The following is a 143,293-nucleotide window of genomic DNA, read 5'->3' on the forward strand; positions in this document are numbered from 1 at the left end:
ACTGAGTTTCCCTTGTCCTCCAGGTCAGTCATTCTTCAAAAATGGTCACAAATATTTGTCACATATTGATTGATCACTCAGTATTTTCTTCAATACCTTATAAATGTAGTCTTCAGACTCAGTGAAATCCCAGCCATTGAGCTCAATTAACACTGATCATTAAAAATAGTGATCTTTTCACTGTGTCCTGCAAATGGAAAACGTCCTTATAAACAGAAAGGAAAACATTTGTTATTTATAGCAATCAGTAAAAGCTATGCCCGGGAAATAATAATGACAATGATCATAATAACCCTTGCATTTGATATAGCGCTTTTTCACTTCTTCTAGACTTCTCAAAGCGCTTCACAGAATATGCTGTAAAGTGAATTGACTGTATATCTGTGGGAGTAACGTGACAGCCAATTGCGCACAGCAGTGTCCCACAAACAGTTGTGGATTGAAAATGACCAATTTATTATCGTTTTATTTTGGAGGGATTATTATTAGGCGTGTGGAGTAAGGAAACTTGCCCAAGGTTTCGCCCTCTGCCTGGAATTGAATCCAGGTGTCTCACTTGCAAGACGAGTGCTCTAACCATTGAGCTATAGGTTGGAGAGGTGTATTAGACAATTTTAACCTTCGGCCATTGTTAGAATCCTTACTTCTCCCACATTACAAGTGAATAAATATTTCCAGGAATTTGAGATGTAATTTGTGGGAAAATACTTGCATTTGATACAGTGCTTTTCAAGTGTTCTAGACGTCTCAAAGCGCTTCACAGAATATACTGTGATCTAAAGTGAACAGTTTGCAGACTCAGGTTCCAATACAAAATATTGAAAACAGAATGATGATGTTACATTCAAGGAACAAAAATAATTGCATTATCATGGCACGTGTTTAAATAACGTAACAAAAGCTTTGCCAGATATACTTCAAAGGGACTGAAACCCCATCAGCAGGGACAAATATGTGTAAATGCCCAGCTGAATTTTCAAGTTGAAATGTACACATACTTTAGTGATAAAGTACGAGTTCAACATTTAATCTCGTTTGTACCATTGTGTCGTGGGACTGACGATATTATCGCTGAATGCTTGGCTCTAATCCATTTATTTTATTTTTGTGTGCTCAGTGGCTACTTTCTTGCAGCCTCCCACTCACCACCCTCTTTCTACCAGTTAATGACCGACATGACAAGCAAACAAACACCCAACCGCTCAACCAACAGGACAACATGCAACTTATCACTTAGGTTATTCAATAAAAAAACACAAGTAGCTCTGACAGATTAACCAATTCTTGACTTTACAACAACAATGCACACAGTAGATGTATCATTCTGAATGTGCCTTCCACAAAGCCTCTGTAATTCACTGGTTAATAATAAATAACTGATTTCAAGAAGAAAATTAGATTAACCATTAATGAGTTTTTTTGTCTGTAAATCTCGTTATTTATTGATGAGGCAGTGGACCCTTTTTTTTTGGAAGACCACATCTGCTGCACCTCCAACCCAACACATTTATAACCAGCTCAGGCTTCTTTCTCAGTGAGTAGAGTCACAAGTGAAACTGAGGACTGCATGAAGGTTCATCTTCTGAAACTTTGTTTGGTGGTGTCAGAAGGTTCAAAACGTGCTTATCAACGCTTGGTGGGTCGTAGACCTTTCTCCAAACAAGAAGAATCGAAGCGCTGATTGAACGTGTGATCAGTGACTGGGCTGCTTTGTAGAGTTTAAAGTATGACGAGCACTGTGTTGCGCACTGGCATCCTGGCACGGCTGACCCTGGCCGTGCGTCCCAGCTATGGTCCTTTGGTGCTGGTCGATCGCAGTTCTGCTTCTCTAGTGCACTTGGCCTCCTGGTGCAAGTTCTTCAGCCGCAGTATGTCAGTACAAACAGGGTTCACAGTGCCCCCCCCAAAGTCCCTCCAGCAGCCACTCTCTGTCCCCAAAAGACTGCTGCTGGGGCCAGGTCCCTCCAACATTTCCTCCAGAGTCCAGGAGGCAGGCGGAAGACAAATAATTGGACATATGCACCCGGAGATGTTTCAGGTGAGCAATGTGTACCTTTGAATGTTCATTTCTACTTTTCTGTCGTTTTTTTCTTTCCAAAGAGATGATTTCTTAATATTTTTCAGATCCTAAAGGATATAGATAAGCTGGGTTTCATTTATGTGTTTGTAACAGTTCAGAAATCTGCAAGAAGGCATCATAATCTCTCACTGCTCATAAAGGGGGAGGTGAATAGACAGTTTTGATGTAACCACAGGGTGACCGTTAAAGATAAAGTTACCTTTTAATTTGCATTGTTCTGTAAAGTCCTAATGGATCCTTCGAACCTAAAGCTTAACTTAGTTAAGAGGGTTATTGTTATCCAGTAAATGAAGACCATTTATCAGGTACTTCATTGATAACCATTCCCCTTTTATTGGCTCCCTCCTTTTGCATGGGTATGCTGATTGTTGCCTCCATATGCCTCCATATTGCCTTCACTAATGGGCAAATACTGTATGTTTGTGTGTTCAATTCAACACAGTATTAAACATCTAGCTCACAATTTATTTCTCCTATAATCTGACTAATGGCCCTCCAATAAGAGAGTATATTTAATTAAATCTGCCAGTCTTACATTTTTCCAATGTTTGTTTAATATCTGCTCAACATTCAGGGTCAGTTACACTGTGTTTCATCACCTAGTCATCTTAATATTGATTCTACCTCAATGATAACAACTTGTCCTTAAAAACACACATTGAGTTGCCCTGGGGTCAGGTGTTAGGCTCCTCGAAGAGTTCACGCCATTAACAAGAAGGCCTGATTCAAATGCATTATTTCCCTAGTATTGCAAATGAGAAAATATTAGGAATTGTATTACATCTCAACAGCGGTAAAAGGTAATTTAATGAACTGCAAATGTGCATAACTATGTAAAAGCAAAGCCGAATAAGATCATTAACTCAACCAATGTCAGGTTCAGAAAGAAAGTAGGTTTACTCGGGTACTGTAATGTTTCCAGCGAATGTAAAAACCCTTTTTTTCTCATTTTTTTTGTTTAGATTATGGATCAGATAAAGGCTGGAATACAATATGCCTTTCAGACCACAAACAACTTAACGCTGGCAATCAGTGGCTCTGGGCATGCAGCCATGGAAGCTGCTCTAGTAAATGTACTGGAACCAGGAGAGGCGGTGCTAATCGCAATGAATGGTGTCTGGGGCGAGAGAGCTGCAGACATTGGTGAACGAATCGGTACGAATAGCGACTCACTTTCTGGATAGCTTTGATTAATCTCTCTTTTCCTTTCACCTCAATAATTAAGAAAACCCCATAATTTTCTCACCATGACTCCTGTGCACATGCCATCCTTGCACAAAGAGGGATGAAGTCCTATTTTCAGGTTTAACCACCATTATTCTGGAACTTCCCACAAGGAGGTACACAATAGTGGAACAACCATGATTCTCTCTCTGCCTTAACAGTAACCTCTGTTCAGCATGTGGATTTTGTCTGTCTCAGCAAATCACATTTTACACTTTGAATATATTTTAAAACATTGGAAAAGTTCACCTGGCTGCAAGTATATAACCTACAGAACACCTACATATTAGCTGTATGTGTTGTAATAAATAGATCTTTGGTGAATGATAATAATACTAATCCTTGCATTTGATACAGTGCTTGATCACATCTTCGAGACATCTCAAAGCACTTTCCACAATATACTGTAAAGTGAATTGTGTGTATATTTTGGTGAGCTGCCAAGAGGGTTTAAAAGTGACTGTTCTCTTTTTGTGTTTATATTTTAGGTGCAAAAGTCCAAAAACTTGTAAAAACCCCAGGAGAAAGTTTTTCCCTGCAAGACATTGAGAAGGTTTGTCTGCGTGTGTGACTGTCTCTGAGCGAGTATAAGATGCAATTGTAGCAATGTTCCGAGTACAAAAGTTCCTGTGGGTTGTTTAGCTCCAGAAAACTTGTGTCTTGGAACTGCATTCTGTAGGAATAAGGCATGATAAGGCGTTGACTTAGAGGAGAAGGAAGAAAAAACATTGCTAATATCTTGAGACACATGCTGCGAATGAGATAATTTTACTAACTTGTTTAAATGATGCAGAGTAGGATTGGAAAGAGCCATCATAGTTGTGTGGATTAACGGGTTCCTTCTCTGTAGATTTTCCAGCAGCTGATCAAGAGTGGCCTGTGTCAAGTAAAATAATTTTGTCAGTGAAATTTGGTTGTCAGTGTGAACACTGGTCAGATCTGCCTTAATCCATTCCCAATCAATTTTAAACTGGTCAGCCAAATAATAGAAGAGATTTTTTTGTTTGTTTCTCACCCCATCCATTTGTTTGATTTTCTAGGCACTAGTACAACACAAGCCTGTCCTGTTCTTCATCACGCATGGGGAGTCTTCAACAGGTGTGGTCCAGAATTTGGATGGAATCGGATCTCTGTGCAAAAGGTGAGTGTATTCCAATTACAAAGTTCACTGAAGGCTCGATGTAATCATTCTAAGCCCTTAACCTGAAAGTTCTGAACAAATCCCTTTAAAAACAGAGTGAACCAGCAGAGGGACACTGAGAAAGGAGACTTGATAGCAAGCATTAGCACAGTGCCCTTTCAGCACGAGGACCAGTTTGAATGCAGTCCTAATTGCTGGGACACAAGTCTCTTCTTTTTGCAGCTGCAAGTCCTTATGAATTGACTAGAATTGTAATTGTTCTTATTCGTTTCCTGGAGTGAACATATCTGCAGCACCAAACTGCTGCTGGTTGATCACAACTGAAAATAAGGTAACAACCTCACCAGGAGGCCAAAGGAATGGCTGGTGTAGAAAACCTAAGTATAACATTGGTATAATTATAAACCCTTGGTGTTGGGGTGCTGCCTTGGAGTCTTTATACTGGAACAAACTTATATTGAACATGATTTGGAACTGTTTGATGAAGCAGTACAGCATAAACATCATTCTTCACTGGGTCATGCTGCACCTGATTTGGGACTGCTTAACAAGGCTTGGTCATTTGGAGACATTTACCAGAACCTGTATTTCTGCTGTAATGTTTGCCTGCTCATTGATGATTTAGGAATCTGGACAGAGTTCTCCTCTGGCTTCAGATCATATTCAGTGCTTTTCATGATTTTATAATTTCATAACCTTGTACTAATTAAGTCACAAGAATTCTTAAAACCACACTTTTAAAAACTCACCTATAATGCTCTTCAATTTCCCTTCCAGTCATAACTGTTTACTGCTGGTTGACTCTGTTGCCTCGCTGGGTGGGGCACCTCTCTTCATGGATAATCAAGGTATGTACTCCATCTGACACCAAAGTTAAGAATACGCCAGTAAGTTTATTTAGCTCTTTCAGTTACCGGAGTCCTGCTTCAGAAGCTGATCTATAATCATCCTCTCATTTGATATAATAGTCTATCATCAAGATATTCAAAGTGCTTCACAGGATTTTACAGGAAATTTAGTAACTGTAGGTGAATACAGTGTATGCACATCAAGAGCAAGATCACAGAGAGAAAGTGATCATGAAGAGTTTGAAAAGAAAATAGCAAACATACATGTATAAACACATGGCCAATTGTTTTTACAAGTGAAAGATTGTGGAAGAGAAAACACTCTTTTTCTCCTCTTAATAACTTTCTAAAGGCTGCAACAGTAATGATGAGGGAAGAAAGACAATGCAACAATTTTCCAAACACAGATAGGGTAATGCTTCTGGTTGAGCTTAACTTATGTTGTGAGACCGATAATATTGTGATGCTCATTGTTAGAGGACTTGCTCTGAAGTGTTAAGAACTAGCTGGGTGGAATGAGAAGGGAAGCAGATTCGATAACAACTTTCAAGAGAGAAGTGCATAGATATTTGGGCAGGACAAATTTGCTTGGTGATGGGGAGAGAGCGGGGGAATAGGATTCATTTGAATAACTCATTTGGATAACTCAAGTGCCAGCACGGGCACGCTGGGCCAAATGGCCTCCTGTGCTGTATAATTTTGGGATTCTATGATCCTGGGACTCTTTTGGTGTCTTAGCCAACAATCCTCAGTGGTTAGAGCACTTGCCTCACAAGCAAGAGACCTGGGTTGATTCCTTGGGCATTGGGCAAGTTTCCTTACTCCACACATCTCAGTTTAACTAGCAGTAAGAAGGAACCCAGCTTTTAGTCGATTGGTGGAACTCTTTTCTGGGGTTAATAAATCCTTAAAAAAATAATAATAGTAATAAATTGGTCACTCAATCCATGACTGTCTGTGGGACACTGCTGTGCATAATTGGCTGCCACATTTCGCCCACAAAATATACAGTCAATTCACTTCACAGTATATTCTGTGAAGCGCTTTGAGACACCTTGAAGGCGTGATAAAGTGCTGTATCAAATGCAAGGATTATTGTTATTATTATCTGCTGAGGTCTCCCTCTGCTGGGCAAGATTGATGTGACTATTCTTCTCCATTCAGAGATCGACATCCTTTATTCAGGATCACAAAAGGTTCTCAACTGTCCTCCTGGAACTGCACCCATCTCCTTCAATGAAAGAGCCTGGCAAGTCATTTTTCTTTTCCTTTGTTCGTCAAGTGATACTAAAGGTTTTCCATAATCAGTGTCCTCCCTGCCACAGCAACCCTCATGGATTACCTAGAGCAGGCTTGTTTTCAAGTAGTTGTTGGTAATGTTCAAAGAATACTCAGTTCTACCATAGGTGCAAAAACTTTCAAAACTGACCCCAAATAGTTCACAAAATAAAGTCAACCTGTGCATTGGGAATACTTTTCAGGATAATATCAGGCTCATGGGATAAGGGAATGTGGTATAATGAGGATTATCCAGGATCAGTTATATTAATGTTGTTCTTTACCTACTGATATTTGATGAATTGATGGGGTTATCATCACGGTTTAATAATCTCCCACAAAACATCAACATTCCTGCGTAATGATCTGACCCAGGGAGCTCACTGAACAAAGTCAGTGGCTTTCTTTTTTTAAATTCATAAAATTATAACAGAAAAATGTTGAGCTTGACTAAAGAATTTTGTGCCAAGTTTATCTTTTTCGATTACAGTTCAGTTTCCACAAGCTAATTCTGAAATATGCTTTGCATTTGTTTTGCAGCCAAAAGATATTTAACCGGAAGACAAAGCCCACGTCCCTGTACCTTGACATGGGCTGGCTTTCCAACCTGTGGGGCTATGATGAAAGCCCAAGAAAGTAAGAAACAGAACCATTTCTTCACTACAGTAAATTCCTTTGAGAAAAAGGCTGATTGAACCCACATGTTTGACATTTGTCAGATCCAGTCAGAAGAAGAATGGGAGAGTAATGGGTGATGAATTTAAGTGCTCCAAGGTGCTACCCTGCATGAAGGGCGTTATATAAATGCAAGTTGTTGTTGTTCCTGGAAGAGTGGCTAACCTTATAGGTGACCTGAAGAGAGAGGCAATAGAGCTTGATTCAGCTCCTGATTTGGGCGGTAATAAAAAGACGACTAGCTCCAAAGATGAGAGTGTTTGACCTACAGTGAAATCGTTTTTATAATGCTTGCATGGCTGATAAAAAAAAATGAGGAAATGGTTCCAACTTATCTGCAACAGGAGGCAATACAAGTAAACTTCCTCTACAGAGCTCCTGTTTCTAGTTAGGTTGTGAGTTTAGTGAGCCAATTGGGATGAAAACTTAATGATCCCCAAATTAATCTATTACTCTTGATTAATTTTACAGGTACCACCACACAAGCCCGATCACGTGCCTTTTTGCACTGAGAGAAGCGCTTGCAATTCTTGCTGAACAAGTGAGTATTATCAATTAATTTTGACTCTGTGTCGTGACAGATATCAACATATTTTTCCACTTTTGCACCCGTTGTCCACATGAAGCACTTCCAAGTCAAATATAGCCTAAGTTGAGTGCAGAGTCTTTTGCACTGTTCCATTGAGCTGTCCAACGCTACATACAGTGATATCTATTTACAGAGTTCCCTCTACTAACGTGCTTCAAGCTTAGCCTTATACAACCTTATTGTACATCCCAAACCAGCTCCTATTCTTAGTGCAGTCTGAGCTGAAAGTGCTAATTTAGTGCTGTATTATGAAGATTGTTCGGAGACTGCCCCACATTCATTTTCTGTAGAGCTATTTGAGCTGAGTGAAGAACTTGCCTCTATTAAACTGGCTCGATTGGAAGGCGAGAGGTAAGAGCAGCATACTGACCCACTCCACTGTCCCGTTACAGTGGGTATGACATAATGGGGACCTGCTGCAGTTTGGCACTAACATCAGGTGCTGACACCTGGTTCTCACGCACATGTAGGATTGCTTAGAGCAGTCTGTGTGTGTGTGTGTGTGTGTGTGGGAACTTTTTATCCATAATTTTCAAAAATGGAAACCATTCGCGACCCAACCCTATGCAATATCAATCACAGAGCATTGCTGCAATATACGCTGATAAAATATCAAAGGTTATTACATAGGGAGGGTTAAAAACACACTTGTATGGGCTTTAGAAAAAAGAGAAAAAACATTGATGAGATATTTCCGTTATTATTTGCCGTTGTCTGATAAAATGAGTAACATAATTTTGCTGTCTCCTCGCAGGGGCTTGAGAATTATTGGAAGCTTCACCAGGAGAATGCTGAGTACTTGCATAAAGGGCTGGAGGATTTGGGATTAAAACTCTTTGTAAAGGACAAGGTAAGAAATATAATATATATGTATATATCGAAAATTAAGAGTGGAGAAAGAACTAGAGGTCTATTGAATTCACTCCCATGATAATTAAACCCCATTCCAACTCCCACCAATTCTAACTAACTTCTCTCTTGTTCCTGGCTGCCCAAACCTCAGGAATGAACAGTATTGCACTGAGAGAGCAGCTAGTATGGTGCCAGTCCACAGTATGACTTCAACAACAACAAAATTACATTTGTATTATGCCTTTCACGTCGGGAGGACGTCCCAAGGCGCTGGACAGAGTTACGGATCCAAGCTGAGGGTCGTGGTGGGGGAGGGGGGGAAGCAGGGAGATTGAAAGCACAGTCAAAGAGGAGGGTCTTGAGGTGGGTCTTGAAGGTGGCGAGGAAGGGGACAAGATGGAGGGACTGTGGGATGGAGTTCCAGAGTGTGGATGCAGAGTAGCGGAAGGCCCGCCCGCCGATAGTGGGGCGAGCGAGGAGGGAGGAGTTGGGCAAGGATTGGGATGATAGGGTCGCAGAGCCCGGTGCGGGAGAGGACACGGGCTGCAGAGTTCTGGATGATCTGCAGCAGTGGAAGGAGGAGTTGGGGTGGCCGACAAGCAGTGAGTTTGCAGTCGAGCCTCGATGTAATGAAGGAGTGTATGAAGGTTTCGGCAGCCTGTGGTATGAGACAGTGTCGGAGTCGAGCGAGGTTGCCGTAGGCGTGATCGAAATGGAAGTTCATCAGGCTTCACACCAAGCTGGTGACAGGATATTAAACTGAGTGTTTCTACTGCTGCTCTGAGTGTTTCAGCATGTGAAAACTCTGAAAAGGGAATTCTATTCATTGGTACAAAGTGCTGTGTGTCAGCAAAAAACAAGTATACATGCACTGTAAAATGTGTACTGGTTCCAAGTTTTATTGAGATTCTGACTGCAACTTTTTTTAAGATAGCGAAAAAAATATTATAAGGAAATTGCAATCAAGAGTAAACAATTTAATACTGTATCTATGTTGTGATTAAACTCTCGTTACTTATTTTGAATCTCAACATTTCTACATACTGTATTACAAGATTATTGTATTGTAATGCAAGGATTATTATAATGGAAGACAAAGTTTAGCTGAATTTGTTTGTCCTTTTAATTTTCAGAGCATGAGACTCCCTACAGTTACAACTATTGCTGTGCCAGAAGGATATGAGTGGAAAGACATCACTAACTTTATTATGAAGAATTACCAGATTGAGATTACTGGTGGATTGGGCCCTACAATTGGCATGGTATGTGAGAAGGTTTGGTTTGCTCCCTTTGGAATATACACAAACTAAACTATGCATGGTTTAAGGTATCAGTTCTGTTGAAAGCATGGCAAATGCCAATATCTATGTCAGTGATCTGATCTGTACTTCTAGTATAATTGTGCTTCTATGTAAAGGAAACGATTGTCTCGGTTTCCTGAAGGGGCTTTACATTGGTCACATCTGTTTCAAGGCCTACAAATGTACTTGCTCCTTGTTTTCTAGGTTTTGCGGATTGGATTAATGGGAATCAACTGTACTAAAGCCAATGCGGACCTGGTGATCCGAGCTTTGAAGGATGCCCTTGAGCACTGCAAAAAAAGCAAACACTGAAGCAATGACACCGGACACTGATAGCATCGATACTGTCCAAATAACTGAACATTACAATCAGATTACATGTTTTACTCTGATAGCAGAAACCAGCTTCCAAGTGCGGCAAACCCCCAGCAATGACCATAGTGCCTAAAGGACCAGTCGTCCAGTTTAGATAACTGTTAGAATGCCTAGCATCACATAGGCCAGTCTTTTGGACAGATATTACATCAGATCTTTTTTCTATTAATTGCAACAAATTTTACTTTCGGGAAGGAAGGTGGTGGATGGTTAATCTGTTCCTATTGAATTGATCTTATACTAACTGTTGATCATGATACCTTTTTTCTTAAATTAAAAAAAAATGAACCATTTTAGGTTTGGAGATTAGTTATTTTGCCTTATGTTCTGCTAGATTAGTGTTGTTACCTTCAACATAGTTTAGATGCCAGTTTTTTGGGGGGGAGGATGGTAAAAGTCTGGACCTAGGCCTTACACAATAAGATAAAATGTTTTCCACAATAAATTGAGGTGTATCAACGAGGCCCTAACGCTCCTGATAATCAGTCGCTCATCTGACAATGGGGGGGAAGAGAGACATCAGGGCTCCCAAAGAATGTCTAGTGTAACTTTTAGATACTGTGATTTGTGGAACGTGGCAGCTCTCAAGATATTAATTACAATTATGTATAGTATGAATAATCTAATGTATTAAGAATCTAGTGCTGGATATTTACTGAATAAACAGTTAAGTCAAATTATTTTGTTTTCATTTAATTTTTTCAAAATCCACTTTCACTTACCCGATTCCCTCTTCCTCAGACTTTCTGTCCATTTGAGAGGCATCAAAAATAATTACCTTTGATTGGTTGCAATAGTTTTCAGACAGCTGTGGCTTACACACACCAAAGATCGACACCACAGTCACAACCAGCCCATGATGTAGTTTTTCTGTATCAAATGCAGGAGCATTAGATAACTCTATGAACAGTTTATTTTCTGTTAGGCTTTATGTAAAAGGTGCTATATAAATGAAAAATGAAAGTTGTTTTTGCTGTGCTGAAATGGGTCAGTGAATATATAATCCAAAAACAAATCAACATTGAATGCTAAATTTACTTTGCTGGTCTTATTTGGTCCATTTATTTGAATGGCAACAGGGTTGAGTGCATCCGGGCAGAGTCATTCAAAAAGAATATATGTACGAGTGAACATGGGCATTTAAGAGACACATTTTACAGCTAGCAAACAAAATAGCTATTTCTAAGAGAGTTCCATGAATGTTCTTCCCTTTATATTAGGAGGTATAGAGTTAAACAAAAACAACCTGAATAAAAGGCAATAAGGAACTTTTAAAAAAACTTAATTCAGTAGGATTGCTTAAATCCTGGAGGGCAGATGATTGTGTGGCATCTATTGTGTGCAAGAGTAAAAACCCAATATATCCACAAGCAAGTTGGTTTAAATGTAGAACAGTAGAAACCTGAGAATTACTGTCTGGTGTCAAATCAAAGGGATCAATTGCTGATAAATAAGAGAAACCCAGATGGGAGATACAAGGTGGCAGATTAAATTAAATGTGTGGATAGAATAATGGAATCCAGCAAAGTCTCCATATGTATCCAACAGTTAGTCATTGACTAATCAGATTGCATCTGGGAAGTCACTGCTTCTTGCGAGGCTGAAGGGAGTGTTTCTGTTTACAGTAGGTAACATTTCACTGCATTTCACTGGGAACCGAGGGTTGATTATTAAGACTGGTGGAGGCGGTCAGCGACTCGCCCTAGCGGGCTGCAAGTCACTATTTTAGGTTTAAATCAAGCTCGGAAAAAAGACTGGAGTGATTCCCCCCAAAACAACAAGGAAACACCTGCAAGTAACATGAAAGTTTTTTTTTGCAAATAATTGCAGTCCGCTTTGTTTCGGGCCCTTGCTGGAGACCTATAATCGCCTCTCCTGAAAGGGTGGGCAGCCGACCTACTTCCAGACCTTTTTCCAAGATACTGACGAGCTGGGCATGGTGAAATGTTATTCCAGTCTCTTTCCTATTTTCAGGGGAAAATACCGACCAACTGCAACCTAACAGTCTAACAGAGTTGATGTAGCTCATCCCATGGGAATTCACCACTCAGTGACCCCCTAATGCCAGCACATTAATCTGTGAAGGCTGAATGGCCTCCTTTTGTGCTGTAAATTTCTATGGTTCTATGTATTGTGTCACTGGGCTGCCTGCAAAACTCCTTTTAAATGTTGTCAGCGAGTCCTTTTTCTTCCTTTGTGCATCTATGAATTTCTCTTGGCAGTGATCAATCTCACCGCAAAACATTTTGGAGACTGTCCTACTGCCCAGCCTGAGCAGTGAACCCCTCCAGTTCATTAACCGCTTGCTTCAGGTCTTCAACAACGATGTCTACATCTGCTTTTGATGTTGTACGTCCGACACTTATCCGAAGTGCGTTGATTGCTACCGCATGAGGAATGCCGCAGGTCAGTAAGATACGTGAAGGCCTGGAAAACAAGACTTAAAAAAGTATTGACCTCGAAAAAGCTATTTTGCCCATCAAAAACTTCCCCTTCACCCAACCTGCCCTAAATACAATTGTTTCATCATTTGAAGTGAAGTTCTACAAAACTACTTTCCCACAAATACAAACACAAAACATTACGTATTGAATTGCATTCACAGCTTCATTATTAGACGTTGAATAGTTGGTTTCTGTTGATTATATTTCTATGGTCTTCATATCATATTGCATTCTATTGAGCATTTCTTGGGGAAAGGAAGAAGTATAACAAATAAACCTTGCATTTGATATGAAAGGACCAACGTGGTTCATAATATATTGATTTACAGAGACTGTGATTAATTCTATGCACTTGATTTAGCCCCTAAAACTGTCAGTCAAAGCTCATAAAAGTGCGTGCGCCAATAGTTCGTAGTGGGAGCCTTCAGATTTCTTGTTCGGTGACTTGCTCAGACCGGAAATCAAACTCTGCAGAAAATAAAATAGGATGTACAACATACACCGGTAGTTTACCAAAAAACAAAGCAAGTGAGTCTACTTTGAGAACTCCATAGATCCTCTGGTCCACCTTTCAAAAGTTGTGTGAAGCTCACCCTCCACTAATAGATCTCAGATAAACCACTTGGTTGGTCAGGTAACAATTTGAAACCATTATGTGACAGTTGTTTTGTATTCTCACAGATAATACTGACCAGGAAAGTCTTACCTGTCACCTTGATCAGAATGGCATGCAGCTCCCACACTTGCCAGAAGTCTTTGACAGTTCAGTAACACCTTTTGGCCTACAGGACAACAAAATAGTTAGTTTGGCTGCATTGCAAGTCTTATTGATTTTGTGGAACCTCTTGGAAGTCTCTCGGTGAACAGCATGAAAATGTTAAGATTACTGCTCCATTCTCCTGCCCACAGCCCCAACATACACCCCTCCCACTAGCAAAGGCCACACTAGTTGGAAATGTGAAGCTTGAGCAGCAGCTTCTTACCTCTCTGAAGGTTAAGGAACTATACAAAAGTTAAAATTGCACATTATATCTTAATGGTACCTTTCAGATTTGGTCCCAGGATGGATACGTTGCAAGTGTTTGGTAGCCTGTCTGAGCCTTTGAAGTGACTGTTGAAATTAAGTTTCTCTTTTCCAAATGTAGCCTAGAAGAATGACAGGAAGAAAAAGCAATAAAACCTCTTCCAAATGCAGACTTTAAGCATCATGTAATATACAATATCCTTAATGAACCATTCACTCCTTAATATACTGTATAACTGCGATGGACCAAGACTGTTCCCATCAGAAACCAAAGAAGCAAACATCATTGGCATAAATTTACAATGCACCTTCGCACAAGCAAATAATCTCCATTAGAAACCTTCAATATTGTGATGCTTTTACTTACAATATTAACCCTATATAAAACCAAGTCTGATCCAGACATGATAATGCTCACCCAAGATGAGAAAAATAAATTATATTACTTCTAAACATTGTCACATACCAGAAGTTTCTCTTCTAGATAATCCTTCACTTCCCGCATATGACTTGAATATTCCTCAAGTTTCCTGACAACCAGCTCAGCAGCCTAGGAGGTGAGAGCAGTAAAATTATTGGTCCCAGTCATTTTGCTTTGATTGTGGAGTCCTGTAGCTTTGTGGTTAGAGCACTTGCCTTGCAAGTGAGAGGACCTGGGTTTGATTCCCTGATAGGGCGAAACGTTGGGCCAGTTTCCTTACTCCACATGCCTCTGTTTACCTAGCAGTAAGTAGGAACCCGGTTGTTAGTCGATTGGCGAATCACTTTTCTGGGGCTAATAATCCCTAATAAATTATTAATATAATTTCTTCTCTCTGAAAGGTTTCCTTCTTGATTGTTATAATATGAACAGTTCTCTCCATGCATCTGCAAAAGCACATTTGGGGTTATAAATAATTGTAATTTTAACAATAGAATTTGATTACACATCTTTAATGTGTAAGTTAAAATGACATCTAAATTGTTTAAACCACAGAGGCAATTTATTGAAACTTATCAAACAAAAGAGAATGGTGCTTAGCTCCACATTAATGAATGCACCGCATGGAGCAGAAAGAGCTGACTTGCATCTGTAAACTTTCTGTAACTATGGTTGCCAGAACTATACATGTGATCTCAATAGTATCCTACAGACTGATGTCTGGCAGCAGATGAGCGTCTTTAATTTCAGTGGTAGGTGGCAGATACAGTAAGTATTGTTTACCTTCCCAAGTCCTGCAATCATTGGCGTGTTCTCTGTACTGGGAATTAAAGAGACACAAATAATGAGGCTAAATATATCTACGAAAAGGAAATTGCAATTTCTACGCCACTATATTTACCAATATCCTTTAATAAGTAATTTCAAAGTCGTTATAAAATTGTTCTGTGGTCTCTTCAATACCTTTATTAAGGTGAACTTAGACTGCAATGTGTAGACATTAGCATTCAGGATCAGAACTTACCCTGGACGGAAATTTCTTTCCTGGCCTCCTCCAAAGAACATAGGGTGCAAGGGTGAGCTAGTGCCTGGTCGTTTTACGTACAGCGCTCCAATCCGTGGGCCATAGAACTGTGAGGAGGGCAAAAAAAAATACTCTTATGAAATTAACAGGAAGATTTTGGTAGTGTGATGCCAGCTTCAGTTCTTCATATTAAATTTCTAATAAATTTTAGATTATTATGTACCATGTATATTAAGAGTGGGAGATCATTATTAGAACACTGTTACAGACGGCTTGTGTATTTCCTTCTGGTGATTCAGGTGAACCCACCCTATGGTGTGGTACAGAGGCATCCGGGGTGAATGTATTACAATTGCTTCACTGTACCCCGAGAGGAAGGGAAAATATCTTCCAGGTTTTCTGCTAATGTTTGTAATTGAGGGATCACCCCCTGTGAGAAAGCAAGCAGTGCATCAGACAAGAACAGAGCACGGCTCAGATGTGATATCTTCCTTCCCAGAATGAATAACCTGGCAAATGTTAACACATAGACTCATGCATAAAGTTCACACCCAATGAACCATATTGGAAAAAACTTCCCCTTTAACAAGTTACTAAATTGTAAGGATAGTCATCCCTTTTGCATTCAGAGGCCAGGTGGATTTGACCAGTTTGCAAGCTCATATGCAATGAATGCAGAGCACAAGGGTCCAAAGTGTGCTAATTTTGTCCAAATTCCAAATTGTCCAAATTCTGCCTTGCCCATTCCACCATTGGGGGTGCGGCCCTTCAGCCTCTCTGCCTCCACCATCTGGAACTCCATCCCACAGTCCCTTCGTCTCACCCCCTCCCTTGCCTCCTTCAAGATCCATCACAAGACCCTCCTCTTTGACCATGGCTTTGGTCACCCTCTTACCCCTACCCTCCTCACTCTCCACCCCTCCTGACCCCAACCACCAGCTCGGGTGCGGCTCCCTGACTGTCTAGCGCCTTGGGACGTCCTCCTGAAGTGAAAGGTGCTATACAAATGTAACTTCTTGTTGTTGATACACCAGGGAACTGGACTCAAATAACCCCGTTACCTTGTGCCCTACAATGGTGAGGTAATCCACGCCAAGGTCGTGTACATCAACCCGCACCTTCCCAATGGCCTGGGCTGCGTCCGTGTGCAGCAGGATTCTGGGCAGTTCGGAGTCTCTGTTCTGATTTAGGGTCTTCACCTGCTGACTAATCTCAGCAACCGGCTGCAATTCAAACATATCAGATGCTAATTGGCATTTCATGTGCAATTTCTGTATAAATTGTGATCAGTAAACTGGGGATCAGTCAATTCACTTTACAGTATATTCTGTGAAGCGCTTTGAGATGTCTCGAAGGCGTGAAAAGGCGCTATATCAAATGCAAGGATTATTATTATTATCTGCCCTTTGAGGTGAGAATTTCCTTGTAGCCTTTTTCTACCTCATAGGATAGCATTTCACACGTTCCATCCAGTGACTCAACAGAACACCTTTGCTGAAGGGGGGAAATTAGGTATGAGCACGAGTACTGCATTGGAAGTTAAATTCAGTCTGGCGTGAATTCCTTCCAGTTTTCTACCAACTTTGCAGGTTACCTGGTTCCCAAAAAGAGAGCAAGATAAGAAAATGAGTACAACTGTCACTCTTACCATCAAGATTCCAGTCTCATTGTTAGCGAGCATAACAGATATAAGGCAAGTGGTGGGCCTAACAGCGGCAATAACATCATCCACCTCAATGCAACCAGTTACTTTTGAAACTGGCAAAAATGTAGCTTCTGAAAAGGAACAGCGAAAATATAATCAACATTCTTTCTCTTAAAGAAATACATCAGAGTCACCCTCTACAGTGACCTTGTGCTGGTGATCTTAGTGTGTCAGTTTGACTTAAATGGCAGCAGTCTAACCTCTAGGTCAGAAGGATGCAAAATCAAGTCCCGCACCAAATCTCTTAATCCACACTGCTAGAAGTGTCATCCTTTGGGTCAGATGTTCAAACAATGTGCTGATGGTTCAGACGGGTCTATTTTGAAGAAGAGCAAGGAATTCTCCCAGTTCCCAACTGCCAAGATTTATCAGATACAAATTAGTCATTGATATTATTATTTGTGGATAGACTCAGACATCTCAGCACTGAGCAGAGAATTCACAGCTCCTGAGAGTGTTGTGTCACAGTAATTAATGAAAGACACCATTGTCAATAAATATCAGGAAAACCACTGTTACTAAAGACTAATGGATGCTTGCAGTAATCTACCAATCAACACCATGGAGGGAAAACATAATGGGGCAATTCAAACTCAAGTTAGATCCTCTGATGAGAGAGTTTCTTTGTGGAGGGAACAAGTACAGGGCATTATTCATCCCAAGTTCTTGTAACTCATCAGAATTTTCTTAAAATATAACTTCAAAGAGTAAACTGTGTCTAGCAATTTCCCCTCTCCCCCCCCCCCGCAGACCGAAACTAAATAGCAAATGGCATGAAGCAAAACTTTTCTTAGCATAATATCACATTTAGAACACAAGTCTAAAGGCAAAGATCAGTTCTCACGTGCTTTTCCCTCCTTGACCAGATTGTCCGCAGTCAGGCTCACCGAGTCGTGCTCCACATTTGACGTAATGATGTGAGGGAAGACTCGAGAATTCCCATCGTGCCCTCCTGCAGCACTGTTCATCCCTGCCTTGTGGTGGCTGTCCCAGAAGTGCTTGATCGCAGTGTAAAAGACTATATTGTTTGCCTGGAAACATGCAAAACTGTGAGCTTTAGTGAAGACTTCTTGCATTCAGTGCAGGAAATGTGAAGACCAGCAGTGTTTATAACTTTAGGAAGCTCAATCTCTAGTCATGGCATTCAGGGCTAAGCAACTATTTCTCACTTTATGGACTCAGCATCATCATCAAATCCTCTAGATCTGCATCAACTAGGATTATAATCAGAATTATAAAGAATGCCTTTAAGGCAGACTCAGAAGACTGTACTGATACTTACATTTCCTGGACTGGTTTCCTTGTGCTTCTCAGGGTAAGATTGATAATTATCGACAGAGCAGTTCTGTCCTAGGGTCTCACAAGCAATTCACTCAGTGCCTAGTTTAATGACTCAAAGACAATGAAACTAAACACTCAAACAAATCCCTCCAGACAGAAGTGCACTGCTCTGTAGCAATGCAGGATTTGCTAATTGTAATAACCACTATGTATGTTACATTAATAAGACCAAACTGAGGGATTCTGAAACATTCTCACCTCAGTTCCTCCAGAGGTAAATATGATATCTTCTGATCGACCTCCAACCAGCTGCGCAATATTATCTCGTGACCAGTTTATCAACTCTTTTGCTTTCTTCCCTGGGTTGGATGAGGCACACAAGAAAATCACTTTCAGGGTTCACTATTAGTCTATCTATAAAGTCAAATGAGACTTCTGATTCCTGAATTCACTAAATTTCTAAATTCCATTCAGTCAATTATTCAGTCGTTCAGTTTGCATCCTACTCACCGGGAGTATATGAGCTACTGGGGTTTCCCCATGCTTCATGCATGGCTTCTGTAACCGCCTGGATTACCTCGGGGTCCAGAGGCGTGGTGGCATTGTAATCCATGTAAATGCTGTTTGAAATACAAAAAAATTTAATGCGAAATAACATTTTGAATTTTGTGAGGAGGTGTGAAGACCAGCCGTGTTTCTAACAGCATTAAATTATTATTATATATATATATATATAGGCAGGCTACCCAACGTGGACATGTGTGTTCAGTTGGAACTTGAACGTACGACTGATTCCAACTGAGATCCTCCGTCCTACACTCACCGGTTACATAAGGACCCATCTCTTCTATCTCTTTCTGTCATGTTCTGATCACTGTGAGAAGCTGGGCACTGATCAGCTGCTATAGTGGTGGCATTCCTTTTTATTACTCAGTCTTCCAGATTACCGACAAAGCTGAAAAACTTTTAAAAGAGAAATAAAATTATCCATTTCTGAACACGGTGATGGAACAAACAATGGGAACAACAACATTTGACCGACGGACATAAGCGCTCTGGGGCATTACCCTGCGTGAGGTGCGCGATCTAAATGCAAATTGTTGTTGTTGACTGTGTCATACTGGATCAACTAAGCCTACTAACTGCCCCTGGCAATGGACCAGACCACCCTGGTCTAAACCAACACTGAAACTTGTTGTTGTTCTTCAAATGTCAAAATATTTTTAAACAAACGTAAACAACAAAAAGACATGATTATGATTAGTTTGAACATGAAATCCCGCTGACAAGATTACCGCAAAACCAAACAAAACATCTTTATGAGATGTTTCCCCCCTTTTCAATTCTCATTAATGCAGCTGCTGCTTCAAAACACATTGAACCAACTACACAGAGCACACACGCAAGATTAAACCTTTGACACGAACACACATACAGCATTCGTCATACACCCAATCTGTGCAAGTGATAAACTACTATTATCAAAGACGTGATGAGGCACTATATCAAATGCAAGGATTATTATTATTATTATTACTAAAGTTCTCTGGAAAACGCACAATATTGAATGCATCTCAACGCTGAAGTCGGCAGATCGTAGCGCGTTTGATTAATCGCGCTTTCCCTCAACCGAAACAGGGGCAAAAAAGTGCACGTGAAAAACCAACCACCACCACGTGGAGTTAAGCTGAAACACACTTGATCGGAGTGACACAGCCCCCGCAGCGCTCGGTCGCAGGGCGAAAGACAACAACAACAACAACCACAAAATGACATTTATGGAGCGCCTTTCACGTCGGGAGGACGTCCCAAAGCGCTGCGATAAGCTTTTGCCTGGAAACGTGCCCTCCCCCCCCCCACAAAAAAAAAACTGTGAGCTTTCGAGTGAAGACTTCTCTTGAACGTTGCCTTCAGCTCCCCTCTCGACTCTCTACCCCCCTCCTCGCTCCCTCCCTCCCTTCCCTCCCCCCACTCAGACCATCTCCCCCCCCACCCCAATGCCCGGGTCCCGACCCAACTGTCCGGCCCCTTGGGACGTCCTCCCGACGTGAAAGGCGCTCTATAAAGGCAATCTTGTTGTTGTTGTCGAGTTCAGGGCAGGTGATGACCAGTAGCAGTGAGAGGCCAATGACCTCTCTCCCCCTCCCTCCCTCCCTCCGTCCCTCCCTCCCTCTCCCTCAACCTTTCACTCCTTATTAGGGAAACCAGCTTTACTCCTGGTGTCATTGCTCTGTGTCCCTTCCTGTTGTGCTCAGGCTCTGCCATCTCCCCCCCACCCACCTCCCCCCCCTCCACCTCCCCCCCCTCCACCTCCCCCCCCTCCACCTTCCTCCTCCCCCCCTCCACCTCCCCCCCACCCCCCCCCTCCTCCTCCCCTCCACCCCCTCCCCCTCCTCCACCTCCCTCCTCCCCCCCTCCACCTCCCTCCCCCCCCCTCCTCCCCCCCACCCCCTCTCCCCCCCCTCAGACCAACTGGGGCCCCTTTGAACATGTCTCAGCCTCTGCCCCCCCCCCCCCCCCACTCTCTCTCAGTCACCATCAGACGCCCTCCTGTCCCCTCACCCTCAGCTCCCGGTTGGTAAAACGGATCAATCCTCAGCTCCTGTTATCCGCCCTCTCCCCCCCCTCTCCCCCCGGAGCTGCCGGCGCCGCCTCCCTCCCTGCACAGCGCCCCCTGCGGCGCCGGAGGGTCCACTGCAACACCACCACCACCACCACCACCAACAACAACAATAATAATAATAATCCTCGCATTTGATATAGCGCTTTTCACGTCGTGGAGGACATCCCAAAGCGCTTCACAGAACACACTGTAAAGTGAATTGACTGTATATTTGTGGGCGAACGCGGCAGCCAATTGCACACAGCAATGTCCCACAAACAGTCGTGGATTGAAAATGACCAATTTATTATTGTTTTTGGTTTTGGAGGGATTATTATTAGGCTCTGTGTGGAGTAAGGTAACTTGCCCAAGGTTTCGCTCTCTGCCTGGAATTGAACTCAGGTCTCTCACTTGCAAAGCGAGTGCTCTAACCACTGAGCCACAGGACTCCGCGAGTTCTTTGCTTTGAAGGAGAGCAACACAATACAGTCATAACCGCAACAACAACATTGTATTTATCCCAAGGACGTCCCAAGGCGCTGGACAGACAGAGTTAGGGACCCGAGCCGGGGGTCGGGGTGAGGGAGGGCAGGGCGGGGTGGGGGTGGGGGGGAAACAGGGAGATCGAAAGCACGGTCGAAGAGGAGGGTCTTGAGACGGGTCTTGGAGGTGGCGAGGGGGGGGGGTGGGGGGGCGAGGCGGAGGGACTGCGGGATGGAGTTCCGGAGGGTGGGGGCAGAGTGGCGGACGTGGCGGAAGCCGATAGTGGGGCGAGCGAGGCAGGTGACGTGAAGCAGGACGGAGCCCTCTGAGCGGAGGGAGCGAACAGGGTGGTGGGGTGGGGGGGGGTTAGGAGGTCGGAGAGGTAGGGGGGAGCAAGACCGTGGAGGGCTTTGAATGTGAGGACCAGGGTCTTGAACAGTATCCTCTGTGTGATGGGAAGTCAGTGGAGTTGGGCAAGGATGGGGGTGATGATAATAATAATAATAATAATAATAATCCTTGCATTTGATATAGCGCTTTTCACGTCGGGAGGACGTCCCAAAGCGCTTCACAGAACACACTGTAAAGTGAATTGACTGTATATTTGTGGGCGAACGCGGCAGCCAATTGCGCACAGCAATGTCCCGCAAACAGTCATAGATTGAAAATGACCAATTTATTATTGTTTTGGGTTATGGAGGGATTATTATTAGGCTCTGTGTGGAGTAAGGAAACTTGCCCAAGGTTTCGCCCTCTGCCTGGAATTGAACTCAGGTCTCTCACTTGCAAAGCGAGTGCTCTAACCACTGAGCTGCAGCACTCCACGATAGGGTCACGGAGCCTGGTGCGGGAGAGCACACGGGCTGCAGAGTTCTGGATGATCTGCATCGTGTGGAGGGAGGGGTTGGGGAGGCCGACACGCAGTGAGTTTTCATAGTCGAGCTTTGATGTAATGAAAGCACGTATGAGGGTTTTAATTATAATAACTATCATTATAATAATGATAATGGTTCCTGCATTAAACTCGTAATTCATAATTATACCCACAAAATACAGTCACTACACTTTGCAGTGTGAAGCGCTTTGAGATGTCTCAACGATGTGATAAGCCGCTATATCAAATGCAAGGATTATTATTATTATAACGCCTTTCATGTCAGGAGGATGTCTATCTCCAAACTCCCCACAGGTTTGTCACTGTGTGTTTTATAGGCAAACGGGCAGCCCAATTGCACACAGCATATAATAATAAAAATAATACTTGCATTTGATATAGTGCTTTTCACGTCTTCTAGACATCTCAAAGCGCTTCATAGAATATACTGTAAAGTGAATTGACTGTATATTTGTGGGCAACTATACTGCTCCACAAACAGCCATGAAACAAATAGCCAATTTTATTGGGGGGTTGGGTTAGACAGTTGTTGGCCAGAACTCAGAGAGAAATATCTTCAGGTTGTGCTATGGGATTTATCTTTAGCGTCCAGCTGAACAGGCAGACAGGATCTCAGTTGAACATCTCATCTGAAGGACGGCACCTCCAACGATGCAGCACACCCCAGAACTGTTTGAAGCATCAGCTTCAACTATGTGAGTTGAAGTCCTCCCGACATGAGACGTGAACTCACAACTTTCTGACTCTAGAGGCCAGAGTACTGCCAGCTGAGCCAGGATGACCCACAAGATGCACTGAAACTGGGGCCGCTTCGCTGGTCGGGACCAGGAGAAAAGAGAATAACACTTAAAATAACACTGCTGCAAACCTAGTGGAAAGCACTGGGAGAAAATGCCATCTCTCTTCAAGGTGTGCCAATGGATCTTTATCTTTAACGACCAGCACACAGCTGTAGGAGCAAAAGGAGATTTGTTGCTGGCGTTCGGGTTCTTACCAGAAGATGGCACCGGTATGCACTACGGAAAGCAACAGTGTGTATGCAATACAATAGTGACACCTTAAAACAACACATTATATTTGAATAGCGCCTTTCACGTCAGGAGGATGTGCCAAGGGGCTGGCCAGTCAGGGATTTGGACCGAAGCAGGGGGTTTGGATCAGGAGGGGTGGAGGGCAGGGACGGTAGGCGAAGGCGTGGTTGAAGAGGAGGATCTTGAGCCATGCCTTGAAGGAGGCAAGGGAGGGAGCAAGGCGAAGGGATTGTGGGATGGAGTTCCAAAGGATGGTGGCAGAGAGGCTAAAGGACCTACCGCCGATGTTGGGGTGAGCCAGGCTGGGGGAACATGGAACAGGCTGCTGAGCGAAGCGAGGGGACAGATTGATATGGCGGTAAATGCAGTACAACACAGAACATGAGAAATGTTCCAAATATTATTTATTCAGATCGCTCACAAAACACTACAGTAATTAAACAAATTAGCAGATAGACCAAAAGAGATATCCCCAATTAAATCCCCAATTAAACCATAATAGATATCCCCAATTAAAGAAGACATGCTGCCTGTCCTATAGATTTGTCTTCCTAAGATCTTCTGACTGGCTTCTCTAAATCCACAGTCCTCCCAGCCTAGTGATATCCGAAAATTTAACTGACTCGGACTGAGTCCAGAAATACACCTCATGCCTCGACAGTATAACATGCACTGGAGATGATTTTAGTAAAGCCTCGTGAAGCACCCCATTAAATACATCCTTTTTTGACTAAGCTTCCCTTTAGCCATTTATTGATCTGTTTTCATGATATATCCTTGATACTCAGTGAGATCATTTTGTAAAGGAGTTGCGCATACTGAATTTTGTCAAACGCCGTTTGGAAGTCTAGACGCACAAGATCATATAGCATCTTCATGCAGTCAATTGAGATGATCCAGGAGATTGGTCAGACAAGGTCACCCTCCTCAGAAGGTGGGCTGGCTTTTGCATTCAGAGCAGTTAGGGACAGAGATGTGCCAGGATGCGCGCAGAATGCTGGGTAGAGGGGCTCAGTGAATGTTTGGTGGAAAGTATGTATCAGGATTAATTTCCTACCAGATACATTGTAAAAGGAGATTATTCCGCCTTCAAAGTCCACGTACACACCCACTTTAGTGAGTCTATCTGCTGTTAGCTTTGTCTTAACATTATTGTGCAGAGCCTCAATTGAGTCGCCCCAGGTGTCCAGCCACGACTCAAGACACCAGGATTTTATGTTCAGTCCCAATGCACATTCATCGCCCTCTCCTTTCCTCTTCATGGTCCCGTAGCAAACTCCAATCTTCCATCCGGCCCCATCTTTTCTAACCGTCACCTCCCAGTAAGAGGGGCGATAGCTCACTGCCTCGATGCCGAGAACCTGCCACCACTCATCAAATCGCTGGGGATTGTCTGGATATTGCTTAGTCTGACCAGATGATGACACTGTCCTACGACTATCTGTCAGAATAAGACCACAATGTGCTGTGTTTGGATCCAGTGTCGGTGTCTGCCCATCTATGAGTAAAATGAGACAACGGATTGAGACATTGCCACTCAAATTTCATTTTTTTTCCTGATTCTTTGTATCTCCCAGAAAAAGCCAGAACTTGTGCTGTACTTTCAAACAAGAATAAGTGACCTTATAAAATATAGTCTTGGTCTGTTTCTTGACATCAGTGGACAAAGCACTCTGGGATGCTACCCCACATGAGGGACGCTATATAAATGCAAGTTGTTGTTGTTGTTGACAGTAGTATAAAGAACCAGAAAAAGAAATAAAACATTCTCAGAAGTGCAGTCCAGTTGGTATTGGTGAAGCAATTGGTGAGAATGAGTGTGAACTGGTATTATTGCTTTCAGTCCTGTGGTAAGTCATTTTCCTTAACTTCTTACAATTATTTATTTAGTTGCTTGATAACTGCAGACTTACTAGGGTTTATTAATTCAGGTTCTAACCAAGAATCACAGTAACACTTTCCTTATTTTTTGGAGGAGAAACCCAATGATTTATAATTTTGTTTCAACTTTTCCCCCTGACTTCATTACTGCACGATCTGACCATGGTTTAGCTCTCTTTCTGGTTCGGTACACTACTGTATTATCCAGAAACAGGCTATATTTCAAAAGAAAACATATTTACTGTAAGTAGACAGTACAGACTCGCTGTAAAATATGAACATCTTAAAATTCCGAATGGAACTCTTATTGACTAAGAATTCAATGTTGCAAACCCTGAACAGAAATATTTTCCTGAACAATATACAGGACTCATGTCTGTTACAAGTACAAGTGATTACTTTATTTCTGAAATGCGCAGTGCTGCATGATCGTGTTATCTTACATTTCTGGGACACTTACAGAGTCTGATCATCACCTCTCTGTTCCTCTGCTTTTTGGTTGGCTCGATTTTCCATTTCCTCACGTCTTCCAACTGTATTTTATCCAAACTGGAAAGAAAGGATTAGTGGCCATTTTTCAATCTATATAATGTTAATGACAGTAACATACATACCCTCACTCAAATACAGACTGGGTGAAGGTCGTCCACATACTTGATCGCCTTCAAAGCACTCAATGGCCTTGCTCCTCCCTACCTCTGTCACCTGCTAACTCCACATCGACCTGTCTGCTCCCTCCGCTCAGCGGACTCCAGCGCGCTTCACATCCCCCGCAAGGCCCGCCCCACCATTAGCACTCAGGCCTTCAGCCTCTTTGTCCCCACCCATTGGAACTCCAACCCACAGTCCCTTCCCCTTGTTACACTCCCATTGCCTCCTTCAAGGCATGTCTGAAGACCCTCCTCTTTGACCACGCTTTCGGTCACCCTCCTACGCCTACTCTCCCTGCCCTCCACCACTCCTGATCCCAACCCCCTGCTCGCGTTCAAATCCCTGACTGTCCAGCGCCTTGGGATATCTTCCCGACGTGAAAGGCGCTATACAAATGTAATTTGTTGTTGCTGTTGTTGCTGATCAGAAGATCACAAGGTTGGTTTGGATGAAGACGGTTCTTCGGCCCATCTGATCTCATCCCTCCAAAACACCCATCCTACCATCCTCCCATTACACCATCAAGCTGCTTTTTAAATGAGTCCAGTGTCCTGGCCTCAACTCTTCCTGGCAATCTATTCCAGTTCCTTAATTACCCTCAAGAAGAGTCCCACGGTCATGCATCCCTGGAATTGTGTCCATTCTCACGTTGCACAACAACTATCTTCTCTTAAACAAATGTTCACACAAATATAATTTTAGCTGATTTTCACTTACATGACTGTGATTGAATTAAATCCCTGCAATAAAATAAAGAGAAAAAAAATTAGTGTAAAATAGAATGTGCAGAATTTGTACAGGATATCGAAAGTTAGAGAAAATACTTTCAAACACTATAACATTAGGGGGAGTTTCAGTAACCCTGTATATTAGTGGAAGTGGCTTTCATCTCTGTCCAGATTTTTCTCAAACTCTTGCGATGATTGTTGAAGTTGACCTTCTAGATCGGTATTGTCCAATAGAAATCACTGACGAGCCACAAGGTGTGGCTATGGTGACACAATTTTAGCCACATGCATTAATTTTCGTAGAAAATACCTTACATACACTTACACAATACAAGTAAATGTACTTCACATGTTTATTTACTGAACAAACCTGCACTTGGCAAACGACTATCACCATTCAGTGCGAAACACCATTTTAGCAGATAACCAATAAGCAGTAGCCAATGTCATTGCTTAATAATCACTACGAACAAAGAGAATTTGCAAATTCTTTTCAAAGCTTTTCGTCTTAACATTTTACCAACAATCTTACAAAAAGATCAAAGTACACATGCATCTGCCGTGGGAATATGAGTATTGTGATCACATGCCTAACGACAGTGTCCATTTATCGATTTTTATTCACTAATCAAAAATAAAATGTCCTCACATCTGGGTTCCCAATTTGCCGCATGTGGCTAGTGGTTAATCTATTGGGCTACTATAGGCAGACCCGTCGCAAGTATGTGTTGAATTCAAAGGATGCAATTTACTTTTTTTATATTCTTGATTTTTGTGCACTCTAAATATTATCAGTACATAAATAAATGCTGACAATGTAATTATATTTAATTCATCCACCTAAATTATTCACATGCTCATGTAGAAATCCCAACCTACCTGTATGAAGAGGAGATCTTCTTTCTCTTTTGAAATGTTATTGAGAGTGGTCAGAGATTTCTCTGTCTCTTTCACTGTATTCCGCAGCTTGTAGATCCTGTCATCAATCTCACCTATTGCACGGTGCTTCTCCTTGTCCAACTGATGAAAAGCTTCTTTCTCTTCATTTCTAATCTGCTGCCTCAGAGCATCATATTTATCCTGAATTTTCCATTTCCTTTCCTTCAACACATCCTTCAGTGAGAAAGTGACAATCATTACAGGATGCAGATCACATCACACCTTTTCCATGATAATGTATATTTCCAATCAAAGCAACTGTGAAGAGAAGACTCGTAGCAAATAGAGAATAAAAAGTATGGAAAGTATGGGAAATGGGTGGTTCAGTGGATTCAGTGGATCATTTTTCTAGGGTAATAATTCCTTCAAAAATAATAAAAAATAATAATAAATTGGTCACTTCAATCCACGATCTCAAGCTCCTTGAGATGCTCGAAGACGTGATAAGGCAATGTATCAAATGCAAGGATTATTATTATTAGACATTCTTTCATCTCTGAAGTCTGAGTTTAAATCCATCCCAGGTAAAGTAGATGGATTTACTTGGTAGATAGAATGAGTTAGGTCAGTGTCAGCTCAGGTCTTAATGAGTGTGAGTCCACAGGGCAAAACCCCCAAAATTTCATGAAGGCCTCTGCTTTACCCCACCTTTTCTGAAGATGATCATCATCATGAGCTGCGTGTTTTCTATGTGCCCATGTGACTCCTATTTAACACAACCTTCCTCCCCTTCTTCAAACATCCAACCTAATGACTCACTTACCAATGTGGTCTGTGTGTGCAATTCCTTATTGATTTATAACCATGAAAGCCCATTTTGAATCTAGCAGCTTCTACAGACGTCAAACTCACCAATGTAATGTACTTTTCTTTCTGAAGATCTTTCATTGTTGCTCGTAATGCTTTAGCATTGACCCCGATCTTCTCTCGATGATTTTCCAAGTGATTCTAATTGGAAACATCAGAATACTGGTTATTTCGTATTATTGTGCATTACAGTGAGTTTAAGCATTGATAAGTAAATACAGCAGTTAAATACAGCAATCCATCTTCAATGACACATACATACCCTTAGTTCGTCTGCTGCTTCCCCGATGCTCATTAAGTAGTGGCCCCTATGATTTCCTATCAAAGCACAAAGACTGCAGACAAGAACCTCGTCCTCCTGACAATAAATCTCCAGCAGCTTCTCATGCTCTGTGCATTTCCTTACAGCCAGATTCTCAGTGGGATCTACTAGAGGATGGCTTTTAAGCATTGGATTTTCTCGATGCAGTCTGATATGTATGGAGCACATCGATACTTCACATTTAAGACAGGTTTTAACAGCAGGAAAGGGCTTCTTGGTACAGTAGGTACAGGGAACAAAGTTACGAGACAAATCCAAGTTTGCGTATTTCTGAACTATGTTTGCCAGTTGGAAATTCATCTCCAGATCAGCCCCTAATCTGAAGGTTGCTTGACATAATGGACAAGAAGACGTGCTGGAACCCTGTTCCTGGCATAAATCTTCAATACAACTTCGACAGAAGCTGTGCTTACAGTTGAGTATCACAGGATTTGTGTAAATCTCCAGGCAAATGGAACAGGTCAGATCGTCCTCTAAATCGTCCTGGTGTCTGGCTGCAGCCATGATCCAACCGAGTAGGAATAAAGTTGAAGCTAACCTGTACAGTATTGTGTAAGAGGGTGTGTCAATTCCATAAAATGTTCAAAGTCCACTTGAAATTTGTATTTACATTTGACTTTCATAGGAACAGTTTCGAGTTTATAGAGATTACACATGCACTAAACATGCAGGTGATTTAGAAATCACAGAGTTACATTGAGACTGCACTCATCTTATGGTCTTTACATAGAAACCTAACAAACCCAGCATACAGTACTGGTCATTCAACCAATTATACTAGTATCGGTGTTTGCTCCTTCAATTAAGTCAATTTTCTAATCCTAATTCTCTGCCCTTTCACCTATTCTTTTACAACCTTCCTCTGCATTCACCATTCATCCTCTTAAACCCTATCGTTACTGTGAACACTTCTGCCATATTCTGCCAAGTTGGAGTCCGGTAGCTCAGTGGTTAGAGCACTTGCCTCGCAAATGAGAGACCAGGGTTTGATTCCCAGCAGGGCGATAGCTTGGTCAAGTTTCGTTACTCCACACGCTTGATAATGATCTCTCAAGAAAAAAAAAGAAACAATAATAATTTGGCCACTCAATCCAGGACTGTTTGTGGGACACTGCTGTGCGCAATTGGCGGCTGCGTTTCGCCCACAAAAATGCAGTCAATTCACTTTATAGTATATTCTGTGCAGTGCTTTGAGACGTCTCGAAGACATGAAAAGTGCTATATCAAATGCAAGGATTATTATTTATTATTATTGTTTTATATTACTCTTCACCTTCTCTGCATTCAGTTCGAATCTGTCCAGCCTTTATCTATAAATTACCCTCTGCAGAATTGTAACATAAAGAAAGGCAGATATTAAAAGAGAAACGCAAACTTTGAAAGCGATAAAAACAACGACTCCCATGCTGTTCACTCGCTCCCTATCTGGGTGTGTCTCTATGCTAGTTAATCATTTTCTCTGGGACTGTGATAAAATTATTACAATACCCTTGTGTGAAAAATAAGTTTGGGTCTAATTGGCGAAATTTATAAACAGACTTTGTAAATACTGTAGGGAATTCTGAAGTTACCATGTAGTGCCCACTAATGCTACCCAGCTGAGAGCAGCACAGTCAGCACACATCAGGGATCAAAGGAACCTTCCCGATCTGCATATCTCAGAACACACCAGGCGTTCACCCTGGTGTGGAAGGGGGAAGTGCATCTTAATATTAATGATCCTTTCATTTGATGTTGGGCCTTATCACGTCTTCGACACGTCTCAAAGAGCTTCACAGAATATAATGTAAAGTGAATTGACTGTGTATTTTGTGGGTGAAACCCGGCAGCCATTTGCGCACGGCAGTGTCCCACAAACAGTCGTGGATTGAGTGAAGAATTTTGTTTTGTTTTGAAGGAATTATTAATCCCGGAAAAGTGATTCGCCAATCGACTAACAACCGGGTTCCTACTTACTGCTAGGTAAACAGAGGCATGTGGACGAAGGATACTTGCCCAACGTTTCACCCTGCTGGAAATCAAACCCAGGTCTGTCACTTGCGAGTGATCTAACTTCTGAGCTACAGGACTCCACCAGAAAATCTTCTATTTTAATTCTCCCTTTTCACAGTATTTGATTCCAATGAGTGACACAGTTAATAAAATTACCTCAGTCAGGCTTTACTTCCCTGATATTGTTTTACAATTTGTTCTTCAGAATGTGCCTTGATATTTACCACAGCAAGGCAATAACATAATGAACTTATCCTCAAAACTAAATCATGTTCTATATGAACTACCTCTCCACACAAAAGCCCATTTGACTCTGTTGAATGCTTTTTTGTATGCTGGACAGAATGAGTTATAAACAAGCTGTATGGTGTTGGAAAGTTCTCAACACTGTGAGTTGAGTTAGCCCACAATCACACTGTGCTGGTTTATGACAGAACAATTCTTTACTGAGCCCAGAGAGAACTTTTTCTAGGACTTTGCAGTTGCAGTACTGTTGAAAAGGTGGAAGTTGTTAACTGTTCCTTTGGCACATTGGCAACATTGCTGTACTTCTAATCATTGGGCGAATGGCATTCTGTATTACGTTTTGTACGCTAGACCTGTTGTATGAAATGTGCAACCCTGGAATATAATAATAATAATAATTCTTGCATTTGATATAGTGCCTTATCACAGAATTAAGATGTCTGAAAGCGCTTCACAGAATATATTGTAAAGTGGATTTGACTGTATATTTTGTGGTCAAAACACGGTGACCAATTGCACACAGCAGTGTTCCACAAAATGCTATAAATGGGTGGAGTCGTGGATTGAGTGACCAAATATGTCAGAGACCAGAGAAGAACCCATAAAAAGTGAATGAACCACTCAGGTGTAAGCTGCACAAAGACTTAAAAGGCATAACTTCCAATGTACTAGAAGGATATACATTGGTGGCCATTACTCACTCCTGATGTTTCTTCAGTTAGCTTAGTAGTTTCTGTGCCACTCATCCAAGGAATTATTGGCGCTACCAGAGATGTAACATACCCATTGCTCATTACCATACACATTTTATCCTTTAAAATCCAATAAACATTATCCATGAAAAACTCAGACCCTGTTGCACTTTTAAACAATCTGAAGTTTATTTACAATGCAGCTATATGTATAAATTAATCCATTCAGCAGCTTTAAAGTAAATTAAATATTCACGCAGAGTGAGCAGCTTAATTGACCAACTATAACCCAACAACTGTCACTTGTTAAATTTATATATAAATGAAAAAAAGTCTTTGGCAAATCTTTTCTCATTTGCATTGCAAACACATGACACATTACTTCAGTCCATATCAAGGCCCAACATTGAATCACTTGCTTGAGACCTCATTCTGATGGAAACAGTGCTCAGCTTGACCTGCTAACTCTATATCCAGCAGTCCGCTCCCTCCACGCAGGAGGCTCTGGCCTGCTCCACGTGCCTCGCCTGGCCCATCCCACCATTGGTGGTCGGGCCTTCAGCCTCTCTGCCCTCTTTCTTTGGAACTCCATTCCACAGTACCTACGCCTTGCTCCCTCACAGGCCTCCTTCAAGGCATGTTTCAAGACCCTCCTTATTGACTGCGCTATCGGTCACCCTCCTACCCCTACCCTCCCTGCCCTCCACTCCTCCTGATCCCAACCGACTGCTCGTGTCCAGGTCCCTGACTGTTCAGTGTCTTGGGACATCCACGACACTATACAAATGTAATTTGTTGTTTTTGTAAGCTGTCAGAATACACACAAAAAGTTTGCCAAACACTTTTTTTTCTGATATTCCCTTTAAATAACTCAACACCAGGCAAATAAATACACAAATCAATGAGAGCTAAAAGCAAATCAGGTTAGGATTTCTTGCATTCATTCTCAAACATTATTTTGTTGTGCAGCAGTTAGTCCAGAGTTTGCCTTTAGTTTCACAACTTCCACAATAACGAGTGTCTAAATTGTCATATTGGTGGTATGGACTTTAGTGAGGCTCAGTGAGGATCAGGTCGGAGAATCTCTTCTTCAATCCTTTTGAGATCAGAGCACACTGAACCACGGCACCTGAGCAATCAGTTTCTGATCTGATTCTAGTTGTCCTGTAGGATAATAAACCAAAAATCAACTTAGCTGGACATTAAACAAATCACAGATGTTTCTCACACAAAATGGATGGAGCTGGAGAGTGGGATTCATAACAAAGGGTGATATTTCAGGTAGCTATGGCACAAGGCACAATGGGCCAAATGACCTGCTTCTGTATTGGATATGAATATGAGTGGATCTGAATGTGAGTATGGATAGGGCTGAGTTCATGTGCATGTATGTATGTAGGAATAGGCAAGCATAAATGTACGTGTGTCTGTGAGAATATCTGAGTATGAGACAGGACAACTACGCTCAAGGCTGAGTATGCATATTAGTTTGTCTGTGTGAGTGTCTGTAAGTGCATTTGAATGTGTGGGCGTGCAGACAACTGCAATGCTGTGTCACTGACAACCGCTTCTAACTTGTATGTCCTTGTGCAATCGTAATTCTTGAAAATATGTTCTGTGATTTAATATTATTTGGGAAAATCAATACGTTCAAGTTGGATATTCAGCCCCACTCCACCCGCATTCACAAACACACTTTGACAAATACATTCTGACATGTAGGCAATAATAATATGCAATAATCCTTACATTTGATACAGCGCCTTATCGTGTTGTTGAGACATTTCAGAACACTTCACAGAATATACTGTAAAGTGAATTGACTGCATATTCTGTGGGCAAAAAGCGGCAGACAATTGCGCGCAGCAGCGCCTTTGATTGAGTGACCAAATTATTATTATAGGCTATCGTAAAGCGCTTCACAGGTTCCAAGGAAATTACCGTAAAGTGAAGCAACTGCATTTTATAGACAAATGAAGGACAGACACACTGAGACACAGGAATAAATGAACTCTCAGGCACTTACGCTTCTCCTCTGGGTTCTGTTTTCTTCCAAAAAGGCCCCGACTTTTCCAGTTCTTCAGGAACTGTGGCCATTTGAGCTTCGGCCTTACCCACGCTGATCTGCCTCTTCTGGAGGACCTGCACAGGAAAAGAACCAAGTGTGTGAATAAATCACTTCCCTCTTTATAGCAAAGTGTCATACATCTGTAACATTCCGTGGACTTATCCAAATGTTTGTGTTTGATGTGCTTGGAGGGTCTATGAACAGAATGATGCTGGAAAGCAGAGAGAAGGGGCTCCAACTGCTTGAGGTCATCTGGTGTATTTGTTCCCAAGAGGAGCAAGAGACATACTTTTCATTGTCCGCTCCCCTAACCTAGGAAACTCACTTGTAATCCTTTTTAGGCACTTTCACTTGTATTTACGAGGAGGCTAGAAGCAGCACAATCTTTTATGTCTCGCCATCAAGGAGGAGTGAGTTTGAGGGTGACGGTGGGAGCCAAGACTTAGTCTCTACTTAGGGGTGACCATGGGACACAGAAAAGGATCAGGGTCCTCTGCACTTATTAGCTGGGTGAAGCCCATCCTTCAGGAGAGCTCTGATGCTTTCTGAGGACATAAGTCAGCTGATTCTGCTGTGACAGAAGCAGATTGTAGCAGATGTTGGGTCTAGTATAGTACAGTGTCAGATGGGAGTGAATTATTCCCTTTTACCTGGTGCGCCTTGGGACGTCCTGTCTACGTGAAAGGCGCTATACAAATGTAATGTTGTTGTTGTGTGTGACATCTGACACTGCAGCTCTACAGCACCAGGCAGGAGTGAGCAGTTTTCCCTTTTTACATGGTGTGCATACTGCATGAGTACAGCAGATGACACTGAAACACAAGAGTATACGACCAAATGGGAATGTGCACTAAGCTGGTGAAATGGACGAAAATGACTCAAAAAAATAATTTTCCAGGGCTCAGCAATTCAGGATGTGGAAGATAAAAACTTAATGATAATTACCTTCCTGCCACATGAGTCAGAGCAGTTCTCAGCAACTTGTGTAACGTCTCTTCCGGCTGCTCCTCCTGTGGTTTCTCTGCTGGAATCTGCCTCCAGATGTCTGAATCCAGAGGGAGAGACTCGGACAAATTGATTGTCCGTGGGTAAACAGTCTGCATTCGGCACACAGGACACGTTAAGGTGGCTGATTTACGCTTCCGCAGCACTAAGCGTTCGACACATTTACTGCAGAAAGTGTGGCAGCATTTGAGGACCTGAGGCTGCCTGCTGCAACGTGTGTAAGGCAGGTAGCAGATGCCACACTCCAGCTCAGTAAAAAGCCCCATCGTCAGTTAAAGCTGTAAAGCTTCTCAGATGTATCTGATGTGGACAGACTTCTGGCTCTCAGAGAAGATTCTCTCTTTTTATAGATCATTTTATGAGGCTGTGGGCGGGACCTGCAGCTTCATAAATCTCTTCATTATGGCAGAAATGTTGATGTCATTAATTGACAGGAATCAGATTACCATCTGCCGACTGGATTCCCAGTAACGCTCCCTTACAAGTAAACAGTACTCCTTTCATTTAAGTCTCTGAATGTTGCTGCAACTTGTGGGTTCAGACTAAAATTTCGTGTTATTTAACAATCCTAGTCAGTGTACAATCTGGTCAATGTACAGTCCCAGACAGTATTCTTTCCAGGGCTAATACTCCTTTCAAAAAAAACATTAAAATAATAATTGGTCATTCAATCTGCAACTGTTTGTGGCACAATTGGTTGATGCGTTTGGCCCACAAAATACACGGTCAATCCACTTTACAGTATATTCTGTGAAGGGCTTTGAGACGTCTCAACAATGTGATAAGGCGTATAGCAAATGCAAAAAAATAAATATTTTCATTTTTCATTCATGGTCAGTGTACAGTCTACAAAAATCTCAGTGCACAATCCTAGACAGTATTAATAATAATAATCCTTGCATTTAATATAGCACCTTATCATATATTCAAGAGGTCTCAAAGCACTTCACAGAATACACTGTAAAGTGAATTGACTGTATATTTTGTGGGTGAAACGCAGCAGCCAATTGCACACAGCAGTGTCTCTCAAACAGTCATGGATTGAGTGATCAAATTATTATTATTTATTTATTTTTAAAGGGATTATTACCCATGAAAAAGCAATCCATCAATCAACCAATAACCGGGTTCCTACTTACTGCTAGGTAAACAGAGGTGTGTGGAGTTAGGAAACTTGCCTAAAGTTTCACCTTGCCCGAACCTAGGTCCTCTCGCTTGCGAGGTGAGTGCTCGAACCAATACGCTACAGGCTCCACAGGTTGGCAAGGGCCAAGGCTTGGGGACCCCAGAGTGTGCGATATGTGCTTGCTGGAGTTTAACCAGCTAGCTTCGTCATTGTACATCACCTTAATTTTCACCTTTCTCTTTAGTGTTATCAGAGAGATAAAATACCATTGGGTTCAAAATGTGATATTTGCAACAGCAGGTGCAAACATTTAAGCATGCAACTTGAGATGCATCAAACAATCCTGTGACCTTGCTGTGACAGAAGAGAACACTGAAATACAGTTCCTGTTGGCACAAGATACTGTTCATGTGTTTCTTATACTTAGTGATCTTTCCAGAGAAAGGAGCACTCTACTTCTGAGTTAATCTAGGAGCAAAGCTCCACTGTTGTGGCAATTTACAACAAACAACAACAAATTTACATTTGTATAGCGCCTTTCAGGTTCAGAAGACGGTCCAAGGCGCTGTGAGAGCCCGATGTAGTGAGAGCGTTTCAATCCCAAGACACTCCAGTAGATGCTGTTATGAAAATGACCTATGCTTCACCTGACCTGGAGTTGGCACAGCGATCTTAAACCAAAAGGAAAGTCAACCACTTTAAGCTCTCATGTAGAGTGTGTACGTGCAAGATACTGAATAACGCAACACTGCCAGAGGGAGGACTTCCATTCCACACCTAACTTGGAAAAGTTCCAACCAGCTAAAATTTTGACCTGCTTTCAACAGCTCAAGCAGATCGTGACCGTTCAAGAATTCCATGAATTTGAGCTACACTGAATGAACGTTTCTCTGGAAAGAGAAGTATTATACTCTTGCTGATAACATTCTGTATCTTGACTTCCATTCTTCTTATCTGTCACATCTGAATTAATCATTATAAATTTGTTCACCACGTGTGTCAATGCTGATTCTTGGAATAGCGAGCCCCAAATCCTCTTTCCACTCCAAGGCTATCTTGGAGGCAAAGGACAACCGCAGGCTTCTCTTTTCCACAACAAACTCTGCTGCCTTCGACACCGTCGACCACTCCATCCTTATACACCGCCTTTCCTCTTTACTTAATCTTCGCGGACCTGCCCTTGCCTGGATCGAATCCTATCTCTCTCACCGTCTCCACTTTGTTGCCTCCAACGGTTTCTCCTCCAGCCCCCGCACTGTCATGTCTGGCATACCCCAGGGCTCTGCCCTTGGCCCTCTCCTCTTTAACATCTACATGCTCCCCCTTGGTGACATAATTCGCAGACATGGGGTCAACTTCCATATGTATGCGGATGACACCCAACTCTATCTTTCTGCCTCCACCCTCAACTCCAGGACCACTGCTGTCCTGTCAGACATCAAGTCCTGGATGAGAGCAAATTTTCTACAGTTGAATGTGAACAATACTGAGATCATTCTGATTGGCTCGTGCTAGCGCCTCTGCGCCTCAGGCTCTGGCAGCATCAACCTCCATGGTTGCACACTACAACTCACCAAGCCAATCTTGTTCAAACCTCTTTTTCTTTCCCACATCCAAGCCATGACCCGCTCTGCCTTCCCTCACCTCCCTAACATCGCCCGATTCCACCACTACCTCATCCCTCAGGCTGCTGAAACTCTTGTTCATGCCTTCATCATCTCCAGGCTCGACTATGCAACAACAACAACTTGGATTTATATAGCGGCCTCCACGCCAGACGGCGTCTCAGAACGCTTCACAGTAACGGATCCCGGGGCCAAGCCAGGGGGAGGGGGAGGAAGGTGACCAAAGGCGCAGTCAAAAAGAAAGGTCTTCAGCCAAGACCTGAAAATAGGAAGAGAAGGAGCGAGGCAAAGGGAGTGAGGAAGGGAGTTCCAGAGCCTCAGGGCATAGTGGCTGAAGGCACGGCCGCCGATAGTGGAGCGGAGGATTTGGGGGACAAGGAGGAGGCCAGACCCGGTGGAACAAAGGCAATGGGCACTGTTGTGAGGAGAGAGGTCAGAGAGGTAGGGGGGTGCAGAGGAGTGGAGGGATTTGAAGACAAGGGTGAGGATCTTGAAGTTGATCTTCTCTGGGACAGGCAGCCAGTGCAGTCTGGCAAGGACCGGGGTGATCGGGGAGCCGAGTTTGGTGCAGGTAAGAATGCGGGCGGCAGAGTTCTTTATGACCTGGATTTTATGGATAGTAGTTGAGGGGAGACCGGTGAGGAGGACATTTGAATAGTCCAGTCGAGAGATGACAAAGGCATGGACCAGGGTTTCAGCAGCTTTTGGAGTGAGGTATTGGCGGAGACGGGTGATACAAATGCCCTGCTTGTCGGCCTTCCCAATTCCTCCCTCCACAGGCTGCAGCTAATCCAGAAGTCTGCAGCCCTTGTCCTCTCCCGCATCAAACTCCGTGACCCCATCTCCCCCACTCTCACCCGACTCTATTGGTTCCCTATCCTTCAGAGGATCCAGTCCAAGATCCTGGTCCTCACTTACAAAGCCCTCCAATCACTCCGCTTGGCCCCCTCCTTAGCCTCCTTCATGTCCCGCTTCAAAACCCTCCTCTTCAACCGTGCCTTCGGTCATCGCCTTTCCCCTCCCCTCCCTTCTCCCTGCCTGACCCCAGCTCGGGTCTGAAATGCTGTACACTGTCCAGCGCCTTGGGACGTCCTCCCGACGTGAAAGGCGCTATAACAAATGTAATCTTGTTGTTGTTCACTTGGGGCAGCAGAGCATTGAGTGACAATCCTGTTACCACTATTATCATTTCTTGGGATCAGCCTGGCTCAGGTGTGAACAAGTCAGCAGTTTGGAAAGCAAAAGGAAACTTTTTTAAAAAAAACTTCAGGTTGGAACCCCATGACAGGTCTTTGAAGTAAGTTTATGCAGATACTCCAAATACAGTGCAGGGAAAGATCCGCATTGCCGGAGATGTTAAACTGTCTGTCTTTCCAGGTGGATGTCAAAGATCCTGTGGCACTGGAAAAGAGAAGAGAGTTTCTACTGGTGTTCTGGCCACCTATCCTCCAGCTAAAACTGATCATTTACTTCATATCTGTTTGTGCACTTTGCTGCATGCAAATTGGCTGCTGCATTTGACATCCTCACACCCAACCCCCCCCACCCCACCCCACCCACCCTCTTCAGTCACCATCCTCCCTGCCCTCTACCATCTCCTTTTCCCGACCGCCAGCTCGGGTACAAATCCTTGACGTCCAGGGCCTTGGGATGTCTTCCCGACGTCAAAGGCACTATACAAATGTTATTTGTTGTTGTCATCCGACCCTGCCACTGTTTAGCATCAAATAATTTTAAGCTGTTGTTGTGACCCCACACCCACGACCTGCTGCTTTGCCTAAATTAAGCTAGATCCTTACAGCCAACAGACAGAGTAGATTTGCTTCCCATCAGTCTGGGTTGGATTTAACCCTCGAGTCTGGGTGAACAGTTAGCATCTAACCCGTTAAGAAAATTCAGTGCCTTTCATTCCTGAATCTTGCTTTGCAAATAGTACCACAGAAATGCCTGCTGGAAAATATGTATTATGCAATCCTAGCAGTTTACAGGAAGTACTTTTTTATGCAAATCAACTTCTCATGAATTGATTTTCGTGTTTCAACTTGTTTATGTGGCAATCTCCACATTGTACAATTTCAGAGAAATTAAAGTAGTTTGGACCTCTTCCAAGAATAATTCTAAATCACTTTGCAAACAACAAAGAAACCTGATGTTCTCAGATTCCTGAAAAATGGTTCATGAGTTCCTGGTCTAAAGCCCCCTCAAGTATAAAAAGGTAAAACTGAACTGGTGATCAGTGCAAGTGCTGTAGCTATGTCCCCACCTCCTGACTGAGGTTTCAAAGATTGATTGGTTTCTTTGGAACCTTATTCCAGAGACTGAATTTTTAGGAGAGGGAAAAACTGGAGAAAGATGAACAAGAAAGAAAGGACTTCTGTGAAGGTGGATATCCACATATGGATTTAATCTCATTAATACTAGTTGATACAGTTGAGCTACAATGCAACATTCACAACATTTTAATATACACCCAGAAAATGTCTTCACAGCAAGAAGTAAATGTGCAGAAACCATCAATTCCCTCTATTAAATGAGAATACATCAGGGGTGGGTCATGGGAATGCATCACTGTACTTTCAGAGATACTTTCAGCATAAAAATAAATGGCATCTTTTAAAAATTGTAAACAAATAGCTATCACAAATAACAGAGCTCTACAGAATCCAGTCCAGTGTGTTTCCAACCCATAGCCACCATTCATTCAACTGGGACACACTGTAGTGACCTCCAGGGAATGTGTCATTGGTTGGACGTTTGAAATCTTTCAAAGTGGAATTGGATGGATTTTAGTGAATAGGCAGCAGGTGGTATCCAGGGCAACGGCTTTCCAGTACCTTGGGACGTCCTCCCGACATGAAAGGCGCTAAACAAATGTAATCTTGTTGTTGTTGTTGGACTCCCCAAGAATCAAAGATTAAACGCACCTTGCATTTGTCACGCACCAGCTTAGACCAAGAAGAATGACTTCAACCTGGAGCCCCACGTTTCTTTTTACAACCCATGCAATGACTATTCCGGCCCTTGTTACCTTCAGACATCTTGGCTGCTCCAGGAGGAGCCAAGGTTGGAGGTTTCTGGCTCGTCTAAACAAGGCCAGACAAGGAATATATGTTGGTAACAAATCATCCTGGATTGAGCAGATAGACGTTCTTAGATGTACACACATTAACAGAACAATAACAGAACCCAGGGGCCTGGTGTAACTTGCTAAAGGATGTGAAGATCAGCTTGGCTGCAAAGAACCAGGGGAGCATCTCTCACAGTCTTCTGCCACTCAGTGTCTTGGCTCATACATGAAGAATGTCCACTTTGGAGAGGTGCTGAAAGACTATCTGTTCCTGTGGAACTATACCAGAGAATGACTGAGCACCTTCAGGAGAGGAGGAGGAGAGGACATTGTGAGAAAGAAAAAATTATAAGCATCAGAGGAGGACGCTAGATTCTCAGGGGCAGCATAGCAGCAGCAAGGATGCCACTGAGCCTTGAACAATAGAATGTTTGCAAACACTTTAGAGAGACTATAACCTGAAACTGCAGACTAAACAAACTAATCAGAATAATCCTGTCACCAATTTTTACTCCAGTAGATTATTAAGTTAATATGGTTGCTATTAAATGAAGAAATAGGGGAGCGAAACATAACTGGGTGGACAAGAGGTGAGATCACTGTGATCAAGTTCAGGCATTTGCTCTGCTGTTGAATAAATACCAATTGAAAGCCTTCCTGATGTTAATGTGGACAAAACAAAAATAGTATATTCAAAGTAGGCTTTCGAAGTTTCCAGTGGAGACTCCCAATGCCATGCTGGAGAAAAGACTGAAAGGGAGGAATAAATTAACATATTCAGATGAAAAATACTATTTACAATGGGCTCGAGGGACAGATGTGGTTCCAGTTACTGATAAGGTCGTGATTACAAACAGACAGAAATCACCCAAGACAATCTGTCACCCAGGCAAAGCTTTACTGTGCTGCCCCCTTCCTCCCCCTTTAGAAGTTTGATAGCTTTAGCTTAACTTAAGAGAAATAAATTTACCTTAAGGGCCTACATGCCACCACTGACGTTAGCTTTAGCAATCACTGCAGCCCTGGGGTCTTTTCAGGTAGCACATTGTTAAATCATTTGAGGGCCAAAGACTGTCACGTCACACACTGAGAAGCAGTGCTGAAAACTCTTGTTCTTTGAATCAAATGTAATAAGGTTAAATTCTTACAAAGGATATAATTTATACCAAATCAGATGGAAAGTTTCAGAACAAGTAAGGGGTGAGGCCAGTTGAATTCTGGTAAAGTTAAAATTGCACTGTTTTCATACTTTGAAAAAAATTCCCAATTCTAAGCACATCCCAACACAGTCTCTCAGGCAGCTCATTCCCTTCCTTGGGGCAACAGTATTGCCAAAGATTTCTCTTTCCAGTATGATCTCTTGGTCCAGTAACAATAATATAAGAAGAAGAATCCTTGCATTTGATATAGTGCCTTATCACGTCTTCGAGACGTCTCAAAGCACTTCACAGGATATACTGTAAAGTGAATTGACTGGATATTTTGTGGATGAAATGCGGCAGCCAATTGTGCACAGCAGTGGATTGAGTGACCACATTATTATAATTATTATTATGAAGGTATTATTAGCCCCAGAAAGTGATTTGCCAATCGACTAACAACTGGGTTCCTACTTACTGCTCAGTAAACAGAGGCGTGTGGAGTAAGGAAACTTGCCTTGAGTTTAGCTAATGATGAGAAAGAGAGTGTGTGAGAGAGAGGAGGGAGATACAGATAACTTGCCAGCATAGTGGTGTATAATGATAGAGGAACGAGAGAGTATGGGAGAGAGGGGGAGCGTGAGAGAGAGGATGCAGTTAAGGCTGTGATGTGGGAATCTTTGTGCATTTTAAAAGTGGTTAGTCTAGGTGAGTAGGGTTCAGGTATCAGAGTTGTTGGGTTTTAATTGCAGCCTTTTAAAATCCAGCTCAGAGATACAACAGGTCTCCTTTCTTTGACAGTAACCGCACACAGGTGAAATGGACGAGACCTTAAACTTGTATCTCAAGGCGAGATGGGTGAGACTTTAACCTTGCATCTTAGAAAGACCTGGGGTTCAAACCAGACTAATGGGATGAAGGATTCATCTCTCTATCTGCTGTTAAAATGAGAAAATTAAACCCATCTCCCAGTACAATGCTGATGAGTGCACTCCACACATTTGTTCAAAATTTTGTTAGTTAGATTGAGTTCAATGTAAGCAAATTGGAAACGCTACATTGACACGGTGGGAATTCCCTTTGCAGGTTGGAGCTTTAAGCACACTGTTGGGGCATTCTAGGAAAACTGTATTACATACACTATACCTGACACGCCTTCTCGTATTTAAGTTTGGATGGTGCTGTCACAAAATCAAGACAAAACTCAAAATTCCTAGCAATCAGCTTGAGGAATGTATTTACAAGTATGTAACAATTTAACACACATTCACACAAGTGCACATGGTTATTGAAACTTTCATTCATACAGGTCCACTCACTCTTTCACACAAGTCTACGCATAGATACACATTCTCAAGCACTCCAGCCTTCTCTTCATTTCACAGTCACACTCAAACTCTTGCTCAATTAGTTGTGTCTTGATCAGATTTCAACTGGCCCAGTTCTTTTGCGTTTTGAGGCCTTTGATAATTGCGACATCCCCAGATTGAATAGAGCCAACTCTTCAAAGGCAAGTCTCGTCTGTACAATGCCCGAACCATCCAGTGGATTTGATAAACCAATCTCCACTCCTCACTTTTGCAGATGTTGTGATGTCTGTACACACATCAGCTTAGAAAGACCTGAAGTATAAAGAATATTCCAACATCAATGGGTGGAGATCCCAGCAACCGAAAAGCTTCTGGGCATCATCTTCAAATAAATGAAATCCAACAACTTCAACTTCAAATAAACACAGACCTGAACAAGGCAAGGCACAGAATCCCAACAGACCAAACCCCTTCCCAGTGAACGGAATGGCATCTAACTCACCAGTGACTGGTTAATGTATGAATATCCTTCTGTTTCCTAAACAAGAGAGAAAGTTATTTTAATAAATGAAGAGCTTAGACAATCCTCTTCTGTCTCTCCTGGCAGACCACGAAAATTGGTCGCTATTTAGAAGGTTTTGGCTGATCATGAGGAGTTACGGAAGCTTGGTTATTTGGAGACCTCGAGGCCAAACAAACAGTAGGCGGCACAGAAATAAAGCAACAAGTGGCACTGTTAGCTAGTCAAAGTATAATTTTATCTCCATGAAATATTGGCCAAAAATCATAACGTGCCTCTTGTCTAGGGATCTCTCAGTCAGATGTGGTTCTTTCCTAAATTGCGTGTTAAAATTCGAAAATCAGATTGCGTTTGCTGAAACAGGGATGCTGTGCAGTGAATTAGACTATGTGAAATTGGTGACCTGATCACTGGTTTGCAAAATGGTCTCTACAGTAGCACCGGGGTCAACCTCATCTATTTGCTCCACGTGTCTCTGCTCCCTACTCATTGACCCAACCCTCAAAATATAAAATTAACAGAGATTAAAATGGACACACACACATGCACGGCACAGATCTTCATTTGTTGCATCGATTATATCAGTAATAAAGGAGTGTGCAGTGACTGTTCCCTGGTATTACACAGCAAAGTGCGGGGATTGTCTAGGTATGTTGAATGTAACAGGAAGTAAGTGAAAGAGGACACAGGGCAAGATTCTTGATATCACGCAGGAGTGTGAACATATGAATTATGTTCACATACATATATTTAAAAGAACAAATTGGGGAAATGCATACTCACGTGGTCTTCTTTGTACTACAGGTTCACAAACTTCTTTATAACAGGTATCCTGATGAACTTTATATATTCTTTTATACCTTGAAAACAAAGAGGTTTGTCTCACTCTCATTGCCTCAGACCGTGTCAGTCCCAAGTCTGTCTGTAACAGACTCTGTCTTAGCCAGTGTGAGTGCTGCCCTGTAACACACTCACTGCCTCAGACTCAGTTCTGCCAGTTGCGAACCAGACAGCTGAAAGTGAAATGTGGTGTATGCGATGTGGGACCAGCCACCAGCAGCCTATCACCACTCAATTCAGCTTTGGGGAGGACACGTTTGTAGGGCTATGGAGAGAGCGCTGGGGAGTGGGATTGATTTGGACAGCTCTTTTCAAAGAGCTGGCAGACCCGATGGGCCGAATGGCCTCCTTCTGTGCTGTATAATTCTATGATTCTATGACGAGGTCCATCCAGTCCGGTCTGTCCTCAAGGAGAAAGCGAATGAGACAATGTGACCATGATGAAGGAGAGGGCAGCCATTCCGCATATCCATGTGAAGAGGAACATACAGGGCACAGATCCCCCAGATTTCCTGTTCTCTCCTTATCTGCATCCAGCTGTGTGTGATGAGGCAGTTGGCAGTTTGCTTACTTACCCCCATGTTAAACACGAGGGACATTTGTAGTTAGTGACCGAGGTGACTCTACCAGACAGTTAATGTATCGTTCTCAGCAATGAGGTGCTAATGGTTAAACTGTTGATCAAAATTAAAATCCCAGGTCTCAACACCAATGTCCCTCACAGCTTGCAAGCTACAATAGAATCACCAGCCAGCACGCAGGAGGCAGGAGAGGAGACTCACTTGAAACGCCAGACGTGGTCCTCCCAGACAGGAATTGTTTTTGTTTCAGAGTAGAGTCGTGTGCAGGAATGAGGCGTCTTCTTACAAACTGGAAATAAAACACCTTTAACATCTTCATCATGTTTCCAAAAGGTTAAACGATCCCCACCGGATCCCATCCCATTACACCCACCCCTAGGGGGAGCCCCAGCAGTCCTCTCCTCACTCTCGCACATGAATGAATTCTAGCCGTGCGCCTTTCTTACATAATTCACAGTTTTTCCCCTTGAATCCTGGGTCACAGTCACACGTATAGGAGTCCATGCTTCGCACACATGTGCCCCCATTTTTACAGGGGTTTGAGGAACATTCCCACTGATCACCTGGACACAGAAAAACACGTAATTACAAACACAGGAAAACACACAGCAAAGAGAAAGCTATGGATAGACCATCACCAGTGCTAGTGCCTGGGTTCCCAGTCCTTACTTGGCTTAGTGTTGGTCTCAGCCTCTGGGATCTCCAGAGCCAGACTAATACGATTGGTGTCTTCCTCCAGATTTTCCAGCTTTATTGGAGGCTCTGGACCTGGAGGAGAAAGGAAACCACCACAAAGACCAATCAACGTCCGTTAGTTAAACACAAAGAACTGCAGCTCTGGGATATAGGTGACTGGTGAGTGAGGGGAGGGCAAACTGTGCCTGGTACCTACGTGTTCTGTGGGTGATGGATCTCTGCTGCAGGTCAGTAAACGTGGCACTGATCCTCGCTCTGCCATCCAGCAGCTCTGAGAACCTGATGGTTAAATGAAGGCACATTTATCTGCAATATTCACTGACTTAAAATTCAAAGGCGATCAGCATCGGTGATTGGTCACTTTCAACATAAAAGGGTCATGAATTGACACTGGAGTCAGTTCACAGCACTCCTGTTGCCTGAAATTCAACCTATTCTCAGCCTTGAGGACCATTATGTTGTGCAAAATTGTGGAAAGTTCTTGAATTCAATCTCAATCGGAAAGGAATGTGGAAAATCGACTTCCAAATTAAGCAATGTTACCACACCACTAAAATCATCTCATGTGTTAAAAGACAAAATAAGCCTTGCATTTGGTAGAGCGCCTTATCCTGTCAACAAGACAACTCCAGGATCATCACAGGATTTTACTGTAACATGTAGTGACTGTGTACTAATGGCAAGAGCAGTCGTCAATTTGCGTTCAGGAATGTCCCGTTGATCCTAAAATGGGGCTCCCAGGCACTTTTCCGGGAACAGGAAGGATGGGAAATAGAGAGAGGAGTAAAAGGCTGTTGGCAGCGATGGTGGGTTAAACACGTTACAAGATGGTTAAATGTTACACCTACTTTCCTTGCCGGGAGACGTCCTTGAACTCTCCAGCGGTCACTCCAGGCTTGGGCTGCAGGGTCAAGCGGAGGCGGTTGTGCTCTTCGGCCCCTGCCCTGGAGTTTCCACGCTTTTCCTGTTTTCCGGAGCTATCTTCACTTCCCGCTAGCAAAACAGCAGACAGGAATTAGACTCATTTCCCCTGCTTATTTTCCAAAGAACCAGTAACAGTGACCAGTACCCGTAACTATCCTGACGTCATTTACAGTCTCTCTGCCAAAAGAGTTCCATCTCTCCAGGACACCCTCTCATTTCTGCAGGACTGATGCTCAGAAAATAATTAAGATTCTCTAAACAGCTGTGATGCTTTTTAATTGTTTTTTAAAAAAAATCCCAAATTTCAATCCTGTAGGAGCTTTAGGGGTGAGGAAGCCTTCCCTCCTGGGCTGGCTCCCCTCTGACCCCATCGCTCCTGCTCAGATCTGACACTCCTGACAGATGTTTAGGTGGACATACAGCGATGAGCTGTTACCAGTGGATCTCTGCCCCAAATGTTCCTCTTTCCTCCTCCGCAAGGTGTCCTTCTTCACACCCCAGCCATCTCTCTCTGGATGTCGCAGTGTCTCTCCCCACACTGGTCACTGTGGCTTCTGCTTCTAAGACTTTATTCCACAACATCCCTGGTTCCCCATCTCACTGACTTACCTGTGGTGAAGAGCAGATGGACAGGTTCGCTGAGCAGCTTCCCTCTCTCGGTGTTCTGAACAGCCATCAGCGCCACCTTGTATTGCTGGCCTGCAGTCAGATCGTGGAGCACGTAAGCAGTTAACCTGCCATTGGGAACGTAGCGGCTTTTGATGCTGTGGCCACTCGTGACATTAATGATGAACCCGTCACTCATGCTGGGCGCCAGGTAACTCCATTGTATCTTCGCTGTAGTTGATGCAACACCAGCCAACACAAGATTCTGAGCAGGCAGAGGCCCTGGAATAATAATAATCCTTGCATTTCATATAGCACTTTTCTCATCTTCTAGACATCTCAAAGCGCTTCACACAATATACTGTAAAGTGAATTGACTGTATACTTGTGGGCAAAACGCAGCAGCCAATTGCGCACAGCACTGTCTCATAAACAGTCGTGGATTGAAGTGGACATACAGTGGACACACAAGTTTCTAGCAATCACTTCACTCTTCTGGAGGCCTGCAGTTAAAGGCTGTTTGGCACATTACCACACTCTGCCATCCAGCAGAGACTGTCCAGACACTGGAACATTCTCCCAGCACCAAAACAAAATCCTTGCTCTTATAACATCAACACACTTCTAAAACCTTAGACGGAATTGCTGTAAAAGTGCAGTGGCCATTATTGTAGGCAAAGACGCAGTCACCTTGTGCACATCAAGGCTTCACAAGAGATCTACCAGCAAAGCCAAGTTGATGCCTGCCAACAGGCTGAGTGACGAAACCGCCAGCTCTTGATTTTAGCCACAGGGCAGAAGCAGATGTTTCCGCACGCAGCAGGAGTCAACCCTGGATATGTTGGTGCATGACAAGCAAAGCATTATAGGGAGGATTCAGTGGAAGTCTGACAGGTCAATTTACTGGAACTCAAGTGTGGAGGGGGTAGCTCAATCTTCAAGGAGCAAAGGCAGGTGTGACCGACCACTTGTGTTGGACACACAGCGACCAGGATATAATTGCTCAAGTGGGGTGGGGGGGCCCTGGCTGCATGACTAAAGGGATGTTTCCACTTAACCTAGTCACTGGATGTCTGGATCCAACTGCGCACGGAATTATTCTGAAAAGCTCTGAACCTACGTGTGCGTACGAGCAGGGGCCGGGTCCACAGGCTCTCCACGGGGTATTCCTGGGTCACCAGCCCGCCTCGCGCCATGGCTTCCAGTGTGTAAACTTCACCTGGAGACAGCCCACTGCAGAGGGATAACAGGAAATCCAAGATAATGTTATTCAGACAGCACGTGTTAGCTGGCTATCCCAGATGTACGTGTGTGTGTATGTATATATATATATGTGTGTGTGTGTGTGTATATAAGGAGGGGGAAAAACAATCACATCCAAGCCAGATTCTGTCTCGTCTGATGTCCACAGAGGTCGCCTGCCCACTGCCAGCATCCCACCCGCGCCCCCACCACCCCCAACGATTCTTAGTATCTCTGTCCTTTCGATACGCACTGTGCTAAACGAATTGAGATACGATTAGCACACAGAAGGCATGGGTTTCCCCACGAGTATAAGAGTTTGTTTTGATCCCAGATATCATTTCCAATTTTTCTTGTTTCTTTCTTACAATCGCCCTTGACGATTCTTGCCTTTGTATTGACGCCATCTAGCGGTCAAAGTGCTACAAGCTCCCACAGCGACTGCACTTATATAATGGCAGAAATTGGGAGCTATGTTGATATAACAAAACAACTGTATTTGTTATGGGTGTTTAGAATGTCAAAATGACTCAAAAAGCTCCACAGTTAATTGCTGTTAAGTGCAGTGGCTGTATTTGTAGGCAACTTTTTATGTAATCCGTCCCAGTTGTAACTTGTGAGATGGATGTTCAAACCCTGTGAATGTGAAAGAGGTTTGCAGTGTTAAGGAACAGGAGAAGGGTATTTTCATACTCACTCAAAAGTGTAGTTTGTGACATTGTTGCCCAAGAGGACGGTGGTATCTCCTCCGGCGTTCCCAGACCTCAGCAAGAGGTGGATTCGGTCGACAATGGGCTGCTTCAGGTTAGGGAGAGACCAGGCGATGGTTATGGAGGAGGCTGTCACATTGGCTACAGACAGGTTAGCAATGGGGCCTGGCTCTAAAGAGAAGAAATCCTGTCACTCGCAAGCAAAGAGCACCAACCTCCTCCTCCTCAGTCAAAAACATTTAACAACATCAATGACAAATCGCATTTATATAGTGCCTTTCACGTTGGGAGGACATTCCAAGGCGCCGTACAGTCAAGGGTTGCACCCGAGCTGCGGGCTTTAAAACGGTGTGCAGACAAGTATTGTAAACTTTATCGATATACGCCAGACTATACAACCCAATCCTCAGCAGAGCTTAATTCTGCAGCTAACCATTGCTAATCCTGTGAGTCGTTGCCTGAGAAAGCGTTTCATTCCCCAGCACTATTAGACAATCTTATGAAACACTTTATTCCATCCACCAGTATCCAAACCGTGCGTGAAACACACAGGCAATGCAAGCTCCAAAGTTGGTCACAAGCCTGCAGATAAGCAGCAAAGTGAGCGTGTGCACATGTCTTTAAAGGTACAGTTCGTACTAATGCCCCAGCATCTTGGCCAAATCTGTCCAAAGCTGCCAATTCTGTTTGGAATAAACTGCACAGTATGGATCTGGTACTGGAAGAAGTAGCGTGAGTGTGTAAAGGAGGCTCAAGTGTGAACGTACTTACTCGTCCAGACCAGAAGCGAAGCGGGATTGCTGATATCATTGTGATTGGCGTTACGTTTGACAGAGAAGACGGAGATGTTGTAAAGCCGTCCGGATGAGAGCAGCCTCAGGACGTGCCGAGATCTGCTTTTGTTGACAAAGTCTGTCCTACGCACAGCTCCATCGTAAGATGTGTGAGTCACGGCGAAGCCGTCGATCGGCTGCTGACCGGTCCCGGTCTCCGGCGGGTGCCATGAGATTTCGATCTCCCGCTCCTCGGCGTTCACCACTTTCAGCGCTGTTGGGGGCACAAGCTCTGCAATAGAAAACCACCAGGAAAGTGGAAGGATTAATTGGAGGAGGCGGATGAGCTCATTGGGAAAAGACTGAGCATGTTTTGGCACGCTTATTTTCTCTTCTAAGACCTCACCCTGCTGTTTCTGAGTCCACATCACCTAAGTGTAGAAGACGTTGGCACCTTATTATTGTCCAATAAAAGGGAAGGTGAAGAGAGTGGATCACCCCAGTAGGGAATGAACATGGAAAAATGGGACTCCGCCCTGCCTTTGTCGTGTTCTCCTTACCTTTAGCACAGTGCTTGCCAGAATAGCCCACTTTACAAGTACAGCTGTAGGATCCATTCACACTGCGGCAGAAGCCGCGAGAACCACAGGGATCCAGTCGACACCCATCAACAACTGCCAGAGACAGAAACAGCAAGAAACACAACATGAGTCAGGACATAGGCGTAGCCTCATACAAACACTAGGTATAATGATAGTCAAAGCAGGAAAATAGAGGGGACTTAATAAGAGGTGTTTAAAATTATAAAAGCATTTCCACTGGTTGGGGGACACAGGTATAAGATAGCGACTAGGGGGATCCAGAAGAGAATTGAGGAGGAACATCACACAGAGATTGGTGAGATTGTGAAACTCGTTGCCTGAAGCGGTGGTTGAATCAGGTGCGGAGAGGCGTTCAAGAAGAAGCTAGAGCTTCACATGAGGGAGAAGGGAATAGAAGGGTGAGGGAGGGAGTAAAGAATGGGTGGAGAATCATGTGGACACACCGGGGCTGAGTGGCCTGTTTCCATGCTGTACAGTCTTTGTAAATCTTTGTGCCTATAAATAGATTCCATACACACACTAAGGGTACAGATCTAAACAGACCACACATACACAAACACAGAAATCTCACTTTTTCCTCCCACTTATGAGACTGTAATGTATTCATGACGTACACTTCTCATTCTCATTCCCATCCACTTTATAATGAGAAACACGACTGATTAACAGTCAGGCAGGAGAGCCTGAGCTAGTGGCCAAGGTCCAAGGTCCCTGGGATCAGTGTCAAATCCACCTCATCACCCAGTTCCCCATCAGAGGGAGGGGGGGGGGGGTCACCCAGGACTGGATGTACCCCCTCGCCTGCCCCTTTTACCTGTTTCACAGTCATTGCCACTGAAGCCGCCCGGACAGTGACAGATGTACAATCCTTGTGCGTTCTGGCAGGTTCCACCATTCTTGCAGGGTTCCGAAGCGCAATCGTCCGTTTCTGTTGATAAGAGTGTAAAGTTAGAACAATGGCGTTTCCCTCCAGGACACAGTCTGGCGCTGGCTTCCAGAGCCCTGCTCATCAGCGATGCTGTAACTGGAGACGTCTGCTCAGGCAGTGCTGCTAGCACCAGCCACTAGGTGTCCCTCTGGCTCTGCACTTGCCCTGTGCCCATCAAGACAATAAGCCTTGCATTTGACGTAGCGCCTTTCACGCCAGGAGAGATGCTTTAAACGCCATCGCTGTAAATTGTAGTGTCTGTGTATCTTTGTAAGCAAGCTCACATGGGATATGTGTTAGCTCATTTCTCCCCCCACCCCACCCAGCTCCTTACCTGACTCACAGAACCTCCCAGTGTATCCTCTTTGACAGTCACAGTGGAAATTAGCAACCCCGTCTCGGCAAGTGCCCCCATTCAAACATGGCTGTGAGGAGCACTCGTCAATTTCTGAGAAGACATTGAATTGTTATTCAGATCAATCAGAGATCAGTGCTCACTCCCTCTCGCACGCCCGTTCACTTTCTCCCTCGCCCCCCTCCACGCCCTGCTGTCACTCACCCTCACACACAGGCGCTTTGCTCCACTGTCCATCCATTCGACACATACTCTCTCTGATACCTGCTGGCATTGAGTAGCCAGGCTCACAAAGGAACTGAGCGACAGAGCCATACAGGGTTGAAGAGATCAGGATCTGGGCATGCTTCACCTCATCAGGGATTCCACAGTCCACCTCTGGGGAGAGCACAACGAACAGTTCCATCAGTGTTAAGAAATGAGCTCACAGCTGGCTCGCTCTCTGTCTCTCCACGCAGTCGATTTCCCTGTGAGCACAGACACGGCAGGCAGTGCCAGCATGTGCAGGTTTCAGAAACGGAAGTTGCTGGCTGGAACACCAGGAGAAATGCTCTTCCCTTTTCGTTTAGTGCTGTGGAATCTTTAACATCCACCTGAACGTGCAGACAGGACCTGGAATGAACTTTGCTCTCGGTACTACGGTGAAGACATTCCCGACCTCTGTCTGGTACTATATTGTGCCCAGGCTAGCACACATTGCTATACAATGCGACGGAGTGAGAAATGGTTTGGCCCATTGAGACATTTCCAAAGGAAAATGCTTGCATGAGCACGAGACCTCACGGCTACTATTTTCTAGCGAGCGGTTTGTGGTGTACCTGTGTCACAGTGCCGTCCAGTGAACCCTTGGGGACATTCACACTTGTATTTGCCGATGTAATGGAAACAGGTGCCACCATTCTGGCACGGACTGGAGGAACAAGGATCCGGCTTTCCTACAGAAACAGGAAGCCCGTTACTGTGCGTTACTGAGGTGCAAACAGTCAAGAGACACACAGCAAACACAATAGTCATTGTTGCACACTGCTTCATACCATCACTGATGTACCCAGGCCAGTGTCACCCTCTGCACACTTATACATTTCATGGATGCACCCATTCAACAATGGCCTTTGAATTAATCATTTATTTACCTTTACCTGTATACTCTTTATACCCAACACTGATGTACATACCTGTATAATGTCACTAATTTCCCTGTATCTGTCCCTGTCCCACCCTTTGTATCCATTGATGACATCCCATTCTCCTCAAGCTATCCTCCTCTCAGTGCCCATCACTGATATCCCTATTCCCCGTGTCACCCTTTCCGACGTACCAGTCTCACAGTGCTTGCCAGTGAAGCGGTACAGGCAGACACACTGGTAAGTGCCATGGGACTCCTTACAGGTTCCACCATTCCGACATGGATTGGACGCACAGGAACTGAGTCTTTCTGAGGGAACGGAGAAGAAATTATTTCATTCTGAAAACGACATTCAATCGCTTTCTACTGTGCAGGTTAAATCAGTGTCCCTCCCGACAGTAACATCCTGCCATACTAAGGCAAAGCATGGACATGCAGTTCAACAAGAGAGAACACTTGATGGCAGGGGAGAGAAAAAGGTTTGGACTAAAAGAACGCTTCAAATCAATTTGAACCCAGTTTTCCAGAATACCTTCGCTACTGTCCTCCAATTATAGCACGAATGGGAGTTTCTTCAACTCTTTCTTAAGTGAGTCTCCTACCTTTCTGACCTGCTTACTCCCCAGCGCATACCCACTGCCTCCGCTCGATTGGCTCTGGCCTCCTGCTTGTCTTTTTTTCCCCCCCATCGGTGGCCATGCTTTTAGCCACTATGCCCCGAAACTCTGGAACACTCTTCCTCTATCCCACCACCTTGCTTCCACCTTCCCCACCTTCATTTCTTCCCTCCCCCCGCCCACCAGGTCGTCACCATGCTCTGCAACTGTCAAGAGCTCTGGGACCCTACCTTGAGTGAGGGCTCTACATAAATGCAAGTTGTTGTTTTTGTTGTTAGCGTAACTCTAACAGAAAAACAGATGCAGCACTGACAATAGGATGGTGCAGACAGTGCCAGTATGCTCAGTGCGTGGGCTAACACAATGCAATGACAGGAGTGAAAACAGACCTCTCTCACAGTGCTGCCCGCTGAATCCAGGTAGGCACCTGCAGGTGTAGGTACCATCTTGTTCGATGCAAGTGCCTCCTTTCTGACAGGGCTCCGAGTCACAGGGGGATGGGATCACTGCCATGGAAGAAAAAAAAGCCACAGTTCTTTGATCTGTGTGTGTTGGGGAGATGAATGGTTGGGAAGTGGGGGTAGCAAATGGGTTGGGGGTGGGCAAGCTCCCACACACCATCCCAAGACTCTGTCAAATACAATGTTAATTTTTCTCTATACGTCATAAAGTGCTGACTCACAGTCTTTCCCACTGGGTCGCTGTGGGCAGATGCAACGATAGGTTCCTTTGTATTCTGTGCAGGAAGCACCATGCGGGCACTGCTGGTGAGCATTGCAAGGCTGTAGCACCTCTGTGGGTAAAAATCACAGATGTTTCATCATTAGTAATAATAACAAATAAACTTTGTATTTGATATAGTGCCTCACCACGTTGTTGAAATTCAAAGTACTTCATAGGATATAGTGTACAGTATGGTGACTACTTTATAGGCAAAAACAGCAGCCAATTTGCAGATAGCAATGTCCGACAAACAGCCTTGAAGTGAATGACCAAATTTATTTGGGCCACTGTTGGCCAGGAAACCAGGAGAAACTCCCTTCTATTTTCCAATAGTACCAGCAATAAGTGCAGCACTCCCTTAGCATTACACTGCAGTGTCAGCCTAGTCTATAAATTTCAAAGTCCCGACATGTGGCTTAAACCCGCAACTTGCTGATTCAGGTGGGAGTGCAACCAACTGAATCTGACTGACACCTTGTTGAGTCACTGTGATATTTGGATCAAAACTGAAACACAGTGAGGACAGTGCGATGCATACAACAGGACCAGTGAAACCAAGGAGATCCACATAATAGGACCAATGGGAAAACTACTGGGAGCAGCAGGAATATTGCAATCTGCAGTAGGATCAGCAATTGGAATTCTGTGATCTGCACTGGAACCAGTGAGATACAAAGTTGGATCAACAGAGCTACACAACAGTAACAGCGGGAATATGAACTGGGATCGGGATGGCAACAGGATAAACAGAGAAATATGCACATGGTGGAAAATGCATTGCTCCAAACTCAATGTTCCTGACTGTTCAGCGCTTTGGGACGTCCTCCAGACAAGAAAGGCGCTCTATAAATGTAATTTTGTTGTTGTTTCGTTCCCGAAACAAAAGCTCACCGTTTTCACAGTCACTTCCTGCAAATTCGTTAGGACAGTTGCAGACGTAGCCGTCATCCGTCTCATTGCACGTTCCCCCATTCTGACATGGGTTGGGGTCACAGGCCCCCAATATTGTGGGCTCACCTTCAAAGCAAAGCAGACAAAAAAGAAACAAGTGTTGGGGTTGATGACAAGTCCAACTTCCGAAGCAAAACTGATAATTCAAACCGGTTTTAAAAAAAGAGTTCTCAACAAAATACTTAGTAACGGATCAATCTAACATAATAGATGATGCATATTGCAAATACCAGACCTCAGCCCCAGCCCCCTCCTCAACTCGCAGCCCCCCTCCTCGCCCCCCAGACTTCAGCCCGTCCGTCCTCTCATTTCTTACCATATTCACAATTGCTGCCGTAGAACCCAGGTGAGCAGGTACAGATGTATCGGCCTGGTCGGATGTAGTTACACTGATGCCGTCTCTGGCAGCTCCCGTCTGGGCAGGCAGAGGGATCTGGAAGAGAAGCAGCTGCGTCTGGATCTGACAAAATGATCCAGTTCCATCAGTTGAGCCCTGGGTGCTGGACTCTCATTCACTGCAGCATGTCACAGTTATATTTTAATGCATTAATGTTGGGTAAACCAAATTCACCTCCAGGGCATCCCACTGACAAGACCCCTGTGAGGGTTTTCTCTCTACTGCTCCCAGGGCCCCAAATTCCACTTAGTCTCAGCCTGTAAGGCCATTTCATCTCACATTTTAAAATTGTGCAGAATTGTAGAAAATTCTTGAATTCGGGCTCTATTTGGAAGCCGGTTGTTGTAAAGAACTGTGGAATTTTTTTAAAATTAAGACTGAGCTTCAGAATTTTCCACGATTCTGCACAATCTTACAATTTTGAGGCAGAATGGTCTTACGGACTAAAATGTGGTGACATTTTAGCCCTCTGGTGGATTTGAGGACAGCACTAGGTTAGAGGCAGCTATTAGGCAGTTTGGAATGACGTGCATTTCTTCTTACCAATCTCACAGTGCTTCCCTGTGTACGATTCAGGGCAAAGACAAGTGTAGTTATTCACCAGATCGATGCACTCTCCTCCATTCAGGCACGGACTGGAGTCACACTCATCAATTTCTAAACGGGCAAGAAGCAACATTTGACTCTCAGAGACCCCTCCACATAGTCACAGTAACACCATCACGGAGACCACTCCATGTAGCCCCCATCATCGAAACATTAGCACGAGACCAGCTCATTCCACAGCGATTTTGCACTGGGCATCACATGTGGTGTTATCATGTGTGCTGGCTGTGACTTGTACATCCAGATTGTTCCGGTAACAAACACCAGGACAGCACAGAAACGTTTTTTAAATTTTCTTTCTTAAAATGGGATCTGATCCACCTTGGGATGTCTTCCTGATGTGAAAGGAGCTATGCAAATGTAATTTGTCGTTGATCAGCCTGCCTAAAGGAATCTGATAACAATAGCTAGAGATTGGAAATATACCAATATAATTGGTTATAAGAAAGATTACTTATCTTTCCTTAGTCAGCAACAGTGAGACTGAGACAGAGCGAGAGCCATCGAGAGAGGAGGTGAGAGTGAGACAGACCGAAAGACACCAAGAGAGAAGGCGAAAGTGAAGACGGAGGCAATAAAAGACAAAGTGAAGAGGTTTCACCGGTTTCACAGTGCTCCCCGGTGTAGCCTTCCCGACAGATGCAGACGGCACTTCCGTTCTGCACCTTACAGAGGCCGCCATTTTCACACTCTTCAGTATCACACACAGAATCAGCTGCAATTGGAAACAGTGAAACCAGTGAGTGCAGGTTAACCATCTCAAAGGTATTCATCTGGCTAACACCACTCACTATACCGACCTCCTCATCCCTCCCCCTGTAACACTGCCCCTGATCTCAGCTTTGTTATCTCTTTACTGGTCTGCCAGATCACAGGGTTCCTTTTCTAACACTCCCCCAATCTCAAGGTCCTTCCTCCTAACCTCCACAATGTCGCATCCCTGATATCCATGTCCCTCTAAGCTCCTCTCCCCAATCTCAGTTACTTTTCAAGGCTCTCACCAATCTCACAGTGCTTGCCAGTATATCCATCTTTACAGTTGCAGTTATATCCGGTGATCCCATCGATGCAGGTCCCTCCGTTCTGACATGGATCCATCACACAGTCATCAACATCTAAATCAAGAACATAGAAACAGCATCGTCAGAAGATTGTGTGCAATTGGCTGCCACTTTTCACCCACGAAATATACAGTCAATTCACTTTACAGTATATTCTGTGAAGCACTTTGAGACATCTCGAAGACGTGACAAGGCGCTATATCAAATGCAATTATTATTATCATTGAACAAAATCCCTTCAAAACCGTTCTCATCCGAACTGTCCCAATTGTCACTGAAGTAGCAATATTTCACTTCCCAGCTTCTTCACGTAAGCTATTCACTGCAGGGAGACGGAGGAAGAATCAAAGTGAGATTTATTTGTGAATGGATTGAAGTTGTGACCAGCTCATGCCAGGTTTAGGCTGTGTCTCCTGGCTTCACAACCTCATTGGATTGCAATCACAATATTGGTCGTTGCAGGCTGAAACCAGCATCAGACAGGCTGGAGGGATGCCAAACTACCCACTCACTGGAGTATGTTGTTGTACGTCTCCAAATATCTTACCTCGGTATTCAAGCCTCAGTGCAGCAGACCAAACAGTTATAGATTGTTTCGCTCACCCATTTATTAAGATATCCAGCTGGAGAGCCCATGACTGTCAGACATCACACAAATACCAAGTACAAAACAGTCCAAACCTATTTCGCAAACTGTTCCATTGAAGCCAGCAGTGCAGAGGCAGATAAAGCCATTTTCCTCATTGGCACATGTTCCCCCGTTCTGACACGGGTAAGAGGAGCACTCATCAACATCTGGAAAAAGGTACAAGAATCAGGATAAACTCATCAAAGCAAATCTAGCCTCATTACTCCCCCACCCACCCCCGAACCGAAGCAGTAGTCTCCAACTTTCCTGATCCCTTGACTCTTCAAATCACCACCCTCGCTCTCCTATTACATTTCCTCAGAGACATGTCCTTCTTCTCCCCTCTGCTCCTCTACACACACTCCTGCAAAACTGACGTTAGATAAATACTGTACCGATATGGCATCTCCGGCCCGTGAATCCCGCCCGACAAGAACAGGTGTAGGACGGGTTTCCAGTCACGCAGTCGTCTATGCACCTTCCACCATTCAGACAGGGCCGCAGATTCAGGCACACAGAGGCTGTGGAGAACAATAATAAAGCTGACAATGTAAAGTCAGTGTGTGACCTGGGGGCAGCTGCCATTTTCATCCACACTCATTACTAATGTTGGAACTCTTGACAGAGAGCGAGTGGCTTCCAATCCTAAAGTGAGATAGTCTGAGATTTGGGACCAGCTTTGTCCTTAAGGACTCGAGAACCTCCAGTTCCACTATGCAGCAAAGTTCCTGGACAGTTTGATGCAGGGGAGGGGAGTGGGTATTGGGCTGTGGTAAAGAGGGGCTGTTGGCTCGGAAGAAGTGTGGGGGGGGGTGGGACTTAACCATAGGAGGAACACGGACCCTCACTCAGTCTTACCTGTATCGTTGCAGCTGCCAACTTCAACCTGAGCTTCATCGATTCGAAAGACCCAATGCCCCGCAACCCCCACGTTAGTCGTCATCTCCACATCCACAATGTCGTCCGTACGGGATCCAGGGATATTGAAGTAACGCTTTCCATCTCCGGCATTGAAACCTGCCTGGGGACATCGGAGAGACGCAGAGTCACAGGAAAGAATGGTCAGCGAGGTCCAGTTAGTTACCCACCAACAGCTGCACTAAACTGGTGTACAAACCCCTGCAGGTTCATGTCTTTCTTTCTTTGCAGTGGCTGTCGGCTCGCAGTCAGTGTAGGAGAAGCAGCCTGGTTCTTGAGATTGCATCGACTGGCAGAATGAATGCAGAGCTTGTGGAGATGGTAAAAGGTGTCTACACTGCCATAAACTGCAAGGGCCAAGATCTCTGCCTTTATCAGGTTGTCCAGAGTGGCAATAACCCTCCATGGAAGGTACATTCCCTGAGGGTCAGGGACACACCATTGTCATTGGAGATAAGATGGGCCAATGACGCAGGAGCCAGTGTTTGTCCCCTGGCATTGCTCTGTTTGGGGGTTGTATAGAGGGATTGAGTTTCTGTAATACCTGATCTGATCAATTATGAGAAACCAGAGAGCCTCATGCTGTCCCTGTCAATGACCATAGTCATTTCCTAGTGGAATTTATAAGACTGCAATCAGGATGGGAACCATAACTCTCTCCTAGGAGCAAAGAGGCCTCTCTCTCCTAGGAGCAAAGAGGCCAATCCTCCTGCTTGATTGAGATCAGCTAACTCAGCGCAGACTGAGGATGAAATCTGGTTTCACGCTATTGTATATTGTAAGGTATCACAGAGCAGACAAATCCTCTCAGCAGGTTTCCATGAGCTGTGGTGGATTGTGACTCAGCACCACGTTTCAGTGCTCAGCGGGATATTACCTGTGCGGCAATGCCTCCCAGGCCAGCAAAGTCTCCGCCACTGCTGGCATGCATTCCCGTTGTCCAGGTGATATTCTCATAGTTGAAAATGGTGAACGCTAATTTTTTGTCCGTGATGAGGATAATCTGAAAGGTGTTGACCTGGAACAGAACAGAGCCCCTGAATGCATTAAACAAACCATATTACGGTCGTGTTTCCCCCACCCCCACTCACCCATCATTCCCTCACATGCCCCACCCCAAGTTTCATCTTATTAAGATTAAGGCTGGAATAAAATGGAGGTTTAATATGGTTTCCATATAGAATACAGTAAGCCTCACAAGTCATATCAGTTGGGACCATACATTTAATATGACTTACGCAAAGTATGAGTTATGTTAAACTTGCATGAAATATAAATTCTTGAACGGGACTTGGGCAGATGTATGACTTTGGTGATTATACGATCTATATAGATCAGACTTACGCGAGTTTTACTGTGGCAATTTTCTAGGGAAGAGAATCACTCACATCCTGGAATTTAATCGAGGAGTTGGATAATTTACATTACATTGCACACCTTATACAGAGGAAGTGAGTCACACAACGGAATCCGCTCGAGGTTATAGGTCCAGCTCCTTCCATTGAACCCCAACATCACCTGATTCCATCTCCAACACAAGATTGGTTTCTGAACAATTTAGTGCTGAGCAAAAGGACCATTGAGCCCACATCCAGAAAGAAGCACGCAGGATGAGACAACACAAATTCATTTCACAGGGACCTTTACATCCAACACGAAGGTAGAAAGAGAGAGGACTTTTCCCACCAGACAGAACTTGTATCAAAAAGTGAACCATCTCGACATAACCTACTGCACCACTCTGTACCTCAAACTTCAGCTCTTTCGGGTGACAGCTGTTCTGGTGAATCAGTCTGTCGCCCTAGGGACCTGCTCACTTCACATTACATTATTTAGCAGAAGTGAAACTTATTTCAATGGTATCCACTCGAGGTCACAGGAACAGCACCCTCCACTCAGCCCAACATCACCAGACAATGACATCCTATTAAAGGATTGGCAGATCAATCATACCGGTGAAAATGAGCTCCCTCCGAAGAAGGTCACCTCGAACCAAGTGGTGATGAAGGCCCATTGGGTGGAAAACTCCGCAAATTCCGGGAAGTACCTTCTGATGTCACTGGTCGCCCTCTGGAGGAGGACGGGGTCTTTGGTCTCTCTGTAGAAGACCTTTCCAGCCCGTCGGTTATCCACATCCGCCCAGAATGCTGCAACCACCCGGCGATCGTTAGAAATTGGGAACGCAACAGGTGTGAACTGAGAAACTTCCTTCAGGAACGATATGATCCCATTGTTATTCACCTGGAGGAAAAGGGGATAAAAGTTTGGTACAGCCTACCCACAGAGACTTTAGTTTAACACATCAAGCTAAATCATGCATCCATTTCAAGACTTGAAACATTGTCCATCAAATCAGAACCTTGACATGAGCAAAACAGAGTACACTAACTCTATGTCCAATAGTCCACCTCAGCTTGCTGCACAGCTCACCATAAAGTCTGTGCTTGTCCAACTAAGAAGGTTGACACAAAGACACCTATGCCAATGCCACCATGAGGCACTGCTTGCAATGCTGTTGATTATTATCTCAGTTCTCCTTTCTGGTCCCTCCACAATACAGACTCATGTTACCACACAGTGGCGCTGTAACACCACAGTTGCTCACTCAGTATCCAAACACAAACCTCATGTGTTTGCTGTGTTGTCTAGGATAAATGACATTATCCCCAGTAAATCACGGCTGGGCCTTCTAACCTTGCACAGATCAGGGAAGTGACTTCATTAAGCCCTTTTTTGTTAATAAGTAATAATTTGCGAAACCAGGAGTCAGTTTAGTTCAGTTGGTAGCAACCGTCTCTGAATCAGAAGCCCCACTTTGGGTCCTTGAACTCACACTAGGCTGACACTTCAATTCTGCAATCCTCGGCTTTTTTGGAGGTGCCCTGTATTGTTAGAAGTGTTACCCTCTGAGATGTTGAACTGAGGTCCCACCTGTGTGTTAAAGATCCTTTGGGACTATTTGAAAAGGGGTGACATTCCCAGGTGCCTTAGCCATCAATTTTCCAGAAAAAATTGGTTATTCATTTCATGGCTGTTTATGGGACACTGCTAACACACCCATTGGCTGCCACTTTTGCCCACAAATTGGCACTCAATACAATTTATGTAAATCCTATGAAGCTCTTTGAGATGTCCTCTCAACATGAAAGTCACGACATCTAAAACAAGAATTATCAGCATCATCCAAAAAAAAAGACGCCAAAGGTACTGCTACAGGAAAAGGTTCTGTGACACTGCCTGCCCGATGAAGGCAGATCTAAAGCAGAGGTTGAGACACACACTTTTGGAGGTACCTTTGACAGAGTCCTGGAGAGAATTATGTACTGAGATGTGAAGAGGCCACTGAGTGGACAAAGATGGAGTCCAGTCACAATTTTGCCAGGTCTTGAGAGCAGAGGAGGCACAGAGCAGAGGAGATTTCTTTATTTAAAAATTAAACTTCCTCTGCTCTGTGCCTCCTCTGCATTATGTTGGTTATTGAGCGAGATGATATAGTGACCGACACTGAAGCAACGTAGAGCTACCTATGCACAGTAAGAGAGTATATTATAGTGAGAGGCAGAGGCATGTGCTGGACAGCTGAAGTCCAGTATTTGAGGAAGATGATGGACTGGATCCCAGCTGGGTAAAGACCATATTGCATGTGTGTGCATATGTTAAGTGAGTGCAGGATGAGATTCTGATGCATTCCGCAGGGAATAAACTGCTGACAATCACGGTCTCAGCTTACATATGAAGGATGCTTCCCTCGACGAAGTACTGGAGAGAAGCCAGTGACATTATAACCATGTCCCAGCATCCAATGGCAGCTTTAGAAGAGCAGGCAATTTGTGCGATACAATGCAAATCTATTTCCCTGAAACTAAGGGGATTTTGAAGATGCATTCTAATGACACAAAGGAAAACTGATTGAATTCTAATAAATTTAGGAAGAAAAAAATTGCTGAAATTGTAAAGTAATCTTTCCTCCTCGCAAACTATTCTCTCCCCATTAATACCACCCCATTCTGCCAACCAGACCCTTCCCACTGACCACATCCTGGCAAGCACTGTCGTAAGATGCGTCAAAAAGGATTGAAGTTACCACGAAGAGATGGGTCTTTCATGCTTTCCAGTAAATACTAAGCTGAACGAAGGGTTAACCTCTCGTACTGTTTCTATTTTAATAACTTTGATCGCCTGCTTAAGCCAAAAAAAGCTTCCTTTATAGATGTTAATTCCTTGCTTGTAAAAACACATCTTGAAAACACTTCAAAGATGTGCAGGAAGGAGAAAGAGGGAAGGCCTGGTCCCTGGCCAAGACACACTGAGAACAGCAAGACATTGTGGAGGGTGGAGGGGAGGAAGAGACAGGACCCCATTATAGGGCAACCAGGTGTCGCGTCTCAACACTGCACAAAACTCCAGCTCGTTTCAAGTGCTGCATCTGATTCAAGATTTTTTTCTCATCCTGATCCGGACCTTCTGTCCAAACCTCTACATCTCCATCATCGATTTGGAGCTCATACCACATAGTGCTCACTGGAAAATTAAGCCACAAGAGTGAATGGCCTCCTTCTGCGCTGTAATATTCTATGATTCTACAGGTCTTGAAATGCAGTAGATTTGAAAAGCAGAAATGGAGCAGCAAAGATAGTCATCCGGGATTTATCATCCACCAGTGACTAACATGAAAGTTCCTTTAAATACATTTATAATGGGGGGAAAAAAATCACTTGTGTTAAATAGAGGAATGAAAATGTGTCAAAGGTTCCAGAGGGCGGTTGATCTCTGTGCACCTGTCCCTCAGTCCGAGGCTCTACCTCCAGTTGGAAATCAATATCAGAGAACATTGGGAGGGGGAAGAAAATGGTCAAATTCAAGCGAGATGTTAGGCTTGACAATCCTCTGAAACTTAAATGTTTCTTCAAAGAAGACTTCCTTCAAATTAAAAAAGAAAAAAATATATATTTTCTACCATTCAGTGTTCTTGTATAAACAGGATAGCTGACAGGAATTGGTGAATCAAGCTGACATTTCTCACACTGTATACACAGGGTAACTGACCACTATTGGTCACAGGATACACAGGCTAGCCGACAGGTATCCTTCCTGTGTTTTCAGTAGAGCAAACGAACTAAGCAAGGAACGTTTTCTAACCAGTAATTAGATGTACATTTGCCCAGCCCAGTTAATTCCTGAGCAAATCACAACCATCTTATTCCACCAGCATATTAGTGCAGTGTAAATGAATGCAGTTTCCTTCAATAATAAACTCAATGAACCTGATTCACCCACTGTCACGCACATGTGCCATATGACCTACCTGTATCTACAGGAAAGATATAAGAATATGTGTGTGGGTGGGTGTGAGGAAATCAGCCAGGATTCCTGCTCCCGAGTTTGAGTGCTATTCTATGACAAGAAAAGAGTCAGTCGACTTGACTGTGAAACCAAACAGATGTTCCATCCATGCCCTGAATCTCTCAGTGATCACTTTTATCAGCACCTACATTATAAGGAAGGGCAGATGGAAATAAACTAGCCTGCTTAACTTCTCAGGAGTGAGCAAGACTCCTTAGCAATAGAAGGTTAAATGAATCCCACATGGATCAGTGGGTAAGTGGAAACCTGAAAGGTCTCAGGTTCAATCTCAAGTCTGTGTTGAGTTAGCTCATCTCTACTGGAGTGCTGCTGAGAGCTCTGCAACTGGCCTGAATACAACAACACAACTTCCATTTACAATAGCACCCTCATGCGGGGCAACGTCTTGGAGCGCTCAATAGTGGTGGTGCCTGACGCCGAGCCAGGGGGAGGGAGAGGTGACCGTAAGCATGGTCGAAGGGGAAGGTCTTCAGTCGTGATCTTAAAGAGGGAAAGAAGGGGTAAGGTGGAGAGATTGGGGAAGAGAGTTCCAAAGCTTTACAGGAACTTGTCTAACTCGTATACCCCAGAGTTGGGAGAGAAAGATCAGCCAAGGCTCCTGTGGGTCATTGCATGTATTTGGGCAACGAACGGCAACAGGATCAGGCTCAGCTGCGATGCCCTTCCCCTATCCTCCGGTCGAACAGCCTGTCGACACTCACCATCAGGGGCTCACCCATGAACAAGGTACTTGGCAGAGATACCACAGAGCATCTCCTGAAACCATACCCTAATAGAAGACAGAAAGAGGGAGTCAAAAGCCTTTATGAGACAAAGGGGAAGAGGAAAGAACTTTGGCAGAGAAAAATAAAAACATTTAAAGAAAAAAAACTGCCAAATTCTGGCAGTGAGCCACCGCACCTGGTTAATCACACACAAAACAAACTCGAAATATTTTCTTCACTTAAAGAATTCGGACCAGATGGAGCAGGTGCAGGGCTGCTTAGGAACGGTGCCTTTTAAACCAGCTTATGGCTGCTCTAAAGCGTGCATATAAAAAAAGAAGCAACAGGAAATGATCAGTGCACAAGCACAAGGTTCAGCTGATTGCTATATTGCAGCGTGTTCAAGCCCAGCGCCACTCGCCTCAGTTTGCATGGGTGGCAGCAGCTGGTATAATCTTTAGGACCAGTGTACAGGCATTCATCTCTGCCCCTTTGCAGTGTGGCAGACACCGAAGGCAGAACCGGAACTGGCATAGCGAGGCACAGCTTGAAGCATAACAACTGTACATCTGTTGCGAGTAGATCAGACAAGGCTCTTGGCAGAATAGTAGCCTCTCAAACTGCAACAGCTGGGAGACTGCAGAGCACATGTCAAAGACTAGTCCATTAATATTTTCTCTGTAAACTTTCGTGCTGGGTTTTTATACTGGGGAAGAGCTTCTGTTTACATTTCGTTGAAACCGTAGTTGAGAAGAAATAGCCAACTTTCTGAGCTACTCTGAGAAACACACGGCCTCTGGCTTAAGCAGTGGGAATAGAGGCTGCCTGTCACCTCAGTAACATTTAAATGTTATGTCCGAAGAACTTTGCTCCCCCACCATAGCCACGCTAGTGTATCAGAACCACACTTGCTCCTTCAGACTAGGCTGTGCCCAGTCCTCCTTGGGCTGTGCAAAAAGCCTCCTGAACACAACTTACAGGGGCTCCTAGTTCCCACTCAGAGTCAGACAGCAGTGACCTCCCTCGACAATGAACCACTATACTCACCTGACGAGGTCTTGCTACAACAGACCATCAATAGAAACATGTTCCTTGTTCTATACAACAGGAATCTTGAATGACCAAGAATCAGCCCAGTATATAATGCACATCTTTGAGGGCACATTATTCCCAGAAGAGTATGAGATATACGTTTTGATATACCATAGGGACGTGGCAGAAGGAACACCGTTTTGGAGCTTACTTCCCCTTGTAAAAATTTTCCTGATTTCCTTCATTTTGCAGCCTGTGCGTCTATAAATCCTGCCAGTGGGTCTGGTACGTGGCAGAAGACTTTCATCACACTGACTGATCGTGATCACTCTGAAGTTGACTGAATCCAACTTCTAACTTCTGTAAGTGGTTTGCCAGCCACAGAACAATCACCAACTGAATAAAATTAGGATTCTCCCCACCTTCCCCATTGCTCAGGATATAGCTTCAGTTTAAAATGAATCAGTCTTAAGAGTGACGATGCATTATTACAGACTCGGGAGCTGATATCTGATCACCTTATGGAAACATCAGCTTCTCCATTTATTGCAACGGAGCTTCAGCCTGGACACGGCAAGTGAATCAACATAACAACATTTACAATAATAAGTTTTCAGTCATGGGCGTAGAATCTCGCAGAATACCATCATCACTTGCAAACAGCACTTGCCAACCTCATCTGGAATACTGTCCATAATTCTTGTCCCCAATCACTGTAGGGATTTTCTGGCATTGGAACAGGTACAGAAGTGGACAACTTATCTTATACCTATTTAGGTACATGAATTATGCTGAGAGGTTAAGAAAACATGAAGCAAAGCAGATCAGGAGACACCTTATTGTAGTTTTCAAGATTCTATAGGGTATTGATAAACTGAATAAATATTGTGCGTTTGATGTAAGTTTGCCTATGAATATTCAATCACTACACCTCGACAGAAATTCCCTGTAAAGCACTTTGAAACATTTCAGCATTATAGGCTCTAGATCAAATGTAAAGATACTATTAATTATATTATTATTAATAATAATGAAACTCAACCTTAAGGGGGAACCGACTAAAATTTAGAAAGGAAGTGAACAGCTAGTTAATTTAGTTGTCTCGTAAGATAGACCCCCACAGCTGTTGAACATATTGAGCAGACCACCCAGAGAGGCAGACAATGTCAGCAAATTCAATAGGATTAAAATTTGGTGAAATAAATGATGAAGGACGCGAGAGTGCATTACTTTATTATCATCCAATTTGTTACCCATCCAACTGACTTTGATTAATTCTCATCAGATCCAAACACGACTCCAGACATTTGCCTACCACTCATCCTGCTGCAAATTGAGGGCATATTTGTTGTTATCTTCGACATGGTATAATTCACAGAAGACAGGGATAATTAAAACGATCTCAAGCAGGAACTGGTTACCTTAAACTGGCATTCCATCAATCAGTCCAAGGTTTCAGACTTCACCTGGCCTCAGATCAAACAAATCACTCTGCAGATTGCCACATCCAAGCAAAATACTGGCACTAGAGCTAAACATGGGTTTGCAAAACCCATATTTGTAATGAAACATGACCTAGAAGTGGAAATGCTTTTGTAGAAGATCAAATAATTAGGAATCCGGTTGTAAGTCGATTGGCGGATTGCTTTCCGGGGGCAATAATGTCTTCACAAATGACATAAATAAAAATAATAATAATTTGGTCACTCAATCCATGACTGTTTGTGGGGACACCTGTGTGTGCAATTGACTGTGCACAATTCACATTGCAGTATATTCTGTAAAGTCTTTTGAGACATCTCAAAGATGATCTAAGGCGCTATATCAAATGCAAGGATTATTATTATTTATTATGATGAAGCAGCAGCAAGCCAGAGAAGCTTCCTTACCCATCCTGCACAAGGAAACCAAAATCAATCCCAGGGACTTTCAGATCATCCAAAGCCTGAGATCAATCTGTTACTACATGCCATCACCCCCAAATAATGAATAATCTTTCATAAGTAAAATACCCTTCAGATGTACCAGAAGTTTATTTGTTTAAAATATTAATAAAAGTGAACAAGTGCTGCTCATTTATGCTTCAATATTTGGTTACAATATGATGAAATTTAAATCAGGAGTATTATCAGAGATTAGGTTTAAAGTAATTCTGTTGGCAAATTTCAAGCATGATGCAGTAGTTGGAATGTTATAAACCATGCACTAAAACAACTATAGAGCTTTCCAGCACAGAAGAGATGGCCATTCAGCCACTTTCTAGATGCAGGAGAACAATTCACTCACAAGATCATAAAGGATTTGGATGATGAAGGCCTTATCTCATCCTTCCAGAATACTGACCCTTCTGTCTTTCCAACAAAGCATCAAGCCGTTTTTATTTAAATCAGTCTGACATCCTGGCCTCAACACTTCCTTGGTAACCTGTTCCAGTCATTGTGTACCATTCTGGTAAAAAAAATTTCCTGGTGTCTGTCCTGAAATTGCCCTTTGCAATCCTAAACTTATGCCTTCTTGTGTTGCTGTCTTGGTGCATCCAAAAGTTACGTCACTGTTGGCTCCTGAACATACACAATGCACAACACAGAAAAAGTTCCAATCTAGTTGGTATCATCAGTATCTTGGCTGATGTATTCCAGTGCCACCTGTTGTGTGTGAAGGCACACATCGAATAAAAAGGGAGTGGTTCACTTCCATCTAGTATTTCACAGGTTATGTGTCTGTCTCTTCCTATGTACTGTATATACGATACACCAGGTAAAGGAAACAATTCACTTCCATCTAGTCCTGTGCAGCTTCTATGTGCCTCAGTGTCAACTCTTGTTTGCTTATTAACAGCAGGAGAAGCTGTAATGTGGGAGTTAGTAATCATTTTCTCAGTGATACAACAGCTGTAAATAATAGTGTATAACTCTCAACACAAATAATGTGCCTCTGGTGGAGCTCAGTTCCCAGTGTTTATAAATACAGTACATCAATCTCAAACTTTTCTTATAAAAATGAACAGGAGGAATGTTAAAGCCTGTAGACGATGATAGTCAGCTGTCAGCTTGTACTGAAAGATAGTGGATTCAGATCAGTGATGTTTAAATATACAACAAAATGTTCAAAACTGCAGAGTTCTTCCTCCCCTCTATTTGATCCTGCACACAGAATATTCAAGGGGCAGATATACACAATTCCCTATATAGTGAGCTTCCAGTAATTATTTACTGACTGCCTATCCAGACTAGCTGCATTAGGCTGCACAATACACTTTCCTTGCAAGTCCGCATAGGGTTGTATAATGAATGAACTGTCTTTGTAAGCAATACTATTACTGTGACAGTTTTTTGAGAGTATCGTGTCTCTTCGATCTGGAATGCTGTAATATCGCTGCACCTTGATCTGGCAGACAGCTGGTCACCAAGGCGAACAGTAAGACTTTCTGCTAACAGAAACACATGTACTCTCTGCTCACTACAAGTTGCTTTGGAGGCAGGGATCAAGGTACCGGTCAGCAGATTGTATATTAAAATAAACAGAAATTGTATTTACAGCCAATTATAACAGAAGATATAACTGGCAAGACATGACCGAACACAAGAAAACTGCCAAAGTTAACTTTCTCACAGCCCCTTTTTAAATTAGAGCTTCTGTAGACTTTTCCCCCAAACTTAGTTCTCCCACTCCTTCGCTCTGAAGATAAAATGATGAGATTCAAACAGCAAGGTCGTCGAAGACATCCCTGGAATTTGCTCAGCCGGTAGCAGAATCAAAGGCCATTTCATAGTGCTCTTTTGTAAATCTCACAATAGACACAATTATTTAATGGAGTGAACTTTCCTCAGTAAGAGGTAATTCGATTTCCAACATTCTTGGCATATTTCTAAATGAAGTTGTCTGAGCACATCTATTATATAGGAATGTAAAAGTGCACAGCACCAGAAAAAGACCACTGCAGTCCAATTGGCAAGTTCCAAAGAACATAACTGTATTGTACAACACATTTCCTTTCAGCTATTGATCTGGACACCCTGATAGAGCGGAGATTTGCTGCAGTGCTTTTTTATTTAAAAAAATCTGATAACCTCACAAAAGTTTCATATATTTTTGCACAAAAAGCGCGCCAGATACCATCCCATATACAACCAGGTCATGTGAACTGAGCAAAGAGAAGTGCAACATTTATTTGGTACAAGTGGAGGAGGATAATTTTAAGAGAAAACAGATGTTTCAATTGTTCCCAGAGATGCTCTCAGGCAACAGCCTACCTGAAACATGCAAACTGTGGCAAAGCAGGGATGCCTGACCCAGACCAATATGCCCTGATAATAAATGTGTGTAAAGCTATATAGATGGAATAAGCATTTTAAATGAAGTTAGTTGGTGCATCACCGTTTATTCAAAATGCTCCCGTCAAGCAACCCAATGCCACCTTCAAATACTTCAGCACCACTGGGATCAGAAAGCACAAGACAAAGATAATTCACAGCCGCAGGATTGGAAGACGTCCTCCCACTTTGCGTGGGTCAGGCACAGTGTTCACACAATGAAAGACAGACATATACTCACCACAACCCCCAACCCCCACCAACTCCTATTGTGACTGTCCTCCGTCAGTACATACAAAGCTACAATATTCTGCCATCACAGTCACACACGCTACATATCCAAAATAAGCAAAAGAGAGAGATTGCTTATTTGTTCTGTTGAATCAATGTTGCATTGCTCCCTTTCAAAACATAAACTATCAAGAAATGACACACTCAGCATTCAACCACTTTCCCATCTCTTGGTTTGGGACAGGGCAGGGTGGGAACGACAGAGGAAAAGCCCATATCTCTTCTCCAGCCAAATAGGGACCCATCAACATCGGTTTGCTTACGCATCATTTCTTTCCCAAAGGTCTTCTCTGGCTCCTACATAAACTGACCATTGTCCCACAAGTAGGCACTTGCCTGCAAAACACAGATAACCTGTGAAGCACACCGATATGTCTGCCTGACACGTGAAGTACTATATCAAATGCAAGGATTAATTATTATTGCTACAAGTTTGAACGGCACCTCAATCCTATTCAGTTGAGTAACACAAGAAACTGGAGTAGCACCAAGAGTCGGGCTTACATAATATGTCTGTACGGCAAGGAGGACTACAAAGGTCAGGAAGATGAGCTTACAGGAATCACTCAGCGAGGCTCTGAGAACCAAGAGTATGTGCCTGTATGTGAATGTGAGCACAAGCGAGGAGATGCAGCAGAGTACAGTGAGGAGATACGGCATAGAGTACAGTGAGGAGATACAGCAGAGTACAGTGAGGAGGTACAGCAGAGTACAGTGAGGAGGTACAGCAGAGTACAGTGAGGAGGTACAGCAGAGTACAGTGAGGAGGTACAGCAGAGTACAGTGAGGAGATACAGCAGAGTACAGTGAGGAGGTACGGCATAGAGTACAGTGAGGAGATACAGCAGAGTACAGTGAGGAGATACAGCACAGAGCTACAAACCAAAGTACAGTGGGGAGACACAGCACAGAGAGTGCAGGAGGGAGACACAGCATAGAGAGTACAGGGGGGAGACACAGCACAGAGAGTACTGGGGGGAGACACAGCACAGAGAGTACGGGGGCGGGGGGACAGCACAGAGAGTACGGGGGGGAGACACAGCACAGAGAGTACAGGGGGGAGACACAGCACAGAGAGTACAGGGGGGAGACACAGCACAGAGAGTACAGGGGAGAGACACAGCACAGAGAGTACGGGGGGGGGGGGGGGGGACAGCACAGAGAGTACAGGGGGAACACACAGCACAGAGAGTACGGGGGGGGGGGGAGACACAGCACAGAGAGTGCGGGGGTGGGGGGGGAGACACAGCACAGAGAGTACGGGGGGGGGGGGGGGGGAGACACAGCACAGAGAGTGCGGGGGTGGGGGGGGAGACACAGCACAGAGAGTACGGGGGGGGGGGAGACACAGCACAGAGAGTACAGGGGGGGACACAGCACAGAGAGTACAGGGGGACACAGCACAGAGAGTACAGGGGGGGGGGGACAGCACAGAGAGTACAGGGGGACACAGCACAGAGAGTACGGGGGGACACACAGCACAGAGAGTACGGGGGGGAGACACAGCACAGAGAGTACGGGGGGGAGACACAGCACAGAGAGTACAGGGGGGAGACACAGCACAGAGAGTACGGGGGGGGAGACACAGCACAGAGAGTACGGGGGGGAGGGGGGACACAGCACAGAGAGTACAGGGGGGGGGGACACAGCACAGAGAGTACAGGGGGGGACACAGCACAGAGAGTACAGGGGGGGGGGGGACACAGCACAGAGAGTACAGGGGGGGGGACACAGCACAGAGAGTACAGGGGGGGGGGGACACAGCACAGAGAGTACAGGGGGGACACAGCACAGAGAGTACAGGGGGACACAGCACAGAGAGTACAGGGGGGGGGACACAGCACAGAGAGTACAGGGGGGAGACACAGCACAGAGAGTACAGGGGGACACAGCACAGAGAGTACAGGGGGGGAGACACAGCACAGAGAGGGCAGTAAAGGGAGATGGGTCGGGGGGACAGTGTCACTGGAGTGTGAGCTCATGGTCGGGGGGTTGGTGGTGGTGGTGGTGGTGGAGGGGCTCAGGGATGGTGTCGGTGTCGGTGTTGATGCTGTCGCGGAGCTGAACTTGAAATCCGACAAAAGAGGAGAGTACAAAACCCCAACAACAACAACAACAACCTCCATCAACAACCACCTCCATCAACAACAACAACAACCACCACCTCCATCAACAACAACAACAACCACCACCTCCATCAACAACAACCACCACCTCCATCCAACAACCACCACCTCCATCAACAACAACAACCTCCATCAACAACAACAACAACCACCACCTCCATCAACAACAACCACCACCTCCATCCAACAACAACAACCACCACCTCCATCAACAACAACCTCCATCAACAACAACAACCACCACCTCCATCCAACAACCACCACCTCCATCAACAACAACAACCACCACCTCCATCAACAACAACAACAACCTCCATCCAACAACCACCACCTCCATCCAACAACCACCACCACCTCCATCCAACAACAACCTCCATCCAACAACCACCACCTCCATCAACAACAACAACCACCACCTCCATCCAACAACAACCTCCATCCAACAACAACAACCTCCATCAACAACAACCTCCATCCAACAACCACCACCTCCATCCAACAACAACAACAACCTCCATCCAACAACAACAACAACCTCCATCCAACAACCACCACCACCTCCATCCACCCAACAACCTCCCAACTCACGTAAAGCCCCGAGTGCCTCTCCCCGAAGAAGGGGAAGCTGACGGAGATGTGCAGCAGCCCCGAGCCTCCATCGTCCACCTCCGGGGTGACCGAGTCCCCGAACTCCAGACCGAAAGGATAGAAGTCGTCCAGAGGGACGGAGGCGGCGACCTGGTCCCACACCGCCAGCCCGAGACCGGCCGCCGCCACCCACAGGACCAGCCGCAACCTCTCCTCCATCTCTCTCCCTCTCTCTCTCTCTCTCTCCCCCTCTCTCTCTCTCCCCCTCCTCTCCCTCTCTCTCTCTCTCACTCTCTTCTGCCTCTCCACCTGGAGCTGAGCTGAGAGCTGAGTGTGAGGAGCACCTTCTGTGGCTCCACTCAGCCAAGTGTGTGTTGTGTGTGTGTCCCCTTCACCCACACACACACACAACACACACACACTCCACCATCTCCAACTCCCACCCACTGCTTCCCCCCACAACCAATAACACCCCGAGGGTCGGCACTCACTCAGCCAATAGGTACCAGCAAGAAAGCACCAGGTTCACTTGTCCTCCCCCACCATCACCACTGACATCCCACCTCCACCCACCCCCCCCATCACCACTGACATCCCCCCACCCCCCCCCCCCCCACTCCCTATCCACTCCCCACTCTCCCTCCCAACACACACACACACCAACCCAAAACTTTCTTGAAGGTTAAACCGACCAGCAAACACCCCCCCCACACCCACCACCTCAAAAAAGAAAGATTCGGTGAAAAAAAAAGAAGCGATGCATTCTTTCTTGTTGCAAGATTTTATTCAGACTCCGGGCTTCACAGCGCCCACACATCCTTACGTTCGCAGCTGTGCCGCATGATGGTGATGATGATGATAATTGTTATAATAACAATCCTTGCATTCGATCGAGCGCCTTTCACTTTCTTCTTGACGTCTCAAAGCGCTTCACTGAACGTGCGGTAAAGTGAATCGACTGTGTACTTGCGGGCGAAACGCGGAAGCCGGTCGCGCACAGCAGCGTCCCCACAAACAGTCGTGGATTGAGTGACCAAATTTTTATTGTTTTTTTCTGGAGGGATTATTATCGGGCGTGTGGAATTAAGGAAATTTGTTCAAGGTTTCGCCCTGCCGGGAATTGAACCCAGGTCTCTCGCTTGCGAGGTGAGTGCTCTAAAAACTGAGCTACAGGACTCTGCATGTTAAGGATATAAAGTAAAACTCACATAAGTCTGATCTGTATAAATTGTATAATCGCCCAAGTTGTACACCTGCCGAAGTCTGGTTCAAGAGTTTATGTTCTAGCAAGTTTGACATAACTCATACTTTGCATAAGCGACATAAGTGGAGTCCTGTATCTCAGTGGTTAGAGCACTCGCTTTGCAAGCGAGAGATCTGAGTTCAATTCCAGGCAGAGGGCGAAACCTTGGGCAAGTTTCCTTACTCCACACACGTGGGACATTGCTGTGCGCAATTGGCTGCCGCGTTCGCCCACAAATATACAGTCAATTCACTTTACAGTATATTCTGTGAAGCGCTTTGGGACGTCCTCCCGACGTGAAAAGCGCTATATCAAATACAAGGATTATTATTATTATTAAATGTATGGTCTCAACTGATATGACTTATGTGAGTTTTATTGTGTAAGTGTTCTAACGATCTCTAACCCGACAAGCAGCGAGAAAGCTTGCCGGACAGCAATGTCAATGGCAAGCTATGTGGTTTTAGCTGGTTAGACTGCAGCAGTACCCCAACGCACACTCTGGGATCCCCAAGCCTTGGCACTTGACAACCTGTGCCTAATACCTTCTGGAATTAGGTAAGCAGAATACGTCCCTCCAGGGAGAGAGCGCGCATTCCATTCCAACAATCTATCTTTGGGAATTTCCATGTGTAGGTGGGTTTCATGGAAATCTCAGCTTGGTTTGCATAGTCTTTAGCATGGTGATGGGTTTCCGCATGTGTCAAGACACCCGGTTGAACAAAACAAAAGCAATCTTTTCTGCATATTCACCACACTGAACCCAGATAGCGAGGATGGGCTTCTGAATTAGGCTCTGGCATCAAGTTTCAGTCAGATTAATGATTCCATCAAAATAAAACTGTCCCCGTTAAATGCACTCCCAGGTTAAGGCTTTAACACAGCAAGGCTTAAATGTAGAGGAAAGTTCCCTCAAACACTCCCAAGTCTGGTATAGCAAGGATTAAATACAGATAAAACCTCCTTCTGCATTGCTCCCATCAAGCAACCCCAAGCTAGTATTGTACATGTGAGATGCAAATTAAAGATCTCAGTACACTGCTCAACTGATCCCCTTCTCCCCAGATATAAAACAGGATACACAGGCAAAACCTCTAAAAGGTGGCTCCACTGTAATATCTGAAGAGCATTCAGAAGTGATACCATACTCGCTCTTTCCACCTCAGCTATTTTTGTGCTGTCCTGAATCAGATCATTTTACTCATCATTTGAACTAAGTTTTTTTTTTGTTTTTTGCTTTGGAATCACGCTCACTGGGGCATGATAAACACAGTGAAGGTTCAGAACAAGTGTAAGATAAACACAGTGAAGATCTGGCAATAGAGGAGTGAAATCCTGTGTGTTTCATCGCACATTGCTTACAATGAACATGTTATGAAAGGCAGAGATATATTGAAAGATTGGAGACAGGAGTGAGGTGAGGGCGCTGAAGGGTTGGAGAAAGTGAAATAGGTTTTCTGTTAATGTTAAAGCAGAGAATGGTTTACCTTCCTTTTTCCCCACGCCATACTTTCTTAAGTGTCTCTTTCGAAGCATCTCACAAGTATGGCCAATAGCGAGGAGGAAGGAGATATCCTTGATAAAAGAGACTTTGAAAAATATCTAGGTTTTCCCAGCTAATTGTATCACTATGATTGGAAGAAAGGCAACATTTCTGATGTCTGTGTCCCTTTCTTCAACCAATGATTTGTCAATTGACAAATAATCCATAGATTAGTCACATAATGGTAGGTTTTATCCTCTATCAATCCTGTTCCATACCTGAGCTGGGAGCAGCAGTGTTAAAAAGAGCTTTACCTTGCATTTAACCCTTGCTCGACCAGACACCTGGGCATGCTTCATACTAGCAGCAGAGAGGAAGATTTAGCCTGGTGATGAGATTCAAATCAGATGATTTTTGGAGGAAGGTAGAAGCATGAAGTTGCCAAGATCCTAAAGGCCAGAACACAGCAGGGGTACAAGGCAGCACTGGCATCCAGTGCATTCCAGCATCAATATGTCCACTCCTGCAATGTGAGAAGCAAGGCAAAATACATAAAGAGACAAATCAACACAAGGAGGTCTCCCCTCTACCCCTTTTCAGCATATCTCGAGGCAAGACGTCTTGAAGTCCATTAACACAAAACACACAAGTGCTGCTGTTCAGTATGCCCTTGCATCAGCCATCTTCAGCACAATTGGCTGAGTAAGTTAGCTCTGTTGTCAGCTTGTTGGCTGCACTGGTTAACAACTGTCCACCTCCGCACAATATAGCAACTGTGCCAATCAGAACTCTTTGGAGCTGTAAAACAGTGAGTCTGGTGGGACTAAGAAATCAGCCTCTAGCTGATGCAGAGTCTGAATCGTGCCATTTGGATGATGTTCTAACAATCTCAAGTAATTGTGATGTAAACTGTTTTTACTGTTGCATCTCAGATATTGGAATCAACATTTTACAGTCAACAGTGAATGAACACCAGCCTCAGTTTATACGGCACAATCCAGGCTTGTAGATTTAACGAACGACTCATTAACCGCCAGAGTTTTACAAAAAGCCTTTTGCTGCTAATTTAGGTGAGGGATTTATTTTTATAAGCCCCTCAGTGGATTTACACAGATATCACACATCGAGATTTCCAGCAAATATAGACTGAGGCTGAGCTGAACAAATCCATCCACCGGAATAGCTAGAAGCCATAAATCCCTCAAGTTAACTAATTTGATGCAGACCCTGCTGGAATTTGTTTGTGTGCAAGAATTATAAGTGATTTGTTGGAGGAGTTTCTTCTGACGTCTCCAGTTTCTCCCAGTGACTGTGCGAAGTGATAGGTCTGCACTTTGATATGTTCTCCGTTAATCATGTTCCCTGCCTTGGTTGCCAACATCTAAATGAAAAACTGATGCTTCAGCTATTTTTAACCAACACAAGCATGATGGTCAAAGCCAGGTGAAGGTGTGGGTATCAGTTGTGATTAGCACCTGCACTCACACTGAAGGACTACCTTTAGCTCAAAGTGAGGCTTGCTCAGATTCAGAGCTCCATGCATAAAATCTCCCTATTCATTAAAGGCAATCTCAAGCAATCACAGGTAAAGTAGAACTGGAAAAATAATAATAATCTTTGCATTTGATAGAGCACCTAACATGTCATTGAAACGCCTCAAAGCACTTCACAGAAAAAATTGTAAAGTGGATGGACTTTTTATTTTGTGGATGAAACGGAGTGGCCAAATGCACACAGCAGTGTTCCACAAACAGAGGTGGATTAAGTGACCAAAATTATTTTTGAGGAATTATTACCCCCGGAAATTAATCCACCAATCGACTAATAACTGGATTGCTAGATACAGCTAAGTAAACAAAGGCGTGTAGAGTAAGCAAACTTGTCTAAGGTTTCACCCCACCGAGGAATCAAACCCGAGTCCTCTTGCTTGCTAGGCGAGTGCTCTAACATACATAGTATGGGACTGGCCGGGATATGGAGAGTGTACAATGATCCTAAGGAGTGAGCATCTGAGGCTAGGTAAGAAGGAGCCTTGCTATCCGTCATATTACTGTGAGTGTTTGATACAGTTAAGCGTATTAAGTTTGCGATTGGATGAGAAACTAGTGATTGAATTTGAGGGTGGGGGGGGGCAGGTAAGAATAAGGAAGAAAGCTGGAGGCTGGATCGAGTGAGTCTCAGACTCCATCTCCACAGATTTCCTCCGAAAACACATAAGGCAAAGCATTCAAATAGTACGTAGTGGGTTATCTTTATTTTGCAAACAGTGATTTGTTAACATCTTGCATTCATTCAGCAAATTGACGTAAGGCTCCAGGAGAGTCTCAATATTAGGACACAGACAACAAATCAGACAGTACCATGGTTCCGGTTTAATCACAACACAGCCAAGAAATTACAGGTTTAAAAAAAAATCAGTTTCCGATGCAGGGTATGATTTGTACACTGCATTTTCATGGGCACGAGCTTCATACAGAATACAAGGCACACTGGCAAGAGTGAGGCAATGACCACCGCAATTAGTGTCCCATAGTTCACAAGCAGGACAGGTTGTGAGCAGAGGCTAATTGAGGACCAGACTATTGACCAGTGCAATACAAGTAGTCATAACACTTTTTTTTTTTAATTTCATGCTTCCTTAACACCCCCTCCTTTCTTCTGCAGGAGAGGGGGGTGGGGGTGAAGGGGAAAGAATGCAGCGTAAATGTCATCCTGACCAACATCCTACGCTGAAACATTGTGAAAAAAGACGCACAGAAAGCCTATATTGGGACGTCCTCCTGATGTGAAAGGCGCTTAACAAATGTAATTTTGTTGTTGTATTGAGGAAGTGGGGTGCATATAGTTCCTGCACCACATTATAAACATTGCTGCTGTATATTATTGGGATCACTCACAATACAATTTACATTTATGTAGAGCCTTTCACGTTGTGGGGATGTCTCAAAGCGCTTAACAAGATGGGGAGAGAAAAGGTGACTGAAACACGATGAGCCACCATTCTATTGATGCAGAAATCTAGGATGCATCAGAACTTCAGGGAAAGCACGCTGATGATAATGAGGCTCATCTTAGATACAAGAAAATCCCAGTCATCTCTTCGGTGGTTTTCAGTACAGCGTATGAAAAACTATCAACAAAAACAGTGTTTAATTCCTGAGTACATGGAGTACCCACAGCAACAAGGAGCAGTGATTCATTAATATTACTCTCTATCCCCCAAGGCTCACAACACTGTATACAGAGAGAGAGATCACCAGCAGAGCAAGGCCTCAGCAGTACAGAGCAGTGACACTCAAAATACAATCTTGGAACTATTTGCATCCCATCTCACTCCCCTTCACCAGTGTCTCTCTGCACAGGCTCTCCCACGTTAATCTGAGGTTAGTGCTGACAGTTAACTTGTTACTGAATTATACTGATCTGCAAATCTCATACACAACACGTTCTTGTAATAGGAGCAAGAACCTTAGGTGCAGGGAATCTGGCAGCAAGAATTCCTGGCTTCAAGCACCAGCCTCCTGACAACAAGGAGCCTTTCATTCTCTGAATTCTCAGAGTTAAACTAGGCCAAAGCTGTAACCGTGTCTGATCCTGTGCACGCTGCATTGATGGCTGTTAAATCTGGAGGTGCCATTTATTGTGCAGTTAAATCTTGATCCATTGTAACATTGTGCAGCAACCAAAAAAAACACATCCCAGCAAGGAGGAGGAAAATCCCATCCAATGGTGCAATAAACTGCTCCATACAAGAATCTTGCCTATTCTTAAAAATCGCCTAACTCATTGAATACAAGTTTTGATGATGTTGCACCTTCCCCCTCCAATCGCTTGTGTATTCATTTTGTTTAAAGGCACAAATATTTTGGTGCCTTTAAACAAAAGACATCAAGTCACTTTGCAGCCCTCACCAGGTTGTGTTTTCCAGTCTCTATTGTGGATGCAGCACTCTGAACTTTCCCTCTCTTTCACGCAAAGCTATAGAGATTTCTCCCTGATAAGCCAAATGACTATCGACAGAGGTAGACTCAGGATCTCAGCACTCTCCTCCCAGTCCATTCACCATGAACCTGACCTCAGCTATCTCCTCCAGCTTATTCACTGTGAACCTGGTCTGAGCTAACTGAGTAAATTGCCACTCCTTCCTCCAGCTGATATGCAAAATGAAGAACTAGGCTTCTTGCCAATTTATAAGCTTCTTTGCATGTTACTGAGAATGTAAAACTTTATTATTTGATAAGTCTGGGATCAAGCGAGAGCATTACTGTGCGTGTATGTGCATGAGAGAGGGCATATCAACATTCTGTATTTCTGAGTGTACTAAAAAGGTTGAAGCTTGCAAAATTGTATGTAGAGTGACTGCCTAAATGTCTATCAGTGTGTGAGTGACAGACATTTATGATAGTGTTTATGATATGTGCATGAGCTTGCATGTTTTTGAATGTAATACGAGGGATTTCCCTCCCAGCACCACTGTTCCAGACAAGGTAACACATTTGTCATAGAAGATGGGTTGCTTCAATTGCACACACTGTTCCCACACTCCTGTCAATCACCCCTCTGGCCATTGCTTGTTCAAAAGGAATGCTTCCCAGAAGGGTCCTAATAGCACCATGAAAACAACAAAAAATAAACTCAGTTAAAATGGAAAGACAATACACTTGGGAAGTGTTACGGGGCCAACCGATTTACATGAAACTAGGAATAATGCATCATTTTAATCTTAAATGGTTAATTAAGCAGGTTAACAAATGTAGGCCACCTGGGTAGTTGAGTGGTTAATTTGACCTGGAAAGGTAGTAATATCATCAATACTCCCCATACCTGAAACATTAACGGAGTTAAAATATTCTAAATATAGTAAATACTTTTATAAAATGAGATTTATACATAAGGCTTCACATTGGCTCGCATGATTAACATTAAAATAAACTACTTCACACAAATGCAATTTCATAGGCTTGAAACCCCAAATGATGATGTGCCAGGAAGTCTTGTCCAATCTCCCCTTTTGATGGACAGCAAGTGTTCCTGCAGCGATTTCATTTGTGTTTTTAATGAGATCTTTATTTATGCCATCACAAAATGAAAAATAAGTAAAAATTAAAAGGTTTGAAAAAGAAAACCAAGTTTTGTCATCTATGCAGAGGAAACAAATTGCTTCTTTCAGAGGAATAGTCATTTCTTAGACAAAACCTTTTCATTATTAAATGTAACAGTATTAAATTATTAAATGTAAGGTTGCCACTCCAGAATTCCAAAGAATCCAGTAAGCTTAAGCAGAATCCAGTGACCTTAAGCAGCACTGCAATGCAATTAGATGTATATGAAACCTTATTCTACAGGACTTAGTATTTGAAAGTTGATCCCCAATATCAGCATACAAATACCTCATTTAGTAATAGACCGAACTGGACTTTTCAGTGGATATTTATGAACAATCACGCTTGCTTTGAAACTCCCCCCTCTCCTTCTACAAAGGATTGCTAAAGTTAAATTAGTGATTGCTCGCACGGAATAAAATTCTATCCAAGAATTATTCCTACCTTACAATCAATACTGTAATGACCCTTTTGATGCCAATGAAGAAGACGCTTTTCCTTGCAACCTTTGAGTAATGAAACCCCAACACATGAGACACACATTTGAGAAAACTATTCCAGATGCCTACATTGGGTGTGCTCTGCTTTCAGAGTCCATAAGTGGTCACCAGCATGAAGCCGTCACCTGGGGGAAAAAAGCCAAGTTAAAGCCTTGACTAATAACCAGGACCCATCCAGCTGTCAGAATGAAGACCAGTTGGTTAAAATGACACTGGAATGGGTTCGTCATTTGCCTGCATAAAATAGAAAATTCAGATCATCAATTAGTGTGGTTTTGAGGAACAAAAGTGTCTTTAGTTACTGTGAGGTTTGTACCAGGAACTGTAAGCTGCACAAGTAAGGCAGAGTGGTGAGGGAGGTGGCGGGGGGATTGGTATAGGGTCAGCAAGACCACACCATTAATGTTTCTGAGTTTTACATTTGATATGACCCCACCTGTATGTTTACGGTTGGGATGGGGGAATTCTCTGCAGCATTTTGATCATGGTTCAATATTTTGCAAACAGATTGGGCTATAGTTTGCCAGTGGGTGCCAACATAATTTGCCGTCGCTGGAAAACCATGATGATTATTTCATAACCTTACACGCAGTAATAATCTGGGCTGTTCGTGGAATATAATGACCTCTATCGGCACAGCTTGAAGCATGTATTACAGCCCAGGTTATTTGCCTGACCGAAGGATCTGAGAAATATAGGCCTGTCTTCTCCTCATCTCCTGATCCAGCTGTTCCTTCAAAGTGGACACCTAAACAAAGAATCACTGCATTAGATAAAGCTAATAACCATTTGATTTTCCCTAATCGGAGCACTAAGGTCATTATACTTACCTGCCAAGAGAGAAATAGGCTCTTTCGCTTGCCAGGGTAATGCGCTTATATTTGAATATTTTGTTTTTAAAAAAGGGATTGCACACAAACGTAAAAGCCCAATGAATTAAAACTGTGATTTTAAACAATTTATGAATCATTTAGTTGCTTGTATTGGAACGTTTAAATACTGTGTCAATATATTGAACACTATTCTTTGAGAGGGCTGGCCTTTCACCTCTGAAAAATGAGTCTTAACCCGGCCCAGATTGTTTCGTTGAAAGTCTCCGTTCACTCTATGCCAAAAATAGAATAAATTCAACTCAATTTCTACTGAGCACAAATCAACACCAACCTATACCTCATTCAGCAAGAAAGAGAATCACACTGAGGAAGGCCACACTAAACCAGTGGGGGTCCTCTTCTGACTTCAAGGCACATTGATGGGCCGATTAGAGGGAACTAGAATAGAGGGAGCTTTGTCCAGCAACTTCCCGTTGTAATACTCAACCTGATGGTAGCAATGTAGAAGAAGATTTATCTTGCCTTTAACCTGTATAATATCTGACTTTGAAGTACTTGATAGGACAATATAGTGAGAGTATTATGGTGCACCTGTCCCATGATGAATGTGACCTGGGAATGTTTAATGATGATACTTTGAATTCCAATGTCCAAAAACATTTCTGAAAAATAGCATCTCTCACAATGAGAAGCACAAGTGTTCTGCTTTGTGTGGGTAGTGGTGACAGAAATCAAAGGCTCCTTCAGGTTCCTACTTTTGCTGTGAGCTGACCTTGACGAGCACACATGCAATGTGCAACCATACAATGCTGATACCTGTTCTTCCAGTCCCTTCACCCGCTGCCTGTGGGCCCACTCTCTGGCCTCCAGCATTCTCTCTGCCTGTAGCTGAGAGCTCTGAAGTCGATCTGTTTCCATCTCGAGCTCCTGACGATGGCGAGCCGTTAGCTCGATCAAGTTCTGTGAGTGGCTCCGTTCCATATTAGCTGTCTGAGCCTGCCGAAACAGCCCAAATGTATCAACTAAACACTGCGGGACTGGAACCTACGCTTACCAACAGACCCAGTGGAACCTGGTCTTCATAGACTCTCTAAAACATAGTCTTCTGAGGAATAGGTCAATAGTGCAGGGTTCAATTAAAAAAGTGACAGAAGATTCAAAATTTATTTTCTCATTTCTCGCCATAATCGACCCTAAAGGAAGAGGAGTCTGGGAATATGGACCAATGGCAGTTTGAACTGGTGCTGACCTGTAGCTGCTGAATCAGTCTTTGTGTTTCTGCCAGATCCATCTCCACACCATTGAGTGACTGGTCGAGCTGTCCCTTCTCAGCACAAAGCCGCACAGCATCTTCCTCTGACTTTAGCCTCTCCCGTTCAACCTGGGGCAGCATTTACAGCACAAGAGGATACGTTATAGAGACACGCAGAGAGAGAGAGAGAAAGAAAATGTTAGAGGAGCACTGAATGAGAGTGTAAGAGAGAGAGGCTACATTATCGGGCAGATAGAGAAAGTACGTCCCTGTCAACACCAGAATGCCCGAGGTTTCTGATATATGTAAAGCTGGAATTATCTGATATTCTTAGTTTTATCATCATAGCTCTCCTTATGCTCTTTTTCGCCCACAAAATATACAGTCAATTCAGTTTACAGCATATTCTGTGAAGCGCTTTGAGACATCTCAAAGACATGATAAGGCGCTATTATAAATGCAAGGATTATTATTATTATTGACAGTCACATAGGGAAACTAATACTCCTACTTATGCTTGTGTGAGGAGATAAAGCCTAGTACCTAGTACCTAGCGTCTTGGGACGTCCTCCTGACGTGAAAGGCGCTTTATAAATGGAATCTTGTTGTTGTTGTTGTACTTGATTTCCACTGCTGAACATGGAACTGTAGTTCAGCACAGGTCATGGCCTTAAGGAGTGCAGGGGGTAGAGAAGCAAATAAGACAAAATTCAAATTGAAACTGCAGCTAATTTAAACATTATCTGAAACATTACATTAGATATGGTTATTATAATGGTTCTCCTGGTTTAGTCCCAATAATTCTGGTGATACGCAGTTCGATAAGTGGGTTAGTGAGATGCCAGTGGCTGTATGACATGTAAGTGAGGTACAAGGGCAGCCTGGAGGGTTCAGCAACAAGTAAACATTATCCCAGATTGAAACTCCAAGGTAATAAGCTATTCAAAGTTAAACTCCCAACAAGCTCAGATGAAAACAACAACTACAAACCCTTGCAACGTTAAGAGTAGTACGAGACATGTTTATCCTGCTTTGGATTCCAAGCATTTTGTACGTTCAGTACAGTTGACTCCAGGCAAGCAGAGACCTGATCCAAGGGCTGGATTTCAATATAGCAAAACATCGCAATCATATTTTCAAGGCCTGGCGAGGCTTGGGTATAACATGTCCTCGTTCAGTGATTTTGACAGAAACTACTTGAGTGAATGGATGGGTCAAAGATCAGTGGGTTGGTTCTCTGTGTCTCTGCTGTTAAAAATCTCCATCCCAGCAGATTTCTGGGCAAATTAGTTTCAGATTTACCAACAGTTGATTCTCATTGCATAGACTTTACTAATCTATTTTGAGATTCTATGGTCAGAAAAAGAAAATGTCTCATGTTCGTCAAAGTTCACCTTGTACTTCTCACATTGAGCTATGGAAGATGAGAGGTTACAACAAAACCTGGACAATCTGGACAAACACTCCACTCAGACTACTCTTAAACCAACCACTGTCAGCGCCACTCTTAAACCAACCACTGTGTGTTATGGAAAAACATCAAGAACAATCTTCACTTCCTCACTTTGGAAACGTCCAACTTTAACGCATCCCATTCTCGTGAAGGGTGCAGGCTGAGACAGGAAACTCTCTGTGCAGAGTATCACTCGCTCAAACCTGCCCTTGATTGCTCCAAAGTGCCTGGGTTGGTACACGCTACCTATTCCAGACATTTGGCAACAACAAAGGGCTTGAAAATAGTGTGCACGTCTGCTCAATGAGGTAACACAAAGGCAGTGAATATTAATCTGTCCTTTCATCAGCTAGACATTAGTGGTTTAAATACTTTTTTTTGAAGATGTACTGTTCGACTCACCACAGCTCAAGTCCCTGAAATAAAGGATCTTGCTGACTGATACTTTGCACACCTCCACGAGACTGAATAAATAGAGCTGGAGACAGAATAAAGCTGTGTTTCATTTTGACAGAACACTACAAAAACAAAGACGTTCAACTTCTGAGATTTCTTAGTCATTTTACAAAAACACACATCTAGTGTATCAAGACTCATTCCTTTCATCTCTGGAGCCTGGGTTCAAATTCAGCTCAGACAAAAGGGACAAGGGTTTTCTTACTTTGATGGTAGATGAGGTGGTCCAACTCAATTAGACAGAAGTCTTTGGGACCTGAATTCAAATCCACAAAAACAAAGTGGATGAAGATCTCTTCTCTCTGATGGGGATATTGGATGGATCAGTAGGTAAGACTTAGTTTTAGTTCAGAGGTGAAAGAATTTAGACTTTGACTTACTGATTCATCCTAACGTCCCCAACACAGGAAGAATTCTCAGAAGGAATCTCGGTTAAAGATATGGGTGGCGGGATGGCTGGGAAAACAGACAGCCAATTTCAAACTAAATCGCCTGAATGTGAAGGCTAGAGAATGTACATTTGAAAACAACAGTGTACTCTTACCCTTGACAGGCAGGAGGGAGATACAGAGCAAGTTTTTCTCTTTTTTTAAAAAAAAACAAGAAAATGCTGTTATCAACCTTCAAGCTTGGTCTCCCCCACCTCCGCGTTAGTGATAGGACTGAGTTTGCTCAGAGACAAATGGAACATGGGTGAAGATTTGGGAAATGACTCCTGATAACATGGAAAGACATGGAAAGTTATTAACAGCTCACAAAGTGCAATGCATGTTCTGGCATCAGGAGTGGTGCTTAATCCTAGGCTAACAACTTATATGTACTAGAGACTGCGGTCCAGTTTGGTAGTTGTGTATGACAGAGTGATTTGCTTCTCCTGCAGACAGGAGAAGCAAAGTACAAAGCTTTATTTTGCTGGCATTTTCTATAACCTTTGGAATTAGTTTGATCCGAGATGCTTTTTTTCCATCTCAGTTACCAGCAATTCCAACATGCATGCCTGGGAAGAGCAAGGGCTTCAGGGTTTTTTTTTTACAGTATTAATCTAATTGGATCAAAGTGAAGTCAATAGGGAACAGCAACAAAACAACAGTGGGCCTGTGCCCCTTTAAGAACTTATAGCTTTCCATTCATGGTTCAGTTTTACATCAACTGTAAACAATTGGTTCTGATCAAAATGACAGCCATGCTTCAATACACATTACTTACAAGCCCCGTGCACATATATTAGATAAAGGTTTTGTTTGAAAGCTTGAGTAATGCCAGCATGCTCCTGTACTGGTCCCAACAGCTGGTACTGTAGACACAAGTGATTGAAAGGATTCTGCAATAAGCAGCCTTCAGAAATGAACAACTGTTCGAGTAAGCTCAGTGCTATCGCTGTTTTACTTCAATGTTTTGTTCCAAGGTTTTGTGCGGTAGATAGCAATTTCTTGAAGGGCTAACGTGAATGATCCAGATATAGTAAAAATCACTCAGATCTGTAGCCAACTTGGAATACTCTGTCCCAAACCTTGGTGCTTCTCACTGCCATCTCCCAAGTATTCCTCTGAAGAGTGGTACATTGAAGTAGTGGGCTATAAAATAACAGACCATCTCCACACTAAGCGTAAAAGACATGATAATGTGAGCAAGGTTACTTGCTCTCCAAGTTCAACTGAACTGATTGTTTGCTGAGGAGGAATATCAAACAGTTCTGTGTATAGTACTGGTTGTCACAACACAATGGGGATGGCCAGGGCGTATTGTTAATGCAGAGGAGAGCAACGAGGATGATCCCCAGTGTTAGAGCAATGATTAGACATGCTAAGTGCCTTATAAAAAAGTTATGTAAAATTTTAAATGAGATTGAGAAAGAAACCTCAGAACAATATGATTGGATGCACCAAGACAGCAGAACAAGAGGACCTTTTGGATAGACTGTGTATAGTTCTTTACCCAGAACTTAATTAAGGTTACCAGGAAAGGGGGGTTAAGGCCAGGATGCTGGCCTCACTTAATAAACAACTTGTTGTGACGAGAGGACGATTTGGTGGGTATTCTAGAAAGATGAGATCAAATCAGCCAGGTTGATTTTCTCTTCAAACTCTGTAAAAAAAAATTAAAAAGAGAAATAGGGAGTTAACTTGCTCCGAATGTTAAAATAACAATGTTTTATAACGTCTTTTATTTTTGAAAAAGATTGATGTTCAGAATAAGAGAGGCCCCTGTTCCATGTTTCCATTCCTTCCTCCATTGTGTTGGCTCAATGTTTGCTTCTTTATGCAGCATAGAAGAAACGAGGAATACTCTTTTTTATTCCCATGGACATGGTCTTTTAGAATCAACAGAACCATAACTTGAAAATTGCTGGGAGACAGAGTGTCCAATTTGTGCTGGTGATATTGCTACCCCTACAAGCCATTCAAATCCAGATGCACTGACTGCCATATCGAAGCAGATTTTTCTTCCAAGCATAAAATTCCCATGTAGTCTGTTTCCATCATCTCCCATCGCCTGCAAATTCTGATCCGAACGTGACATTGCTTTGGCAAGCAACTTATCCGTTTAGAAGACTTCAGCTGTAATATGATAAGGACTGTGAAATTCCACCAATTTCGCCCACACGTAATTAATTTAAATGGCTGGAATCACCTAGTTGAAGCTTTCAGATCTGAGTTTCAAACCCAGTTGTCACACAGCCAAATGAGCAATTAGGTTAATGCCTGGACTGCTTATGTCAAACACAAGCGTGACACAAATTACTTCCCCTGCCCAGGCTTATTATTATTTAATCCCTTTCAGTAGTTCCTGATTAACTACTTGAGCAAACAGAAAGCTGACGCCCTAATGGATCACAGACTAGGAATTGTAGAGAAAGAAAAAAATTAAATTCAATCAAACTTTCTGTCACTCCTTGTTAACCAGCCAGTCTAAATGTAATTTGAAAACCACTGTTAAAGCATTTGCTCGATCAAAGCCAATGAGACAGGGATTTATGAGCTGACTGTCTGTCTGTCACATGAAATTCACTGAAGTTACGCCTATGGCAAAAGAGCAAACTGTTCCCAAGTTTGAAATTTTAGGCACAAGATTCAATCTTTTGTGACCAACGAAAGAAATTTCTTGTCCAGCAGTTTTGCCTCCAATATTCATGACCTGATTTAAACTCTGATATCTGCTCTGCAGAAACACTTTTTAGACTAAGAATAGCACATATTTTCAGATACAAGCTAGCTTTGAGAAATTGTTTTTTGGCCTTCTTCCCCGGTCCAGGCAATGGTACAATCTAGTTGTGTCTCCAATAGTCCAGTGGATCCATTAATATTTCAAGTGAATACAGAAAGAACATCCGTTGTCCAAATTGGACATTTTGGCACACAAGATCAGCTTTTAACAAATATTAAAAGGGGGAAAGTTACATGTACTATTGACATCTAGTGATTTATGACCACAGCATCGATCTCTCCTGTTCATTACCTTGCATCTAGTATTGCATTTGGCAATCTGACTAGAAGCCAAGTTTCTCAATCTTGGAAATAACAGTGGCTCCAATCAAAAAATGCTAATTCTAAGTTGTCTGGATGGAAGGAATTTGATTACAAGTTACAACCAGAAGTTTAAAATCAAGGAAGAAATCTAAAATAATAATTATTGTAATAAGAACAAAAAAATGCTGGAAATGCACATCAGGTTCATCAGCATCTGAAACAGAAAATGGGCTACAGCTCAAGCATCAGAACACCGGTACTCTTTTGCTTTTGAATGGAACCATGAAATGCTCACTGGACCTATTTTGCTAGTGAAGTCTTTGAGATTGCTGGGTATCACGCTCTCTCTCGATCTAATAACTATCCTCTGGGGAAGAGGCAATGAAGGTATCCTTAGGGTTGGAGTTGACTCCAAGCTGACATTCTCAGGTATGGAATATCAGAATCACATTGATCCTTTGTGGCAGTCTTGATTGGTAGCTGAGCCAGGCAGGTCTGCAGTACTCCAGGGCACTGCCAATAAGAGACTAGCCAGCCTGGCACATCAGCAGGACTTGGAGGGACAAGTCAGTCACTTAAAGTAGGGAATCTTCCCACTCAACTCCTGTTAATCCTAAAAGGTAACCAACAGGTAGGTTGGTCCTGGCTGTACAAGCAACAGGAAGCTTGGCAAGTGAAACGGGCGTTCATCTTATACGGTTTGTGGGATATCGTTAGCGCAAATCAGAAAACATCCCAACACAGCAATTACTTGTGAAGCACTTTGAGGCCCTTGGACAATATAAAAATACAAGTTCCTTCTTCCTATTCAGCACTGGCCAGTACTAGATACCTATCCCTTCCTTCATAATCGCAGGTACCACCTCATTTTGGCCGGTCAGATCCATTTATTCAGCCAACTTGGATTTAGGCATATGGAAAAATCACTTAAATAATCCTTCTCCACCAAAGAAACCCATTAGTATACAATATCTGCCTCCAGGTCTCTCGCACATTCCAATGCTGTGAAATGCATGCTTTTGTGCATCAGAGCTGGCAAAGCTCTTTTCTAGTGTCAAACGAGAAGACGCGTGCTACCCACATCTTATCTAATATTCATCCAGGTGCATTTCTTACAGGAATGCCACCTCTGGGGTTAATCTTCTGAGATGTTATGAAACTATGAATTGTTTGGTTGCTCAATACATTCCGTGCGACTACTTTTAATCTTGGATTACTGACTTTCACATTGCATGGCTCTATATATCTCATCACTACACCAGATTCAACCAGCCCTCCAGTCGTCAATAGTTTACCTATTGTAAAGTAATGCGAATTAACACTAACATGTAAAGAGGACAGAGAAAGAAAGGGAAATTTAAACAAGGAAAAAAGATCAGAAAAATGAAGTAGAAGCATCTGAATAATCCTACCCTCCTTTTAGACCTGCCGCCTCTATTCCACTGCTATCTGTTCCATTCCCTTTCATTTAATTTATATAAATCTATTTGCTTTTCCATCAGTCTGGGACCTCAGACAACTTGAATCCTGTAATAATTCTTTGTCCTCCTTCTCACTGTCCCATTCTCAATAGAACATTTATTTTCTATCTGTAGTCCTGTCATCTTTAACCTCCCTCTTCTTAAATACTCACTAAACTTGGCTGCATCTCCTAATTCCCTGCTGCATCTCATCCTAACAGATCCAATCAGCCATAACTTTTATTCCTATCCACATTTTGCCACTTGTACTTCACTACAGTACAATGTAGTGAACCCAACATAAAGAGGCATTTTACAGACATGCTCAGTGAAGTTAGCGAGTTAAAGATACTTGGAAGTGTGGATATTCAGTCCCTGCAAATGAGATGCATTTTGTTGGGGCAGAGAGGCTGAAGGCTCGAACGCTGATGTTGGGGGGGCCCGAGCGAGGGGACGTGGAACAGGCCGGAGCCTGCTGAACTGAGGGAGTGGACAGGTTGATATGGCTCACTCCAATTGTGTAGAATTCCTGATCTAAGCCTAATTCTTTCGATATTAATATTAAGTCTATGTTAAACCACTGCCAGATTTAAGATTCAGCCAGAAACATATTTGATTAATCTCATTAGTTTAGTGTACAATATGCCTTTTGTTCAGTGTTTTCTGTTGAATTTGTTCAGGCTGAATGGCTGAATAAACGATTCGAGAAGCTATGCTGCAAAACATTTGCAAATCGGGCTCTATTTGTAGTTTATAGATTTTGCTGTGGCGTCAATGTGCTTGGCAAGGTAGTGATGTACTTATCAGAATCTAAACATAGAAGAGAAGGGAGTGGTGGCATAATTAATCTCCTTGAATATTTAATGTCAAATTTTACTGTACATTTTGCTTCTTGACAATTCTGTATTTCCAAACTTTGAATACAAATCATGTGTCTATTAAAATATACCTGGATTGGAATTGTAAGGAGGGTGAAGGGAGGCAGGAAGTGGTCAGTGGTGGTTTTAGTCCATTTAATTCCCTTCCATTGAGCAACTCTTTTAACCCCAGTCTGTTTTTGAGAATGAGCCCATGCCATTTTCTCCTCCTCATAGAATGCAATGCTAAAGAAAGATCTATTTTACATTTGTTTAACATCTTGTGTCACAGTCAATGTGGGGCATTGGATCCCCAACCTTCCAATCCAGAGACAAGGATGAGTCCACTCACCCAAACTGAGAGAAGCAAATTCTCATTGATTCCTCCTTGCTCACTGGGAACCTTTAAATCCACCTTTCTCTACAATACTAAAAACATCAACTCCAGTATTAGGGTTATGTAGAGGTCATTTAGTGTAGAAGCAGGTTTAATATCCATTTACTTTCTGTTCCATCAAATTATTTCTGTCAGAGATGAAGCTCTTCTGACAGGTGGGATTGTCACAGAGCATTAAAACACAATCCTTGTACTTTGAGCACCCTAAGAAATATTTTCAATATTCCAGAATTCCTATATCAATCATAGAAATCTCAGCACACAAGAAGGCTTTGTGCCTGTGCCATCAATTTGATGAACTACTTGTGATATATGAGAAGTAGAAGAAGGCTTTACAGTAGGACCACACAACGTGGGATGTCTTGTTATCTATTACTTCACTGCTTCCCATAAAAAGGCAAAATTTGTGCTTAAACTGCAGTGCAATATAATTAAAATTTGTGTAGCATCTTTCACAGTGGGAGAATATCCCCAGGTAATGACCAATAGCACTAGACACGGAGAGTGAGAAAGAAAGAAAAAGGTGCAATATATACAAAAATGAATGAGACAAAGGTTGAGGTTGGAGGCTAGATGTAACAATAAGCCTTTTGTTGTATCCCAGAGATGATGGAACAGCTTCCCAGCAGCAAGATTTAAATCTTGTAAGGAATTGGGTTTTATAAATTATTTCTTTTCTTTATTGTGCAGGTTATTTAACTTAAACCGCCACACACAGAGGTTGGAATGATATTTTTTCCTTTTGCAGAGCAGCAGATAAGTGGACCAGTCTCTCAACAAAAACATTTAACATGATAACGATCAATTCCTTTACTAAGAAGTTGAAATGACTAGTTAAGGACAGGATTCAAAGTTGTAAAGATAAGTATAGACTTATATAATCAGATAGTCCATAAAACACCTGCCCTGCTGTGACCATGGGAATGTCACCTGGGAATGCAAGGAATCAGACTGAATAATGTAGATGTAACATTAGACCAATGTCCTGGAGCTTTTCGCTTGAATGCCTACTGGGTCAGGGAGACATTTCAGAGTTTAATCTTTTAAATATTTTAACCTGTGGTTAATCACCTCTCTCAGGAGATTTAATAAGTTGGATTGAGTCCACATCAGTGCTAATTATACAGAGTAAATTGTAAAGACTGGGCTCGATCACCCGAATGACTTGCCCTGTTCCATATTTCACATTCTTACAATGGAAGCAGTCTGTTTAACCATGATGTCTCACCGTCAATAATCCTTTTCAAAAAGGCAAATGGTTACAAAGCACTATGATTAACGTTAAGATCCTTTGAGGGGTTACCAATCTATTTCTGTTGCTTTTTTGAATGCTTGCGTTTGAAGAATTACTTGAGATGTGAGTTCCGGGTGGCACTGAAATGTTTCTATTGCGAATGAATAATTTCAATGACAGGCTTGCACTGATAGATGTGCCACATATGCATATGGTTTGGTTCTTCAGAAAAAAATGAACTAGAGGGCGATTATGACACATTACAGAAACTGACTTGGGGAAAACTTGATAAATCCAAGAATATGAGGGAGCTTTATTGAAGCACTCAGTTAAAAAAATGATGCAACAGCTCAGTTACCCTGCATGGTGGTTTTACATCTACCAATGCTGATTCAGTTCCCTTGGAGTGCAAGGCTCAATTACTGTCAAAAGTAGAGGGAAAACATAAATGTTAAAATTAATTGGAATCTGTAGTAAAAGTTCATTTCTTTCCTTGAAAGGTCCTGTTAGTAAACCTCATTCTTTAAACAAAGCAGGGTGGCCCCCCATTCAGAACTTCCACCAGTGCCATCACTTGACTATAAAAATATATCACTGCACTGGTCAGCCCACACACCATTCAGTTGCTTCTCAACAATAGAAAAAGCGAATGTTTGTGATATTCTTTTGCTGATTCAGGCCTCCTAGCTGTACAGCAGAACTCTACTAAACAGAATGTGATTGCCAAGAAGTCTCCGCTTGCGTCAGGATTCCCATAAACTGGAGTCAGATCACTGCCAATTGGCAACCATTTACACCACAGCCCTGGTCATCATCCATTCAGTTTGTTATACCCCAACAAAAACACAAAACACTTCATGAAAAGCTAATTCACACAACAGGGATTAGTTTATAGAAATGTTCCATCTCCAAGTAAATTGCAACTGTGTAAAGTGGAAATGAAAAACAAGACAGTTAGAGAACTTTTCACACTTTGATTAGGATTCTGCACAATGGGACTCAATGGGAAAGGGTTCTGTTTGTTAGAACACTATGCAATGGAAGTGAAAGAGAAAGGTTTAGTCCTTTGGGTTTCAATACAAATTAGAAGTGGGCAATGAAGCCACCAGTAATAGATGTGCAATGTTTTATAAATCTTATATAATAATGGAGGAGTAAAGTACACAACCTTGACATGCACATGCAATTTAAAGAGTTTCATCATTCCCAGAAAACATAAAAGAACATAGTGCAGGTAAAGTTCAGAACTTCCTTCCAGATTACTCTGTGAAAGTTTATAAATTGACTTCCACTCCTCTTAAATGCCTAAGCATACACTTCCCAATAGATAGAAGATCCAGTCTTATCTTGCACTGTTCTCTGCATTGCCCCAGTGTTGTCTTATTATAGTTCCACCCTCACATTCTGCTTTCATTAACACATCTGAGGAAACAATTGGCACATTCAACTCATCCTCTGTTATAATACTATTGATCATTGCCAAATTTAAGATGGGTAAAGGAACTGTTCAATTTTCCAATTGGTTGAGATCCATGCAATGGACAGAGACTATGATGCGTTTGTCACAGACAAAATAGTCAAACTCAAATGACCTACAGCCATAATGGTTACAACCACTTATATTCCAATATTAACCTCTGCCAGCAAGTTAAGGTTCAAAAAGAGATCAACCAGCTTAACATTACTGAACGCCCCCTCACCTTATCTAATGTTTTCTTTAGAGCAGATTTGTCCTTTTCAAGACGGCTTCTTGAGCGCTCAAACTCCCGTTTTTCATTCTCCAGCTGAGCGATAGCTCTCTGTAAACCAGTCACTCGCTCCTGGAAAATGTACTTTTCTTGTTGAAGCTTCTCTACGTGTTTCACGGCCTCCGCCTGACTCTCTTGCCGTTGATGTAACAGCTGGATATTTGAGAGTCATGAAAAAGGAACATTAGAAGAAGGTAGCGGGAGTGGGGGGAGAGGGCGGGGAGGGGTGTGTGTAGGTGAGGTGCAGGTTGGAGGGTGAGCGCACAGTCATTCACCTTTCAACTATTTCAGTTGCATTGAGCCTCAAGCCAGACTGAGGATAGAGAAAGGATGGCAAGAAGCCAATTGGACCTGTTCTGGGTGCTAACAGGACTGAAGAAAGGTTGACACTGTGTATGAAACAGACTCTCCAACAAAGGAACGGTGCCAATCAACTCCATAAAAGGATAGGTATCTGCTGGAAGACAGGATCAGGAGTCAGAGATAGGTATAGGATAAGATGTACAAATTCTCTATGGAACATGATCTTTTTTGTATAGCTAAGTCTGCAAAATAATATTAATATATAATCCTTGTTTGGTACAGCACCTTTCATGTTGGGAGGACGCCTCAAAGCGCTTCACAGGATATAATGTAAACTACTGTGATTGTGCGTTGTGGGAGAACTTGGCATTCAACTTACGCACAGCAATGTCCAACAAACAGCCATGAAGTGAATCAGGGAATGTTTGTTAATGAAAGCATGCAGAAATAAGTACTAGATTTGGGACTGAGTCAATATTCTGTAGTTCTATCTTGATTGGAAAAAAACAAAAAATTGCATTTATTTAGTATTTTTCATGTCAGAGGACACCCAAGGCGCTGGACAATAGATGGTTTGCACCCAAACTGGGGATTGGATTCGGGAGGTGTGGAAGTGGGAAGATGACCAAAGACATGGCGAAAGAGGAAGGTCTTGAGATATACCTTGAAGGAGATGAGGGAAAGGCAAGGCAAAGGGATGGAGTTCCGGGGAATGGTATATCCATGCAGAACTATCCATAGATTTGTACGCTAGAGTCTGCAACAGAGTGAGTTTTGTGGAAGGAATGGACCTGATATTTTTTCCTCATTCCATATTTTATGGCAACCCGTCATGTTTTTTCTCTTCCCATACAATTGCTCTGGTGATGGATTTAAGGGACAGGATCTCACTGATATTATTAGCTGTCTCTAGGGTTATCCTATGAAGAGACACTGGTAGGAACTTGGGCTCTCTCTATCTTCCTAATAAGGGGTTTCGCCCATTTTATTCTGCCTTCAATAAATCCCCTCACAAAAATCAGACAGCAGGATAGACAAGATTGAATTGGTTGTGGACATCCATAGATCTCTACATTTCACACCACATCTCTTGCACTTACATGGACTTGCATGTGGAAGTCTCTCTCTAGTTCAGTCATTATCTGTGAAAATTTCTCTTTTACATGAATAAGATTAAATGCTATTTTTTTTCCATCAAACCTATGAACTTAGAAATCTCTGACTTGCTCATTAGTATCCCAGGCCACCTCTCCTTGGCTTTCCTGCTCCTATTAGCCAACAAAGGGTTAATCCATTAGGTACTGTCCTTGTTACAGCACTCTACTGTTCCACCCTCCAATACACTACCTAATAACAAAAAGTGGGATTGTGTGTGCATGCATGTGTGTGTATGTTTGTATGGGGGGCACGGGGAACGAGAGAAATCAAGCTAAACAGAATGACTTAGAACAGACTGCACTGTGTGACACTGTTCTGGGAAAGTTTACTTAAAACTGAAAAAAAATATTGCAATCTATATTTCCTGAGTTTTTATTAAAATATTAATCCTAATTCATGCATGAAAAAAACATTGAGGGAGACTCAATTGGAGCTCTCTTGGAGAAATTCAATCAAAAATGTAACTATGATATCCATCCAGGCTGTATTTCCAGGAAGGTTTGGCTCCGCTCACACCAGAAAGCTGCCATTTATCTCTGCCAGATTCCAATTTGTGTCCATTCCAGAAAGTAGTCTCCAGTGCATTTTATAAACTGACGGCAGGGATGGAACAAACAGTTTTAGAATAACAGTGACAGGAGTCCAGCTCCGAGGAGTGATAAAAGTAGACTTGAGAATACTCAAAATTGAAAGCAAATTTACCACAGACTCACTTTCACTGAAACCAAGTCCCACAACGTTCACACGCACACTTTCCTTCAGATCTTTGCATTTCTTTTTTAAAAAAATTTGGTGAATTTTGTGCACATCAGGGCAAGCTCACTGGCACTGGGAAATGGAACACCATCCCTTTTAGGCATTAAGTGTCAGCGTTAAAAACTCTGGCTAGGTATAGCACTGCCTGATGCTGAATAAAGTTTGTAACTTTGACCCAACATCCCCAAATCTCAGAAACACATTCTCCACTGCACCATTGTGACATTTTCCAAACCAGTTATGATCTGATCTCTGATCCATAAAAACCCTGGTTCATACTGCTTACTTCCTGTAGCTGTCGATTCTTTCCCTCCAACTCCATTTGGCGCAGCTCCAGATTTGCCTGATCATTCTGCAAGAGTTGCACACGCTCCACCAAGGAATGATTTTGCTTTTTGGTGTCTGAGAGACCCTGGCGCAGTGAGTCCAGGCGCTCCTGTACCAGGGAAAGCAAGAACATGCACTTAACCTGTTGAAATGTCTCAAAGTGCTTCACAAGTAGTTCACATCATGTGCAGTGACTGTTTCAGCAGACAAATGCTGCAACCATTTGTGCTGGCAAGATCCCACAAATAACTATGAGATAAAATTCATATGGAGAACTGCTAGCCAGGACATTGGATAAATTCATGACAGTTACAGTAGGTACCACTAACCTAGACAAAGTGAGTGAATGGCCTCCTTTGCTATAAATATCCTACAATAAGATGTGCCGCACTCAAAATACATAAAAATGGGTACGATAAGTGTCACTAACTACCATAGTAGTGTCTGCATCAGTTTGATTGCCATGTGCCATCCGTAACATATTCCTAAGTTCTGGGTCAATCATACTCTTGCGGAGTCTATACAGCAGCAAGTTTCCTGTTTAATACAATGTGGAATGGGGGTGGGGGAGAGAAAGACAACTGACTTCTATGCATGATTCAGCAACAAAGGAGTTAAAGAAAGCTTCTTGAGTGAAAGATGCCAACTGCTGAAGGCAGAGACCTCCACTGGCCCACAAACACCTTTGAGGCAGCTCTCTATTAAGCAAACATTCCGTTAGGATTATTAGTGCTTTGGGTACATTGGCCCTCCGCCAAAACAAACATACAAAAGCTCTCTCCCTGCCTCAGCATAGATAACAGCACCATAGAGGAGTCAGCCTCGGCTTTGTACCATGTCAAAGACACCACACACAGCGAGATGAAGACTGCTGCTGCTGTCTGTCCACACATCAGGGGCCTTTCAGATTTGTTATTGTTGCACTCTCTCACTCACTTTCCTTGCCCCTCCCCCTCCTCAGACTGATTTTGAGCATCGCTCATTTTACACAATATCTAAACAACCCCAAGCACTTTTCCCTGGTATCGTCCACACTTGTTCATAAAAAGTAAGATGTGAAAACGTGCAGCGATCTCAAATAATACTTGAAAATTCGATCACTGACCCACCCAAGATCACAAGGCTGGGTTGAAAGAAATATTCGTACTCTGCCTGCATGCAAATAACAACAAGATTCCATTTATAGAGCGCCTTTCACGTCAGGAGGACGTCCCAAGGCGCTGGTTCAAAAGTGGTTCATAAGTGGTTCAAAACAATTGGTTAACTTAACCCTTTATTTGTCAATGGCTGTTTGACTTTAAAAGGAATGGACTCCTAACCAGGAATAAAAGACATCTCTGGTGGTCTGACGGGGTCAGATATAGCAGTGAGGCAGAACAATGAGCTGCCAGAGACTGAAATGGAGACAATCACATTAAACGACCAATATATGGTTGCCAAATCTTGTATTAAAAATATGGCTCTGGAAAGGCAATTGTCCTTGCTTCTTGCCAGGCTCCTCAGTCACATTTGCTGACCAACCGTGCCCCCCACTCCCCTCTTTATCTGTTGTTTGTCAGTTTTCCTTTCACTCTTCACTCTTCAATCACTCTCACCCTCATCCTCATTGTGCCCTCTGTAGCCCACTTTAATCATTGACAAGTCAAGGGTCAATGAATGGGGAAAAATAATTAACACGAACAGTCAACTGCTTAAACCAAGACTGTACAGAGCTGAAACTATGAACGGGTTTACATTTCAATAGTTGACCTTGGATTTCGGTAATCAACAACTGAATGGGTTGTTATCCTGAAATGTGTTACTTGGTCAGAGATGCAGCAACACTAACTGTTCAGTGTTTTACCTGCAACACTCGTCTGTCCTGCTCGCTGGACTTTAAGGCTTTCTGCAATGGTGAAATCTGTTCCTGGAGCACAGAGGCACTGGAGGTTGTGTCTGAGAGGGACAGCGACAGAATCTGCACCTTGTCCTTCAGCTGGCTCTCAGCTTCCTCGGTCTTGGCCAGGGCTGCAGACAGACGGTCAATGGTCAACTGGAGGGAGGTGGCCTTCGTCTCTGTGTCTGCCACTTGCCGCTGGAGTGTCTCAGTTCGGTCCTGCAGGATACAGATCTCAGTCTCACGGTCGTTCATCGTCAACTGCACCCGCTGCAGCTCTCCCTCCAGAGAGCGGCGTAGCAGCTCGAGCTTGGTCACTCGGGTCTCAGATACTTCCAGGACTTCCTTCAACTTCCTCTTGTCTGCCTCCAGCTTGGCTTCATTGGCCTTCATCTTATTCATCTTCTCCTGTAAGAGGCAAACAATCACCTTCTTTCCAGATTGTAAAGCTCAAATTTCTCTAATTTTTTTTCCCACGTATCACCTCCCTTATATTTCAGACTTATTCAATTTTCTGGATTGATGCCCAAAATTGAGTTTTGGTCTGACCGGTGTATGTAAAGCTTTGAACAATATCAGTAGAGTTGTGTTCTAGTTTTCGGGGTCTGACCTCGAGTATTCTAGAAGCTGTATTAAACTGCTTCACCATAAAATGCACACTAAGTCACCCCCAAAAAATCAAGTTACCTGATGGGCTCTCTTCTCACTTTCTGATGTTTGTAAGCTGCGTTCCAATGCAGTCATCTGTTCAACCAGGGCCTTCCGGTCTCTCTCTCCTCGTCTTATTGTTTCTTCTTGCAGCATGAGTGCAGTTTGGGCATTATTGAGCCGTCCATCCACCCCACGCTTACCTTTTTAAAAAAGAATCCTAAAGGTTTGTGCGATCATCAGATTTCATATAATTATATAGAACATCATAGCGTCCAAAAAGTCCACCTAGTCCATGATGGTGTTTATACTCCTCATGAGCTTCCATCCCCCAAGCACACAGAGCTGATTTAACATTGGTATCAATATCCACTCCCCCAAGAGGGTAACAAAACTCAAGTCAGTGTACAGATGGCTTGCTGATTAAGCAATGCCAATCAATCTACAGATAGCACCCCCCACCCCCTCCACCTTGGAGAGACTAACCCTAGCCAATGTACAGCTATACAGCATCTCCTATAGGGAGGGATTGAGAGATGAGCCAGCATACAGATGTATCCTTGAAATGTAAAGGGTATCGTGGGTAAAGAATAGTCTCCTTTAGAACCGCAGTGTTATACATTGAGAAGATGCTGTGACTGATTTCTCAAGGAGCCAACTTGATTGCAGAGGAATTGGACCAGATGAAAGTTCCAGAGCTGTCACATGTGAGGTTGGACGCCCACTCTTACCCTGTTAGTTTGAATTTGACAGCTGCACACAAATTCCCCATAGATTCCAATAGCTCGATATGACTCTAGGTTTTTTTGGAGAAGCTTTGTAATATTAGAATCTTTTCAAATCTCTGTTCCTTTCAACAAATCCTACGCCACGTCAAGAACAAGGGTCTGCTAACATTCCACTTCAACCCATTTACTCATTGTGTGACTCAACACAAATTGCACCTCAAGGGGTCAGACAGTAGGAAGCCTCTGAACTCTGGCCAGTTATTCATTCACAGATGCTTCAATGCAAGATGAGCGGCTGAGTTAGTCAGTAAGGGGACTCAGCAGAAAAATCTCATAAAATTCATGAAAATCCCATGACAAGCTCACAGTGGCAGAGACCAGGGAAGACAATATACAAGGTCACAAGTTTTACTGACAATAAAGGAATAACAGCGTGAATGCTGATTGACTGTGAACCCACCATAGCAGAGAAGCGCAGTTACAGTGGGCAAGCCATGTTGGCAATAACTTTGTTTCCTTTGGGCAGCATCTCAAATTTTGGCAAAAGCCAAGAAAATGGAACTGAGAACCCATACAAAAATCACATGTAAGAATAATGTGAGATCAATGACAGTTTGCTCAGATATTGTGTGTTGTCTGCCACCAACAGGTAATAAACTCAATGTTCAGAACTAACCTTCCTCTGTCTCAGCTAAGGATTTCTGGAGTTGCTGTATCCGAGTGTTGGTCCGGTCACGGTCTGCCTCAGTCTCTGCCAGCTGTCGTGCCAGGTTCACGCCCTGAATATGAACTTCATCCTAAAGACGGAAGGAACAAGGAAAGTTTTCTGAATCTCTGTTATTAATCACATTTCCCAATTGTGGCACAGAGCCCGACTGTTGTGCACAATGGCTTAGATGGGGCAGAATCCCATTCAGTGGGTAACTTTCATTGCTGTCTGGTGATATATTAAACCAGAATTTACAGATCGAGCCTTAGTGACAAAGTAAATAGCCATGAATAGTAGTGTAACAAAGAGGCAAGAGCTTCCTCTGTGTACCCCTTCCTCCACCCCAGGCCGTGTATTAGAATTCTTTGAAGATCACGTCGGTTTCACTCATCGGTTACTTTCTTTGGGGACCACAAATCTTGGGTGAACGAACTCTCCCAGGTGTTTGCCTATGTCGCCTGTGTAAAACAACTGTTAGGAGGGGTGAGAGCCGCCAGGGGTGGCTCTTCTGTAAATACAAGCTCCCTTCTGGGCAAAACAAACTCACTCACAATGGCTTGTGATGGATATTTGGTCAGACATCTTATCTATATTTTTAGTGTGGCATTCTCACCTCTGGGTCAGATGGTTGTGGGTTTAAGTACTATAAGAATATGTGCTCAAGACTCCACATTGGGATTTGGAGTGTTTCATTTTTAAAGATGCTTTCACTCATCTTCAATATCTGGTGAATAAGCTCAAGCTTACACCTTGTAAAGCCAAGTGGTCATTGGGCTCACGTTTACGACATATAAAAACTATGTGGTCAATGGGCTCACAAATACATTGTATCAAACCATACAGTCATTGGGCTCATGTTTACACCATGTAAAACCATTGGAAACTTTACCCTGTCCCTCTGTGCGTCATGAAGCTCCTGCAGGAAGTCTCGAAGCGCAGCTCGTACAACGTCTGGGTCAATATCTGCCACGCTCTGCTCCCCGCGGGAAGGTGAGCTGGGACGGTAAGGAGATCTTGAGCGACTTCTGTCAGGAGATCCGGTGAGTGGGATTGGGCTGCCACGGCCATCTGTGGTTGTGGTGAAAGTGTTGTCAAAACCTGGTCACACAACAGGAAAAAAATTAAAATGAATCATGTTTAGAATGGAACTTGGATTCAACCATTTCAGATTGATAACAGCACATTGACAGGATGAAAATCTCTGATCGTGGGGGTTAAAATGAGATGATGGCTGGATGGCATGCGTTGAACTAACATCTCACAGCTCGGATCTAATCTGATGTGTCATTTTCCATTGGAGCCTGGATGTGCAATGAGTTAATACTGTCCTTACACCTCTCGGATCAGAGTCTGAACCAGCCTAGATTAAAGAACTGAAAGTCTCCTCTCTGTCTTTCTCTCTCTCTCTCTGTGATGCAGCTAATTTAAGAACGAATGAAAAGGGAAAGGATCATTTGTACTACAAGTCTAGCAGATTTAACAGAGTAGTTGCAAATCCCATGGTTTAGATCATTCCTTAAGTTCAGGCGTACCTTTAGTGGGAGAGCGAGGTCTTCTTGGAGATGGACTGCGGCGGGACAATCCTGGGCTCTGAGTTCGTCCAATGCGGGTGATTCCCAGCGTCCTGCGTAGAGCAGAGTACAGGCTACCTAGTTTGACCTCAGTCTCCCTCTTGGCACCCTCCACTCTGGCTAATTTCTCCTCGAGTCCAATTATGCGTCCATCAGCAGCACTGAGCTTCAGCTTCACCTCATCTGTCTCTTCCCTGGCCTGGTGCAGCTTCGCTTCTGCACTGTGGCTGGTGCCCAGGAGTTTCTTCTCCTTGGCTTGCCAATCCTCTAATTGGTCAGCCAGTTCCTTCTCCCGTGCTCGCAGCTCACTGTCCATGTCTGACAGCTTCCTCTGAAGACTTGTAATCTAAGTGAGACAAAAAACACAAGCGCTTCAATTATAACCTCAGTGTAGGCTTCATAGAGTCATATCATAGAATCGTACAGCGCAAAAAGAGGCCATTCGGCCCATCAAGTCTGCGCCGGCTCTTTGGAAAGAGCAATGGTATGTCAATCCCACTCCCCAGCCCTTTCCCCATAACCCTGCAAACCCGTCCTCCTCAAATAACCGTCCACCGCGTTTTTAAAAGTAGTTATCGAATCAGCCTTGACCACCCTTTCAGGCAATGCGTTCCAGATTCGAACAACTTGTTGCGTGAAAAAAATTTCTTCTCACCTCCTCTCTGCTTCTTTTAGAGACTATTTTAAATCTGTGACCTTGAGTCACTGACACACCCACCAGTGGAAACAGTTTTTCCCCTTCTAACCTATCAAATCCCCTCATGATTTTGAAGACCTCTATTAGGTCTCCTCGTAACCTTCTCTGCTCCAATGAGAATAATCCGAGCCTTTCCTCATAATCAAGGACCCTCATTCCTGGTACCACTCTTGTAAATCTCCTCCTCACCTTTTCCAATGCCTTAACATCCTTCCTATAGTGTGGTGCCCAGAACTGGGCGCAATATTCTAACTGAGGCCTAACCAGTGTTTTATATAGGTTAATCATAACCTCCTGACTCTTGTACTCTTTGCCCCTATTTATAAAGCCTAGTATCCCATATGCCCCTTTTACAGCTTTATCTACCTGTCCTGCCACCTTCAAGGATTCATTTACCTGAGCCCCCAGGTCTCTCTGTTCTTTCACCCCCCCTTAAGATTGTATTACCAGCCTATATTGCCTCCCTTCATTCTTTCTACCAAAATGCATTACCTCACATTTCTCCACATTGAAATTCATCTGCCATGTCTCTGCCCATTTTACCATTCTGTCCATGTCTTCTTGCAGTTGGCTACTATCCTTCTCACTGTTTACCACCCTACCTAACTTTGTGTCGTCCACAAACTTGGAAATGGTACTTGCTATACCCAAGTCCAGATCATTTATGTATAATAAGAGCAGTGGTCCTGATACCGATCCCTGGGGGACGCCACTGTACACTTGCCTCCAGTCAGAAAAGCAGCCATTCACCACAACTCTCTGTTTTTTGTCTCCCAGCCAGTTCTGGATCGATGCTGCCGCTGTCTCTTTTATACCATGGGCTTCTATCTTTCTTACAAGTCTTTCATGTGGCACTTTGTCAAATGCCTTTTGAAAGTCCATATAAACTACATCAACTGCACTACCTTTATCCACCCTCTCCGTTACCTCATCAAAAAATTCTATTAGATTTGTTAGACAAGATTTGCCTTTAACAAATCCGTGATGGCTGTCCCTAATTAACCCATATTCTTCTAAGTGAAGATTTATTCTGTCCCGGATTATAATCTCCAGGAGTTTCCCCACTATTGATGTTAGGCTGACTGGCCTGTAGTTCCCAGGTTTGTCCTTCTGTCCCTTTTTGTACAGGGGAGTAACATTGGCCATTCTCCAGTCCTCTGGCACCACCCCTGTGTCCAACGAAGATTGAAAAATTGTAGCCAAAGCCTCCGCTATTTGTACCCTTGCCTCCCATAGTACTCTTGGCTGCATCCCGTCCGGACCAGGTGACTTATCTACCTTCAGCCCAGTCAACCTTTCAGTACTTCTTCTCTGTTTATACTTATCCTATCCTATCACAAATATACGGTCAATTCAATTTACAGTGAAGCGCTTTGAGACATCCAGAAGACGTAAAAAGCACTGTATCAAATGCAAGGATTATTATTATTATCATCATGGGGTGCAACAATCTGACACCTCTCAGTTCATCTGTATTTTATTACATTAATACTAAGACGCAGCTGAGAAAGCTCAGTCCGAGAACCAGAGTTGAACGTTGTACATGACCCTGTAATAGAAATTGTACCAACTTAAGTTACTGCCTTGAACATCTATCTACACCTTAAAAGCCTATTGAAATGTTGCTATTAGTTCAGTTCAGCTCTTTCTTACAGCTCCAAGTCCCCCTGTTCTGGTAAATTGCAGAACAATTGTAAAACTTGCATTGCCACTTTGAAAGCTGCCATAGTTTAGTGATAAAGCTGCTGCTTCATCAATGAGCAATCCTGAAGCACGTAACAACTCTTGCCTCTTTGCGAGCCAATTCCCGGCTGGCCTCAGCCTCCACGATTTTTTGTTTGAGGCTGAAGGATTCCCTCCTGTTCTCCTCCTCGCGCTGCTTCTCCAGTGCCATGTGGGCCTGCAGCTCCACCAACTCCTTGCTCTTCTTATTGTTCTCGCTGTCCAACATCTTCACCTGTGAGAAGGAACGACAGTCAAGAGCAACAGTAAGACTGACAACTTGGGTTGCCAGTTTCCTGGAGGCTCAAAATACATTATTACGGCACTGTTACTGAAGGCTGAGACTTTGGGTGCTCATGTTCCTGTTTAACTATTGTTTATGAGAGACAAGAAACTCCTAAATCTCAGACTCTTGCTCACAGTTGCATTCATTCAATCGCATTTAATTTGAATTTATTGTGCAGTTTTGGAAATCCTTCCACAGTGAGGGGGAGTAATTTCAGGCACATTGAATCTTTCTTAAGCTTTTCTAAACACTGTATAGCCTCCTGAGCCTGGTAACAGTCTAACTTGTGAATTGTGGTGAGCCACATTCTTTCACCAAAATCTTTCAATTGATTTAGCATAACATAACAAAGAGACATTTCCTGTTTATCTGGCAACAAGTTGTGGTGGTTTATATATACCGAAAACAGCTTTCAACCTTACTTGACGTTGAACCGTGCTCAACATCATCAACAAGCACGGTCGAAGAGGAGGGTATTGAGATGTGGAGTCCTGTAGCTCAGTGGTTAGAGCACTCGCTTTGCAAGCGAGAGACCTGAGTTCAATTCCAGGCAGAGGGCAAAACCTTGGGCAAGTTTCCTTACTCCACACAGAGCCTAATAATAATCCCTCCAAAACCGAAAACAATAATAAATTGGTCATTTTCAATCTACGACTGTTTGTAGGACATTGCTGTGTGCAATTGGCTGCCACATTTGCCCCCAAATATACAGTCAATTCACTTTACAGTATATTCTGAGAAGCGCTTTGGGACGTCCTCCCGACGTGAAAAGCGCTATATCAAATGCAAGTATTATTATTATGGGTCTTGAAGGTAGTGAGGGAGGGGGCGAGACAGAGGTACTGCGGGATGGAGTTCCAAAGGGTGAGGGCGGAAGGCCCACCCCTTCCGCGAGTTAAATATTAAATATCAGCGTATATTTAAGGAATTAAATGTCAAAATGTCTACAACAGCTTCAGACTCTTCTGTACATTGTATTAATTGTGTATCTGACGGCCAAAGCAGTAGCCAATTTGCAAAGAGCAATGTCCTACAAACAGTCACTAAAAGCATTACTAATTTTGTTTAATCTGGGAGATTGTTGGCCTGGACCAGGAGAAGCTCGCTTCCCTTTTTGAATAATACCATGGGATCTTTTAACGTCCACCTGAACAGGCAGATGAGACCTTATATTAATTAACGTCTGATCTAGAGGACAAAACCTCTAACAATGCAATGTTCTCATAGCACTGCATTGGAGAGTCAGTCTGGACTATGTGTTCAGTTGCAATGTTCCTGATGAAGGGCTTGAATCCACAGTGGAGGGTTAAATGTTGCAGTGTTTGACTGCTACAGGAACATACTTAGCGTTTTTCATGCTCACCTGTCGTCGAACATCCTGCAGCTCTCTCCTAGCCTCCAACCTGGATTTTTCCACCTCTCTGAGATTTGCACGCAGGTCACCTGCCTCTTTCTGAACTGCACCCTTAGCTTCATCCAGGATGCTGATCTTCTGATCCTTCTCTTCATTCGTCCTCTTTAAGCTGTAGACCCAGAAAATGACTCAACAAATAGCTTCCACTTTAGACTGGTATTTTATGTACCAATCCTATTCTGCCAACATGGGTGAAAGTAATTACTGCCTTCGTAAAAACAGACAAATGCAACAGACATGGATGCTGTAATTAATTATATCTTAAAATACTCCCAATGTCTCCAAGAGGATCTTGGCTCCCCAAGTACAAGCTCTTGATTTCTGACAAGCCAATACACACTCGGTTGTTCACTGGGAGTCAGTTTATACGAGATTATAATCTCACACATTTTATTCCTTATCTGATTTTTCATTTTCACCATCAATTTCTCTTAGTTTTCCAGTTAGAGGAAAGAAGAGAATGCTACAGAGGTTGAGCTTTTAATTACTTCAAGTAATTAGACAGTAATTACTTGAAATTTGAATTTAAAGTGGGAGCAAAATACCCAGAAACAGATACAGCTGTATTTGTTATATATATGGGAACGCTCGCGAATTTATTCCTGAGGGACATTCCAATGTGTGTAATACCTGATTCTCTCACTCTCAATCTTTTTAATGCTGTTCCTGAGCTCTTCGTTGAAATTCTGAATAGCTTCCTTCTCCCGGATTTCATCGTTTAGAACACGCTTGAGCTCCAGGTTCTCTTTCCGTTGCACCTCCTGAGCCTCCTCAATCTCTCGGACCATCCTGTGAGCTTCAGTGAGGTCCCGGCGGGTTCCATCGCGAGCATCCTCTGCCATACGAAGCTGGGTCTTTAACTCTTCCACCTGTTTAAGAGCGATAAAGAAGAGTAAGAGTGACATTTGGTAAAATGCAAAGTCAGTTGTTTCTTTGCACGAGTTCAACCAAATTGCAGTTAAGCTACAAGTAGAATTTCCTCTACTTCCCATCTATCCCACGTTGACCTAGCTGGAAAAGTCACTGATTAAGCTAATAAAGTCAGCACCTTGTGTAAAACTATGCTATACTAATGCGAAAGGTCTTAGGTTCGATCCCCAGTCTACCGAGTAAGGGATCCTAGCATGAATCAGCAATCCGAAGCGCTTTCATGGTTTAATGACATTGATTTGTCACTGAGTTGGTACTGATTCAGAATGATACATGAACTTTCATTCATTGTTCAATTCTCAATCAAGCAGACTTTGGATAGCTTTGTTTGTCGGGAGAGACCTGCTGATGTCTGTGTGTGGGGAGGGGGAGGGAAGGAAGATAAAGGTGTGTGGTCTGTCAGAGGCGGACAATGTCATGGAAGCAGAGGAAAGTAGTCCTGGTCAGGGACCGGATGTAGGTTAGGGAGGACATCTGTGAATCAAACCTGACACCTAGGTTACGCACAGATTCAGTAAGTCTGAGAGAAAGGCCAGATTCAGTTGAGGTTGGAGCTGCAGATGAGAAGATGTTGACTGGTGCCAAGGAGTATGCCTTCCACCTTGTCAACATTCAGCTGCAGAGAGTTGGTGCTCATCCAGGCCTTGATGTCTGAATCAAGCTGATAAAACACCAGCAGACCTGGAGTCGCAGATGGAGGAGAAGTAGATTTGAGTGTCATCGACATATATGTGGAAGTTAACCTTGTGTCTGTGGAAGACATCGCAAGAGGGAGCATGTAAGTGAGGAAAGGAAGGGGGCTGAGGATGTAACCTTGGGGTATGCCGCAGGTGACTAGGCAGAATTGGGAGGAGAAACCATTAGCGGAGATGAAGTGCTGATAGTTGGTTAAAACTTAAATTTAAGTTAAAATTAAAAAAGCTCAAATATTTCACTGCTTGGAATTATTGTGATTTTTCCATCAGTGGCAAAATCCAATTTCCGTCAGTATGAGGACACTGTTGGATGGTTGGCTTTAGAACTGACATGAGAACATCAATGAAATTCTGACCATTAGCTCCAGTAAGTAAGCCAAGGTCTGACACTTGTTCATTCCTAACGCACAAACATTGATCAGCACATGGTAACTGCTGTAAGCCTGACAAATATGGCCTGGCATTTGAAAATGAGTTGCCAGTGTTCATGCCTGGGGTCTAGGATTTAAAAAGAGATGAACCTGGCTCATCCATTCTCATTTGAATCCACTCGATACACCACACATGCTTCAAACTCCCAAGTCACCAAACATCTCTGGCCTGGTTACGATAGCTTGACATCTCAGAGACATTTCTTTACCAGCTGCAAGCACTTTTCTGCATTTTTAAAATAAATACTGTGTTCGCAGATTATTCCCAGTGTTAAAGGGCTATAAAAAGTTTATTGTTCCCTTTACGATAAGTAGGGCCTCAGCTGGCGCCGAGCAGATTTGGTTTTGTGGGTGGAAATGGATGAATTTCACTCAAACAATTTCTCAGATAATAAACTAATAAAGAGTAAATAAAGGGATTAACTTATGTACTTAATGCATGGGGGCGTGTGGGTGTGTGTGTGTGTGGAGGGGGGGGGGGGGGGCGCGGTGCGCACAAATGATTTTAATCGCTGACCAGAAACTAGTAATTTGTGTGGTCCATACATCAACCCTGGAGGCTAGCAAAATTAAACAAGTCTTGCCAACATAAATAATCGGTCACGGTTTAACTCACTTTGTTTTCTTTTTCAATCAGCTCCAATCCTTTAACCCCTTCATTGGCAGCGCTGTTGGTTGGGTTGGTTTGTAAATTGCAGGGATTGCTGACTGGTGTGGAATTGGGCTTTTTTTGAGGTGTTCTCCCTTAACTCCAGAATGTAACTAACTCTGGGCTGTCAACTCACAGCCGGGGGGGAAACTGACCAGAAAAGGAGATGTGGGGGCTCCAATGTGTTGGAGGAAAGGAACAGTAGCAAGTCATTTGAATATTTAATAGTTTGCCACCAGCTTGAATCCATTTCACCTCCTTTTCTCCACGTCATTTAATACCTTTACCTCTCAACTGATTCTGATTCTACTGTTCTTGGAACAGTGTACTAAATGTGTTCCTGTGGGTGGAAGTGACATACACCCCATTAATATGAAGACTCAATGCTTAGGAGTCCGTTGTGAATCCTTACTGTTACTCCCGCATTAATAGCTACATTTGGAGTCCTGTAGCTCAATGGTTAGAGTACTCGCTTTGCAAGCGAGAGACCTGAGTTCAATTCCAGGCAGGGCGAAACCTTGGGCAAGTTTCCTTATTCCACATGTCTAATAATAATCCCTCCAAAACCAAAAAAAAAATAATAAATTGGTCATTTTCAATCTACGACTGTTTGTGGGACATTGCTGTGCGCAATTGGCTGCTGCGTTCGCCCACAAATATACAGTCAATTCACTTTACAGTGTGTTCTGTGAAGCGCTTTGGGACGTCCTCCCGACATGAAAAGCGCTATATCAAATGCAAGGATTATTATTATTATTACATAACTCGATGATGTTTCATGCTCAGATCAGGTATTCTGCACATTCAGAATGACTGGAAGACCAATTCAGATCACTGGAGCTCTGCACCAGAGCAGATAGCATTTAGTCCATTGAAATGTTATACAATGGTAGTGAAAGGGAAGGTTGTTGCTTCTTTAAAATTGTACGTCTCATTCTGGTATACAATTCCTGTCAATCAATAACTTTGCACGTCTCCTGTACGATGGACTAATTCCCGTTCCATCCAGGAAAGGGAATTCATCTATTGAACAATTCTGAAACCATTGTGTGCATCCGATATAAACGTAAATCCTTAAACATCATTGTCTTCTGCATAAATGGTGAGCATCTCTTGTGTAAATCACGAAAGCCCAGCTCATGGCACAGTGATTTAAGCTTTGGTGCAGTATTTGTGTGCTGTGTAATGCAGGTCTACTTTCTCTGGGGTTTAAGCCAACCCCAAAAATGCATTCATAAATCACAATAGAAGGGCTGGCTGATCGGATTGTTCTGTTCTAGATCACAAAAAAAACATATAATTTTGGTGGACTGTTACTACACATGTGAGTTGTCTAGCAACAGCATGAGGGCAGAAAAAATTAATCCTGCAGTACAACCGTGGTTGTCAAGGGAACAGTTCGCTTTGTTAAAATGGGAGACGTGCCCTGAAAATGAGTTCCTACTAAATAAAGTTAGTATCTGCAATCAATATTGATAACGTGCCTGTAAAGCTCATTCAGGAAACTATTTTCCACCACAGGGTTTGTTAGAGAGACATGCTCTGTTTGGTTTCAACTCCTTTGCAAGCCCAAAATTCAATTGTGACAATTGAAGCCAGCGAAGGAAACGATGTGGGCTCCTGGGAATATGTGCACATTCAACCCGCCACCCCCCCCACTCCCCATCATTGACTGCCAAAGTGAAGGGCACACCCTATCCCTATGGGCTGCAGGGAATATGAGCACAGAAGAACATAAGAAAGCACAGAACACAAACAGCGCTTGGCTCATCAAGCCTTTTCCTGCCACAAATCACGCACTACCCATTCCATCATCGATTACACTCAGCTCATTTATCTCCTGAGAAAGGCTCAGCAAAGGTTTTTCCTAGCCGCCAAAAGGTAAATCAACCAAAACTTCAGAATACTCAATGAACTCTACAATTTAAATTCTTCTGGCCGATGCCTTTGCCCACTTGGCAATCAGTGGAACAAACCCTCCTATGCCCCATGGTCCGAACGAACAGGGAACCAAAGCTGCTTGAATCCACTTGTCAGATATAACTCTCCCTCTGAGAAGCTAAACCCACCTCTCTGAGGGCCACTTCTCTCTGACGGGCCAAGACTTTAAGCTGCTCATTGAGGCTCTTAATTTCTCTCTCATGGATGGTCACCGATTCCTCAAACTGGCCTCGGAAGGTCTTGAATTCAGCATTGATGCTGTTAATGATATTCTGGATAAAACAAGACAATGTTAAAATTTTACACTTTATCCTGAAAGAAATTCTGATTCCTATCCAACATCATGCATTTTTTCTTATAATATTCTGCACAATTTGTTTATGATAACATGAGTGCTCTTTGATCAGAATCAGCTCACAAATGTTTGCGGTTTTCCTCGGAGTTTATTCTCTCCCATGAAGGCCCTCGTTTGCTTTCACTGAGGTCCTTTCCAAACTCATTGGTTGCCCTTCACGTATGAGTTAAGACTGTGAGTGCTAACAGGCTACTTGATTGTGGACAATCATCATCAAGCCCAATCCTGTTCTCACTGTCATCCACACACATTCATCTTCCTGGGTGGCAGATCAAGAATGGGAACCCTAGCTGGTTATCCTCTCCCTAACCCAGGGACACCGAGATCAGTTAGCTCAGCACTGGGTGGGATTCGAACTCACAAACTTCTAGCCTCGTGCACAACTCTTCACAAACAAAACTGAAAGAAACAACAAGTAAATAATAAAGCTGAGAGTGCACTCAGGTCGATTCTTACCCTATCCTGTTCCTGTCGGCTAAAAGACTCTCGTTTCAGGCGATCAATCTCCATGTTAGAATTGCTGAACTCCCGTTGGATGTGGCTGAGCTTTTCAGCCAGGATATTTTTTTCTGACTCTTTGAAAGACAAGGCCTTAAAACACAAACAATTTACTCAAGAATTGCAATGAGGTTGGTTTGTCAGAGACGGGCATGGCAAAAATTGATTGTGCGTTCCACTATGGCATCAAGAACACTTGAAGTTCCTTAATTTATTTTGTACCAGGAATTAAATCATTTCCTATTGAGACATCCAATTTCAGCATGGTGCTCCTCAGGTATGGTACGTGCTAGAAACAGAGCATTGTTCCAGCAATTACTCTTAGGGCAGCTGTAGCACAAGTTTGATTCAGAGTTAGGCTCTCTCTGCACTCACATTGGTCACAGCTGGGGCACACACAAAATATTTAGCCAAATTGTAAAATGTTCCTTCCAATTTATCCAAACATATGCACCATTGCACCTCAATAAAGGACCCTTCCTACATAATTGTACTATTTCATTCTCCACACCGGGTATCCTCTATGAGAAAGATTTTTACATTATGCATTATTAAGAGGGCTTTTGTCCAGTGAGCCCTCCAGAAAATGGGTTGCAACTAACCAAGATCATTTCACACAGGGGGAGCCCTGACACACACAGTCAATAATTTCAGCCCATCAGTCTAGGCTGGAGTCAAACTCAGCTAAAAGCACCAATAATAACTCAGAATGCTGCCCAGTCTCCCTATAACATTTATTTTTATTTTAAACACAAAAGGAGAAAGACCCTGACAGAATTTTGTGCTGCAAGATGGTCTGACACAGATTAAGTGCTTCAATTTACCCAGGAATATTCCTTTAAGGGCATTGGCCTGAATCCAGAGAATTAACAATTCCTATGGGAGCTGGCCGGCTGATCATCTGAAGCGATTAAATGAAACTGGAATTAAATTGTTTATCTGTGTTGCGTTTACAATGGTTAAATGCAGACCCTGTTCCTGATTAATTCTCTAGGGGTCGGGTAAAGTGCACCAACTGGCCTTGCTTAAACACTATCTGGCATCGCAGGCTTTGGAATTGGTTTGGGTTTCTGGCAGCGATCAGTTGCAGAATATTTTAAACAATGAATCTCACAATAGCCAGCAAACAACCATGTGCAGCTCCGGAACTTGGAATGTTCCTTTACCAGGCAAAGACCTCGCTCAAGACTGGCACATTTTATGCTAAGCTCTGCTGCTCACAAGGGACCTTCCTGGGAGTTTCTGGTACTTGCTCCCCAACTGGGTTCAAACCTGCACCTATCATATGTCAGATGACTGACAAGTGACGATCCTTCTTGGGGGTAGATTGTGGAGTTAACCAGGGTCTCCTTCAAGCTGAGCTGGCTCCAGTATAACGAGCTTGGGACAGAATGTGGGAATGAAGGCAATCTTCTGTAGTGGTCTCAGTATCTTGGTTCCTGAGCCAGGGAGGTCTGCAGTGTTCCAGGGAACTGATGTCCGACCAGCCAGCTTGGCTGCTTGGCATGATTTGGAGGGCAGAACAGTCACTCGGACCAGCGATTCTTTTCAGCCAGCCAAAGCTCTAACAGGTAATGGTCCTAGGTGGCCAAGCAACTAAAAGCTTACCAGACGAAGCTCTCAATGGTGAGCTAAGAGATATAAACTGAGAATTTCAGCTGTAACCCCATAAACACTCTGGGGTCCCTAAGGCTTAGCTCTTTGCTTTTGCCAACCTGTATTTACTACTCTAACAAACAGGTATGTCTCTCCAGGGGATGGGTGCACATTCCATTCCAGAGACTGGGAAATTTCCATGTGTAGGTAGGTGGCTTTTTGGTTACTCAAGAACAGTGATTGGTTTAGGCATGTTCAGACATCCAGCTGACCAAAAAAAGTCTGGCAATAAGACACACAGTTTCCGTGCTGTAACAATCTGTGCAACTCATTGTAGTTAATGTTTTGTTCTTTCCCCCTCCCCCGTGTGATCGGGAGCACAAGTCAGAGAACAGCTTGCAGGACTCACTTAAAAGGAGTGTTGTGTGGCCAATATTCTTTCCAACACTGTGGGGGAGCAGCAGAGCTCTGCTCCTTTAACCCTCATCATCCTGAACATCGCATACCATAAACCCCTTCAATTCCATTAAATATCTAAAGACTGAACCTGTGGTCAATGTTACACGTAGCGATACTGCTGAAGTTGGCCTCTAATGGGACTTCTCCACAATAATCATTAATCACCAATGCCACTACGCTACGTGGAATTTCAGACTCTTATAGAACCTGAACTGGTTCTTTTACCTGCTGTTTGTTGCTCTCTGCCTGAATCAGACTCTCATCCCGGTCCTGCTGAAGGTTGAGGATTTGCTCATTCATTTCTTCTTTCTCCACTTCGAAACGGGTGGCCAATTCCTCCCGCTCCTGCTGCAGGCGATGGATCATCTCATCCTTCTCTGCCGTCAGCTCCTGGCGCAGATGTTCCTGTGGACAGGGTTGGCAGCTTTTGCTGAGGAGGCTGGGATTAAATCAACTTTCACAGTGCAACTTGGTGATGGAGTCTATATTAACAATAAGCTGTCCACCACAAATCCCTACAGGTTACCTTTAACTGTGCACTATTGCTGTCCAGACAAAAAATGTCTGTTATTCTATCGATCTGCCCATATGCCTTTTCGTATTTATCTGCTGATCTTCCATGCATTGGGACTTATCCTGCTATCTATACTCTGGAAATCACAAATACAAACAGGAGAAATGGGAACATCCCACGATAAAGTCTCATTTGTTTGACGTTACATGCTCTGCAATGAGCCCCTTCTGCCAGTAACCCTCAGCTTTGAGAGTGGAGACAATCCTTCTTGTTCCCGTGCCTGAGTCTTCTATCAAGGGGAAGGTGACATCCCCGCTCATAGTGACATTAAACACAAAATTAACTTCATTTTTAATATTAGTCATAGGAGAGCATTTGGCATATAAATTTGAGGATAGGGCCATTTATGGCCTTACCCTGGAGCAATTCTTTAATTTTTCTTAGTGGATGCAACCCACTGAGTCTGGTATATTTCCTGCACAGCTATCGGCAATTGGGTTGGGTGCCTTGCCATTTACAAATGAAATTAACTGGCTCCGCTCATGGCCTCGGGACAGAATGGAAACATCTGCCAAGACTCATTATTTTCAAATGCTGCTGTCATCTTTGAACTCTGGTTTAGAAATAGTCCTCAAATCCCTCTAGCAGAGATCATCAGTGTCTCACAGCATACACCCCTTTACCCATTGGCATCAAAAAACATTCTGGTAGATCAATGCAGAAATCAGATTTTTTTTCATGCCAAGAACCAATCAATCCAGATATCTTGTGCTATGGGGTGGGGGGATAGTCGCTTATGTCAAGTGGTGCCGACCTAGAATTCACTGCTCTTTTCAGGTACTGGGCTCACTCTACTGCGTACCTTTTCTTTCTGCAGGTGTTCAAGGTCCTCCTCGTGAGCTCGCTGCTCTGTTCTCAGGGCCATCTGTGACTCGTGCTCCACCTGCCCCAATTTCTGCTTCAACAACTCTTTGTCTCTTTCAGCGGTTCCTAGTTGCAACTCCATCTCCTTTCGCATGTGGTCAACCTCCACTAGAAATTCACACAAGGACACCAATAATGCCACAGATACAGAGACATTCTGATGCATTCAAAATTAATTCTAGTTTAGTAACTGGATACAGTGGGTGGACTGGTGTAGTTCTCCTCCCAAGGGTTTATAGGTATATTAGGGGTAAAGCATGATCTCCATCACCTGACACACATCTGACTGTAGATTTCAAAGAATAAGGTTCAGAGTTTAACCCTGTTTGGCAGGTACATATATAAACACATACACATCTACCTAGAAGGGACTCCTTAGCAAGTAGAATGGTCTGGTTCTCTCCTTCTAGTTGTTCCTTACGAGTCTCCAACTGCGTGATGAGATGCTGAGCTTCAAACAGGCTAGTTTCCAAAGCTTCCTTATCTGCCCTGAAAGATCATATAGATTACTATTGAAAATCCGTATCAGTGCGATGGCTTGTTCTGTTGCACCAGATCTTATAGGCCACATACATAACTGAGGAAAATGTCCGATTGCCACATTACGCAGTGCTGTGTCACCTCCAACAAAGGTGAATCCACCCCTATAATCTGTATGTCCCTTCATCACAGGTACCCAAAATCTGATGTGGGATATGCTAAGGGCTGACCGATGGTTACGTGGTTCTCAGCTAAAAGTTTAAATGTTTAGACTTTGTATCAGTGATATTCAGGAGTTTTGTGGCCAACAAAAGAACGAAAACAGAGGAAGGCACAGTTGTGAGGGAGTTGATGTCAAATCACAAGAAGTGTATATGTTGAGAAAGAGACCTCATTCTTCCTGAAAACTTTCTTATTATTACAATATCTAGATGTTTGTTAAATAGGTCCAGTATCCTGGCCTCGATCAATCTTCCTGACAATTTGTTCCGTATATTGATTATCGTCTATATAAAGAAATATTTCCTGGTATCCTGAAATTGTCCTTCCCAACCATGGACTTGTACTCTCTTGTCCTGTGGTTTGGCATATGTACAAGCATTGACCTTAGTTTATTTTCTCGCTTCCATTTAGTGTTGTAGATACTTCTATAATAAATTTTACTTTCTCACTCCAACATGGTGTGTCCTGAAAAGTAATAAAAATACCAATCGAACATTAAACGCCACTGACAACAGATGCTCCAGAGCCTTCAGAGAGCTTGGTATAAAGTGCTGTCACGAGTAGAAAAAGTTTCTGATTTTGAGATCTCCTACCTAAGAGCTGCCCCCTCCTCAGCCAGGGCTTTACTCTCCCTCTCGGCAGAGGTTAGCTGCACCACTAGGTTGGCCTTATCCTTTATCAGCTCCTCCTTCTCCTTGCTGGCTCGAAGCATCCCCTCGCTCTGAATCTCCACTTCCCGCTGGATCTGCACCAACTGCTCACTCATAGTCTGTTTCTGGCGATTCACCTGCCCAGGAAATGTTCAAAGTCCGGATAAAAATTAATTATTTGGGTTGTAAATTAAAGGAACTTGTGATCCTCCAAATTCCCAGTCACCTCTACTTGTAACACTGGCAACTCTCAAGGACAATCTCCTACCTGTTAAAATTTTGACAACTCTGCCTTCCTCACACTAGGAAGTACTGAATAATGCTGATTGTAGATTGATGTGTGGGTGCCTTCTACATTTCACCCAAATGGATGTTCTTCACTTGTGAGCCCAGTTAGCATGTTGGTATGTTGTTTTACAGGGGGAGAGGAACAACAGCCCAAAACAGACGCTGTTCCTCGCTAGACTTCTATAAATACCCATCTTCTAGCCTCTGTACCTGTGCGAGTTGATCCTGAAGCTGGGCTTTCTCTCTGCGTAGTATCAGCAGATCCTGCTCCAGCTTCTCCCGGCTCTCTTCCACAATCTGCAGAGACTGGTCCAAACCATGTTTTTCTGTGTCGAGGTCCATCTTCTCCTGTTCCACGCGGGTCAACACTACCCGTATTTTGGCCTTCTCCTGTTCGACCTCTTTCTTCTGTCCTTGCAGTGCTGATTTTTCAGCTTCCATCTGTCACAGAACACATGGATCTAATTGGTAGGAGCTCAACGTTTTAGCACCAATTTGAGAGTTGTGGTATGAAACAAAATAATAATAATAATAATCCTTGCATTTGACATAGTGCCTTTGATTGTTGATACATCTCAAAGTGCTTCACAGAATACACTGTAAAGTGAATTAACTGTGTCTTTTGTGGGTGAAACGCGGCAGCCAAATGCGCACAGCAGTGCCTCACAAACAGTCATGGATTAAGTGACCAAATGATTATTTTTTTGGAAGAAATTATTACCCCTGGAAAAGTGATCCGCCAAACCACTAACAACTGGAACTTCTCAGAACGAAAACAATATAAAACTTGGGTCATCTGCAGTTAAACAAACTGCTGTTTAACATTTAGTTTCGCCATTCAAATATCTCATAAGAAATGAGTGCACAAAGCACAGCGAGAAGGAACGTCTGATTGTGATGGGATAAAAGGAACCCTGCTGTGATTCAGAAGAGGCCCTTATTTACAATGGATGCACTCACACCATGTGGCTTGTAAGAAACTGTAAGGATTTCCGAGGAATGTGATCGTTTTATTGGGATCTGCCTCTACGCTGCCAATTGACAGAACAATCTGTAACTGTTTTGTCTCGAGGAAACTAAGCTTAGGCAGAACAGCTATAATTAGGTTAAGCAAATCCATTTCGAAATGACTCATTCAACTCTTGGTTTGGTTAACTCACCTGGAGGATGGCACGGTTCAGCTCCACCTTATCCTGAGCTAAGCCTTCGTTGAGCGCGCTCATCTTGCTGAGGGAATCCTGTAGGCCCTCCTCCTCACTCTTCAATTTGTTTAGTGACAGCTCCAGGTCTGCACTGGCCAACTCCACCTGCCAGAACAGAAAATCAGAAAAAGAGGAGAAAGAGAGAGAAACATTATCCTACAGGCAGACACTGTGCCCACAACTCAGGCAAAAGAACAAAACAAACTGCTCTGTGCGTCTGTGATTTTCTCGACAGACCCACATATTACATACCTTGGTGAGAGCCTCAGTCAAGCCTGCTTTCTCACTCTCCAGCACTTCCTTCTCCAGTGTGGCTTTGTTCAAGGTTTCTTTCAACCCAACCAATTCCTTCTTCAGGGCAGAGTTCTCCATTTCCATCATTTCTAAAGCCTTCTGCCTGTAAAAGTGCAAGAGCTAATAAACCAATCTACATTAAAAAAAACCCTGCAGGCACATTCCTATTTACCTACTACATAGTTTCACCCACAAAATATACAATCAATTCACTTTACAGCATATTCTGTGAAGTGCTGTGAGAAATACTGAAAAACATGTTAAGGCGCTATATGAAATGCAAGGATTATTATTACATGAGAGAGAGTAGGACTCATCATATTGTCACACACCTGGAAGATGATACATAAAATGTAGCCCACAAAAAGATGCCTATCTGGTTTATACACAAGAGTAGAACATACAGCATTAAACTCAAACATACCTTGAGAAAAGGGTCTCGTCAGGAGTAAAATAAATAATAAAGTGAGTTTCAAAATGTCTTGCTTGAAACATTTCTGATTTACTATTTCCTTCCTTTGCTCATCTGCTTCTGCTCTCCTGTCTCTCTGTGACCTGATCCACCTCCTCCAGACTTCAGATGCACTAAGCTCACACTACCATCTCATCCTATTTACTATATCCTAAATTGCCCCCTTTCCTACATCCCTACGTCATTCCTCCAACTAACGGAACTAACAGAACCAACCAACCTTTCCACTTCTATTCAGTCAGTGCTCACTATTTCAACCATTTAGTGTAATGCTGAACAAACAGGTGTTTGGATACCCCATGCTGTCCAGCTCACCTTCTTTCAATTTCTTTCTTGGCTCGCTCTTTGTCTTTGTTCACTTCCTCCTTCTCATCTTCCAAATGTTGGTGCTGCCTCTGGAGGTCTCCATTCATAGCTTTCAGATGTTCCACGTCCTGCTGCAGGTTATCAATCTGCTGGTTTAGAGAGTGTGCCAGCTTCTCCAAGTTACCCTTCTCACTGAATAAGAGTAAAGGGATCACATACACATAAAACAGAAAGTAATCTTTTGAATGGATTTTATTGGCACGTTTAAGCTGTCATTAATTGTACAAGTGACGTACATCACATATTAAATGGAATGAATGAGGACAGCCAGGTTTGGTTGACTATATATTGTTGGCCAGAAAAACAGTGAATCTAAGAGGGAGCTTTGTAATGAGAATATATTACAATGAAAGCTGCAGTTCTTATGTACCAGAGATGGTGGTGATTAAAAAAAGGGGAGAGCTGTACAGAACTCTTTGAATATTATTAAATTGCTCTCTGGGGAAACATAAACAAAGAGACACCAAGCTTACCAAGTTTGGTCTTAGACTATGCCAGACACTCTGTCAAACTTATTTTTTTCCCCCAACTTTTGTGATGACTTTTGATTTCTAGTTGAAATAAATTGAACATTTTCTCCATCGTGAACACCCATTCTCAGTATCAAGCATTTGCAGATCAAGTGTAGTCTGGTTATATGTAGAGCAAAACTCCTTCTATTCCGCCCAAATCTCAGAAGGAGAGTCCTAGCACTGCTCCAACCCCCAAATGCAGGAATGGCCTCTTTAAGTACATATGCCAATTTAGTGCTGAGTTAAGGACATTTTTGTGTGGGTAGTTTATAGCTACAAGGAACGGGTTAAGAATATTCAAACAGCCTTGTAGCCAAAAATGCATGAAATATTCTCAATATATCAATCTGCGATGGATTCAAACTCGGGTCCCAGAGGCAAAGAGCCAACATACTTAATCCAATACAACACCCATCTCCCAGAAGATTTATTTTACTGTGATTTGTCATTACCAATTGGGAGGAAATACAGCCTGAATTGTAATCCTCTATTAAGTTATTGCACTCTCACCCATGTTAATACACTCTACGTTACAGAACCCTCGGGAACCATTTCCTTCACTCACTACAATGATCAAAGTAACAATTTTTTTGTTATAGAATTAATACATTATTTCATTTAAATCCATTTCCACTGATTTGATGAGGGAAGAAATGGTCTTACATATTGCAATTACAATTTACATTGATATTACGCCTTTCATGTTGGGAGGATGCCTCAAAGCGTTTCACACAGCTGACTGAAGTGAGGTGGGGGGGAGTTGCAATGCATTGGAAATATCCAAGCCCATTTCCCCTTGGGATCAAAATGGTCCATTTTATTTGTGAGCCACCAGAGACAACTTTGGGGTTACTTCAATCTTGGTCTAGTTCAAATTTTGGATTCAAATGCATAAACTCAGTCATGCTCAGAGGGTGAAATATGCCACTCCAGGCATCCATAACATTACTACACAGAGCAGTATAGGTGCTTCAGTCTTTGTTGGGCTGCTAAGGGTGGTTGATCAATGCAACCTTTTCCAGTATCTCTAGTTCCTTAACCCTTTAAAAACCCTTTAAGTCTCTTCATTTAAGAAGGATCACCTCAACGTATAGTTGTCCCTAAATGCCAGGTGAGATTTGCTTTATTCAAGTAGATTGCAAATCGCACCTTCCAATGATTTCCAGCGAGGATTTGTAGCGGAGAGCATCCCTTTTAGCATCTTCCTTGGCTCGCTTTGAATCCTCAGCTTCCTCCTTCAGATTCAGTATCTTCTGCTCCTGGAGTCTTCGTTCGCTCTCACTGTCTCCCAGCTGCTTCCTCAGTGAGCTGGCCACATCCTGAATAGCCTCAAGTTTCACTCGGAACTCCTGAAGGACATTACATTTAATCGTGCACATCAGTTGAGCACAAACTGGTTCAAATAAACTGTCTTCAGCAACAACTTGACTGATTTAGTGGTGCACTGCCAGACAATGGAATAACAATGATTGAAGAGATAGCTTTTTAAAGGGTATTTCTGAAGGCAGGGAGATAGGTATCAAGGCAAAACGGTTGTCTAAGAAAGTTCCATATGACATATGTCTTGGCTTCCAATAATGGATAGGAACGTAGGGGTCGAGAAGATTGCAGGTAGGGTGCGGAGAGACCTTGGAGGATGAAGACACCCTTCCTTATCACATAGTAGTTTACACCCCCATTGAAACCCATCCATTTGTTAACTAAATATAAAGTCCTGCTCGTCGGACTTTATCTTTTTAAAAGTCAAACACTGTGGTTAAGAAGAATTCTCATTAACTTTAACATCCTTTTGTCTATTTCTTTAACTAAAATTCCTCAGGGTAGCTTCTTTGGAAAACTCACTATGCCTGACCTCAGTAAAGGCCTCATTTTAAGATCAGATTAATAAAAGGCATTTGGGCAATAACTAACTGGTTGTCAGCTCCACTTTATTATCATTCTGCAACCTGAAGTTGCTATTTTCTAATCCAGTAACTTGTTAAAGATACAGTCACTGTGCCTCAAACATTCAAGTACAATATTGGAGATAGTGTTCACTCTGTTTTACGAACTGCAGCTTGCAGAGCAAGCGGGTTGTTGTGCATTAAATACATTAAACAGAACGGGCAGTGCAAGTGAGCTGGTGTGTATTAAATACATAAAGCAGGACGGTCTTGATCAAAGCAGCTGCTCAAATAACTCATTCTGTTCCGTGACATGGCTGACAGGTAAAGGGTAAGCTGGAGAGGCCCAACGCTTACAGTTCATTTGAGCTGAATTTGAAACCTATTGAAAATCAGAGTTATTGCACAGCATTTTTTTTTAACCCTCCAACCACTCCAGACTTTGTGAGCTTTAGCAAAGACCAAGTCCATTCATGAGAGTGTTTTGTGTATCTGTTGTGGTGCACTTGAGCTACTGCAAATGAAACAACAATACTGATTCTGTAAACTGCCTGAGTAAACCCCTAGAAAATCCCAGTCTGTGGGGAGTTAGCCAATATAAGCTTGCTGCACTTAGCCTTAGCAATGCTTGGCTAGAGGAACTATAACAGAGATTTCATGTAACTGATTGCTGTTCAGTAATTCCATGCTGGAAAGAGAATATATGTGGATAGCACTGTTTAGTTTGTCAATTCTCTTTATATTTTACAAACCTTTATCAGATCACCATTTATCCTCAACTCTGGGGAAAATAACCCAAGTTTACACCCAGCCCTCTCATAGCTGAACCCCTTTGTTCCAGGAGTTAATGTGCTGAAATGGCACTGGAGTGCCTCACCAATTGCTGACTGAGCGCTGTGAAAGTTACCCTCCACATCACACTAACAGGCTCACACTATAGTCAATGTTTCAGAAATTCAGCTTAAAATGTGTACCTACGGAGGAGTTTCAGACAGAATATGCCTGATTCATAAGCTATTAACAACAATCCCAACAGTTTAGACTCAGAGGAAGCTGTCTATGCAGTGCTCACTAGTGGTCTGGAAGGAGCTGTCTGTTCAATGAGTCAGGCTGCCTGTGGTCTGCTGAAAAGGGTGCAATTCTTCTGAGAAGGTAATTTTCCTTTCAAAAACCTCATACCATCATTGATTTCCCCCCAGAATTTGTCTTGTATTAACGCATTTGGTCCACTGGGGAGTCTCCATCAATCCCAATGCCAGACGTAATATGAACTCACAAATCAGAATTCATAAATACATATTCGTCATTCTCTTGATCTACACTAAACCAATCCATACTTTGCGACACTCTAATCTTCAAACTGGTGCCAGAAACTATCCTCCTGGGGAAATGAGGTGGATCTCTTTAGTGACAAGCAGGCTCCATGGCAAAAGGAGAGTGAAACTGAGACAACTCCCTGTGGTGGACACGATGATCTGAAAACTAAGCCCGTCAGCTCCACTGCCCTCCAGGATTGACCAGCCTTAAACGTCACTGAAAGATACTGGCCATTTGATATCCCTGTAAGCCAAGATTAATGGGTAGGGTATGCCAGATGGATAAGCAGTAGGTTGTTTCTCAATTCTCCATGGTTTTAGCTGGTTATATTTCAGTGGTATTACAACATGCACACTGGCTTCAACATGCAAACCTGCTTCATTGGTAACAAACAAATGTGTGTGGGTGTGGATGGGAAACTATACTGAAGTAGTGGCAATCAGAAATTCTGCTTCTTTGAGTTCTCAGGAGCTAGACTGGAGACTGGTAAGCGTGCCAAGAAGATTTTACACACGTCAGCCATCCAGCTAACAAATCAAAAGTCAGTCCTGTCTGGAAAGTTTTGAATTAAGTCTCCAATCAGGACCAAAAACATGACTAGTTAAATGGTTATTTAAAATCCGACCTTTGCCACTGTCAGAAAAATGCAATGAACGACTAGTCGTTCAGGCTTGGAAATGAATCAGAAAGAGTTGTATCTGTGGCTCAGCTTTGAACTAAATCAAACATCTGACACCACATCAAAGATTTCATACAAAAGACCAAATAGACTTTACTAAACAAGATCTTGCAAAAAATTTGAAAGATGAACCCTCACTCGTAGCTCTTCTGTAAACAGCAGAATAACATGCCTGAATCTGTGTGAAAGCATCTCCAATTCATAAGCTGACTCGATGTAAACTCTCTGAGAAACTGAGTTACAGTCCCAAATTTATCATAACATTTCACACAGGAGGATAAATTTGGGACTCATTTTAATCAATTTCAAAAGGAAAAAGCTGAATGGACCTACTGGCATTTGAACACAGAAGCCTCTGATCCCAAGAGGTAGTGAGCAAGGGTGATGCATGGGTTGCAGTGAAGGATATTGCATTCCATCAGGCCGTTCTCAATTGTACCGAGGAACCCATGATATGTAACTAATTGCAAATAAAATTCCATTCCCAGGCCCTGTGATCCCTCATCTACACAATTTCATGTACCAGCAAAACTGTTCAAGTCTGGTGGCACTCAAGGTGCTTCAGCAGCAAAGTGGTTAAAACTATTTCTGGCTCATTAGAGACAACTCACTAGCAGAGAACTTCAAACATATTTTCTTCAACCCAGTTGGACAGAGTTCACAGAATTGTTGCGCAAATTTTTTAAAAAAATTATCAACTAGGGTCACTGAGCATGTCAAAGATTTTCAAGCCTTACTCAGTTTCAAATCTCTGCAGCCCATCCGACCTAAGTGTATAAACGTCTCTATAAATTGCTGCCGACAAAGTTGGCTGGAGGTGGAAAGGAATTGCATAATAGTAGTTTTCTGAGCAGTCCATGGATGTCACAAACCCAGGGAAACTGACAGATAAGAGCAGATTGACGAAGGAATGAGTTGAGGTAACCATATCTCGATCTTTACAAAATCACAAGACAGCTTCAGGTAAATCATGTTCTTCCAGAATATCCACCCTATCAGCTTCCCAACATGCAAATTGACATTGTTAACCTCCCCACTCCCCTCCTCACCATCTTCCCAAAGTAAAATCCACCTCCGTGTCAAATCTTCCTCGTTTGCTGCATTGGTGGAGGGTTTGTTTACCTGTACTTGGAGCCATCGTTTCTGGAGAGCCGACTGCACGGCGGAAAGTGTGGAATCACTGAAAGAGGGAGACATGCTGCGCAGAGGTGACCGGGTGCGAGTGGGTGAGGGGCGTCTGTGGGGGGAAGGTGTGCGTAGGAGAGGGGACCCCGACAGCAGGGGCGAGCCCAGTCTTCCAGAGCTGCTCTCGTTTCCATCACCACTTGCTTCCCCAGAAAGATTGCCTGCAGACTCCGCGTCGGCCAGAACAACCTGAGAAAGAAAGGACCCCAAACTCGTCACTGTGGAGTGGACCTGCTTCTGAGCTTACATCTTGAAAACGCTGCTGTTAATCATATTACACATCCTTATTTTGAATGGACACTCTATTCCCATCTTCAATATGAGTACTGACCGTAGAACCAAATAAAAAGCCGGTTTATAATGTACCTGAGCAATATTGTGCAAGGCCTGGTAGAGGGTTTCCACCTCAGTCCTGAGTCCTTCGGCTGCTGAGGATTCACTTGTACTTTCAAGTTTGCTGGACTCCTACAGTCAGATAAACATGCTGCCAGCATTAGAATTAGCACTCTGTCAACAGTTAATGCGGTGGAACGTTTCTGCTTCCAACTACTGTGTGTACGTGTTTCAAAGGGAACAGAGAAGAAGTGACAGAGATAAAAAAGAGGAGTAACATCCAACCTCACACATAAAATGGAACACAGGACAGAGGAAAAAAGTCAAACATAATGGAACTTTTTATTTTTAAACCCGGTCATTCAGGTATAAAATCAATGGCAATATAAACCATACATGGAGCCCATTTCATTTCATTCCACCCACAGAAACACTTTGTCATGTTGCAATATTCAATATTTCAAGAGAAAACAGTTATTAGCCTCAGTCTCTGGATGTATTTTCAAGTATGGCATCAGATGTGGTACATCTTATGATTAGAGTTCTTTCTAGTTCTAATGATAGTTCTTAATGGCAACAGTAGTAAAAAGATGAAAAACTCAACCATAAGAAGAAATCCCACAATAAGCGTCGTCTACACTATACTACAAGCCCATGACAGATGCAAATGACAAGAAAGCACAGTGAGTGAAAAGGTCAACTTGCAGTTGGATCATTGGGCAGTCTGTATTACTCACAGAGACATGCAGGTTCACCCGTAAATAGTGTGCTGTGATCAAGGTGTATCAGCCTGTGCCTGATATGTGCACAAGCTCATAGCACGATACCCAGGCTTTCCAGTTACTGAGCAGTATTAAGAGTAATTAACACTGACCACAAAGAGCAATGCTCAATGCTAGAAGTTACTGTTTGCAAAAGTTAGTTTCACAGCAGCTGTGTGCGAATGTGATGATTACTCTTGCTCAATCAGTTTTTTTAAATATGGGATGAATAGCAGTCAAGACACGGATGTGACTGAATTTTTCCAATTTAATCCACTTCTTTTATTGGAATGTACAGTACAGCCTTGTTTTGCAATTCCATCCTTCCTAAAGGTCTATAACATTTGGCAATTTCATCAGGAAATCTTCCAAAAAACACATGTAAATATGAGAATCAGTCTGTGGGGTAGGATTGATCCCACAGACCTGGCAAGTCCTCGGACAAATTGCTTGTTCTGGTTTACAAAGAAACAATGTACTTTGATGCACATCACTCTGGAAACTGAACACTGCGCTGGGTTTTTTAAATTGCTCCACTATCTGTACCACTCTAGCTTTGATCATAAGTTTCTTAAGATATCCCCCTTCCCTCAGGTTGAGGAAATAGTATATTTTTAGACACAACAAAACTTCATTATGAAAACCTGAGAAGTCTTGACAGCATGAACGCGAAGATCTGAGCTCCTCACTCTTTCCTGTCCCAACTCACACATGTCCAAATGAAGCTGTGCAGCTGTTGCTGACACACTGCTGATCCTAAGCACTCTGCCAGGACTGAGTAGAATCAGTTCGACAAGGCCTTTGAAATGATTTTATTGTCTTTGATTTATACTTGCATATAGTGGGCGAGTGCACTAGCTGGCGAGCGTCTGAGAATGGCAGACGAACTATCCAGAGGAAATAGTGCAGTGTCAACTAGAATAACCTTTCTGTCTTGTGTTCAACCACCCTCTTATTTTTCATTTTCTGATTTGCTGCCTTCAGACGTCTAGCTCAACTGAGTTGCTGTTATTCATGTGTGAGGCTGGGCTGTCAGTGGCAATCAATGGTTCGTATTGTGACCGAACCCAAACACGTCTTATCATCACTTGGACTTACTAGAACAATGACTGGATGATTATTAGAAGCAGGAAACATAGCTGATTTGGTCCCTCTCTGTTCAGAGATTCTGACCTATCTTTCTTGGACAATGACTGAGGTTATGTCCCTCTTGACAGGCATTAATTAAACTTTGGCCGCAAAGTTCTCTCACCAGCTTCTCCAGTGTGTGGTTCAGTACAGCAATGTTCCTCTCCTTCTCAGCATTCTGCACCCTCAGTCTCTCCACTGCAGCAGACAGCTCATCGATCCTAAAACAGAACACATAATGAATTGGTCATGCTGTTAATTCTTCAATTCACTGAACGTCAGGAATAAAAATAAAAATCCATCCCTGGAGATTAAAACAATAACAAAAACGAAATGCTGGAATTTTGAAATATCCACAGCAACTCAATCAAGCTTGCAGCACTCTGAGGCACTAAAGATTGCTGTTGGAAGAGGAACACTAACCTAACGTTTAGGACAAACATCTCCGCAGATGGCTTCTGAAGCATCTGAGATCCGAGTAGGTTCGTACCTGAAACTGTTCATACGGACGTGTAATCCGATGAAGTGTTTAACTTGTGTTTCTCTTTTAGATGCCAATTGAGCTGCTGTAGATCTCCAGGCACAGATCAGGCTACCTGCCTTGAATGGAGCTCAGCCTTTTCCGTATCGCACTTGCACTGCAGCTGAATCATCTCTTTGACCTTCTCCCGGAGCTGCTGTTCAACATGTACTCTCTGAGCCGTTTGTTTCTCCAGTGTAGACGTGGCACTTGTCTGAGACAGTCGCAGGTTTGAGTCCAGGTTCAGGCAGGCAGTCTGCATGCGACGCATCGTCCTAGAGACAGTCCCCTTAACCTCAACAAGACCCCTAGGAGGAACGAAGACATGATAGCTCTTGATTACATTGATACTACTTTACACAGAGAAACTGTCTGCAATCTGTGTATCAATGGAGTCCTGTAGCTCAGTGGTTAGAGCACTCGCCTCACAAGCGAGAGACCTGGGTTCGATTCCCAGCAGGGCGAATCCTTGGGCAAGTTTTCTAACTCCACATGCCTGATAATAATCCCTCAAAAAAACAATAATAGTTTGATCACTTCAATCCACGACTGTTTGTGCTGTGCGCAATTGGCTGCCGCGTATCGCCCACAAAAAATGCAGTCAATTCACTTTACAGTATATTCTGTGAAGCATTTTGAGACATCTAGAAGATTCAATAATTCAAGGATTATTATTATTATTATTATGACAACAACCCAAGATGAATGATTGTGGTTAGGGGACGATTGGTGGATATTTTGGAGTTTTTACTGAATCACCTTTGGGGATCAGGGAGTATTGATTTAGAACTTTCTCCAAGCAGGGTTTGGGTGAAGTACACAATAGAGTGGGATTAGTGCAGTAGTGTGATATGCTGTTAGGCACCTCTGATATTGATGGATATACATATATATGTTATATGCTACATGTGTAGCATATAACATTATATTACACAGAATCAAGTGTACTGCTAACAAAGAAGGTAAGCGGTTAAGTGAACAGACTGACCCAGTGGGCTATTTAGCCTTTCCTTTGAATACGTTGGTTTTAAAGAGACAAAGGTGAAGGAAGTTAACTCCTTTAAGAGATGAAGATAGGAGTATCCACTTCATCAGGCAGTTGAATGGGCGGCATTGTTTTCATTAACCCCAATCCTGAATCCTATACCCAAGCGGTGGTACTTACCTTTCAGTCTCACTTCTCAGCTCAGTGAAATCACTGCGGATCACAGCCACCTGACGCCATAGCACCAGCAGCCGACTGTGTTCATTACAGAGATGTGAGCTGTACGCCTGAATCAGCAAAAAAAAACAATAAAGAACTCACAAGAATCTCCAGTGCTTGACAAAAGTGTTTCACATCACCACTCACTTCAGATCAGTTTATGAGCAGGTCAAATTGACTTCTGTATCCTGTTACGGTGACTTTACAAAGATTGATGTTCAATAACCCTTTAAAGGGATCATCTCATGATTTCAAAGTTAGAATTCCCAAATTGAAAAAGCAGGAAGTTCAACGGATGATGAACTAAAATGCTGATTTTACTCTATAAATTCTTTCCAGATAATTTGAAGGCGACATTGACACACCGACCCTCTGAGGTTATTCTCCACTTTGCGGTATATTTACCAATTTAGTGCTGAGTACTTATAATGGGAAATTCGCATTGCAATTGCCCACAAACAAGCCGGGTCAAATTTAATAAGCAGAGAATCCCTACAAATATCCAGTCTCTCGACAGCAGTTACCTGCTAAGCGTTTTGAGACATTTCAACATTCTAGATTACATTATTATTATTATTAGAATAACTCCCTTATGTCACCATTAAAATGCTTGGTGAGATTCTGTGGAAAGTAGAAAGCGTTCAGTTTCACTGAACTGATATTCTTAAAGACACAATGTAAATTTCACCTCCCTGGGAGAGAAGGGGCTAGAATAGACTCACCTCTTGCTCCCGACGCCACTTCATTTCTCTCTGCTCCAGTTCGTCCCGAGCTTTGGCATACTCAGTCGTCACTTTGTGGACATCCTCACTGAGTCTCTGATTGGCCGAGTTAGCCTGGTCGAGTTGCTCACGGAGCATGGCGTTGACCTGAGTCAGACTGCTACTCCTGTGCCAGAGAAGTTAAACCTGTTCAACTCTGAACTGACTTCCGCTCCCAGACACTGGATCATCTTCTAATTCTTGCTACTTGGAAATCCGAATCAAAATTCAATGAAAACGTTGGCATACTGCTTACAGTTCTGGCTTGCTACAATACAAGGATGACCACAGCATAATGGAGCTGACGAAGTTTTAGAGTCAGATAAGAGCAATAAAGCTGAGCCCCAGAGGAAGAAAGATATAAATAACTATTTCTTTACACAAAAGATAATTAGCAGCTGGATTGGATTAATGGATGGGTGGTCGAGACCAGAACACTTGGACTCATTTAAGAAATAATTTGATCCTGTAATGGGATGAGAGTACAGTTGGCATTTTGGAAAAATTAAAATCAAATGAGCCTTAGGGCTTTCTTCATCCAAATCTCCCTTGTGATTAAGACAACAGAACATCACTAGCCTCTGTTGTTCCTCCTCCAGGCGAATGAGGGCATTCTCCAGGTCAGTGTTATGCTCATGTTCTGTTCTCCTCAGGCGAGACTCTGTTGTCTCCAAGCGCGTCTGTAACTGAAACGAACAAGATTTCCCGTTGGGAGTAGCAAATGTTGAAGCAACAACAACTTGCATTTTTTAAAGCGCCCCTCATGCACTACCTGAAGATAGGGAAGGAGGGTGCAAGGCAGGGGAATAGAGGAAGAGTGTTTCAGAGTTTTGGGACGTAGTGGCTGAAAATGCAGCCACCAATGGTGTTTAGGACCGACTCCACTTATGAATAATTGAAACTCCGAAACCGTAGATCACTGTGACTGGGTAAGATATGACTGTGAAACATCCGCTAGACTCTATTGTGGGTTAACTGTGAGGGAAAGCTCTTTTGACACTGATCCAGGTCAAGTACAGCACAGGTAAAGCTCCCTGTACTCTTGTTCCAATCTCATTGTTCTCACATTCTCTTTTTCTCCCCAATTCTCAGCACACGCTCACTTGTTTTCTTTCAGCAGAGATGTGCTGTACTATCACTTAATAGACCATAACTCTGAGCAAAGCCAACTGCTAAGGTAAAAAGCTGCACAGTGCAAACTGACTACTGGGCGGTAGGTCACTACCCTGTCAATCATGTTCTTGCAGATTTGCTGCATCCTGTTTCTCTCCCCACCCTCAGAATGGCAAAGGTCTAAGATTAGCCTCTATGTACATGAAGAGATAGTCAGTCAACTCACTGAGAGTTTGAACTGTTCTGACTCGGAGGTTTTTTCAAGGATCTGCTGTTCCAGCTCACCACAACGTTTCTTGTACTGCAGAACCTGAAAAGGACCAAAGGACATAAGCATAGACTCTCAACCTCTGCTCTGACATTCAAAAATTGCACAAAACACAAGAAAACCCACTCAAAGAATAATAATGCTTGTATTTGATACAAAACCTTATCATGTCTTTGAGACATCTCAAAGCACTTTGCAGAATATACTGTAAAGTGAATTGACTATATTTTGTGGGCGAAACCTGGCAGCCAATTGCACACAACAGAGTCCCACAAATAGCTCCACAAAAATAACAACTCTCTCAACTTAGCCATGATCTAATAGAATGGCACAACAGGCTTGAGTGGCTGAATGGTCTACAAGGAACTCCTGCTCCTTTGAAATAAAAGTAGCTGAGCTGCTCCCTTGATGACTTTAGCGGTTGACTGAATAATTCAATCCATTTCTGCTGGGGTCAGGATTTTTGCTTTTAACTTGTGCTTGGTTTACGAATTCCATTGGGAATGACTGGGATGTGGTTTGGTCCATCTGTGTTTACATCAGACCTCTGCCCACACCAGGTCTGCATTTACACAAGTTTCTCCATCTAAACAGAGCTCCAATTCATTTTCCTTTTTTCGAGACACCTCCGAGGTCAGACACGAATTGCATCTCTTTACTTTCCTTTGATTGGAGCAGATTCATCTAGTGGGGTAACTAGCACCAGCGCAGATGTGATAGGTCAATATGTATACATATATAAAAAATATAATATACACACATACACAACTAGAATCCCTGACTCATACACTGAAGTTGTTTAACATCCAATATGTTATGCTGTGTATTGCAAAGAATGCTTTGTGAAGTACTATATCATTGATGTATTCCAGAGAATGCACTGCAGTATTTCATGTATCCTAGGATAGTCTATATGTTAATCTACAGTATGATTGCTGAGGATTACTGTTGACTGTAACCCACCCTATGCCTTGCAGAACACCTTTTGGCCAGAAGTCGTTGACAAATTCCCGACTCATAAACCATTCATTCTTGCTTTTCTACAGTTCCCAATGCGGACGGGTTTCTGTAACAGGGCAGCAACCCCCAGCTTTGGCCTGGATCTCACTCGCAGAAACTGCACAAGAGCTTATTGTTAAAGAACAGCCTTCAACCCTCAGCAGAATTTTGACAGCATCAAATGGTGACTTAACAAAGATTCTTTTGGATTAAATTGGATGAAACTGGGATAAACTAAGTTACCTTCAAACGTTAAGTGAGCCTGATGTAATGACCACTTGTTGAACAAAAGAATTGTTTGAAGCATTTTGGCTTCCGTCAAATGTTTATGCTATTTTAAATTGGAACTGCAATGGAGTACTAACTCAATAATTGGAAAAACAGGCACCATATCATACCCAGAGAAAGTGCTTTGATGCCAAGGTGTGGTCAGGGGAGCCTCTTGGCAACACAGCAATCAAAGTGTTGGCACTTATAGAGCTGGCAATCTCATCTGTAGTGATGATTATTTGGACCCTTTCTGACTTTCAATTCCAATTAAGACATTTTACTTTCAGATGGTTCCCATCAGAAAAATAAACTGGCAGCAGAGGCTGGGAAAAGACTCACTGGACCAACAAAGGAGGCCAAAGGAGGCCTAGCTTCATCCTGAGAGTCGACATGGAACAAAGCCAACCTCCTCACTCGTCAACAGAGAAGGCAGCCCAGCAGAAGACCTCTAGTTCCATAGCCCCCAAATACTGCAGAACTTGCATGTAACCTGTCCTCACAAGCTTATACCAAAAACCTTGGTTATGGACACACCACGTGTCTACAATCCTTGGAGGCGACTTTCTTCCTACCTTGGCTTGGAGTTTCTGTACAAGTTGAGCCTGCCTTTGCTGCCCATCTTGATAGGCCTGAAGCTTTCTCTTATACACTCTCTCTTCATCCTCAAACTGACGCCGGACATCTGACACAGTCTTCGTTTCGGATGCCTCTTGCTCCCTCTCAGAGACTTCAAGCTTCAATATCTTCTCCAACTTGGGGTTGGGGGAGGAAAAGGGAGGGAAGAAAAGACACAGAAACTGATTGGGTCCAATGACTACAAAAGAAGGGCTCTCAGCGGCGCAGTGTGTACATCTCAATTTTACATCACAGGGTGATATTTAAGATTTATCTTTCTGAATTTATCTGCACAGAGCATGACCCTCGTTTCTAACATAATGCTCAAATGGCAAGTACAGTGGCCTTAGTGGAGTACTATGGGGGGGACATCTACATAGAGGACTGAGGTTGGAAATCTGATTCACCAGCTTTCTCGATTGTAAATTCATCGCTGACCATTTAAATGGTGCAGCATCACTGAAATCAGAAGATATATCAAGTTCAGCCTGGTAATAATCACCAATACCACAACTGAGACATTCAGGAGGTACACTTGCAGGTGAACCCTTGCCTTTCACCTGGTTTGTCATGTAGATGTACATTAACTACATGTTGTACATACTGAAGCTACATACTGTGGGCAAGAGAGGAGGAGTGAACAGTTTTCATTAACCAGTGTGCTCTCTACATCTGCAAAAATTCTACTTCTGCAAATCAGGTAAAGTCAAGACATATGAGCCATACCAGACACGAGTGATTATTCACACATACACACTCAGTGCTCACTGCCTGCATGCTTTCTGGACCCTTTCCCTAGAAAGCTGAAGGATTTACTGTTGGTACAGAGCGTGCTGCCCTTTCATCTCTGTTGTTTTGAAGCAATCCTTGCCCACCTGTTGATCAAACCCCCACAACAAACTGCAATCTCACTCAGAGAGGCCACTACAGAGCTGATGATAGTGTCACACTGATGCAGGCAACTCCTAGGTCAGAGTAGAAACTTTACTCTGCTTCTAACGTTTTGGAGAGGTTTAGTCTCCACTCTATGGTATGCGTAGTGGCAAAGGTGTTTTGCAAGCCTTGAATTCGTTGTATTGGAGCCCGAGGACTATTTAAAGCCCGAGGACTATTTAAAGCCTGAGTCCCCTGCCCTCTTGACCATGAGCAGACCAGCAGCTGTATACTAAGTGAGTTGATCTGAAATGGGCAATTGATAGAAACACTGCAATTTGCATCTGGAAAGCAATGGAAAGTAAAAATATTAGCCAGGGTTCACAAGCATTGCCATAAGATAACCAGTAATTGAGATATTCACGTATTCAATCTTAAGCAAGGGCTGCATTTTGAACCGATCTGGAAAACATAATTTGGTTTTAACACCAGCATGGTTTTCATCCTTCACCTATTACACCAAACCACCAGCTCTAGCTGAATGTTTGCAAAACAGGAAATACTGGCTTGCAAGCCAAGAATTCCTACAAAAAAAACCCCACAAAAACTCTGCATGGCCCTTAAGGTGGGGGTGGGAGGGTTTGAGTCAAATCCAAACTCATCCTCTACAGACAGGTTGTACTTGTTAACAGGGAACACATGGTCCGGGAGTGCAACAATCCAGCCCTGTGTGAGTGCTAGGGGAGGGATGTGGCGTGTTATTAACCAGGGTCCTTCAAAACAAACATTCTGGGTGTCTAATCTTCACTCAGTGAGCAAATAAGGTCCCACAGCATCGACTCCACTATTCTAATTGTTAAACGGTTCCTGGTTGTGGGTAATTACTCTGCTGCATCAGCTGCTTAGTATCAATGCAATAATCTTTAGTTAGTTCCTGTAGAGATTAAAACCAGACCCCAGCAATTCACAGCTACTGAAATGTCTCTTAACCTCCAGCAGCTCCAGTGCTAAAACCTCAGCCTATTGAGTCAATCCCACCAGGCCTAGTGAGAAAGTACAAGCAGCCCCTTTAAGGAATTCACTTCTGTTCTACCTTGCCATTTTTGCCCACAAAATACACAGTCACCACCGGTATGTTCTTTGAAGCGTTTTGAAGCATCTTCCCAACAGGAAAGGTGCTATACCAAATATAAGGATTCTTCTTCTTCATTAAAAGTACAATGCAATGGGACCAACTCTTGGCTTTAACCTTCCCCAGACCTGGAGTGGCACCTCACCACTAACAGGCACCTTTAGGCATCTTTGCCACTGAAGGCAGTATGAGGATTGCAAATGTGGCATGTGAGAAGCTGTGGGGGCAAACTCACATCATATCCAGTCATGGCACAGCACACCATTTTATTTCAGCTGGAGATCTCTGTCAGTTGGCAACGGATTGAAGAAAAGGATTTATTTGACTATAATTCTGGTTGTTTCTTGTGTGATATTATTTTAAATGTAATCTGATGATTTTGGCTCTGAAGGTTGGCAATGGAAGGGCAGTCCATTAGCAGTGTGGAGAAGGAAAAGGATTTGGGTGTAACTGTGACATTGACTGAAGGTTTCCAGGCACGGTGAAGCTGCCAACAAACTTAATCAAATACAAGGTTGAATCTTGAGGGCATCTGATTGAGTTGAAAGAGGTTATTCTAACCTTATATAGGTCACTGGTAAAGGTCCCGTATGGAATTTTGTGTGCTGCTTCAGGCATGCACCCTGCCTTCAAAAAGGAAATTAAAGTGTTGGAGAGGGTTCAGAAGAAAAGCAACAAAGATGATTCCAAGATTTACAGCTCTTACTTATGACGACTTTCTCAGAGGTGAACATATTTGCATTGGGCGAAAAAGAACATCTGATGGGGATAAGATACAAGATTTTAAGTAATGGCAAGCACAGATGGAAGCAAGCTCTTTGATTTGGATGGTGAGAACAGAACTTAGAAAGCACAGAATTACCATTAAAACCATGAACTGTACTACAGATCAGAAGATTTTGTTTCCATTGAGTAATGGATACGCGGAGCAGTTTCTAAAACAAAAGCAATGGATGCTGCATCGATTAACTCCTTCAAATCGAATTAGGTAAGTATCTGGCTGAGAACAATTTTGAAGGACATAGGCATAGCAGCAGACCTCAGTGCATAAGTGTACCATGCAAGCAAATGATTCAGAACAATGCACAAGCTATCTGTGGATACAGCTATTTACAATAGGGTACAGTAACATTGCAATACCTTGTTCAAAGTAACTATCCTTCAAACATGAGCACAGTGAGTTATTCAACTATGGGGGAGGGCATCTCAGCTGAACTTCAACCTGTCCTTACTAGATGTTCACAAACACAAGCTGTTTTTTCCGCCCAACTCCCTAGCACAGGGAGACTAAGGCCAATTATTGTGTCATTATCGGTATCAACAGTTAACAAGAAACAAGAATCGAAGAATATTTAGTTACCAATGAGGTGGTATATTGCTCCATACAATAGCCAATCCAGGAATGATTTGTGATTTAGTAATATGTGGAATTAGGATAAACGCACTTCTAATCCAGTGTACCATTTAATTCACTTCCATCATATAACACTCCTGATCCACTGAGGCAATCTGGTCATTTGTATTTGTTATGCACAGTATAATTTTCCACACATTTGGTCCACAGCAGCAGATGGCATTCCAGAGTCCATCAAAGAGGTACAACTGGAGATAAGCACCCAATGCACTCAGAGAATATCTCCACTAACATTTGAGGTGCAGGAATCATGACCATTGGCCCACAGTACCATCAGGTCTGAGCAGAGATGCCTTGATACACTCATTTTTGTTGAGACTTCAAATTTGTCAAAGGACTGTTGTGGCTCACCCTTGTGCCCTGGCGAGATCTTTCACTATTTATTCAGCACGTTTCCACTTGTGCAAAAACATCCCTGTCAAAATCCCTCACGGTTCTATCCCTCAATCTCACGTGTCTTCCTATCATTTTTCTTGGCTCTCTCTGCTGCTTCCCACGCTCGAGCCTGAGTTCTTCATTCCTAAAGAGCCGCCTTCAAATTTAACAAGTAGTTAATCGTATATTATTTTAAGCTATAAAATCAGATGAAACACAGGATATACTCGCTGTTTATATTTCTGATGGGAAGTTCATTCTTCCCCCCCATTCAGTGTTTTGTTGACAGAGGAGTACAGTGAGGAACCCTGGCAGGAAATCGACAACTAAGTCTTTGAGAGGATGAAAAGTTTGTTCTTTACATTTTCTTCAAGATTTGAAAGAAATCCTTTTATTATTTGACTGAACATTGGCTGCAATACAAAAATATCTATTATGCAAAATTAATATTTTACAACATACTTTATCAAACTTTTGCACTTTTCAGAGTGCAGTTTGGAATATAACCTCTCTGGGTGTTGAGAGCTCTCCATGAAACTAGGAAAAAAAATGTTACATTTCTGCTACAAATTATTTCCTACATTTTTCATTTTCACGTTTGCTCTCCCAGATATGCTAGCAGGAAAGGAGGAGGTTAAGAGTTTACACCACGTGAATCTCTTACTGGCTAACACAACCCTCACTGAACCATAGGCGATAACGCATCTTTCCAATAAGAAATCCCGTTTACAACATAGATTTCTAGTGATTGGCAAGTGATAGACTCCATCATTGAATACCAGAGCAAAGTAAAGTGATGACATTGGCATGTTGACATCCAATGGTATTAAATCCATCATCAACACCATCTCCATTCACCCAGAGAGTAGAGGCACACATTAGCAGAATATACTTATATAATGGGGATGGGATTTCTCTACTTTAAGTACACACCTGCAAGACAGATAATTTTATCAACCAGTAGAGTTTCACACCCCTCCCTCCACCCCGAGGTATCACAGGTTTGATGTACAGCCATTTATTTACCCAAGATTTTCATCTAATCCTTTTCTTCATAGTTTTAAGTTTTTTAAGGAGGTATTTAATTGATCTGGTAGAATCTCTCTGCCAGTACTTCTCTGTACCTGGCTGTTAGGAGTTACGCAAGTACAGCAGGGGAGGAACTGCTTGAATTCCCTTTTGTTCCTGTTGAGAATCGCCTGACCTTGCTTAGCCCAGATCAGGAACTCACAGCGTGGGCCAATGCTGAGAGAGAAAAGGTCTCTCTGGGCCAAAGCACAAAGAAAGCACTAATGAGCAGAGCTGACGAAAACAGAAACAAATTATATATTTTTTAAAAAAGAGACTTTTGCAGTTAGTTTTGGGCAAATTCCTTACTTGCTCGTCCTTTGCAGTCAGCCTAAAAGAAGCTTAAAATCAAAAGCTGGCTGGAAGCCAACAGATGTTCCCATCAAACCCTAAACAGTGCTAATGAGTCTGGGCTGTTGAAACACACAAAGCCCAGAGGGACACTTCAACCACAGTCCCTTAAATTATAGCCCGACATGCGAGTCCCTTGCTGTTCTATTAAGACTGCAACTATTCTTAAGGACCTTGGCAGTTGTGCTTGGCTCTGGCTAAAGCTTTGGCTGGAGTCGGATTGCTGGCACCCGTTGAAGTCCAATTAAGATTCTCAGGTCATTAATTTGCTTCCCTTATTAGTCCTGTTGGAATGCTGTAGCATGGCAGTTGCAGTAAATATGACAATATTTGCACAGTTCAACTCCAGGTTTGATGAATAAACAGCACCTATTAACCCTTCCACCTTCAGCTTTGCATTCAGGCTTCTTCAGATGTCCACAGGCTCCCGTTAAAAGCTCTGCGACGTCAAGGCAATTAAGTGGTATGGAAATCATGTCTGTTTGTATGTGTCTCTCTCTCCCCCTCCACCCCGTCATACCCGCACACACTTTTAACGGTGGTTAAGGAAAATTATGCTGTGTTATCGTGATGGCATGTTCAGTACCATGAAGATCCAATTTGTTTTCTGCTTCGATACGGATCTGAGCTGAGCTAAATTGAGAAATGATCTGTTTGAAGTTAGTTGATGATTCTTGACGTGGTTCCCCCCTGTGGTTTTGAAGGATAGTAGTGTCTGGATAAAGCTATATGCTGACTTCAGCCATCAGCTGTTCACTGGCATGTGCCACTGGAAAAGCCTTTCCCATAAAATTAATTTTCCTATGACTCGGAAAAAATAGTCTCCACTGCAATTTTACTTGTCATGTGAAGCAGCATTATAGCCAAGATGGTGATGCTTGAATTGGGCAAAATTACACACATCTCCCCTCCTTCTATTGCTCTCCTATGACTACTCTTGCTGGAAAGTGCACATATATAGCTGGAAGGCAAGGACAGAATTGGGTCTGGTTGCGATGACTGCCTTCCATTGCATAGCCTGTTGACATACATTATTTAGAGCCACAAATGTAGAATGGCTGCTTGGCCAATATGCTGGAGAGCCAGTGGCATCTGCAGAACCATAACTCAAATATACATTGTTGCCTTCTGGAGAAGCACAGGAGTGTGAAAATTATCTGACTGGAGGTACAGGCAAAACAAGTGATCTACATTGCAGTATCTCTTGACGACTTGTTCATTCTCCAACCATTCTTGTCAGGATTATGGGATGGTCAGGAATTGTCTCAAGTCTAAATGGGAATCCATTCTGACTCTGTACGAAAATGTCCGTCCTTGATCTCCCAACCTACTCATCCACGGCATCAGAGAAAGTGAGGAGGCTGGGCTGGTCCTAAGCTCTCCTCTCTCCCCCGAGCCCCCCAATACTCGGACTGAGCTGGTTACTATGAGGAATGCAAGAAGAGTCCAGCAATGACTAACCAGTACATTAACAAGTGACAGCTTGCAGTCCCCTAGCACTGTCTGACATCTCTGTGACGCTTGGTTGTCAGAACTCCACTCTGCACATTAACACAATCAGTGCTGGAAACTTACATCAGAGTCTGTTCAACATAAAATGTCAATACAACAGAGGGATGAGGAGCAAGACAAAAGGAAATAAAAAGAGAAACTCTGCAAAAAGCAGACACAGTTGAACCCATTACCTATTACCTGACATGGGAGATGTCAAAAGCTGTGTAGAGCACCATTTCACAGGAAGGTATATCTAGGAGGTCTACACCATTTCCAGTATACTTGTGTGTGTATGTAGCTATATATTTTTATATATACACACACACAAACACACAATTACTATGACTGAGATGCATACAAACACTACATACAAATGAGAGCATACAATTTCCTTTTGGAAATTCTTGTGTGTCAAAGGCTGAGCGCCCATATCATTAAACTCCCCTTGAAGAGTAACCTCACAAGGCCACACGGATGCTGAAAATGTCATTTTGGCGCAATAGGACTGTTCCACTGAGTTTTAAAACAAAGGCAGATTGTTGGGGACAGAGAAGGAGAATTCCTCAGAGCTGGCTATGCTGCACTTATCCGAGAGTAGCTGAGGTACATGCTAAAATATCTAGTATGGGAAACTGTTACACACACTGACATAAAACCATCAAAATTTAAATCACCATCATGCCTGTGCTGGCTCTTCTTAAAGATCATCCTAACGCTATTCACAAAAGCAAGCACACAACACTGGGGGAAGATAATTGGAGGGGTGTTATAATGAGCCAGACGTGATATTTCCAGGTGTAAACACAGTCATTTCACAGTGTTTACTGTAAATACTGTTCTGAATTCCTCAGGAGCTGAAGGAGTGCGCTGCCAACAACAACAACAAAATTACATTTATAGAGCGCCTTTCACGTCGGGAGGACGTCCCAAAGCGCTGAACGGTCAGGTGTCGGGGCCCGAGCATAGGGGAGGGGTGGTGTAGGGGTGAGGGAAGGCAGAGAGGTGGGAGGGAGACCAAAGGCACGGTTGAAGAGAAGGGTCTTGAGACCAGCCTTGAAGGAGGCAAGGGAGGAAGCGAGAGGAAGGGACTGTGGGATGGAGTTCCAGACTGTGGGGGCAGAGAGGCTGAAAGTCCGGCCACCGATGGTAGGGCGAGTCGGGCGGGAGACATGGAGCAGCCTGGAGCCCGATGAACAGAGGGAGCGGGCAGGTTGGTAGGGAGTCAGCAGGTCAGAGAGGTAGGAGGGGGCAAGGCCATGGATGGCCTTAAAGGTGCCATTCTTGGGTTTTCATTAGTCCACAGGCCAGTGTTAATCTCTTATACGCAGAGTACTCAGACCTTAAAGAGTTACTTTACAGAAAAGGTTCAGGAGCTGCGAAGCTGCACACAGACCTCTGCTTTCTCCACCACAGAGTACAGACTTTTTCCTCAGCTCTTACCCTCTGAACACGGGTCGTCGAGGGGGTCTCTGACAGGACAGGCAGGGGAGGTGACGGAGGGGTGTTTGACATTCCACCTCGGGCTGATAGCTCACATTCACAGCTGCACAATGGGTTCACTTGTCCCTTGGCCCCTGGAGTATGCCAGCAACGCTCCCATCCAGCACAGGTAATTTACTGCAGCAGTGGTCGCCTCACAATCCTCCCTTTTATACAGCACATCTGTGAAAACACCAGTACCTCCACCCCGTATTGCTGCTGCCACACAAAATCAGTTCCATACGCTTTTCTTTCCACGCCAGCTCACCACCCCCCCAACACCCCCCACCCCCACCTCCTCCCCATCCCTTTCCCCTCAAACATGCCGTGAGAGTTCTGCGGCCACTACGAGCGGGGGATATGTGAAAAATGTGTACACACAGGATACATGGCACACACAGTCCAGTGGTTCACCAAAACTAAACCACACTGTGGCTGCGAGCACTGCAGTCAATACAGAGTCGGGGGTCTGGTACTCTGCTTTGTGTGTCTAACGGGTTTCTATTGAAAGTGTCCCCTTGCACTCCAGGATCATTTTAAAAAGCTTTTAAAAAAACATTTTACTCGCTCCCCTTCCCATGCCACTGACTCAAACTGAGACACAGCTCCACTGGTACAAACCATATCTGGTAGCTCGCTTCCCCAAAACACTCTTTTTTTTTCCCTGGGCTCATTGAGTGTTGAAGAGGAGGGGACAAGGGGGAGTGGGGGGGGTGGGGAGAAGGGATAAAGGGAGAAATCGCATTTGCGTCCAAACTTTACAGTATATTCTGTGAAGCGCTTTGGGACATCTAGAAGACGTGAAAAGCGCTATATCAAATGCAAGGATTATTATTATTATTATTATTATAAACCTGTCTTCACACTTTCATCTTCCTGTAATAAATGATAATCGGGAGGATGTCTCAAAACGCAGCAGCCAATTTGAGCGCAGCCATGACCCACAAACAGCCTTTAAACAAGTAAGGGTCACTAGGTGCAGGAACATTGGCACACACTACACTGTATCCTGGCTGAAATAGCCCCACTTTCTGATCCAGTAACACTGTCACTGGCCACAGCGGACCCACTGCTGTCCCGGCTAAGATCAGCAACCTCAGGAAAGATTAGGGTTAACGCCTGGGACCTTCTCTGGTTTGTAAGGCTTCCACCAACTAAGGCTTCAGGAAGCCAAGGGTTTTGGAGGTTCACAGCACATATCATGCACATTCATTTGTTTGTGTTCATAAGGTTTTCAGGAACTGCGCTGCCACCGAAGTAATCCAGTCTACAGGCATAGTTACATGCGCAGCACAGTGAGATGCAGAGTGAAGTAGCTTGCAGAAATTATACAGGAAAGTTTCATACTGAGGCATGTGATCCAGGGTTAAACTGTTCGCTGGATGTTTCAGACTTAACAGAACACTTAACAAATTGCAAGGCAATCTGCACCGGCATGAGGTGCAGCAATAGTGCCCCCAGCTGGCAATGGATGGGAACGACACCCCTGTTTCAGTGAAGTTCAGCAATGACAAGTTCAGTTTCACACTTAAACTTTACACTGTTCAAAGTTGCTCATCTATAGTTCAGCAGACATGTGTTACATACAACTCTGAAATGACCAGTTCTGAATCAGCCGATTGAAGCAAGGTTGGATTGTCTATAGATTCATTGGTACAATACTTGAATATCACGTAGTGATAGGAGCTAAGGACAGAATACAGGCCAACATAGCACGAATACATTCTGAGAAGCGCTTTGGAGATGTCTCAATAATCTTAAAAGGTGTTATACCAAAGCAAGGATTATTATTTTTATTATTACCACCAATTCTGCTCCTC

The 143,293-nt window shown here is 43.2% G+C and overlaps 6 protein-coding genes and 1 non-coding gene across 9 annotated transcripts in view; 2 read left to right on the forward strand and 5 right to left on the reverse strand.

The window, feature by feature from the left end:
• Positions 1–1,326: 1,326 nt before the first annotated feature.
• Positions 1,327–11,040, forward strand: LOC103188322 (alanine--glyoxylate and serine--pyruvate aminotransferase). Its single transcript, XM_007908308.2, has 11 exons — positions 1,327–2,038; positions 3,043–3,235; positions 3,793–3,857; positions 4,345–4,445; positions 5,223–5,293; positions 6,458–6,542; positions 7,112–7,207; positions 7,718–7,787; positions 8,590–8,685; positions 9,821–9,949; positions 10,193–11,040. The coding sequence occupies exons 1-11, from the start codon at positions 1,727–1,729 to the stop codon at positions 10,298–10,300; spliced, it is 1,326 nt and encodes a 441-aa protein (XP_007906499.2). The 5' UTR covers positions 1,327–1,726; the 3' UTR covers positions 10,301–11,040.
• Positions 11,041–20,904, reverse strand: scly (selenocysteine lyase). 3 transcript variants are annotated; one of them, XM_042338993.1, is made up of 13 exons: positions 20,825–20,904; positions 19,086–19,225; positions 18,773–18,882; positions 18,521–18,621; positions 17,826–18,012; positions 16,925–17,052; positions 16,338–16,499; positions 15,277–15,383; positions 15,036–15,072; positions 14,298–14,381; positions 13,851–13,953; positions 13,514–13,589; positions 11,041–12,790 (listed from the first exon to the last, which is right to left on the reverse strand). In XM_042338993.1, the coding sequence occupies exons 2-13, from the start codon at positions 19,124–19,126 to the stop codon at positions 12,622–12,624; spliced, it is 1,305 nt and encodes a 434-aa protein (XP_042194927.1). In that variant the 5' UTR covers positions 19,127–19,225; positions 20,825–20,904; the 3' UTR covers positions 11,041–12,621. The 3 variants fall into 3 exon arrangements, with proteins under 3 accessions (XP_042194927.1, XP_042194928.1, XP_007906340.1); XM_042338994.1 differs by having other exon boundaries at positions 20,799–20,904; XM_007908149.2 differs by lacking the exon at positions 20,825–20,904 and adding an exon at positions 19,930–20,215.
• Positions 20,905–23,660: 2,756 nt separating this feature from the next.
• LOC103188392 (E3 ubiquitin/ISG15 ligase TRIM25) lies at positions 23,661–29,109 on the reverse strand. The gene is made up of 6 exons (XM_007908410.2): positions 28,542–29,109; positions 28,325–28,420; positions 27,413–27,646; positions 26,523–26,545; positions 25,615–25,703; positions 23,661–24,771 (listed from the first exon to the last, which is right to left on the reverse strand). Exons 1-6 carry the CDS (start codon positions 29,103–29,105, stop codon positions 24,182–24,184), a joined length of 1,596 nt encoding a protein of 531 aa, XP_007906601.2. The 5' UTR covers positions 29,106–29,109; the 3' UTR covers positions 23,661–24,181.
• A 3,176-nt stretch (positions 29,110–32,285) lies between these two features.
• im:7152348 (uncharacterized protein LOC559250 homolog) lies at positions 32,286–34,917 on the reverse strand. The gene is made up of 3 exons (XM_007908506.2): positions 34,545–34,917; positions 33,558–33,673; positions 32,286–32,695 (listed from the first exon to the last, which is right to left on the reverse strand). The coding sequence occupies exons 1-3, from the start codon at positions 34,868–34,870 to the stop codon at positions 32,637–32,639; spliced, it is 501 nt and encodes a 166-aa protein (XP_007906697.1). The 5' UTR covers positions 34,871–34,917; the 3' UTR covers positions 32,286–32,636.
• Positions 34,918–42,078: 7,161 nt separating this feature from the next.
• Positions 42,079–73,317, reverse strand: sned1 (sushi, nidogen and EGF-like domains 1). The gene is made up of 31 exons (XM_042339363.1): positions 73,094–73,317; positions 60,629–60,916; positions 59,553–59,693; positions 58,616–58,778; positions 58,153–58,278; positions 57,811–57,924; positions 57,070–57,183; positions 56,670–56,783; positions 56,006–56,119; positions 55,382–55,498; positions 55,006–55,131; positions 54,074–54,184; positions 53,781–53,897; positions 52,967–53,083; positions 52,467–52,583; positions 51,853–52,026; positions 51,628–51,741; positions 51,180–51,293; positions 50,324–50,437; positions 49,762–50,055; positions 48,978–49,161; positions 48,159–48,271; positions 47,042–47,320; positions 46,357–46,501; positions 45,705–45,787; positions 45,482–45,580; positions 45,259–45,375; positions 45,014–45,101; positions 44,175–44,251; positions 43,374–43,409; positions 42,079–43,183 (listed from the first exon to the last, which is right to left on the reverse strand). Exons 1-30 carry the CDS (start codon positions 73,310–73,312, stop codon positions 43,384–43,386), a joined length of 4,119 nt encoding a protein of 1,372 aa, XP_042195297.1. The 5' UTR covers positions 73,313–73,317; the 3' UTR covers positions 42,079–43,183; positions 43,374–43,383.
• Positions 73,318–78,054: 4,737 nt separating this feature from the next.
• crocc2 (ciliary rootlet coiled-coil, rootletin family member 2) overlaps positions 78,055–143,293 on the reverse strand; it is a 70,823-nt gene continuing 5,584 nt past the window's right edge. Inside the window, exons 4-37 of the mRNA XM_042339307.1 lie at positions 133,245–133,424; positions 131,362–131,445; positions 130,602–130,708; positions 129,984–130,149; positions 129,223–129,329; positions 128,138–128,365; positions 127,662–127,758; positions 125,682–125,780; positions 125,253–125,504; positions 121,401–121,600; positions 119,689–119,871; positions 118,860–119,004; positions 118,566–118,712; positions 117,616–117,846; positions 117,061–117,254; positions 116,127–116,254; positions 115,704–115,873; positions 114,553–114,732; positions 112,231–112,365; positions 111,548–111,691; positions 107,404–107,642; positions 106,723–106,882; positions 105,141–105,308; positions 102,616–103,000; positions 101,973–102,181; positions 101,051–101,171; positions 99,686–99,849; positions 98,966–99,406; positions 97,082–97,231; positions 94,531–94,731; positions 83,504–83,635; positions 83,071–83,250; positions 82,047–82,169; positions 78,055–81,546 (exon numbers count right to left, since the gene is read on the reverse strand). Of these exons, the coding sequence (XP_042195241.1) occupies positions 82,086–82,169; positions 83,071–83,250; positions 83,504–83,635; positions 94,531–94,731; positions 97,082–97,231; positions 98,966–99,406; positions 99,686–99,849; positions 101,051–101,171; positions 101,973–102,181; positions 102,616–103,000; positions 105,141–105,308; positions 106,723–106,882; positions 107,404–107,642; positions 111,548–111,691; positions 112,231–112,365; positions 114,553–114,732; positions 115,704–115,873; positions 116,127–116,254; positions 117,061–117,254; positions 117,616–117,846; positions 118,566–118,712; positions 118,860–119,004; positions 119,689–119,871; positions 121,401–121,600; positions 125,253–125,504; positions 125,682–125,780; positions 127,662–127,758; positions 128,138–128,365; positions 129,223–129,329; positions 129,984–130,149; positions 130,602–130,708; positions 131,362–131,445; positions 133,245–133,424 (5,811 nt within the window). The 3' untranslated portion in view covers positions 78,055–81,546; positions 82,047–82,085. The remainder of the gene's footprint in view (positions 81,547–82,046; positions 82,170–83,070; positions 83,251–83,503; positions 83,636–94,530; positions 94,732–97,081; positions 97,232–98,965; positions 99,407–99,685; positions 99,850–101,050; positions 101,172–101,972; positions 102,182–102,615; positions 103,001–105,140; positions 105,309–106,722; positions 106,883–107,403; positions 107,643–111,547; positions 111,692–112,230; positions 112,366–114,552; positions 114,733–115,703; positions 115,874–116,126; positions 116,255–117,060; positions 117,255–117,615; positions 117,847–118,565; positions 118,713–118,859; positions 119,005–119,688; positions 119,872–121,400; positions 121,601–125,252; positions 125,505–125,681; positions 125,781–127,661; positions 127,759–128,137; positions 128,366–129,222; positions 129,330–129,983; positions 130,150–130,601; positions 130,709–131,361; positions 131,446–133,244; positions 133,425–143,293) is intronic.
• trnav-cac lies at positions 128,451–128,522 on the forward strand. Its single transcript has one exon. It is a non-coding gene; the product is annotated as a tRNA-Val (tRNA).

The sequence above is a fragment of the Callorhinchus milii genome, unplaced genomic scaffold, assembly GCF_018977255.1.
Source record: "Callorhinchus milii isolate IMCB2004 unplaced genomic scaffold, IMCB_Cmil_1.0 Scaffold11, whole genome shotgun sequence".
NCBI classification, from domain to species: Eukaryota; Metazoa; Chordata; class Chondrichthyes; order Chimaeriformes; family Callorhinchidae; genus Callorhinchus; species Callorhinchus milii.

Coding starts and splice junctions, on each gene's coding strand:
- LOC103188322 (XM_007908308.2), top strand. CDS start 1,727: ATGACGAGCACTGTGTTGCGCACTGGCATCCTGGCACGGCTGACCCTG. Junction 3,236..3,792: donor AGACATTGGTGAACGAATCG/GTACGAATAGCG, acceptor TTTATATTTTAG/GTGCAAAAGTCCAAAAACTT. Junction 9,950..10,192: donor TGGGCCCTACAATTGGCATG/GTATGTGAGAAG, acceptor CTTGTTTTCTAG/GTTTTGCGGATTGGATTAAT.
- scly (XM_042338993.1), bottom strand. CDS start 19,126: ATGACAGAAAGAGATAGAAGAGATGGGTCCTTATGTAACCG. Junction 15,073..15,276: donor GAAAGAAATTTCCGTCCAGG/GTAAGTTCTGAT, acceptor TTTAATTCCCAG/TACAGAGAACACGCCAATGA. Junction 12,791..13,513: donor CATTCTGATCAAGGTGACAG/GTAAGACTTTCC, acceptor CTTGTTTTCCAG/GCCTTCACGTATCTTACTGA.
- LOC103188392 (XM_007908410.2), bottom strand. CDS start 29,105: ATGGCTGCAGCCAGACACCAGGACGATTTAGAGGACGATCTGACCTGT. Junction 28,421..28,541: donor AAGCAGCAGACGAACTAAGG/GTATGTATGTGT, acceptor GTTTCCAATTAG/AATCACTTGGAAAATCATCG. Junction 26,546..27,412: donor AAGATCTCCTCTTCATACAG/GTAGGTTGGGAT, acceptor ATTTTATTGCAG/GGATTTAATTCAATCACAGT.
- im:7152348 (XM_007908506.2), bottom strand. CDS start 34,870: ATGGGGCTTTTTACTGAGCTGGAGTGTGGCATCTGCTACCTGCCTTAC. Junction 33,674..34,544: donor CTGACTCATGTGGCAGGAAG/GTAATTATCATT, acceptor TTTCCTGTGCAG/GTCCTCCAGAAGAGGCAGAT. Junction 32,696..33,557: donor ACAGAACCCAGAGGAGAAGC/GTAAGTGCCTGA, acceptor ATTATCCTACAG/GACAACTAGAATCAGATCAG.
- sned1 (XM_042339363.1), bottom strand. CDS start 73,312: ATGGAGGAGAGGTTGCGGCTGGTCCTGTGGGTGGCGGCGGCCGGTCTC. Junction 50,056..50,323: donor TGGCAAGCACTGTGCTAAAG/GTAAGGAGAACA, acceptor TTTCTATTGCAG/AGCTTGTGCCCCCAACAGCG. Junction 45,102..45,258: donor GGGGAAAAACTGTGAATTAT/GTAAGAAAGGCG, acceptor TTTTATTTCCAG/TTTGTAAGAAGACGCCTCAT.